This window comes from Homalodisca vitripennis, chromosome 4 (assembly GCF_021130785.1).
Source record: "Homalodisca vitripennis isolate AUS2020 chromosome 4, UT_GWSS_2.1, whole genome shotgun sequence".
In the NCBI taxonomy this organism is placed as follows: Eukaryota; Metazoa; Arthropoda; class Insecta; order Hemiptera; family Cicadellidae; genus Homalodisca; species Homalodisca vitripennis.
In genome coordinates, this window is record NC_060210.1 from 121,051,931 (window position 1) to 121,181,689 (window position 129,759).

General features: G+C 33.8%; 3 protein-coding genes and 1 long non-coding RNA gene across 6 annotated transcripts; all 4 read right to left on the reverse strand.

Moving 5' to 3' along the window:
- Positions 1-1,670: 1,670 nt before the first annotated feature.
- LOC124360060 lies at positions 1,671-24,962 on the reverse strand. 3 transcript variants are annotated; one of them, XM_046813320.1, is made up of 11 exons: positions 24,737-24,962; positions 20,317-20,425; positions 19,794-19,895; positions 18,419-18,535; positions 14,012-14,162; positions 11,646-11,771; positions 7,974-8,069; positions 7,706-7,896; positions 6,749-6,838; positions 3,630-3,858; positions 1,671-2,148 (listed from the first exon to the last, which is right to left on the reverse strand). In XM_046813320.1, exons 2-11 carry the CDS (start codon positions 20,398-20,400, stop codon positions 1,955-1,957), a joined length of 1,380 nt encoding a protein of 459 aa, XP_046669276.1. In that variant the 5' UTR covers positions 20,401-20,425; positions 24,737-24,962; the 3' UTR covers positions 1,671-1,954. The 3 variants fall into 3 exon arrangements, with proteins under 3 accessions (XP_046669276.1, XP_046669277.1, XP_046669278.1); XM_046813321.1 differs by having other exon boundaries at positions 24,841-24,960; XM_046813322.1 differs by having other exon boundaries at positions 7,706-7,884; positions 24,737-24,958.
- A 31-nt stretch (positions 24,963-24,993) lies between these two features.
- On the reverse strand, positions 24,994-55,488 carry LOC124360061. Its single transcript, XR_006922202.1, has 4 exons — positions 55,395-55,488; positions 31,233-31,306; positions 27,100-27,168; positions 24,994-25,281 (listed from the first exon to the last, which is right to left on the reverse strand). It is a non-coding gene; the product is annotated as an uncharacterized LOC124360061 (long non-coding RNA).
- Positions 55,489-66,186: 10,698 nt separating this feature from the next.
- On the reverse strand, positions 66,187-77,231 carry LOC124360063 (lysosomal Pro-X carboxypeptidase-like). The gene is made up of 9 exons (XM_046813325.1): positions 76,754-77,231; positions 76,416-76,559; positions 75,413-75,511; positions 74,378-74,553; positions 71,795-71,952; positions 70,560-70,732; positions 69,153-69,317; positions 67,110-67,297; positions 66,187-66,431 (listed from the first exon to the last, which is right to left on the reverse strand). The coding sequence occupies exons 1-9, from the start codon at positions 76,862-76,864 to the stop codon at positions 66,242-66,244; spliced, it is 1,404 nt and encodes a 467-aa protein (XP_046669281.1). The 5' UTR covers positions 76,865-77,231; the 3' UTR covers positions 66,187-66,241.
- Positions 77,232-104,526: 27,295 nt separating this feature from the next.
- On the reverse strand, positions 104,527-124,845 carry LOC124360062 (lysosomal Pro-X carboxypeptidase-like). Its single transcript, XM_046813324.1, has 9 exons — positions 124,580-124,845; positions 114,939-115,082; positions 113,556-113,654; positions 112,089-112,264; positions 111,039-111,196; positions 109,675-109,847; positions 108,729-108,893; positions 107,597-107,784; positions 104,527-104,765 (listed from the first exon to the last, which is right to left on the reverse strand). The coding sequence occupies exons 1-9, from the start codon at positions 124,688-124,690 to the stop codon at positions 104,576-104,578; spliced, it is 1,404 nt and encodes a 467-aa protein (XP_046669280.1). The 5' UTR covers positions 124,691-124,845; the 3' UTR covers positions 104,527-104,575.
- Positions 124,846-129,759: the final 4,914 nt, after the last annotated feature.

Below are 129,759 nucleotides of genomic sequence, written 5' to 3' on the forward strand. Positions count from 1 at the left end.
AACAGCTGATTAAATTTGAAAAGGCTCTTTCACTTAATAACATATGTTTGTTGCAATGCATTTCTTACGGGTATTTCTGTAACTTTTAGAGACCAGTGGGGCGGAATCCTGAATCGGGAACTGGATAAAAAGTATCCTATGTGTTTCTCCCAGTTCTTAGCTACCTCCCTACCAATTTTCAGCCAAATCGGTTCAGCCGTTCTTGACTTATAAATAGTGTAACTAACACGACTTTCTTTTATATATATAGATAGATACGATAGCTGTTTCTTTCTTTTGCAACTAGATAGTGCACAAACCACGATGTTTCACAGTTTGTATTAAAAATAATAAGTGACTATCACATTGCCAATTTTCCTTTCCCTCTTGTGTAATGTAATAAAATAATTGGTGCAGAATACTTAGAGTTCTATATTTCTCCGAAGGCTAAAAGTAGCGTAGGATTTGTGGTCACTGTCAGCCTTAATAATAATTTCAATCTTATAGCACCAAACATAATTTTATCTTAATCAATATAATATATGAAGAGGGAACAGCCGCATTGGAATCCTAATTTGGCAAACCCAAAAGTTAATAAACAGACTAGCTATAGTATTTCGTCTAAGTCTAGATAAAGCATTCCGAATTCATGCAATCTCGAAACAAAGTGTAAAATGCGTAAAAACTATACGTGGAAAATTGATAATAACAGTATTCGACCTGGTATTTTAGATTAGCAATTCTGATTCCGATTTAAATATTATAAATACGTCTTCAAAAGAATAAAACACTCGTTCACTAAAGTCTCCTAGATGAAGATAATTGATTGGTAATTTAAATATTTTTTATATTTAAATAAGTAACACGTGATAGAAGATATGCCAAATGTAAGGGGTTCTACACTTACGTATGCAGCCTGTAGACACACCTTGCTTCATACAAACTATTAATTTGAGATCAGTTCCGCATCCATTCATTGCCTAGATAGAGTAAAGTCGGTGAGACGAGTTTTAACTAATTGGCAGGATACTCCATGAAAGCGCGAAACAAGACTGTCCAGAATTGTTGAGGCATAAGACTTTTTATAAATTGCTTTAAAGAAGAAAAATAGAGAGAGACCATTGGCATGCAAACATTTAGGGTGGTTTAGAATCACATTTCTTAAGTTACAGAGACCGAAAAACTATCAAGAGAGGAACGGGTTACAACTTAAAAGTTAAAATAAGACCTCCACCTCAGCTGAAAAGAAAGGCTGTGGCTCTCTAACCGAGGATTGTTTCATTCCCAGGGAGGTGAATAAACATTTTCAAAAGGGCGTGGGCAGGCTCTTTCTTAAACATTTAGTAAAACCAATTAAAATACCATCGACGTTGAGAGAACTCACTGAAATAAAGTATGTCACGTTTGAAGAATTATTACCTCACACGACATGACAAAATAAGTGGGTATATGTCCAAGCTCGACACTCGACACTTTCCTTTAAGAGTGGTAAACCCGGAGTGGTCAAAGAATGTACACCTCCTCCTCCCTGTGATACATTACTTACTTAGGTAACTATTCATAGGTAAATGTGCTAAATGTAGTCTATAGTTAAACTATAAGTATCTGGTTAAAACAAAAAATATATGTTCATTACATGCTAAAGAATTTTAAGGAATTGGGAAAGGATATTAAATAATGGACAGACCAGATTAATATTACTCAAATATAAATTTATTGACAGTGTAATAGCCTGTTAAGAAGGGCTGATTTCAAAAACACATTTAAAACGTTTATTATTCTATGAATATTATTTTATCAGTGATTGAACAATGGAATAACAACAAAGTACGGCCGTTGGTTGGATTAGTGCAAGACAACAAGTACTCCAATGCGCCAGTTCCACCAGAAACTATATTATATTGTATGTTTTAGAACTGCGCAACAAACGAGGCACTTGTAAGTCAGTACCGAATCGCTACAACTAACAATGGGTCTACATGAAAAGAGACTCTCGCTGTTTGATACGGATGGAATGGCTGTAATGGTGTTGCAAGTACTGATGGCGATGAGTGACTGGTTGCTTCGTGATGTTCGCCATAGCACATCCCATTGCCAGCTCTACGGCACGACACAGCGTCTGGAAGCAGAACCACGGCCAAGGTTTGATATCGCTCGATACTGCCACACCTGCAATAATAGCACAGACCTTTAAATTGAGTGTATCAAATTAAGTAAATAATCTATTAAGGACTATTGTTATTTGTTGCAGAAGTTCCAACTGTAGACAGAAAAGTCCACGAATTGTCCATGACAATGCGTAGAATTTCTTTCATAACAAAGAATATCTTATTTTTGTCTTCGACTCCTTTATATCGTTTTTATCACTCAGATTATAAACTTACAATCATGCTATCATGTTGCTATCAGTCCTTTATGACTAATCGGTCCATTGTGAGATAATTGTGGATGTAGCACGATCTGGCATTGAAGTCTTGCATAAAAGTCTCTTTCTTGTGTAAGTTTGTCTTTACAATGGTCTCCACAAATAGGCAAACATCTGAACATGCCATTCAAACTCTTCAGAGCATCTCTGCACATTTTCTTGATTTGTTAATGTGGCGTTTGTAAGTGTCTCCTTAGGAGTCTGACCTGTTAAATGATCATTCCATTTCACTTCTTTCTTGTTGTTACTTACTCTCACTGTTGACTAAGATACCTTATGCAATCCTGTCATTACCTATTTAAGGCAGGTAGGATCGTTCACTTTATTCATGCTCGTGATCTCTTTCCTTAACGCTCTTGCACGGTTTGGTTAGGTTCTTATCTCATATTGTGGGTTTCCGTGTTCTATTCTCATTTACATCAAACTTTCTAGTTTTTGTCACTACTTTTCTAGAAACGTTGGATTGTTTTTTGAACTCCTGATTTAGATACAGGGTTTCGATTGGGATGTGTCATTAAATAAATTCCTTTATTCATCGTAAGATCTTATTCTCCGTAGCCTCGCATCATCAGAATCACAATACGCTCTTGCTCACTTAAGCACTCCATTTCAACGTGAAGTATCACAAAACACGTCTTAACTTTGTTAACTCCAACCAGAAATTGAACCTGGACTTCCTATAAACTGATAATAGAAGGGAGGACTGCCCTGCAGCAGGTACTAATTGTAACACAGTTTTGAGTTTGTAAGAAAAGTGGTTGTCTATTGAAGTTATTTACCTTCTGAATATGATTGTTCATGTTTTGCCTCTATTAATTTTTAATTAATTTTATTGAGCTGCCATCTTGTAATAGGTTGAGATAAAAAGCTCTAGTTTCCATTGTCCGTCTTCTTTTATCAGGATCTTTCAAATGAGGTGTCACTTAATGGGTTTTTATATTTAAACATTTTGAGCCCCCAAAATTCCATTTTGGGGAAATGGGCAAAGTTGTAACAGTAACTGAAAAGTTCATTTCCTAGAAAGGTATCCGGAATTCCATCTCTCCATCTTCATCCATACAAAACAGAGTGTATCCATACACTGTATACTCACACTGTATATAACATTCCTAGGGTCTGTCACCTACCGTAAGGACTATTCGGTTGGCAGAGGTGGTCAGGAACAGTGTAAAGCTTAATGTAGTTTTCTGTTATGTTACCACACATAGCATTGCTAGTAACCTACCGTAAGGGCCAAACAGCTGGAAGAGGTTGGCCAGGCACAACGTGAGGCCAAGGATGGCTGTGGCGTAAGTGACTCGCAATACTGTGGTCACCTGCTTCTTGCGTGAGGCCGGGGTCGGATGAGCTGGTGTGGGGGCGAGGCCACTGTCACTGTGAGCCGCCGCTCTGTTCACGTAAGCTATGTGGTTCAATATCGTGTGTAGGGTCAAGTCTGGTACACCACTCTCCACCTGTTGGTATAGGCAACTGTTAGGGTTGTACCAAAACTTAGCGTCATTACTACGGAACCACGATAAAGATCCTAAAGAAGGGAATATTAGAGAGATGGCTTCTAAATTTTCCAGTGATAGAGAATTTAATCCTTGATAATCAAAGCGGGAATCTTCAAATTATGAAAATGCTTGCAGTTACCCTCAAGCTTTATCGACATCAGGGTTTGGAGGAAATTTGTAACCACTTTGAATTTTCAAACCAATCCCAGTTCGTGGAAAAATACCTACATTTATGATACGAAGGTTCTCCAGTCAGCCCCATTGAATACAAATTTACAAGATGTGGCCGTTAAATAATGCTTCATTTTTAAAGGAAAAATGTCAAAATAATATAAAAAGTTAGCAATTTAAAATAGGTTTTGTTTTAAAGAAATACTTCAACTCATCCTGAGATTTTAAGATAATTACCGTAGACAGTTTCAAAAGTGTATTGTATAGTGTAATATAACCTATTTATCATCATAGATCAAAATTGAAAAACTTCCAGTCATAAAAACTGATTCTATCATAACCTTTTCAAAATCTACAGTAAGATTTCAATGTGATGTGTACAAAACGTATTGAAAAGTACACTATACACTGGGATATTCATAGGGGTGACAGTAATGATAAAACTTTTAGAAATCAGATACAGAAATGGATAAATTTTTCTCCGAATTTCAGGCAATTTAGGAAACCCCAGATTCTCTGCTCCATGTACTCTAAACAAAAAATGAAAACCCCAACAATTCAATACATTAGGACCCGAAGAAAATAATCTGCTTAACATTAGATTTTAAATTCAAATCTTAAGGATGATAAAAACGTACAAGGCAATAGTTAAAAAACATTACCTGGAATAACCGTATATTCCCATCGATAGAGTAAAGATTATAAATTCAAATGACACTGAACTCAGCCATTGTTAGATTAGGTTAAACGCACGCCAGTCTTAAGGTCAGAATGGGAGGCTTCGCTTTTGCCGATTAGAAGCTTACCTTGAACTGCCTAATTACATTATAGTACTTTGCACATTCTTGTGAATTTCCTTGTTCAGCTAAATTTATATCTGTAATATTTGTGTTCTCGATATTTGAAGTAACGTACAGTATCTTTTAATCTATAGTTTATTAAAATGTATAAGTTGTAGATTTTATCATTGTTCATAGTGAAGACAAATCTCATTTTGTCGGTCTATCTTTACAATATCTCGAGAACGAACTAAATTACAGACTTGAAATTTTACAAGAAGCCTCATATCTACACAAGCAACATCGTGTTCCATAATGGTCCATTGCACTCCAGGGATTTAGCTGAGCATCAGCGAACATTTTTACATTGGTCTTATACGTAACTACGATGGTAACGAGAAAATCTCAGAATAAATAGATTTGAAATGAACTGATTACAATCGTGTGACATTTTAACATGTGGCAGAGTAACGCATGCAGCCTAATGTAATGAGCTATAAACCTGACATTTAGCATGCAACCTCAGCGAAGGCTGTTACGCGATACGTGGTGAGGCGTATTCCTACTTTGTATTAGACTACACTGCAAATAGGAAAATACGAGTAGCTATCTTAATGTAGGAACAAATTATAAATCAAAGAACGATTTATTGTTTTTAGTACTTCTCATCAAAGTTTATTTGCGATTGTATCCACCCTGCACCATGCCAACCATTCCGTAAGGCAACTACAATTATTTTCACACAGAACACTAAAAGTTGCCAACGACGTTATTTTTCCCCAATTAGATCTTGGATGAAATAAACAATTCTTCAGGGACTTGGCTTCAGTAAACGCCTACATGGAGGCTCCAACGAGTCCCTGAACAAAATGATAGAGTCACGGGTTACTAAAAATATAACTTTTTTGAAATATTAAATTTTTGATTCAGTGTTTTTGAACCGGTAGCCCATTTTAACCAATGAACCATCGAGAGATAACCAGATTTTGGAGCAGTTAACCTATAGATCTGATAACAATTTGGTCACGTTAGCGAAAAGGTAAGATGAGTGTCGGATTGAAAAAATGGAAAGGCCATTATTGAAGACCTGGAAAAGAAGTGCTAGAGCGGTCGAACTAAGGTTAAAGAAGCAATTTGAAAAAGAGGTTGAAGGTCTTTATAACCCAGCATATGCTTCCGTATTTTACTAAACATAAGTGTTAATACAACTATTAGTATTTGTAACTTAAAATAAGCTATCTAAAAAAAATTCAATTTTGATAACAAAGAGACATTTCCCTAGGTATTGTGTTATGTTGAAACATATTAATAAAAATTGTTCCTTTTACAACTACACAACTTGAAATAAATTAAATAAACTGTAATTTCTAGTTTTTATTTAAAAGTTTTATATCTAAAAATGTAAAAGCTAACATTTTAAAAACAGCTATTAATTCATTTGAACATATATTTTATAAATATTAAAATTGTATATTTTTAATAAGAAACAAAATAAAAAGAATTGTGGCTCTATCTGTTATGGTTCCTGAAATAAATGTAGGTACATAAAGGTTACCAAATTGACATGCGCAAGTATTAGCCATCCGTCTCAGAAGATATAAGAAATTCATATCCACAGAAGGACACACAAAAGGTTATAACGTGCATCTGGGTACATTCCTTAATGCTAAAACATAAATAATATGAAAATCACCTTTGGTTTTTATGTAGCTTTAGTAAGAAAAATACATTGTATAAAGCCAGTTTTAATGTCTCATTAAGGTTTTCAAACATATTGTTTTCATTTTAATATTTATTGGCTATGAATTATTTAAATACGGTTTATAATAACATTTCTTCATGCATTGGTGTAAATACTATTACTGTGACTTCTAATACATATTTACAACACGATATACCGGTTCTTGTTGAGGAAGTAGAGTCGTTTCTGCTGTGATCTGGTTTTCGTCTTCTTCCTTTGGCTTTCGTCGTTTAAAACTTATCTTCGTCTGTAAAATAATGTAATATGCAATGAATTCATGAAGTAGTTAATCTGTGATCTTTACATTTGTGGTACATATGCTTTCAGATGTTTGAAAAACAACATTTTAGATCGCAGAGTTTGCAAGATGCATAATAAAAACTACAACAACCCCCAATGTTCATAGAACATAAGGATGAGGAGAAGTAGTATTTGTAATTAGTAACATAGTAAAAACTACAAAAAACTCCAAACTTTGGTAGAAATCAATGGGTATGGGCATAGGGGTGTACCAACTTTACAAACTAATTATTAAATAACATTACATTTGAGGTTTATATATTTGCAAGGTTATAACTGTAGTTACCAAAACTCCAATTAATTGTGGCATAACAGAAATGAAATATAACTAATCTATATGTCGGCATTTCTTGTTGATGCTAATAGAAATAATCACAAACGGATGCCTTAAAATCTATTTCGATAATAGATTATTTAAATGTAAGATGCAATAATTTTATCAATGAAGGAAACAGTTTTTTCCGAACATTTGCCATCTTTCAGTGAAACAAAAATCAGTAACACTACGTTTCGAGATCTGCAATATGATCTCTTCTTCAGGTAAATACTAACCTTTGGCATTATTTTAGTATTTGTTTATTTTAGCCTAGTGTGTAATTATGTGTTAGGTTAGTATTTACCTGAAGAAGAGATCAGATTGCAGATCTCGAAACGTAGTGTTACTTAATTTTTGGTTCACTGAACGATGGCAAATGTCCGGAAAAATCCTGTTTCCTTCACAATCCTTCCATCGTAAAAAAACTTAAAACAAAGAATTTTATCAATAATTGAACAAATATGTTACGTTACTATCTTTCACCCTTTAGGGACTCACTCTGCTGAGGACATCTGCTGCAACTCCCTCTTCTGCACGCCAACTTAGATTCTTCTTGAGTTTGGTGACCTCGGTACCACCTTCGGCTCCTGACTCCGATGACTGACTCTTTGTCATCTTCAAAACACTGTTCTGGCGGCTCGTGGACGGAGCGCTCTCCAACCGGGAGTAGGTTGGCTCTGAAGCAAAAGCTAAGATTACTTTTGAAGTTCACTTACAATTATTACATTAACTACGGCAGATCGACTGTGAGTTGTTAAAATCTTACTGGAAGGATTGGCGGCATCGTCCATGCTCGATGTTGAAGGCTTGGAGAGTGACCGAGGTGAGAGTGGAGGTCTGGCATTTCGAGATGTTGCTTCATCTGGAACATTCATTGCCCAGTCTTATCGTCTAGTTAAGCTTCTACATCACGCCATTTCTCAAGTAAAGTATAAGAAAGGATCTGGTGTCTCTCCCTTCGTCTGATAAAACAAACAACTTAAGTTACTAATTCCTTCTCTTCTGGACACTCGGTAATTTGACCTCCGTTGAACTCTCAAATTAGTGCTCCCCCCTTTGTCCTTCTCCCTTTAATAATATCAGCAATCACATCCTTGAGCAACCCGGGCCTTATATCTTTGACTTACTATTTATACGACTTCCAGATATAGCAGAAAAGTTTTAACTACCTAAGGGACGATAATTTCCTCGTAGTTCTCTACATCCCGTTGAACTATTACTTGTACAATATAAATTTTTAACAATTTCCACCTCTTATTTCTCCTAAATGTATTTAAATCTGCTTTTCCAAGAATTCTCGGTTTCAACAACATTATTGTAGCCTTGGAAATTGGAGGTTTCATCGATAAACCGTTCTCACAAGCACAAAGAACGGCCTAGGGTTACCGTTCTAAACATGAAAAACTCCATGGCAATGATGTGACATCCTCATCAAGGTGATATTAAAATTACAAAAGTTATTTCGGCAACTTTATCTTAGGCACGAACGAATTAGATTTTTAAACCCACAGGTTTTCCCCATATCACACACTAGTTAGATTATAGTAGCTTGGCAGTAAGTTTTGACTACTCTGGCTTAATTTAGAGACTACTTCACCAAGCTTAAGGTAGAACACCGACTTATTACACTTTAATGGTAATCCTATAATGCCAAACACAATGTAGGATTAGGAGTATACCGGATTTGCTCGCAACCATATAAACGCAACATTAATGTAGGATTAGAAGTATACCAGATTTACTAGCAATCCTACCTCATCAACCTCGCGGTGGGGTTAGGGGTACCTCAGTATGGTAACTCCATCTCGCCAGTCTCATTGTAAGATTGGAATACAAATTGTCTAAAATCAGAGCAGAAAAAGTACTCCGTAATGTTAGAATGTACATGTATTATTATTTATTTTCAAACGAACAGAATAACAGAGTGTTAGGAAAGATTGTCAGTCACTTGAGAAAACGAAAATAAAAGTCTGACAATCCTATTTCCATTGATAGGGATATTAATAATGGGTACGGTGGAAGTGTCTTTAGTGTAACCTGCCAAATGGAAACTGTCCAAAACCTAATTGGAGTGTCGCGGTGGCTGGAAAGTAAAATATTTTTCCTTCTCGACGTATCTCAGTCATTAAGCATCTTAAAGCAAATCTGAAAATTCTCTCGAACTTTCAGGCTACATTGCGCTCAACCCCGTACATTTATCGGTATCTCCCTAGGTTTAGAAAAGTAAAAAACAAAATACTACTGACTGCAATAACTACCGTAACATGAAATTAATGCACACGCATGTCCTAGATCATTTCATTAGCCAGTCTCATAAAACACAATTTAAATGTAGAAGCCATTACAATTTAGTGCAAAGATGTTATTTTCACTTATTACATTTAGCAATGAAGACCAAAAATTGCAATTTAAATGCTTGCTATTATATGTAGTCATAACGAATAATTACTAAAGTTGTTGTAAATGACTTAAAAATTCTAAAAACCTTTTTAATTATGATACTACAGTCTGTGGTAGATGTAATAGCAGACATTTTACTGTTTCTTTTCTAAAATTTGTTAATCTAAAAAAGATAACAAATATGCAACAAAAATGTATTTGGAATTGCAGGCAATTACCGAAACCCTTTTCATTTCAGGTCAAGTTGTGCAATAATCGAGATAAAAACTTCCATGCGAGCAGCCGCCGGCGCCGTCTGGAAAACTTTTATTGAGTGAGTCTAATTAACACGCCTAAGGCAAGTACATACATTTTAACCAAGTTAAGTTGGAGTTCGTTACAAATTAAAGTAGTTATAGAGTTCACTCGTGCTAATGCTGTTTTAATGTGTACTTCTTAAAAGTTTGTATCGTCAACATCATTAAATATAACAGAAGTTTTCGTAAATGCGCTGTAAATTATATAATCATTTAAATCTTTAATCTACGATGTTTAATAGCAAAGAAGAAAATATTTTCATCCGAAACTTTCAATGGTCATTAAACATTAAGTTCTGAAATGAAATATACACGAGTGTGAGTTAATAAATAACCTAGATATTTCAATGTGTTTTTACGTTTTAAGAATATCTCAGATAATACCAAGCACAGACAAAAGCCTACCATCTGGAAATTGTTATTATATTAGATTTTGCTAAGAACTTATATTGTGAAGGATGCAGGATTTCCGGACATTTGCCATCGTTCAGTGATACAATACAATTAGTAACACAACGTTTCGAGATCTGCTATCTGATCTCTTCTTCACAGATAAATATGGTTTAAATATGATTATTCGTTATCACCACACATAATAGCAAGCATTTAAATTAAGATGTTTGATCTACATTGCTAAATTTAAATGTGAAAATAACATCTTTGCATTAAATTGTAATGTCTTCCATATTTAAACTTATCTGTTGCAATAGGGAATACATAGGGTTAAACGTAAAGATAAAATAACGCAAAGAAAACGCGATAAAAGGGCTAACAGAAAAGTTTACAATTGCACATCATTGTTGGCCATAAGACTATCGTATGGTTTGGGATGAAACTAACATATTGCATCGTGAACTTAATTTTTTTTTTAAATAAATTAATTGAGGCTGCATACATAATAATAAAAACGGCCCACTCCCGTCCATCCTTTTTTCCGCCATTTTCTCCCGTAACGATCGCCATTTACTATTGGCCTCTGGTCAGTTATATTTATTTTGATGGCCGGTGAGTGCAGACCTACAGTGACCTGTATTCTGTAGTTCAGTTTTAATAATTAGTGTTTAATTTTTATTAAGTGCATGGAATAGACTTACAACATGGCTGTTGCAGTTCCTGACTTATGCGTGTCACAACGCTCTGGTACGTTTTGTTTACTTTAAGCTATGTTGTAGTAATGCATTAGTTTAGTCATTTACCTGAAGAAAAGATCAAATTGCATATTTCGAAACGTTATGTTATTGATTGCTTATGTATTTCCTATTGCAACTACAGTTTATACTGTAAACACAGTTTTATAGTATACCAGTGATCTCTGAGGAAGAGATCGGATTGCAGATCTTGAAACGTTGTATTACTGATTGTATTTTATCACTGAACGATGGTAAATCTCTGGAAACCCATGTTTCCTTCACAATCCTTCCATTGTCAAAAACATATTTCAAATTAAGAACTTATATTAAGTTACTATATACCAAGTGTAAATCCATTCATATACTACTCGATCATTGTCGCTCTCGCGTGCGTTGTGTGTGTGTGTGTGTGTGTGTGTGTGTGTGTGTGTGTGTGTGTGTGTGTGTGTGTGTGTGTCTGTGTTTTTTGAAGGGCTAAATTAGAAAGAAACTTATAAGTATGGCTTTACTATCAAAAAGACTATTGAAGTACGAAGATATCTGCAAATCTACCTTACACAAAAATTGAAAGTATCTGAAAACAGTTTCCAAGATTTAATCATTGATGTTCACCTTGATTCGGCATGTTGCCAGATCTGCTGTGGTGAAGGTTGGGCGCCAACAGAGTCGGTACCAGAGCAGCGGCCACTGATGTTGCTAGATTGTTGTAAGGCGCCAACATCGCCAACTGCATTATTCCTGCGACAATACAATCATGCAGTTTCTGCTAAATTTTCATAATTATTTCCTCCTCTCTTTAGAGCAGTCCTTCAATTCTAATTGATACAAACTTGAATTAATATGATATACTCTAACAATAATAACTTAATCAAGTTTGAAGTTAAAGATTTGTAATATTGTTGCATCATATACTAAATAATTTAACAAATATGTAGTTTAATTTTGATATTATCAGACATTATTAAAAAAAAATATTTTGGAAATAACACGAATTCCCTTTACATTCCACATTATTCCCGAATCAAACGCTGGGGATTTTAATCTGGAAAATACGTTATACTATAAAATTACAAATATAAAACTAGCATAATGATCTAATTTAAACCACGATCCATTCTAATGGCTGTTTCCTCGTAATACTATGTGTTGGCCAATAGAACTCATTCAATATGAACTGACCTATAGACATTAACTAGACAATTCGGTGTGTACACAATACTATAACTGTAGAATATTGCGGTCATTCAGTTCCATGATCTGATGCCAAGACGAACCTTTAATGATCCTATTCCACATGGGGTGAGCTATTCATTGGCACGTTGCCAAACTTTGTAGGATTTCCAGCATGAAAAGGATACAATTTTTATAAATGCCAACTAATTTTCTTCACCAAGAGTACTGAGTAAATTTCTATGAGTTAGGTTTTTTAATTTCAAGGTTTTGGGTCTTAAGCTGTACTGATTTTTAAACTCCTTATTTTATTTTGAGTCCCACAAAAATATGCTTATGAATTGAGTACGTATTTATATTCCTTATTTTGGTGCATTCATGGCCTGCGTGCGACAATTGTTTGTGCCAGAATTCGGATCGTTCCTTTTTATTAGTGGGATTTCTCTGCATCTGTAGAGAAATTATTGTATTGCGTAGGCGATGTGGTATCAAGTGAACCTCTCTCTAAAAAAAAAAAAAAAAAAAAAAAAAAATGGAAATCTGGTTTAGTATTACTGATGAGTAGATTTCGTAGTAACTTGGTTAAGTGTAATTAATGGAAGCAAAATGGGCAATATGAAAACCAGTCTTGTGATTTTGGAGCAGTTGCTCAAACTATAGACTATATATGGCCGAATGTCAAATTCAAGGATAAAATCGAGAAATGTCAAAGCCGAAGCCATTCGGCGATTTATGTAGGTATCAGTCAACATCTTTGGCTTTCTACACCACTCACGAACAATACTACCGCTCGTAATGCTTCTCCGTAAATACGGTACATTCTCCGATGGATTTGTGCTGCTCTATTATCTTCTGCTTCCAGGAAACGAATAAAACTCCTCAATTCACATTTGGCGGGAGAATAAATAGAGACGGGCGTGGTTACGTGACTGCAGCTCAGCGCAAACTAGCTATTTGAACTCTACAGTAGCAAATATTCTAGGGGGAATATGCGCGATCGACTACGCAAAAAAAAAAAAAAAAAAAAAAAAAAAAATGGTCCTTGTACTATTCTTACCTATGATCTTCCGAGTATATGTATTATTACGTATTATTTGATGTTGCTATATGACGTCACGTGCTTTTGAAATGCGAGATGTCCAGTTCTGTTTGCTGTAAGAACGTGATCACGTGACGAGATAAGGTGCAGAAGATTTACACATTTCCTTGGTCCACCAGTTCAAGAATCCCACCTTAATATCACGTATTGTTTGATATTTAAATATTACTTCGTACCTTTGTACTGATGGATACAGTCCGGTTCTCTCTGGAGTAGGCTTCCAGATAAGTTTTGCAGGAGTACCAAGTATCATGAGATTTTCGATGTAAAGGAACGTGAAGTTACCTCTAACCAAAAATAAAGTGACCGATAGTTAATTCCATGTATCATTAAATCCATTGAGATATGAAGTCATACATGTTTACTGCACAGTGCAGTTATATCTGAGATAGGCTTCCAAATACGTTCTGCAGGAGTACCAACCATCATGTGATTTTCGGTCTAAAGGAACGTGAAGTTACCTCTAACCAAAAATAAAGTGACCGATAGTTAATTCCACGTATCATTAAATCCAGTGAGACATGACGTCATACATGTGTACTGCATAGTGCAGTTATATCTGCGATAGGCTTCCAGAAACGTTCTGCAGGAGTACCAACCATCATGTGATTTTCGGTCTAAAGGAACGTGAAGTTACCTCTAACCAAAAATGAAGTGACCAATAATTAATTCCACGGATGATTAAATCCATTGAGATATGACGTCATACCTTTGTACTGCGTGGTGCCCGGGTCTCTCTGCAGCAGGATGCCAGACATGTTCCGCAGGAGTGCCATGACGCGGTAGCCGGCATACAGGAAGGTGCAGCATAGGAACACACCCCACACCAAGAAGGAAGTCTCCAAGATCAATCGTACCAACTGTGCAAAGCAAAACAACAAAAACTTATATGTATATTAAACTGTAAACATACAACATGTTCACCTGTTGATATTTTAGTGAGCTAATTATTTGTTTAATTTGAAGCATTATGCGTTTGTTTTACTGCGATGACTAACCAATAATGCTATAAAACTAAAATAACAGTTTGTTTCTATTCGGATTTGTTTACTTTCGTCACGTTTTCACAAAAAGGTATGTAGAGTAAAAGTAAAAATTTAAGGTTGTATAGTGAATAAATCAAATTCAGAACTCAGTGAAAATATGACTTAATTTCTTTAGTCATAGGAGCACTGCTACCTTTTATTTAATGTTTAGTACCGAGCCTCAATAGTAAATAAGTAAAAAAACAACAATAACAAAAATATTATCGATTTGATGATCAAGATTTATTTTTTAGTTTCTGATAAAAAAAACTATTAAATATGCTTACGCCTTTAGCTAGGAACAACAGTTATTATTAAATGTAACTGGTATTTTGATAAGAATATATGATTATTATATTCTTATCAAAATACCATACGAATGCGACAGGCGGGCCGATACATTGCATATATATATATATATATATATATATATATATATATATATATATATATATATTGCATAGTAGCAAGAATAACCAGATTGTATAAATCTAAACAAATAATAAATAGTTGGTGTTATTGATAGTAAATAATGAATACAATTGTTGGTTTATACCCGTGAGCTTTCCTGTAAGAATGAATTTGCGGAAAGGTTAAAGTCATTAAGTTCTTATGGTTAAGCAGTTTTCCTCATCTGATCTTAATTAATTCGTCGGATTAAGGCTAATTGGTTTGAGGTCTGTTGTGGGCGGGTTTGCGTTTGGATTCGGAGTCTGCGGTTGGAAATTGTGGTTGCGTTTTGATCATGTAGTGACGAGGAAATGTTCGAATGTGGCTGTCAGGTTATTTTGGTTATTACACAGGATTACTCTTCATACCGATGTGTCACGCAAGTACAACAGTGGGGTAAAATAAATATATTTTCTCTATGATCTGAAATTCATTTTATAAGATTTATAGACAAGTTCCACAACGCCCTGCACTTTGGTTTAGTTTAAAACATAGTAATTCCTTTAAATATGTGCGCTTCGTAATGATGTAGCCTATGCTATTTGTTTGTAGCCTATCCAATTCCATCTACATTTTTACTAAGATGTTCCATGTAACCATTTCCTAACTCCTATAATACGACTATCAAGGGAGACTAGGGAGTGTAAACCAGGACTGGGGACTGTTTAGCGTTTTGAAACTTTAATTACATTTTATGTCCCATTTTATAGACAAATGTGAAAAGATAAAATGGGGGATAACTTTAGTTAATAATAGGTGTTGTTGCCAAAGTCAACAATTGTAGCTTTTGGCTCATCGTGAAGTTCCTTGTACATCACACTGGATACGTCAATACATGTGCTCCGTTTTATGGTCGACCTACCGCTTCCATAATAATCAGATATTCTTATAAAAATACCAGGTACATTTAATAATAACTGTTATCCCTAGCTAAAGACATAAGTATATTTAATAGTCTTTTCAATAAACTAAAAAAATAAATCTTGATCATCAAATCGATATTTTTGTTCATGTTGTCGTTTTATTTATTTACGCTTGAGGCCCTGTACTAAACATTTAATAAAAGATAGCAGTGTTCCTATGACTAAAGAAATTAATTAATATTTCAAAGAAATGCTAGTATTTAATAAATTGAAACATTATATTTCAATTTATTAATACAGGCTCAGATCACCAGAATGTAATGCGTACAAACTTTTCAATTTTCAAAATTGTTTGTAAGTATGTTACATTAGTAAAGTAGCGAAATTGCAGTGTTAAACGGTTTATTTCCGAATCTCTAGCCACAGTTCTCGCAAGCAACTATCGGAAATTGGTTTCGAGCCGCTCTCGAGCGTCTGTTTAGGCTTTTTGTGTCGGATATAAAACTTGCGCAATTCCTTGTCAAAGCTTTCAGCTTGAACTTTCCTTTTGAATACTTTCATTATTAATTTCTACCGTTAAAAATAGTAGTTTATTTTTACGTCAATAACCATTCATTTCAATATAAATTTTAAACGAGGGTTCACTTATCATACGGCATGCATCTCATAAAAACAAAGTTAAATTTGAAAATAAATACATTTTTGGATGGAACTAAACACTTTCAATTATTAGTATAAGTACCTATTAGGTCTTATAAAATTGAAAACCCCTCTAAAATAATTTAAAACTTATTTGAGCAGATAGATTTTTATTATGTAGCTTTGATTTAGTGAATATAATTCCAAAAGTTTAATTTGACAGATTGAAATTTAATGGCCGTTATAATTGTATTTATAGCCTGGAGAGTAAAACCATATGGTATATTCGGTGGTTTTGTTCATGTTCACCATCAAAGTCGGTTAGAGCCTAAAACAAACCTTTGGATTCAAATTTGCTAAATTCTGATAGTGAGGGTATAAATAAGTTTTAATAACGCTCGTTATGTATCGTTTCTGTTAGAATGTTAAGGATTTAAAAGTACTTACATAGAAGTTGTGGTAGATCGCGAGGATTATGTCGAAACCAACCACGCATGTAAAGTGTGCCTCGTTCTGTTTATAGACAGAATGATAAATATTCAAAAGTACTCACATAGAAGTTGTGGTAGATCGCGAGGATTATGTCGAAACCAACCACGCATGTAAAGTGTGCCTCGTTCTGTTTATAGACAGAATGATAAATATTCAAAAGTACTCACATAGAAGTTGTGGTAGATCGCGAGGATTATGTCGAAACCAACCACGCATGTAAAGTGTGCCTCGTTCTGTTTATAGACAGAATGATAAATATTCAAAAGTACTTACATAGAAGTTGTGGTAGATCGCGAGGATTATGTCGAAACCAACCACGCATGTAAAGTGTGCCTCGTTCTGTTTATAGACAGAATGATAAATATTCAAAAGTACTTACATAGAAGTTGTGGTAGATCGCGAGGATTATGTCGAAACCAACCACGCATGTAAAGTGTGCCTCGTTCTGTTTATAGACAGAATGATAAATATTCAAAAGTACTCACATAGAAGTTGTGGTAGATCGCGAGGATTATGTCGAAACCAACCACGCATGTAAAGTGTGCCTCGTTCTGTTTATAGACAGAATGATAAATATTCAAAAGTACTCACATAGAAGTTGTGGTAGATCGCGAGGATTATGTCGAAACCAACCACGCATGTAAAGTGTGCCTCGTTCTGTTTATAGACAGAATGATAAATATTCAAAAGTACTCACATAGAAGTTGTGGTAGATCGCGAGGATTATGTCGAAACCAACCACGCATGTAAAGTGTGCCTCGTTCTGTTTATAGACAGAATGATAAATATTCAAAAGTACTCACATAGAAGTTGTGGTAGATCGCGAGGATTATGTCGAAACCAACCACGCATGTAAAGTGTGCCTCGTTCTGTTTATAGACAGAATGATAAATATTCAAAAGTACTCACATAGAAGTTGTGGTAGATCGCGAGGATTATGTCGAAACCAACCACGCATGTAAAGTGTGCCTCGTTCTGTTTATAGACAGAATGATAAATATTCAAAAGTACTCACATAGAAGTTGTGGTAGATCGCGAGGATTATGTCGAAACCAACCACGCATGTAAAGTGTGCCTCGTTCTGTTTATAGACAGAATGATAAATATTCAAAAGTACTCACATAGAAGTTGTGGTAGATCGCGAGGATTATGTCGAAACCAACCACGCATGTAGTGTGCCTCGTTCTGTTTATAGACAGAATGATAAATATTCAAAAGTACTTACATAGAAGTTGTGGTAGATCGCGAGGATTATGTCGAAACCAACCACGCATGTAAAGTGTGCCCCGTTCTGTTTATAGACAGAATGATAAATATTCAAAAGTACTCACATAGAAGTTGTGGTAGATCGCGAGGATTATGTCGAAACCAACCACGCATGTAGTGTGCTTCGTTCTGTTTATAGACAGAATGATAAATATTCAAAAGTACTCACATAGAAGTTGTGGTAGATCACGAGGATTATGTCGAAACCAACCACGCATGTAAAGTATGCCTCGTTCTGTTTATAGACAGAATGATAAATATTCAAAAGTACTCACATAGAAGTTGTGGTAGATCACGAGGATTATGTCGAAACCAACCACGCATGTAAAGTATGCCCCGTTCTGTTTATAGACAGAATGATAAATATTCAAAAGTACTCACATAGAAGTTGTGGTAGATCGCGAGGATTATGTCGAAACCAACCACGCATGTAAAGTGTGCCGTGATTATGAGAGACAGACAGGATTTGTTGCGCATCTTCTCTGGTCCGAGTTTCAACTACAACAGAACAATAAAAAAGAGAGTTTATATTCAAAGTTATTCATTATTTTGTTCAGTTAATATTGCAACTTCATAAGTACAACTGCAAAATCCAATACATATAAATAAATGAATATATTGCCCTATAATATGCCGCAAAAAGATGTTTCATCTTATAAGTTTTGAAATAAAAATAAACGAGTATAAATCCTGTAAAAATGTTTTTAAAGAAAACAAGGAGCTAAAAATAAAGAAGTGCAATTTGTAATCTGAGAAGATAAATTTTTATTCAAATCCAACACCACACATTTATGAAGACAGTGCTATATTTTAACTAGGTTAAAATGTTAATGAATTAAAAACATTGGATACAATTTTAAAGTATGACGCCGTTGTATATTTCAATTGTAAAAGGATGTGAATACTTAGAACTTAAACGATATACTGAATGCTTGAATTATTGAATTGTTTCGTTAGTAACGCAGATTATATAAACTCCTTTACAATACGATTCCTACTATCATCCTTTTTCAGGGGATTTTCAACGCCAACGGCATTTCTATTTGGTTGTTTCGAGGAATTATCCAAAACCCAAGGCATGTTATTATTGACCGCACAGGAATGGGACCCGCGACCAAGATCAGAACGCCACAAGCTCACAATGGAGGTCAACGCTTATTACTTTATACTCACTACTAAGCGGCTAACGTGGCAATAAATGTTTATTATAGCTACAAACAAACATTAAACCATTATTAACCATTATTTAGTGATTGTTTGTTATGTGGTAATATCGTATTCGACTATTCCATTAGCTATTATTGTATTTGTAAAGAACTAAACCACGTGACTGTTTTATTTTGTTGCTTACACAAAATTATACATTACATTTATTTAAAGACATAAATATTTACATTTATATAAGAGAAACATGTCTATATAACTTTTTGATTAAGTTTCTGCTATATGATTCTTTAAAGTTTGCACAGATTTCAAAACTGCATGATATCGGCAATGAAGAACTTTTGTATGCTCAGAATAAAAATATTTTTTTACTTTTAGTTACTTTTTATTTTTGAAAACTATGAGGGTGTAGTGGCTTGGATGTTTTGCTTGGAATAAACGTTCTAGACAAAACATTAGACCATCACATTTTATGAGTTCTAGGCATTACTCGCATAGGTAAACCTTTATTCAGGGTGTAGCCTATGTTTTTCGTTATAGCGGAGGAGTAGGACCCAAATTTATGTATAATCTAGACTACTTGTAAACTAACCTGAGTAAGGTGTAGAAATGCCAACTGCACCAATGAGAAGGCAGATATGATGCTGGGAAACCCAATATCCCACATGACAGAGCCAAAATATGCTGGCATAGTCTGGAAAAGTAAATTGTAATCATTTAAAGAAAGCCAATCTAGTATTTCAACATAGTTCTTATATATGTTAGTATGGCTTCCCGCTGGACAGTGCTACTAACTAATACAGCTCTTGGATATAAATTCTCCAAAAAGACTTGAGGCTTTAGGATCCACAAATGAGAAAAATTTTGTCCACACTAATATTTGGGACTAGTGAAAGACAATTCCACTGTTGTAAGTCACTCTAAGAGTGTACGGAATACCATGGAGTCTACAGTGAAGAGTATGCAAATGATTTTGTATTATATAATACCACATATTATGCACATGAACACAACCACTATTTGATAATAACGTGCTGATAGTTAAAGAAGTACCGTTCTATATTCTTTAGCTTGATTCAAAATTACATTAATGTGCTGAGTACAAATGTACTTGCCTCCTTCAGGTTGTACGGGTCGATGAACAGGGAGCCAGCTCTGGACGCTCCTAGGAGGCAGAGGAACACGTTGATCGTGGACATAAACGGTCTGCTAGTGATGAGTGATCTTGGAAAACAAACAAAGAAGTGGTTATTTGTCAGTGCTCTGTGCATAGACGCTAGGAGTCAATTCCCCACACGTTAAATGACAAAGAAATTCTTCCTGATTGTTTTCCCAAGGAGGTATAAACTTTGTGATATAAACCAAAGCTGCAGGGACTCACAGGATAAGGGATTGAGTCCTTCAATCTCAAGTGGGAATCCTCTTTAATCTTACTTTTAGTGCAGGTGGCTTCTCTGACGAGTTTTTATAATTGGAAAAGTTACGAGAGAGTGAGTTCAGGGAGTTGTTTTATCATTATGGTTATTAGATTGTACTACTAAGTTCTTAATACAATCTGACGTTAGGGGAGTGGAGAGATTGAATTTAGATTTTCTGACAGAGTACAGTCACTAAAACATCTCTTGGGCCTTGTGGTTATAATAAACGTATGCATATAGTAATTTAGTAATATGTAATCTTTATCGAATACTTTCCTTATTTTATGTGTTTTATCTAATTAACCTCACTTCCGACGCAGAGGCAGATTGTGTTACTTGTTAGACGACACAAACTGGCCGTCATTTCATCCATTCATTCAGCTATTCCCGAGCGTTTGTTCGTAAACCAAGAACCGTAAATAATGAACTAAAATTATTAAAAATTACAATTATTATTAATAATTACAAAGTGTTACTAAGTTTGTTCTTGTTGTATCAACTAGTTAAATATGGATATTTGACTAGTCAAGTAATTCTTTTCTGATCAAACAGTTCTTCTTTGATTAAAAAAAAAAAATATGGTTGCCTGTAAAGTCGGTTTTACGGGCGAAGATTTTACGTGACAACGTATTTTTCTTGGTAGAATATTTATTGATATGAATATTATTAAATTGCACAATAGGAACAAGGAATTGAATGAAAATAAGAATTGCACAAATTTTAACTATAGAAATATATTTTGTTTACTAACACATTGTACATAATTTGAAATTAATTAAAATTTGTTATTGTAAATGGTAAAGTTGAATAAAACATTTACTAAAATTGGAATTTGAAATTCTTGCTAAACACAGTTAAATTCTAACTCCGCGCGTGGTGATTGGTCGGTTTAGTTCGTTTGTTTGGTCGCACTGTTATGACAGGTTAGAGGTTATAATTTGTTATTTTAAATGTTTGACTAGCAATACGCGCTGTTTCTTCTCAATCGACTGAATTACGATTGATTGCAGAGTGATTTAAACTAATAATTTACTTAACACTATCAACATTTGTCAATAGTATGACATAACCTATAAACTCAGTTTCTCAACTTTTGTGTCAATCTAACAATTAATCAATCAATCATAGTTTACGATAATGAAATATCAGTGTACAATTATTTACCTTTATTGTTGTAGTTGTTGTAAATGACGAATCTAAGCACTCCACATTTTCACGAATAAACATAGTTATCTGCTTTATCCCGTGCGGCGGACCCACAGTTATCTGCTTTATCCCGTGCGGATCCCGTGCGGCGGACCCACTGGACGGGCATCGTAACGTTACCGGGCGTTACACTTTTTCATGAGTGACTCCGAGCCGCAACCTAATTTAAGACGTTGTCACGTCAAAATGTAAATGTTTAGGTTTGAGTCTAAATTCACGCTAGATGTCACCTGTGTCACTAGTGGCAACGCCTACACGCGCAAGAGCACACTCGTTTCCTTAAAAATAAATATGAATACATATTTGACTAGGTGTACGACCTCCAGTACTAGTAAAGTATTATTGGTACTTCATGCATCAGCAACCAATCTATTGAGGTATTCCCCATGTATTTTGATACTCCGTTATATTTCTATAAGTTCAAGCGTCCAGAAAATTAAAGGAAATTTATTTATTGTTAATTATTAGTATTATCAATTAATATTAAGGAAGTGTTTGAGCGATTATTTATTGTAGCTCTCAAATGGCTTAAATTCATTCAAATATTTGTGAAAGGCTAAAAATAGTTGAAACAAGTAATGCTCAAACAGTAATGTCATGTAGAAACAATGACAAGTGTCTTTTGGGCTGCAGTATAGTAAGCAGCCACCACCACAATAGCCAAATTTGTCAATTAGAAACGCCTAAACTACCGATTGAAACAATATTTTAGCTATAGTATTTTATTGCCAGCTCTTTTTAATGTATTTAATAACAATATTCATATAATTTCAACAAAGTAAAATCATTTGTATGTTATTTGAGCAATGGTCAGAAATACAATGGCGATGAACATGCGTTATTTGTGTCACAAGCTGCCACACGTTTAACCTTCAAAATAGTTAAAATTAATTATACTGCTTTGTTTGTTACATTTAATCAAAACAAAAAGCCCAGATAGTATTCATTCGCCATTAGATTATTACTTATGGATGTAACAAAGCGGATTTTTAATGTAATAACGTAATTCGGTTCGAAATTTTGGTTTAGGTAGTTTAGATAATCATAATCATATCGATGATTCGGTTGTGATGGTGGCTTATTATACTGCAGCCGACTGTTGGATAGAGTGGATGCGGAAAGGTTGGATTAGAAGCACGGGTCAAGGAGCTGAGCTTGCTGCCTGATTTCACACCGGTGATCACAAGAGCAGTACTTCCACGGCAAGGCTGGGTTGCATGGGGGGGGGGAGTTAACCTTGCTACCTTTGCAATTTTATTTCATCTGTATTTTGCTATTACACAATAGTGTATACCACTGTCCATACAAAATCTTAATTTTTATACACGGAGTGGTATTTTGGTACAATATAATCTTTAATTCCATCACCCATAGAGAATCAGTTTGATGTTTGTTTCTATAATCCCAGTAATGTTATGTGATTTATGATAATGAATGTTTTGTTGCGGCTTTTTGGTAAGTGTTTATAATGTGTCTGCGTTTTATTCGAGTCTTTATAAAATTTAGTACACATATTAGAATTGGAATATACAGTGGATAAGAATGTCTTTGGAATAGTCTATTAATTAAAAATTTTAAATCAATGTAATTTCGAATGCTCTAAAATGTTGGATAGAGTTAGCTCTAAAAAATAAAAAATTAATAAAATTATAATTCTTTTCGCCTTGAGGGCTTGTTAGTTCTCCAAATGTATTTTTTATCAATCTAAAGGAAGAAATTTGTTGTGCAGATTTATGACAGTGATAAGTAATTTAGTTACGATTGTAAAACATTAAAAAGAGTAAATAATACTATTTTTAGATGACAAAATAGTAAAGGTACTACCCAAAATAATAATGTATGACGTTTAAGTAACTTGTTCGGAACAAGTTGTAATAATACAGGAAAGATCAATGAATACAATTGTAATTGAATTGAGAAATATTTGAGAATCTACTATAAAATGAGAAATTGTTTGTCAATAGATGGGAATTCAGAGATAATATTGTTTTGAATTGTAAAACTGCAATGTGCAATAATATACTAAGAGTGAAAGTAACACTACTGTAAGGCCACAAAAGATCGCTAATCAACGACTTGTTGCATTCATGCAAAATTAAACATTACGACAAATGCATTATGGAAATATTCTGAAGATAGATTACAAAAGGATATAAATTAAAAGAGACATCTCAGTATTAATCATCAAAGTGTTCAAGAATTTCTTTCTTTCTCGTACTTAAGTAAGTACATGCGATAGAGAAAGGAAGCTGAAAATTACAGGAAAGCCAGTATTCATAAAAAGAATAATATTACAGTCTAAAGTCAATTTAAGAGAACACGAGGGTTAACTGCGGACCGCACATATGAGGCTCTACTTGTAACATGTGGCTAAAGTTTAAAACTGTGTTTTAATTCACAATACAGCTGTGTTTTGAGGTTGGGTTTATACGTTCGTCTCAAAACCTCATTTAAGTTTTACATAAAAACTCTAGTGTTCGAGTATGATTATTTCTTAGTATTAATGATTTACAATTAATATTTGTTATCAATATTAATATAAGAAAATGAATATTAACAAAAAATCTAGTTCATATCTACATTAGCATTATTATAGAGTCTAAAATAAAGTTTCCAATGTAAATAATTTTTGTGTTTAAGACGTTATTTTAAATAAATAGTCAGTGTAACATAACATAAGTAAACCAACATTGAATTTGGATATAAGTAAAATTACAGTATGCAATAGAATTGACAATTACTTTGATTCCTTTTAAAACAAAGGAATTATTAATTTTGGATAAAAATTTTAAAATATGATAATACAGTATATACAAAATTAAATTACAAAATGATGATATAATTGAAATCGATCAATATATTAAACAAATAGAGGTATGTAATTTGTAACATTATTTTTTATTAGACTTACCTAATATTAAGTATTGAGAAAAAGGCATAAAAGGCTAAGATAAAAAATGAGCATGCGAATCCGTATGCATGAAGGAGAAAGAACCATCTGAGGTGGTGACGCACTGTTTCCCAGGAGGGAGTCTCTTGCCCGCGCCAGTGACGATGTGAAGGGAGGTCACACAGCCAGCCGGGCCGTGCCGTCGTCGCGCTCCTCGTCACTGTCAACACACAGATAGGTCATATACTGAGTTATACAAGATAGTAGTGAGAAAGAACCATCTGAGGTGGTGACGCACTGTTTCCCAGGAGGGAGTCTCTTGCCCGCGCCAGTGACGATGTGAAGGGAGGTCACACAGCCAGCCGGGCCGTGCCGTCGTCGCGCTCCTCGTCACTGTCAACACACAGATAGGTCATATACTGAGTTATACAAGATAGTAGTGAGAAAGAACCATCTGAGGTGGTGACGCACTGTTTCCCAGGAGGGAGTCTCTTGCCCGCGCCAGTGACGATGTGAAGGGAGGTCACACAGCCAGCCGGGCCGTGCCGTCGTCGCGCTCCTCGTCACTGTCAACACACAGATAGGTCATATACTGAGTTATACAAGATAGTAGTGAGAAAGAACCATCTGAGGTGGTGACGCACTGTTTCCCAGGAGGGAGTCTCTTGCCCGCGCCAGTGACGATGTGAAGGGAGGTCACACAGCCAGCCGGGCCGTGCCGTCGTCGCTCTCCTCGTCACTGTCATCACAAAAACAAATCATATACTGAGAATATACAACAACGTTGTGAGTAAGAGGGAAGAGAGGCTGTTATAGATTAGGAGAAGCAGAAAAATACAAATTTATAAAATATTAGTAAGAGCACGAATATATCTGAGAAGAGTAAATGGGAAAAGAGTATTGAGAGAGAAGTAAGGAAGGAGTTTAGAGCATAGAATACATAATGGATGAAACGATAAAGTCCTGGTAGAGTTTTTCAGTCTTAAATAAAAAGAAGTCATATGTTAGGGATAGAAATAGCAGAATAATGAGGCTGAAATGGGGGAGAGGGACTGAGAAGGAGGGTGAGGGATGGAGTGGGAGGGAAAGGGGGGGGGGTACAGAATAAGTGGGTGTTTGAGACTGAAACCCTAGTCTCTTATCATTCTTAGCAGAAGTACAAGACATATTCGCCATGCCGTTTTACGGATCATCTTCTCCTTGCTTCTTTCGTAGACTAGACATGACTTATATCTCTCATATTAAATATTTCATCAATACATATCCTTACGCTTACTATTGTTTATTCTAAATTATATACTTTTTAATATTTAAACGATAATGTAAAATAATGATTTTGATTTATGAAAGTAATAAATCTGTTTGAAAAACTATAAAGGGTTTGTGTGCGTTTTGATAATATTTTAAAATTAGGCAAACATTAAGGTAATACGATTATTTGGAGATTTTAATGAAGATGGCTACCAGTACAGATGACGCCTTAATACACCAGAGCGATATTAACTCACATAATACAACAAATTAAGGTAATACGATTATTTGGAGATTTTAATGAAGATGGCTACCAGTACAGATGACGCTTAATACACCAGAGCGATATTAACTCACATAATACAACAAAAATTAAAGTTAAATAAATAATTGGATTGTAAAATCTATTATCTGTATTAATTGTTTGTTATCACTTTAATGCGTCTTAGACAAGAAAAGTTACCTATATAGTTGACATAGATTTAAATAACTTAAGAATAAAATAACGTAGCAGAATCAAATTAATAATAGGCAGGACTGGAGTTGAGAAGTGATCATACATGAAGACGGAAGATGTGGCGTTGCCACTGAGAGATACGTAAATTAAGATGTATCAGTAGCTCAAGAAGGATGTGTTAGCCACCTGAAAAATGTACCCGAGTCCACTGAAACACCACTGATCTTTAACTCTATACACCGAGTGAATGTCCTTACAGGATGACATAATAGACATCCAAGTTCTTGGAATATTTCTTTCAAAGAGCAAACGGTAGTCAGTGGGCAAGAAGAGGAAATCTCATAATAGTTTCATTAATTCACGTCCAGGAGAAAGATATCCATAAAATATTTCTATTTAAGGTATTCTATAAATATTTGTATTGTTTCCGACATAATTTTATACCATAGGATGTGGTAAGACTCTTTCATGTTTTGGGTATAAAATTACAATCCTTAAATCTTTCCATAAGAGACAATTGGAAAAAATACAATTTTATGGTGCCAAGTACATTAAAATTATTTATTACAATTGAGTAATAGTTCTGATATTTTAGTGAACCCAATTGAATAGTCACATAGATTCCATGCCAATTAGACTAATTTACCCATTGTACAAGCCAATGAAAAACACTCACCATTATCGAATTCGGCGCCGCTCCAGTTGGTGTCATTATCCATTACAACATCGTAGCTATGCTCCTCGTCTGTAACATACAGATAGTGTAAGCGTAGCCTCCCTGTCTATTACATACTGTGTCGGCGATGTAGTTGGTGTCAATATCCAACACAACATCGTAGCTATGCTCCTCGTCTGTAACATACAGATAGTGTAAGCGTAGCCTCCCTGTCTATTACATACTGTGTCGGCGATGTAGTTGGTGTCAATATCCAACACAACATCGCAGCTATGCTCCTCGTCTGTAACATACAGATAGTGTAAGCGTTGCCTCCCTGTATATTACATACTATGTCGGCGATGTAGTTGGTGTCAATATCCAACACAACATCGTAGCTATGCTCCTCGTCTGTAACGTACAGATAGTGTAAGCGTAGCCTCCCTGTCTATTACATACTGTGTCGGCGATGTAGTTGGTGTCAATATCCAACACAACATCGTAGCTATGCTCCTCGTCTGTAACATACAGATAGTGTAAGCGTAGCCTCCCTGTCTATTACATACTGTGTCGGCGATGTAGTTGGTGTCAATATCCAACACAACATCGTAGCTATGCTCCTCGTCTGTAACATACAGATAGTGTAAGCGTAGCCTCCCTGTCTATTACATACTGTGTCGGCGATGTCACCAACAGTTGGTGTCAATATCCAACACAACATCGTAGCTATGCTCCTCGTCTGTAACATACAGATAGTGTAAGCGTTAGCCTCCCTGTCTATTACATACTATGTCGGCGATGTGTCGGCGATGTAGTTGGTGTCAATATAACCATTACAACATCGTAGCTATGCTCCTCGTCTGTAACATACAGATAGTGTAAGCGTTGCCTCCCTGTCTATTACATACTATGTCGGCGATGTAGTTGGTGTCAATATCCAACACAACATCGCAGCTATGCTCCTCGTCTGTAACATACAGATAGTGTAAGCGTTGCCTCCCTGTATATTACATACTATGTCGGCGATGTAGTTGGTGTCAATATCCATTAACACAACATCGTAGCTATGCTCCTCGTCTGTAACATACAGATAGTGTAAGCGTAGCCTCCCTGTCTATTACATACTGTGTCGGCGATGTTGGTCACCAACAGTTGGTGTCAATATCCAACACAACATCGTAGCTATGCTCCTCGTCTGTAACATACAGATAGTGTAAGCGTAGCCTCCCTGTCTATTACATACTGTGTCGGCGATGTAGTTGGTGTCAATATCCAACACAACATCGTAGCTATGCTCCTCGTCTGTAACATACAGATAGTGTAAGCGTAGCCTCCCTGTCTATTACATACTGTGTCGGCGATGTAGTTGGTGTCAATATAAACACAACATCGTAGCTATGCTCCTCGTCTGTAACATACAGATAGTGTAAGCGTAGCCTCCCTGTCTATTACATACTGTGTCGGCGATGTAGTTGGTGTCAATATCCAACACAACATCGTAGCTATGCTCCTCGTCTGTAACATACAGATAGTGTAAGCGTTGCCTCCCTGTCTATTACATACTGTGTCGGCGATGTAGTTGGTGTCAATATCCAACACAACATCGTAGCTATGCTCCTCGTCTGTAACATACAGATAGTGTAAGCGTTGCCTCCCTGTCTATTACATACTATGTCGGCGATGTCGGTCATCACTAACAGTTGGTGTCATTAACCATTACAACATCGTAGCTATGCTCCTCGTCTGTAACATACAGATAGTGTAAGCGTTGCCTCCCTGTCTATTACATACTATGTCGGCGATGTCGGTCATCACCAACAGTTGGTGTCATTAACCATTACAACATCGTAGCTATGCTCCTCGTCTGTAACATGCAGATAGTATGTAATAGACAGCGAGCCTACGCATACACTATGTTGGTGATCCAGTTAGTGTCATTGAGTAATTTAGCATCTCTATTATACCTTCCATCTATAACATACAGTTAGTGTGTAGGCAAATAGGTGTGGGGGTCATAGTTGAATCACGTGGCACAACCATGTAGTCACCGTTGAACGTGACTGCGATGTATTAGTGTAAAAATGAGATAAAAATATATTAATTCAAATAGATTTATATTGGAATACATTTAAATTATTAAATCATGACAATTACTAAAGAATTTTATATTTTACAAGGAGATATATTGAGTTTTGAATGTATTGGCGTGAATTCCAGATTAAAAGTAGAAGGTAGTTTCTTCCGTCACTCTCCACTTTTGTGCTCGTTGTTTGGCATCTGGAAGGATAAGACTCCTTTTTGGTGCCCATACAAATCGTTTAATTTCTTTTAATATGCTTTAGTTTTTGTGAACTAAAGTACAAACATTTATACGTTTGGTCTAATATTACATGAGAATTGAATTCACTTTGGAAGATTAGTATTTTATTAAGGGCATTGCTGTTTAATAAGTGAAAATTGAACAATGACGTGTTGACCAAGTTTAATTATACTCATACGTAAGTGAATAGACTAAGATTCTACAATGAAGTTTATATCATGAGGTGAATGTATTAAGTTTAAATAAAAAAAATGTGTCAAATATAATGATGGTTTTAGTGCACCTCAAAATTTAATTATTTCATTCTTTAATCTTAAAGAAGGATGAAATAATTATATAACGCAGAGATCAATTTTCACCAGAGGAACGAAAATTGAAATGGCCTTCACTACTGTCCTTGATTATAGATCCTCAGAAGGATCAAGGTTACTGTCGAGTGAGTAAACCAATATGATAGATTAGACTTTGATTGCAGCAAATTCAAGATAGCGTTTTGAAATATAAGAAAAATATTCACCTAGTGACCTACATACTTAACCTAGTGATTTGTGCTTTGGAATTTAACGAATGCAGTATTATAAATTTACAAGTACATTTTGAGCTGAATGTTTTAATTTACAATTGAACTACACATTTACGAATATAAAATTGAAATTGAAATTGGTTTATATCTAATAAATAAAACAAACATTAACATCTGCTGTTCAACGACATAGGAATTCATAATCCAATATTAATTTTAACTTTGTATGAAAATCAACCTCCTATACACATTCAACGACTTGAAACCATTGTATTTTGTACCACCAACTTGGCCTGGATACTACTTTGAACTTGTTTTATTTTGACACCACCAATGTGGGCAAGGAAATAATTTGGACCACACCAAATTACTCATTTGACGACATTTTGTTCTCATTTTGACGACACCAACGTGGGGCAGAAATTCATTCAAAAATTCAAACCCCTACAAGCTATGGCATCTCTCTAAAATATTCATGTAGTGCAAAGAGAAGCTTACAGAGAGACATTCTTGTTTTAGTTACTCTGAGGCGCCATTGTCAACAGTAATATTCCTGAATCTGTAACATGCTGTTAGCGTAAGAGAGAGAATAGAAAATAAACGCAATCAATATACTTAATGTTGAATTGAATTTTCTTAAATTCATAGTTTGGTTATAAATAATTGTATTCTCTAGAAGTATTAAAAAGACGAAAAGTGTTTAAACAAAGTTAAGTAAGTTATCAATAAGAATAATAATTATAAATAATAAATTATTTATTGCGTAAAACATGAAAACAATGTTATAGTAATCGTCAATTTGTTTAGCTAAATTTCCATTCATTCTAGCACCGAAGTTCCTTTCAAACGTACAACTTCCGCATTCACTCTCTCTCTCTCTCTCTCTCTCTCTCTCTCTCTCTCTCTCTCTCTCTCTCTCTCTCTCTCTCTCTCTTCATTCGAATTTACCCACCACTTCCCCGTTCAGTCAGCCAATTGAGAGGTCTCCCAATTGTGTGCTATAAACTCGTCTATACTGTAGAACGCGTGGCAATTTTATAATTATAAATATTTAATTATAATTAAATAATTATAAAGGGCAATTAAATTCCATAATATTGATGTACGAAAACATAATATATGTAAGTTTCTGTTTTCAGTTCTATTTGCAAAACACAGACATACTATAATTTTGACAACACACACTTTCGCAACAATCTCACACATACACACATGTAAAAAAATGCAGATGTACAAATACAGAGGCCACGTATTATACATATAATTTTACACATCAGTTATGTTCAAGTTGTTTAGTAATCAGCCACTTACAGTTTGTTTATTCCCTCCATTGCTGTGATGCTAGTCATTCTTTGTTAACGATCATCATCTTCCCGAAGAAGTACCTAAGAAAGGAATAATTATTAATTTTGTGCAAATTACTTAATTATCAAAATGTATGTTGTAAATGGTGATAATCCTGCAATAAGCCATTTTAATTCTGAATATTGAGCTCTTAAATATTTGTTTAAGCCAATAACAGAATTAGATACATTATTGACTTGGTACTCAGTATTTTTAGCTAGATATTGCAGCCAATAATTAATTTAAAACTCCTACACAGGAAGAAACTATGATTAGAGACAGTTCATGTTCACAGGATCTCTGTTCTTGTTTTCACTGAGCGATGAATCTTAATAACGCCTCAACAATAACCTCCCATCCCTGGAGGAGATATCCCATGCTGGATAGATCCCTGTCATCCGAGGAGGTTTTGCAATCCATCTTCAGATTACTCATCCTTTACCAAGTATTGTCTACGAGCTTACTCCTTCTCTCTAGATTAATAGGGCTCAGGAATACGCAGTTAGAAATATCTTTAACGTGTTATTTTTGTTGTTTATCACATAACGTTGAACATTTTACTAAATTCTGAAACACTTATACAAAGTTGCCAGCAAAACTGTATTATTATTTTTAGCGGTACATCACAAAAAACATAGATGTCGTAAAAGTCACGAAATTAAATTAAAGTATCGTAAATGGGTTAACATTAACGGGTTAAGAAATAGCTAACCCAGTTCTGTAAAGATTGACTGTATTTGAAAGTTTATACCTGTTTCGTTAAGATGATCAAACTGTAACTCAGGACACCCTTTCACGAAGATAATATTGTACATTGCGATTTGTTTATAATCTAAGAAAATTTGATAACATTTCTTGCTATAGAGTTTCAAAACACCAATGCAGTATCTACAGCAACCAAACAAACTGAGCAGCTCTGTATGTTCCAGACAGTAACATTGAGCAGTGAACCGTCTTACCTCTTCCAAGCTGCCAGTACGCTTCATACTGACTACTAAGGGATCTGAGCGCGCGACCGAGGATGTACTAGCCATCCAAGAAACATTGACTTCAAATACGCGCTGTCATTCTATGATTGATTTAAAAGAACTGAACTACCGGAACACTTTTTATTTGAATATAATCACAATGCAACTGAATAAATCAGTAAATAGTCCAGTCCTCTATAGGTTTACGAAAAATACAAAAGGATGGGGTCTACGAGAAAGCCCAATATTCTTGGAAAATACGCCTCTCTCCCCCACCCGATCACCAGGCGGTCGCCCGTCCGCGCAGATCGCTTAGTCCATCTATGTATATATCTTATATATATAAAAATCTTGAGTCACGATGTATGTTGCCAATAAACTCCAAAACGACTGAACCAATTTCAATCAAATTTCACATGTATCCGTAATTTAGTCTAACTTAGAAGATAGGATAGTTATTATCTGAATTATTCGCTTATGTCGTGAATATAAACGAATAAAATGAAGAAAAGTTTTCAAAGCGCATGCACATTATAACCTGCAATTACGAGATAGATACGTATATTAAACAGTGAAACACTATTTGAAGGCGCTAAGTTATGATGTATAATTGTCTAAACTAAATTTTTGGTTGAACTTAAAGGTTGAGTGGTAGACCACTTTGTAATAAAATACATTATGCATGTACAATACATTTTTGACATATTTTCTTGATCGTGACATCAAGGTAAAATCTACATCGGGGTTGGAAATATAATTTACTTCAACCAGAAATGCTCATACGCGGGCAAAACTTACGAAAAGCGTGCGAAGCCGCGGGAAACAGCTAGTATATACATATATATATATATATATATATATATATATATATATATATATATATATATATATATATATATTATATATGAAGGTATTGCCATTGGTCAAATAAATAAATAAACACGAGCGACTGCTGTTACAGAATGACGCGACAGGATGACATGCTACAAATACTGCGTATAAGGCTGGAGTCAACAAAGAAAGCTTTCTCGTACTTTGTATTTCAGGAACACAATGGCCTTCCACCCACCATTAAGATATTAACTCGTAAGAGATTAAAAACTGTAACTTGTAATGTTTCTTGATTAAAGTAATGTTCGTGTTTTATACGTAATACTTTTAAATTCAGATATAGGTATCTAAATTAATATATAATTATAGTTATTGGTATCAGTTAATTTGTAAAACAACGTTACAAAACTGATATCCACCCACGAACCTGATTTATTTATGAAATGTGTATATATAAACGTAATTGTAACATGATCTTCTAAAGTTTTAAATGTTAAACTGTATTTAGCATTATCACACTTCCTAGCTGGACCAAACCATAAATACTAACCTGTGAATATCTTATCTTATTTAGCATCCTTCCTAGGTAGGCCAGTTAGATTATTATTTTACTCTTATTTTAACAAGTAATCTTACAAATTAAAAATTATTTCGTGCAGACATCGAACGGTATAATTGTAACAAAATACCATGTTTTTATGATCGAGGCACGAAGTGAAAATAAATGTGTTATTAACGTCTTTGATATGCTGCTATGAGAGGGTGTGTACAACCGCCCCTCCGATAGGGGGGGGGGGGTTGTACACACTAACTAATGCAATAATTAGTTTTAAATAATACTTTAAAATATACTATAGGGATAAATGTGCAATTTCGTTGATTTTGTTAAAATATAACAAATGAATTTAAAATACTGTAAAATTATATTTTATTTCATTGAATTTAAATAGACATATGTAGACACCTAAGGATCTAATGTAAAATTGCAATTAAATTTGCATATTACACGTTTTCAAAGGTAATATGGTTATACGAATCCTATAATATAATTAAGTTGGAATATAAAAAATATGTCTACAAGTTTTATTATTCACCTAATTAAATTCAGATAATTAAATTACGAAGAACAGGGGATCAGGAGAATGGTAAATGACTTTGATTGCTTTTATTACATCTTTGCACTCAATATTTAGATTCATCCACCAAAATGTAATAATGAATTAGGTCTAATTAGTGACAAAAGTATATGTTATATGCATGTAGCTGGTTCATGGAATTTACCTTAGAAGCAAGACTGCGGCTATGTTTGTTAGAGGGTACGAGTTCGATTTCCAAAAGGGTCCAACACAAATTTGCAAATTAATTTGGACCGTTTTCCCTAAAGGACATTGGATATTATCAATAAAAAGTTATTTTGCTCAGAGAAAATTATCATAACAATAAAAGACTCGTTAACTTTAAAAAGACGGAAAATGTTCGAGTCATTTTCAAAAATGATAGTCACAGAGTGTAATTAAATTAGTAGCTTAGGATTATTAAATTTGATAAACGACCTGCATGTAGTCAAATGGTAACAGTTTTAACTCTTTTATTAACAAGGATAAAAGGATAAAGTGTGCTGAATTCAGTCTGGAATATTAAATGGCACTTGTGAGTTGGAACCTCGCCTCGCTCCGGCCTAAGTGGTATAAAAGCCCTTACTCAATACTAATTAATCGTTAAGGGTTATTCAGAACTCTTCCACTTAATTTTATTCTGTGAAATTGTATTGTGTAGCAATCATTTTGTACGGATTGTAATCAATGTTGTCTTTATATTCTATGCGTGTATTTATATTGTTTTCTTTTACAATTCATTTAATTTAGCTAACACACTATGTTGTTAGTGGCATATATTTATAAACTACAACAGTTGGTAACCATAGGCTATAATTCAAAATACTAAATTTTTAGGGGTTATCCTATATTTTTCTTTTTTCGTGGAGTTTAAAAAAAGTGACTGACATTTTAGAACTGCAAAAATTCATCATTTAAGCCTTAAGGATCAAAATTTTAAGAAATTTATTTTAAATAACTTATTAGATCCACTATTGGTGTTTGTTATCAACATTAATTATTTAAAGGATTTTCCGGACATTTTCCATCGTTCAGTGATACAAAAAAACCAGTAACACAACGTTTCGAGATCTGAAATATGATCTCTTCTTCAGGTAAATGACTAACCTAACACATAATTACAAACTAGGTTAGTTGTGTTACGTTAATTATTTACCTGCAGAAGAGATCAGATTGCACATCTCGAGACGTAGTGTTACTGATTTTTGTTTCACTGAACGATGGCAAATGTCCGGTAAAATCCTGTTTCCTTTTCAATACTTCCATCGTAAAAAAACTTCAAACAAAGAATTAATTGTGTATCCATATTGTACAAGGACACAAAGAGATAAAAAATCCAATTTACACAAGCTGAAAATGTGTGATCCGGGTTCGACTCCAGGCGGAGCAAGTACTTTTTGCGATTCAATGTTTATTGAAATTATATATATATATATATATATATATATATATATATATATATATATAATATAATATAAAGGGTTCTTAACTATACTATCAAACTTATGATAGTAAAGCTCCTTTCATAATTTTAAAAATCTTCTGTGCGCCAAATGTTTGTCACTGGGAATCGTAAAACCCAGGTATTGGACACCTAAGACAATGAACATTTCCAAAATTACCAAATAGTTATAGAACCTAATTATTTTTTGTTAGAAACAAATGTTAAGTATGTAGCGTTTTTAAAGCTACATTGGTTTATTTTTTTTATTAAAACTTAAATGAAATGAAAATTTTGGGAACGAAATATTGGGATTTAATTTGAGATTAGATTGTGAAAAGTCAGGGTAAAAACGAACATGTAATCCTTTGGCAAGTTAGTACTGGTAGTTTTAAATTGTTAGGAAAGCGGTTGACTGCCTTGAATTGATTAGAACTTGTCTTGTTACGACTATTGTTCACCTTGTTTGATACAGCTGGACCAATGATGGAACACCGCGGATGTCCAGCAGTGTTGACTGGAGGGGAGAGTATATAAACGTCAGCTCATAAATTTTCGCCCTTCTTTTGGTTATTTCCGTGTATTAAGTTGATTACAGTGCACCGTGTTTCTTAAATTTTTTCCGCGAGGGATTTTGAGGAAAAAGTTAAATTCATAGAAACTACAGAGCAATCTGCATAATTAATTCTCGATGAACAATAGAGCATAATAGAATCATTCAAGTTACATTTGGTTCATACTTGCAAGAAAAGCGAATTAAAATTGAACTTTGTTAATAAATTTAATTGAGATTTGGAAAAGTAGTAATTTATTAATATTTAATTGGAACTGTTTTATTGTGAATTTTTAATTGGAAATTAATTGAACATTAGTTTGAGAGAGTTGTATCTGATTTGCAAAGACTTGAAAGTTAAGGTTCAACTCTCAACTAGTGAAAAGAGAAGATTAAATTTTTATTTTGAATTTTGAGTGAACTTAGAAGTGAACATTTTTATTTTAGTTCTTTCCAAGCAGTATTTGATTTTTATTTTAAAATTTTATTATTTTATTTTAGAAGAGAGCTCTGATTTTATTTTGATATATTTGATTAAAATTTTTATTTTTTGCCAAAGGAACTTTTAAATTTACTAAACGGTTTGTCAATTCTTTGTGGAAAATAGAGATGAAAATTCTGAAACGTTAAACTTATTAATTTGCCAGTTTAAAATAAATCCATTGTTTTTATTTTGAACTGTAATTTTTATTTTAGACAAACCAGATAATATTTAATAGTTAACAATTTAGTAATAAATTGTACTGAATATTCACTCGGAGCTCAAAAAATATTTTATATCGTCTTGGATGTCTCATTGATAATTTAAATATTAATATTCTGGAATATTAATATCTACAGTCCAAGTCGTTATAAAGTACTAAACAGAGGTTATACAAAAAAAGGTTTCTCAGAGAAACCACTCGAGGTAGTACAAATCAGAGAAAAACTTGCTTTTGCAAGTTCATTTCCTGAGTTTTACACCTCGTTGAGCTGGAACAATCTGAGGGAATTACGTTACATTATTAACATAATCAATGAAGCTCGTTCTTGGCAATTTACATTAAAATATTGGAACAAACATACTGCTAAAGCTTTCTGATACACATTGTATTCATTATTAGATACTATTTTTCAAAACTAGTTTTAAGTTCCTGATCTCCTTGGAAGATGGTAAGAGTTTATACTGATCTTTAGCGCCTTCACTATTCGCACCACTATTCTCAAGCTGTATTAAAATTGCATATACAGACGTTGAAGGGGCATAAATTCCATTTTTAAGCTCTCCAAACTAAAGTTTAATGTGACAATTTTTATATGCTATAAACATCATGTTTTGTAATACTTTAATACACTATTTCTATACTGTATTTTATTAGGCTATAACGTGCATGTTATATGCAACTTTATTACAATTGTTTTGACAGGTAGTTATTTTAATCACAGTTAAAAAAGAAATAACATAAAGTTGTCTAAAAATTGCTAAATCGCTAGTCCTCTTCCTTTCAGACCGCGATGTGATATAGCCTTCTTCTCCAAAAAAGTAATAATGTACTTTTTCGAAATACTATACAAGTATAATTTTACATCTACCTCTAAGACCATATCGAAATTCAAGCTGGTTACTAAATTCGTAATTATTACTTTATTTGATTTTTAGAACAAAGTTTATTCAATGAGTCAATTAGTAAGTGTCGTTGTGTGTTAAAAAATCACAACTAACTTGAAAGCACACAAATATGAGGTGGGTGGCCTAATGATATGAACTCTACTCCAACTTCAGGTTCATTCGAGTATATTAAAACAAGGTCACTGGCAGTTGAACCAACGTAGTGCCTAACAATACAATGATTAGCATGATGGTATATAAGGAGGGATTTCAGGGGATTCCAACCCCTCCCTCTGGAAATTTGAAATCTAAACATTAAATTTGACCCCAATAGTTGGTTTTAAGATAGAACGCATATAGAGGTCTTAAGAGTCAACAATTTCCTGAGGGAAAATTCCCGAGCCCCTATTTAAAGGATATTTTATACTTCCTAAACCACCCAGTCTGTCACCCCGTCACCCCCCAAAATAATTTTCTATATAGAAGATCATTATAGTTTTAGTGTAATCACTGACGCCCTCGTTTTTCTACTTTACTCTTTCTCACTTTACTCTTTACTCGATAACTTTCTCCAAACTCTAGATTGTACTCTTATAGAATACACATTGGCTCTCCCCTATCGAACTATTATAAGTCACAGGCAGAAATCATCTGGAAACCATTGTTCACTATCAATGGGCGTAATATATTTTTCTTAAGGTCGTCGTTTTTTCAAGGTGGTAAAATGAATAAATGAATAAATGATTTATTTCCTAAAAAACACAAATATAAGTATCAACACAAAATCATATGCGTATTACATATGTATACTAACATATATAAAATTCTATTATGACAAATAAAATATAATTTTATTAGGAAAATAGGGTCCCAAAGGCAAAGCCTGATGAGGGATTCCACCAGATAAGTTTATTTAAATAAAGAGTTCATTTGCGGTTGCAGACACTATAACTATCTATATCTTCTAATCCCATAAATTAATTTATTGTTACAATCTTTATGGCTTAGCAAACAGAATTAACAAAACTCAAACTTACCCTTCGTGAAATTAAAAATAAACAGAATATACTTATTGTAAAGAAAATATATGTTTAAACATCTCCACAAACCGCCAAACCAAAATAACAAATAATAAAGGTTAACATAATAAATTACCTATTGGATAATAGTTAACAGATACTCAACGTTGCTTCTGTCCATACTTAAAAGCCAGGTTTTAACACTTCTAAGGAATTTATTTACTTTTGTAATATTTTTTATATTTTGCGGCAACCTATTGAAAAGTCTTGGTCCTGTATAATTAAATGTTTTTGTATAAAAAGTTACATTAGGTTTAGGAACTCTAAAATTGCTAGCATTTCTAAGACCTTGTCTAAAAAAGTTAACGTTTGATGGTAAATTTCCACTAATTAAATAAAAAGCTTTTAAAACCTTAAATATATAAATACAACGTAACGGCAAAATATTCATACTAACAAAACACGGATGAGATGGTTCTCTTAATCTTCTCTTTAGAATTAATTTAACATACCATTTTTGAATGTTTTCCACAGGTTTTATTGTAGATCTATACGTTCCACCCCAAGAAATTATAGCGTATTCTAATCTACTATTTACTAAGGCAAAATATAAACAACGAAGAGTTTGGATTGGGCATACGTCCCGCAAGTGATAAAAAAGTCTAATTCCTGTTATGAGTTTTGATTTTAGTTTAATTATATGCGTTTTCCAGCTCAATTCGCTATCTAGGATTACACCCAAATATTTTACTTCTCTGGTTGGACTGATTTCTGAACAATTTACACAGGTATTAATCGTATTTAAACAATCTAAACATTTATATATAATTTTATTATTAAATTCAATGAACCCCCTTAAATTAAAATTAATGCAGTTAGTTTTTTTGTGTGTTGAGAACTAATTTATTCCTGTAAAAACCACCATTTTAAAGCTTCCAGGTCGGTTAAAATTTTTCTTTCTAATTCTTCCCACGTCTCACTTAAATAGCAGAGGGCCGTGTCATCCGCGAATGCGGTGATTTGGCCATTTAATGAAGAATTACAAAGATCATTGATATATACAAGGAACAAAGTTGCTCCCAAGACCGATCCCTGGGGGGACTCCGTGCCTGACTACACCCATTTTACTCAAAACACCCTTGATTTTAACACATTGCCTTCTGTTTTGTAAGTAGCTGGAAAAAACCAAGCATGAGCTACCCCACGAAACCCCACAATTATATAATTTCTCTAATAAAATGGCATGGCATGGTTGACTGTATCAAATGCCTTCTGTATATCTAGAAAAAGTCCACTCACACACTTACCACTATTAATACCTTCATTTAATTTGCTAACAAAGTCTAAAAGAGCCCGTTCTGTTATTCATTCCCACTCTAAACCCATACTGATTATTGCTAAAAAAATCTATTCTATTTAAAAAGCTAATAAGTTTTTCTTTCATTACTTTTTCTATTATTTTGGAAAATGTTTGAAATCAATGAGATCGGGGCGGAAATTTGAACAAATGTTGGGCGAATTACCTTTATAAATTGGTATTACAACAGCCCCTTTAAAGACTCTCAGGGAAAATTCCCGTGCTAAAACTTAAATTGATAATAAACGTAAAGACTTCAGCTATCCTTGAGCAGATATGCTTAACTAAAAAAGAGTTCAAACCATCAATCCCAGGCGATTTTCCAGTTTTCAGAGACTTAAAACTATTCTCACAATGTCATCACAACACACACCGGTCCTAACAACATTGATGACCTCTCTTGAACTAGGACAAAATTATTTTTTGTATTGGCAGTTCTCCAAACCATTCGGAATTGAGTTATCCTCTATTATGCGATCCAGCTACCGACAGAAAGAAATCATTAAATTCGTCAGCAACTATTTCTGGGTCTGAAATCATTGTATTATTAATTTTTAAACAAAATATATCATTCTTTATGTTCTGACCAGTCATATTCTTAATGGTATTCCAAGTAGCTTTATGATTACCAATATTGTTCTCCAGTTTATTTCTATAATAGTTTGATTTAGCTAACTCAATTTTTTTGCTTCAAGCTGTTCCTAAAAGAATTATAATATAACCTAAATCTATCATCATTTAACGACCTATGTTTTACTTTTTTATACAACCAATTTCTTTTTCTTATTTGATTACAAATGTAATCATTCATCCAAGCTTTAATTTGCGATTTCTATTATTTAATTTATATACTTCTTTACATTGTTCAATGCAAGATTGTATTTTAATTTCAAATAAATCATACGCCACAGAAGCGTTATTCTGCCTATAGATGTCAGTCCAGTCCATATTAGTCAACATACCGTCCAGCTTATCGTAACTTATAACAGTACAAGTAGCAGCGGCGGGCTCGGCTGCGGGGCGCCCGGCCAAACGTAGCCGCAACGACGTCATGTAGTGGTCGGTCACATCGGCCTCCACCACAGCCGCCTCCACCGCACACGGTCGCTTGTCTCTACATGACATCCTCAAGTAGACATGATCGATAACACGATCGTGTCGTAGCAGTTACTCTTGTCGGTTGAGTTACAAGTGCTTCAAACCCATAACCAGCCATCATTAATTTATAGTTGTCCACATCATTATCATCTGTCTTTAATAAATCAATATTTATATCACCCATCACAATACAGTTTTTTACAGATTTATCGTTTTTGTTTAAACATGTATTAAATTCATTAATAAAGTATTGAATTGTACAACTATGTAAACGATAAACAGTAAATAAAATAAAATCGTGGCCCGAAAAACAAACTTGTAGCATTAAAATATCAGCTGATTTTAATTTTAACTGTTCACTGTATGTAATAATTACAGAATTCTTCTTATAAACCGCTACCCCACCAGAACGATATCTTTCATTTGTACATACAAATCAAGTCATAATTAGGTATCCTATAAAACATGGCTTCATCCTTGCTAATCCAAATTTCACTTAAAAATTATTATTTCTGGATACTCGTCCATTTTAAACTGTTTTTCCAAATTATAATATTTAAGTCTTTGATGTGTTTAAACAGTATTTATTAATTAATAGATTTATTTAAAAAATGATATTCATATATTGTGAGTTTCATCAGTATTGAATGGGCGTATATAAAGGGGGCTCAAAGGGTTCAAGCCTCCCATAAATTTTGAAAGTGAAAAATAAAATTACACCCACTAGTTAGTTTTAAACTAGAACACATTTATGAGGTCCTATAACTCATGAATTTCCTGGGATAAGATCCCGAGACCCAGTTTGTTGGAGGGTATTTTGTACCCCCAAAATTACCCTCGAAATAATTTTCTATATACGGCACTGGTGCCATGCATGATCCATTTATCTCGACACTTCTTCTTCTCTCTTAATGGAATTAAACACATAAATATTATTTGACTCGTACGGTTATCTTATGTTAATGCGTAGAATTACATTTTCAAAATAACCCACTAAATATTACTAATTCATCCTCAGACCCTGTTTTATTCTACTTTAATTGTTAATCTATTGTTTTCACCAATTCACTGAAACAAGAACACAAGTGATATATCTTGTAGTATACTTAATGGCACAGTTCGAACAATGACGCAAAACCAAGCCAACTTTAAATACGATGACATTTTAAAGGCCGAGTTAAATGCAGGCAACAAATTAATTCTTAGACTATAAATAGGTAACGTTTCATGCATACTGCAGAGTTGAAGTTGCCTTGCGTGACGGTGGTGGCTTTATCAGCTCTTTGATTGGTTGAAGGTCAACAAGTCACAGTTTACTCTAACTTGGCATGTCTTTTGAAATAATTTCCATGGTTATTATATAACACGCTGCGCTACGATCATATTACAATATCAAATTTCAATTTCAAGCCACTGAATTGTAAATAAGTTTAAGACACAACTGCGAGGTTAATCACATGATTCGTAATATTGGCCGTAAGATAAGCCAGTGTGCTGGCCGTGATAAATTCACAAATTGAAACGCAATACTCAAGTTCGGGGGGGGGGGGAGTTTGCCAGCACAAAAGCCATGCCGTTAACAGATACATGGACACTCTTACGGTCTCTGGTATGAATATAGGCTTATTCTTACTTCCATAATCCCTCGGGGCTTAGCCCCTCTGGTCTTTAAAGTAAAGAAAAATACCATCTTGGTCTTTAGTTATGAAATATAAATTGAAAGAGTCAGTCAGATGTAATCAATTTTGTTCTGTGTAAAACGTTATTTTATGACACAAAAATCACATGTTTATTCATTTAACCATTATTTTCAATTTGTTTACATTCTTAGTAAGTAAATTCTCTACGGCGTAACCATTAGTTTTACGCCATATTTAGATTTCAGCAATTAGGTAAGTACTGATTACCTTAAAAATATCCTAAGACATAGGAAATTTATTCCGAAGACTCTCGTTGAAGAAGTCGGCTAGAACTAGATGAAAGTTCGCGGGACTGTGGTTTTGTACTAATAAATTTTAGTTCCAGGTCTAAATGTTCTAAAATATTAAAACTATTTTTCAGTTTATAAAGAAACAAACACTTAAATAGTGTCATTATTAATGTACTTTTAACTTACAGTGCATTTTTTAAATCAAATATTAAGTGTTAAAAGACTAAGTTGTTATCTATCTTTAACTATAAATTTGATGACTTTTATAAAACCCATCTCAGTTGTCTTTTGATAGTAATAGAATTCTCTGATGTGTGGTAAATATTTTCATGATCCGGAACAAGTCAAAATCAACTATGGAAGAAAAATACAATACCTCGCAGGCAGATGTCCGTTTCATCAACAGATTGGCCGATTCCATAAAAAATGAACAAACGCCCACGGCGTTAAAGACTCGCCTGAAACGCTTTTTTGCGTTTAAGGCATTTTATAGTGTCGACGAGTTTTTGGATTATAATTGGGAGACCATCAATGTAGAAGACTAACCCTTGACGTTGGACAGAACTGGCGAATGAATGGTAAGCATGATTGGAAACATTGTATATCTGAATGTAGTATTATATAAAAAAATATAAAACGAATAAATTTATCCGATGTTACTTTTGCCATATAATTGATACATTGTCCCATAAAAGTTTTCACTGTGAATTTGCCTAAGTTGTCACTAAGAGATTTCTATATTAAGTATGATTTTTTTAAATATTTGGAAAATTTTAGAACTTTATGTGTTTTATTATTTATAAGTTGTATTTATATTTTTATATTTGACTTGTTGAAACAATTTTTTAAACACATGGTGTTAACTAATTTTATTATGTTTGTTTTATTTTGTGCGCGGTTATGTATGTTATTGTTATTTAGTTATTATGCATATAGCATGATTTTGATGCAAGCTACTCTGGAAAACGGTTATGTACTGAAAAACGCTAAAGAAATAAAGGCATGTTTATTTATTTATTTTAGCGAAGTACGGGAGATTGAAAGCGGAGATGGGGCGAGGAATGCCTACAATTGAGGCTGGGCTGCTGGAACGTGTCTGCTCGTTCTCTACCACCAACTGGAAGCTGCCGCTTCCTCTTATCAGGTACAAATAACATAGCAGCCAGTATAGCCGGCAATCCATTCAGTTTACATCGCCTTCAGCAGTACAGAACACCAACATAGAGGTAGTGGTCACGATTTGCCTGTCTCAATTTTGCCAGTATTCAGCAAAATTTTTGAAAAGCTTTTTGTTATAAGAATGCTTCACTTTTTGGACAAATACAATCAGCTCTCAAATGAACAGTTTGGGTTCAGAAAGGGTAAATCGACAACCGACGCAGTCGTTGGTCTTGTCGATATGATTGTAGAGGGGATTGAATGTCGGAACCACACAATGAGTGTGTTCCTGGATCTGTCCAAAGCATTCGACTGCGTTGACCACAATATACTGCTCGACAAACTTGAGTCCCATGGCATTCGAGGCGTGCCTTTTAAATGGCTTAGCTCATTTCTAAGCCACAGATCCCAAGTTGTCCAGATATCAAATAAATCATCCAAACCAATAGACCTTAGGCCTACATATGGAGTCCCCCAGGGGTCTATCCTCAGTCCTGTGCTTTTCCTGCTTTATGTCAACGACATAGAATCATCGCTTCTGCATGGAAGAACAGTGCAGTTTGCAGATGATACGACTCTTTTTTTAAATGCAAGATCAAGCGAAGTTTTGGAACAACAGGCTTTTGTTGATATCAACAACTGTGTCCAATACTTCAACAGCCTCAACCTCACAATAAACTCTTCAAAAACCAACGTTTTAAATTTTTCTTTGCGCACTGCGGGCAACCAGTGCGGACCTGCCATCTTGATGGCTGACTCCACACTGGACGAAGTCTACTCTTCAAAATTCCTTGGAATGTACCTTGATCGAGGACTGACATGGAATGTGCACATTGATCATGTTTGCGCCAAAATCTGCTCAGGCATCTTTGTTCTGAGGTCTTTAGCAAAATACTGCCCGAGTCAGGTACTGATTACGGCGTATTATGGCTTGATATACCCCCACCTGGCCTATGGAGTGATCCTTTGGGGAACTTGCGCTAACACTCAGTTCCAAAGAGTTTTCAGACTCAAAAAAAGCAATTCGAATCATCGCTAAAATCAAATTCAGAGAGTCGTGCAGGCAAGTTTTCAAGAAATTGCAGCTGTTGACTCTGCCATGTCTCTACATATTGGAAACAACTATGTTTTGTGTGAATAAATGTACCTTAACCAGAGGACAAGACATACACATGTATGAGACTCGTGGCAGAGCAAACTACCGAACTGGTAGACACAGAACGGTGGTTTATGAACTCCTGCCTTCACAAGCGGGTGTTCAATTCCTCAACAGACTGCCCAATCCAATCAAAGATGCTCCAACGCCAAAGGCGTTTAAGACTCGCCTAAAACGCTTCTTGGTGTCTCAAGCGTTTTATAATGCAGGTGAGTTTTTGGCTTTCAACTGGGAGGCCGCCCAATTTGAAGAATGACACCGCTGTTCGAAGTGGGTTGCATTGGCGATGAATGAAAGAGGTGTGATTTTAAACATTGTATGTCTGTATGTGTATTATAGTACGAATGACTGAAATTGTAGGATATTATTATTAATTGACGTTTGCCATACGATGTATTATTGTCTCAGCAATAAAACAGATTTGATTTGATTTGACGATACCCCATGGCTTCACTCTCGTCAACTGCTACTTCGAGGAGTTATGCATTCGACATGCGGAGGCGAAGGATCTGGACTTCAGTGGTATCGAAAGGTGAACTTATCAGTCACGACATACACTTTGGTCTGCGGGGGAACAGATGTGCGAGCGGATGCAACGACTGCTGCAGATTACTAGCCTTATTGATTGCTGAGGTGGCCTATAGCGTCGCTCCTGTTCCTGCCATCGATGTAAATAAATTATCGATGGTTGCCGCTGCCATCTGCGGCTCCGTTCTATTCCCTGCTGGTGACTCCCGCCAATTCCAATATTCAAAAAAAATGTATAAAGAATAACATAATTATCTCGGGTACAAAATTATCGGTTCAAAATTTCTTTAAAAATTAAAACAATTCAAAATATTTCAAACGAGGTTGTTAAAATTATTCTCTTAAACACCAGACAAATTCTTTTTAGAAAGTATTATATTATTTTTTTCAAAACGTCTAAGATAATTATTGCTATTGCGTTAGCATGATTCGTTTTGAAGTGTTTGTATTCTATCAAAAGGTCTCAATTAAAATAATATCGTTCGTTTCTTGACATTTAGAAATATTTTTCGCCTTCGGAAAAATTGTATGTAACGTTTTATGTAAGTTTTTGTGGAACTAAACATTACAGGATTTAACAGGTCTCCATTTTGAATTCTATCGAAAAAAAAACTTTGTATAAGTATCGTATATGTTGAAACTTTAAGTTTAGGGCAAGCGGTTACTTAGGAAAGCACTATGTAAAATCCAAAAATATACAGATATATAAAAAGCGAAGTAACTTAAGGCATTCATTTACGGAAACTTTTTCTTTGTTTAAATGTCTAAAGACCAACATCGTGCTAGTTTTACACATAAATTATTAGATTCTGTCGGATATAATATTTTAAAGAAAAGAATTTCAAACGGATGTTTGATAAAAATATTTTAACCCTAGGTAAGTATTAACACTGAATCACGTTCTTCTTTTAAGATGTAATTCAAGATAGTGAACGGGTATTTTGGATACTTTTTGTGGTATTGAATCACAGTAACCGCCGTATAGGATTCTGTAACCACAGTAACAATCCATCACATTAAAGCAGCAGAGAAACTAAAACCACAGCAAAAGGCTTCTTGAGGGAACCTAGGTGCAAATAGCCTTGAGTTGAGGCAGATAAGAGTGGTCGGTCACGCAACTTGTGCGGCATGCGGCACATTGATTCACGGAGTTACTACCGCGGCGCCGGTATCTCGGGCCATCAACGTGCTTGATCATCTGTGTAGTTAACATGCTAGTGGGAACACATTCTCGGCATGATAACCATTTGGAATTATCCATGGTACATAGGTCACTCTATCCTTATCTAATACTTGTTATTACATGATATAATAAGTAGGTTTAGATTAGGTTATTACTATTGTGTCACTAGCAGTGACAAAGTTAGAGTTAACATTTACGAGCCCTCTCGTGAATTGGGCTTGAAGTTCTGAGTACTATCTCGAGGGATATTTATCTTCTTCCGCCACCGAAGCCCGCACTAATGTCCAGGGGGATTTCCGATCGGTACTTTCCCGACCTCAATCACGTACCAGATCGTCTAACGTGATCTGAGGTCAGAAAAATTGGACAATCTGGGAATTTTGGAAGAAAAAAAAACACCCCTCGATATAGTTCACAAATAGAAGCTCAGCTCACGTAAGCGCTCGTAAAGTTTAAGTTTAACTTTTTATATTTATAATACGTACGCATGTATTTACTTATTTATGTCAGGTAATAACGAGTAATAGCCTCTGTATAATACCATAGTATCCTTTGCATTAACAAGAATGAAGTATAGTATTCATTACTTCTCTATACTGTTCTATTATACTTACTGTTTGAAGGATGTATTATTGATAGCTTACTTCATACTTCGGTAGGAAATTGACCCAACGTTGGGATTTTGCAAGTAAATCTGCTCTTGAAGGTTGTAATGGGTTCCATGTCCTGATAGATAAGACATTATTCCTTACTATAAACCCAATTTTTTATTAAAACAAGTTTTTAGCTCACTCAAATTTCTTGCATAATGTAAGTTGTTAAATTTAAACAGAGTGTTTTCGAAAATATTGAGTCTTTGGTACATGAATATGCGTATGTTACATTTACATATACAAGATTTTGAATTGATCTCTTCATCTGTCAGCCTATCCACACCATATCCCGAGAACGAATTGACATAGATTTAACATTTTGCATTAAGCTTTATTTTGTATGCAGGCAGCGTCGAGTTCTATGATGGTGTATGTCGCTATATGGGATTTGGCTGAGCGTTAACGAACTTTTCACATTTGTTTAATGGCAATCATAATAGTAAAGAGAAAATCTTAGAATAAAAAATGGTGTAAACAAACCTGTTAAAGTCATTTGGCATTTTAATATGTGATAGTAAAATAAGTAGCATAACTAGTGGCGTATACAAAAAATTATTTCGGAGGGAGGTAAAAAAGGGTGGTTTTAGTATGTATAAAATACCTTTCAAAAGCAGGGGCTCGAGAATCTTCCTCTGTAAATTATTGAGCTTTAAGACCTCATAAATATTCTCTAGCTAAAAACACCTACTGTTGCAATTTTGATATTTGTCTTTTAACAACTCGAAGAGGGCGTAGGCCCCCTGAGCCCTTATATAAGTCCATGGGCTTACTATCTGCAAGATTTCTCGAGAAAGATCTTATTTGCAGACTTTAAACTTTGTTTGAAACTTCATCTCTAAAAAAACAACAACGAGTTCGATGACGGTGTATGTCCCTCAATGTGACTTGATTTAGCATCATTGAAGATTGTCACTCAGTAAGCAGGCAATATTCCTATTTTGTTTGTCTTGGTGCAGTAAAAAATATTTTCTGTGCAATTGTCTGTATGTCCGCAGAACACCTTTAAAATTAAATGAGCTAATGATATGAGCCTATCGTGTGTCAAACTAACTAAAAAAATATAATTTGTGGACACAATTAACATTTGATATATTATTAGTATTTCGACACCTTCACATTTCGATCTACATTAAAAAAGCGCGCCTGACGATTGATTTTCTTTGTTAGGAGAAATTTTCTTGGCTCTTAAACTATAAATTCTAGATCTACCTAATTTTAATCTTCACCAATAATTGGCTTTATGGTAACCATAACAGATTATTATAATAGCATGAATATTTCATAAATATAACTTAAATTATAAACCTTTGAACTAAAAAATTTAAAAAACCAAGTAATTAGTAATGAATTTCATCTTTTATTATTGGCAAAAACAATCCATGTGCTTAAAATGTACTTAGTCTGGGTTGTGATTTATTTAAATACATAAGCAAAGAAAGTCCTTACACCCATGTTAATATTTTTCAATGGCTCCCTCTATTCAAATCGCTCAATTTAGCTAGTTGGTGTTCAATATTAATTTAATATAGTTCATCACGGCGGGATTATGACTTTATTTGGGAGGTTGTGGAATTGTAGTGGTATCCACACAAAAAGGATCTCTTTTTAGTTTTTATTATAAAAGTTATATGTCGCTTCCCGCCTTTTGTTGAGAAAAGTGAGGTTAAATTCAATCTTCATCCCAAATTTATTCGATTAGGTTTATGATGGATGAGACAACACAAGAGAAAACAAGCCGTGGCTGGTCATATGGCAGTACTTTTGTTCCCAGGAATTGTAACGTTTTTTACGTAATTCACTTATTTAAGTCCTGTCAGGGGATATGATGTGAGTTCTGTGAGCGTAGTGGTGGGCTGCCTTGGGAATTGGGATATGGCACTTGTGGTATTGGAACGCATATTCAATGAAAGCATATGACACTGGTAATTAGAGTGGAAATGTGTGTGTATATTTGCTCTAACAATGGTGATTTACGTATTTTACAATAAAATTTATTTCATTGGAAATACATTTAGTTATTTAATGTTAATTTGTTTGTTATATATTTAGGTTATGTGGTACTTTATAGTCCTCTACTAGACCTTTCAATAAAGCCTGTTTCATTTCATGTGCTATCTGTATTTCCTGGATAAAACCTTGCGAATACGAAGAATCTTATTTGGTTAGGAATATGTTTTAGAAAGATTGAAGTTTTGGAGATTGTTATGAGATGATTTATCCCATGAAACCATCAGGGCACCTTTCGCCTGAACTAGTTATTTGAGAAATACTAACACCATTGGGCGGAATAGGGATGTAATCCATCCCCAAACATTAAAATTGTAATTTTATGATTAGAACCAAGGAATAAATTGACACTGATTAATGCTAACTGAAACTGAAGGCTAATAATCTAGGTGGATAATGCTTTTAGGGTGATTTATCAGCAAGTTAAAATTGTACTGAAATGCCTTTGTGGCAAGAACCAAGTTCCATAATTATGCATTTATGTGGTTTTAAATGAACCAAATATAAGTTATGCCAGTTATACCAAATGTAGTTCATACATAACTAGAAAATAGGACAGGTTCCAAGATTCTATCAAGGAAAACTAACAAGTTCTGTGATTTTACGGGTTTTTGCCAGATTCCTCGGCCCTTAAACTTTTAGTTTGAGACGCACCTTATTACGTCATCCACATAGGATTATCTTAAGTACTTCAAGAGTGTGTCGAAAGGAATTTGTTTAGCTACCTTCGATATTTCGCATTTAACTCCTATTTAAGGACCTACTAATTGTTCCCAATGTGAGCTGTTTACGACAAAGACTTTCTTTTTTTGTTACACCAGTAATCCAAATCAACAATTCAAACTGCAAAGTTTAGTTTTTATAATTTTTGATTCCCATTGACCAACAGTTTGATTTGGTTGCCTATACTCGGGGTAAGTGTACACTTCGCTCGGTAAAAACCCACAAATGTTGGTTTATAAACGGGGTTTCATCTACGCCAGTGGCAGTTTAATTTGTTATACTAAACGTTTTTAGGAGAAAATGGCCAAATCCATTTGAAAGTTTTTTATGACCTCCCCGAAAATGAACCCGTAACCTCTCGTGTAGACAGCCCCAGCCTTGCCCCTATGCTATAGTGAAGATCATGGTGCTGAATCAGCAATTGCCAAAGAAAGGCCTAAAACACAGCCATGGGCTTCCTGGCAACTAAAATATCAACGTAATACTCTAGTGCGGTGACCACACAAACCATACATCTAACTTGTACTTCAATAATGGTGACTTTGAATTCCTCCCATCTCATAAAATATGTTCAATCCATCTCCAGTTTATGAATATTGAATTAATCAAAGCGTACTACGATATGGAGTGGTGAAAAAACTAACCTGGTATAACTGGTAATGTATGGTATTGCTAGATGTATTGTACTTCTTTTAATAATTTAAACTAACTCTGACACGCTCTTCTTCTCCGCCATTTTTTTGGGTAAACCCGATGTAATATTCGGAATGAAGAGTTGTCCGTTCCTTTTCTTATCTTAATTACATAAATATCAAGATGAACATTTAGATCGGTATAAATAATCTTTAAAATGTCTTATTTAATAACATCTCCTGCAGCTAAAACAATCCGAACTGTCTCATTTCCCAGATTGCTTTCCTTTTCTCTGTTCCAACTCTCATCTACTCAGCGGACGCTTTCAGGCAAACAAAAGATACTTTTCTTTTTAATCTATTGAATGGTTTCATTTTCAAGAAACCTTTCTGTCAGTATCATTATTTACTATACGGGACTGCCATGTCACAACGCAATACTCATATACGAAGAAGTATCAATTTAATATGGATAATATGTAGATATATTACACAGTAAATAAAACATGAATGGTAAACTAAGTTATTACTAACATCGTGTTTATATGTTAAGAATGTATAAAATGTCAATACGTATTAGAATTATAACAGAAATTAACTAGTTCCAACCAAAATGAAAAAAACTAAATTGAAAATGTATTTAATGTACTTAACACAAAATTGTTCAATTAGGCTATTTACGCAACAAGAACTATAGGTAATGTATTGACAAAAAGAATAATAAATCAATATTTTGATATTATAAAATTAACAATTGAAAAATGAATGAAAATTTCTTTATTGTACCAAAGACAACATTTTTCAATTAGCGATGTTAGGAATATTTAGGGAGGCACTTTAATAAGAGGCCTATACTCATTCGATTGTTATTATCGAACGATTCGTTATATTATCCAGCTTTGATATTATATAATGAATGATACACTAAGCTATTACTAACATCGTGTTTATATTTGTGTATGTACGCAACAAGAGTTATACAATATTAACAACGAGAATAATAAATCAATATTTTCAATAATAATAAATAACATTGCTAATAAATAACAAAACAAACTATGGTTTGAGAGCCACATATTAGAAAAGCGTTACAATATTTATAGCTTGCCCGGATAGCAATGAGCAAACGTTTTTGTGAAATGGAAGAAAATCTACGCATGTGTGATCATGAGCCAAACCCACATGTACATCTAGAAGTATCTCACATAACTTCCTCATATTCATCGCCATTTTCAAAATTCTAAAAAAAATTAGTTACTTCTTTCTGTTTATGGTTTACATTAAAAATTACTGTAACTAATACGTAGAAATCATATGTTAAGTTAAATAAATTGTAATATCAAATCATTCATTCGGACAAAAGTAATCAAACCATTCGATAAAAACAACCAAATAACGAGTGTAGGCCTCAAAAGTCTACCCCTACTTAATCCTCTCTTACACCAAACCATAAGAAACTAAAAATGCCTAATAATGCAACATAACTAGAGCGTAGGAAATCTGTGAGGCATTTTTAACCTAAAATTCCATCATATACAAAATTCATCTTGTCACAGCCGCCGATTATTGGGTTTCCGCATTACGGTGGGTTACTAGGTTCATAGTTAGTTATATTGGAAATACCCTAACTAATGGGGTAAGAAGTGCTTCCCTTACTATGAAAAAGTACATGTGTTGTTACAAAAGAATGTACTAAACAGTTTATATAAATATACATCAACAATTATATCTGTGGCTTTATACGACAGCTATTAGTCCGCTGAAGTAATGGACTGTGGTGTGTGCATCATCTGTCATTAAACACTCAAGAACACATTTCACAACTTCTATTCTAAGTGTTTTCTGAGTTCTTTGAAACAAATACGTTATTATGTATAAAGTTACAATGTACAAATATAACGCATAATAAAGCTATATTTATATTTCTACAAATTCCCATTGGACTATTAATGATATCAAAGGATATTCCGGATATTTGTTATCATTCAGTGATTTAAAAAATATCAGTAAGACTACGTTTCGAGATCTGTAATTTGATCTCTTTTTCAGGCGAATATATGAAGGGACCGTTTTAAGGTGGTAAAGTATTCATAATACATTTATAACCGAAGCTGCAATCCTTGTCATGAAAGAATAGATAGTACTTCTACTCTTTTTTACCATAGGTGAAAATGGTTCTCTAATTTAGCTTTAAAAGTAGTAAAGCTCAGACAAAATGTAGTATGTTTTCAGACAAAACGCATTTAATCACAAGGCGTAACAAACATTGTACGAGAGCTAGCATATAGTTTGTTCGTAACTTTTACAGCTTTTCAACTAATAGTGATATTGAAAACTAATACCGTTCAATTTACAGTTCAGGTTTTAATATAAGCGACCTATTAAAAGATTAGTTGGAATCTCAAGTGTTGTCTGTTATTATAATCCATTCAATGGTGTATATAGAAAGTTATTTTGGGGAGTGCTAAGACACTGGGTGGTTTACTAGGTATAAAATACCCTACAAAAACGGGGACTCGGGAATCTTCCCAAATCGTTGATCTTGGAAACCTTATAAAAGTGTTCTGTTGTTTCTACTATTGTTTATGTTACTAAATTTCAGGGGAGAGAGCTTGAGCGCCCTGAGCCCTCCCCTTTTATACGCCCACGGATCCATTAATGCAAACAACTAAACAAGGTGAGGTGTTCAGCAACACCATTGTTACCAACATCACAATTTTGAAATGGGGAAGGAACGCTTTTGTTGCTATCGATGATTTAGGTAAGACACAAAGACAATTTTGGTACACTTACAAAACGTAGCTTTCTACTCGTAAAGTTTCTACCACCCAGAAATTTTCTTGCCCTTTGTGACAATCCATTCAGTAGCGTATACAGAACAATATTTCGGAGACGATTGAGGCACTCTCTTAACTAGGGTGGTTTACTATGTCTAAAATACCCAACAGATAATTGGGGCTCGAGAAATCGTTGATCTTGGAAACCTCATAAATGTGTTCTCTTGTTTCTAATATTGTTTATGATTCTAAATTTCAGGGAGGGGGAGCTTGAGCGCCCTGAGCTCTCCCATTTTATACGCCCCCGGATTCATTAATGTAAACAACTAAACAAGGTGTTCAGCAACACCATTGTTACCAACATCACAATTCTGAAATGGTGAAGGAAACCTTTTGTTGCTATTGATTATTCAGATAAGAATCAAAGGAAATTTTTGTACTCATGCAAAACGTAGTTTTCTACTCGTAAATTCTACAACCGAGTAAATTTTCTTACCCTTTGTGACAATCCATTCAGTAGCGTGTACAGAGAATTATTTCGGAGAGGACTGAGGCACTCTCTAACCTAGGGTGGTATACTAGGTATAAAACACCCTAAAAACAGGGGCTCGAGAATGTTCCCCAAAAAATCGTTGAGCTCTTTTGTAAACGTGGTGTACCATAAAACAAACCAGAGGGTAGACTTTTAATGTTTCTTTTTCAAAATTTTGGGGAGGGGGATTGAGCCCGTATATAAGACACCCATGAATCCTTTAATTAACAACTAAACAAGGTGAGTTGTTCAGCAACACCATTGTTACCAACATCACACTTTTGAAATGGGGAAGGAAAACCCTTGTTACTGTTGATTATTCATATAAGAAAGAAAGAAAATTTTGGTACACATACCAAACGTGGCTTTCTACTCGTAAATGCCACCACCGAGTAAATTTTCCTGACCTTTGTCTGTAGGCCTATTGTACAGCAACATACAACATCTGTCGTTACTAAACAAAGGACCCTACCTCTCGGCTCAATGGCCAATGAATATTACCTGATTGGACTCAAGCAATCAATATGTTATATGTCATTGCGGTTAAGATGTTTAAAACTGTATAATTGATACAGTGTCGTTTTAAGTTTAAAAATAATCATATACCACGATTGGGTAATTTTTAAATGTAATATTTTTATTAGATGATTTAATCTGGAGTTTCGTTTTCATTTCTATTTAAGATGTTTAAAAGTAACTATTTTTATCGTAGAAAAAATTGAAACTAATACTAAAAAAGATTAAGTTAACAACTTTTGAAAAGGTTTATTCGTTAACGACCTCCAATTTAAACATTTAAATTAAAATCCTATGGTATAAGTAATCCTAAGTCTTTTCACAAAAAGTAATTAATAATTTGTAATCACGTATATCCAATTACCTCTATCCCAGACACTGATAGGACGTCGACAGGTAGCAAAGCGGCGTAATGACGAACTCACCTGGCTGCGAGCAGACATGCAACAGGCGACTGATTCCCGGGCTCACTACCCCTCCCCCCACCAACCCAACTAAAGGCTACCATCCCCTTGTATCGATTCCACCCCCTGCCCAACAATCCAATTGCCAGCTAATTCCATATCAATCCCAATGTTGCTTTCACTTAAAACAATTTTTAGTCCCTCTCTCATTTCGTCAACAGTTGGAAAGTGAGCATTGTTGGGTCATTCGATCGTAAGGCATTTCTGAAAGGCTACGGTTTTTATGAACCGGCGATGAATATGACGATGTGATATGGAAAATGAAGGTGACTGAGAGTTTGAATTGTATATACAATGGTCAATTATATGCTTTTTAGGCATGTTGTGTTGTTGCGCTACCATTACATCCATTACATGATCCACAATGCCAGTGTCAATGGCACTCAACTAGAATTTATTTATTTTAAATTTACTTAATTGACAGTTACAAGTATTATCATTAAAAGTACGAATAAAACATATATCCATAAATGTATATAATCCAAAAAATGTATAGCCTATTTATCAAGTAAGGTTCCGCACCTCTTCCAGACGTTTCTTCGTCTGGTTTCGTGGACATTTTTATCATCATTTTATACCAGCAAGAACATAGGATGGCAGCATAAATTGTGTAAAAGTAACTAAGTTTTTAACTATCTGTTTTTGATAAAGGATTTAATACATCAAAATAAGACCTTTTTGCTTTTCGGCTACAAGATCAAGGTGCGTCTCTATCGTAGTTTATAATTCCTGCCGTTTTGCTACTCTCAGGGTCTGAACCACTTTGGCTCCTGTAAGCCTCTTATCTCTGAGTGTACACGCCCTCTGCAATAATCTCTGTGCCGCTACTGCCTATACTACTTACTGGTTATATGGATACTACTTACCTAGAATCTGAAAATCTTCAGCTACTCATCTAGTATCTATAATCCGATAACACAGTCCCTGGAAAAACTGACTAATACTATCTGTACTCATTTGCATCAGACCTCAAATCTCTCATACTCCCAGTATTTTATACCTTCTGGCATACAGGGGTTCCTATTTCTGTGAACTTGCCGCCACGGAGGTTTCCAGTCTTTTAGACCCCATACATCCGGAATTTCGCGTATCCTGGCTAACAATATTTAGAAGTCTTTAGAATTTTAGATCTGAGAATTCAAAGGTTATATGGGAATTCGCAGCATCTTTGGGATGCTAACCGAAATATATTTCTTATGATAAAACTTTTTGAGTTTTACCGTTCTACTATCACTCTAACTTGATAATTATCTCTCATTTAAGACAATAGTACAAATGTCGTGGCTGATATAAAACCATCCTTTATTAGAAGTATTCGTGTGTTTGACATTTGGAAAAAGTTGTTTTTTTCATTTGCCAGACGGGGATTGACTTTCCATTAGAGACAGTATTCTAAGGTTTTCTATAAAGACAACTAGGCCTACGAGGTAAACGCATTGTAAACTATCAAATGCGTTTCCATTAAAATTTGCGATCAAATACAATTTGCTATGGGTAATTTATTTCGGAGAGAAACCGGAAAAATAAGAAATTATTGAAAAAGTTGAAATTGAAGAATGAAGAAAAAACTACAAATCTCCTAAGGCCTAAGGGTAGAGGAAACATTTAGCAACTGTTTCATAAACACAGCATACAATCTTGTTTTTGAAACTCATTTAAAATAATAATAAAAATAAAATCACATTTAGAAAAAAATCAGTTTCTTATGTCGAGCAACATTATTAGATATACCACCACTTAATACAATTATTAATTAACTTGATCAAGTACCTAGTCATTTGAAATTGCAAAATTAAAATGTCCTACCAATTTACCAAGACTAAATATGTGTTGTACCAATACTTGTAAGCATAATGCCAAAGGTTTTTTTTTTTTTTTTTTTTTTAAGCCTTATTCTGTCCGTCCTCATGGGCCACTGGCCTGTGCGAGGATCTTATCAAACAGAATAAGGGGGAGAGTCGATACAGTACAAGGTTGATGGTACTGATAAAAAGTGCAACGGTCACAGACAGGATTTGATCCTGCGCTATCTCTAACTCAGACCCAAAGTCCAACGACTTAGACCGCTCGGCCATCGGCACTCCCATTAGACATTAGGCCATAGGTATTAGGCTTTTTTGGGAGAAAAATTGTAAAGGAGTGGTTAAGTTGTATTAACTTTTTTTATTAGTAAACTTGTCAAATGTGGCACAAAAAGTAGGCCGTATACATGGGATCTAGGTTTGTCTGTTGTAGAGGGCTTGAACAATAATTATTAACCATCTTTGTTTCCTTACTGTTGCTGCTTTCCGGGCGCTCTTTTCCGCCAAGCACTTATTTTCTACACCATCCCTCCCCTGAAACCCTGCAACCCCTTTTCGTAGTCGGATCTCACTAAACTGTAATTGTCAGTCATGCAATGAGCGAGAACCGGTCTTATAATCTACGAAACCCCGTAACTATAAGTCCACATTCTGCTATATGCGTTTATCTTTAGTTTGTAACATGTTATTTTTTTTTAGCATACAAAATTTGAATTTAAATTAAAAAATATTCATTAGTAAAAATTAAAAAAAAAATTAGAAAACAGACAATTTTTTTTTATATTACGAATAACGACTTGAGTTTTATAATTACCATTAAAAAGGAGCGAAATAATTATTTTACTGACGATGAGTCAGACGCTATCTGGCAGGTCCGTGCCCGCACGGATATCGCCGCTTCCCCTCCGATCACGGCGAGAGGAGAAGGCTTCCCCCACCCACGCGATCGCGCGAACCTATATAAATGACGGCCGATTGAAGTTATCAGTGGAGACAGCCAGTGACCGCGACACCGCCGACGACCGCTGCTCACCACTACTTCGACCCCTTCCCCCGACCCCCGCTCGCTGAACGACTACATCGCGACTCGACGCCCGCCGCCGATATCCAGTACCAGGTAAGGAACAACGACCCTGTTCCTTACTAAAGTGTTTATCTCCGCCATCAACAATTCTTCCAAATTTTTATGTGAAACAGAATTTAATATTTTTTGCCATTTTATGAAAATTAATCGATCTGAAATATATTAGTAATGTTTGATGGTTATAGATTTATTTTGATAAGATAATTGTTTGATTTTAATATACTCTTAATAATTTATTTGATAATTTAAGGGTATCATTAAATTTAAATAGAATATATTTGACTTTCTCAATTTACTGAAACTTTAATTACCTTTTCAACTTGAATTACTAAAGTTATTCTTTTCTTCAATTTAACTTATATTTAGAATTTCAATTACTCAGATTATTTTTTTTTGTCATTTCGACTAAATTTTAATTACTGTGTTAAAATTTTCTTTTCTAAATTTTTCAGATCTCGCATTTCTTTTCCTGGCGATCGATCTGACACCTCATCCCGAGTTTCCTTTACGAACTTTCCTACCGATTATCTCCTACCCGGAAAAAAAATTATAACAGTCGGGACTCGCCTTACCACTGCTTTCTTTCCGGCGATTGTACTGGCACCCTATACCCTCGACTTCCTTTTACAAATACTTTCTTCCCACCGACCCCTTCCTTATAAACTAAATCTTATGTCCCAATCGTTGTAAATTTTTTATATTAGGTATAAAGTTTTTTCTCGACCATCATTCTGTTGTCTGATTATTATCACATTTCTTGGCGAATCTCTAACCTACTCGGAAATATTTTTCGTTCTTATTGAAGTTCAATCTAATTTTCATTTTATTAATTATTTATATTTTTGTAAGTGATTATTTTTATTTTTCTCCTTTATCTATTTCGGGACTCGCAACCCTTTCTTTTTATTTTTGCGAACGTCCTGACACCCTCACCCCGATAACCTCCATCAAAATATTTATTTAACGATATTTTAGTTTATTTTTCTGGTGAACTGTGCAGATAGGGTGAGTGTTCAATTTTTTCTTTGATATTCATAGAGCCCTAACATTTATAGCAATTTAGCTTAGTAGCCTTATTGCATGGTGTGTTATAAGTGATTACTCTGTTTTTTTTTTATTTTCCAAATTATATGCCTGAGAAAGTAAACTTGATATTTTATTTTGGAGCTATACACTTGCCTACAGAATAAATACAGCTTAGTATATTTTTATATATAAATTCATCTAGCTTTTGCATCCCGTAGAAATATTTTTGTTAATGGTTAGTGCTTGCTTTATGTATTATAGTAGTTGCACTGTGATATTGGTGCATGGCTAATTTTTAATTTATAAGATTGTATATTTGCTATTGGTGTTATTTGAATATTGTATTTTGTTTGCCATTGCTATTCATATTTTGCTTTGATTTTGTATTTTGCTTCTACTAACCATCATTATTTAACCGATTAATTATTCCAACCCCAGGCTTTTACAATAATTACTGTATATACGACTCCCCGACCAAGTTATCAGTGGAGACTACTCAGCCTTACTTGTAATTCCTCACTGACCGATGTATCAATAAAACTATACAGTTGTTTTCGAAAATCGAACTCGCTTGAACAATAACTTTCCTAGAACAAGAAATTTTTATTTTTCTGAGCAAGATTATTTTTTTATTTTTTACGTCTTCAAAATTTTATTGGAGTTGACGTGATGAAGTAAGCCCAACGTTATTTTGGAAGTATCAATTTCTTCCGCAGGGCCCTCTGATTCGACTCCTAACAATAAATAATAGTTATTTTAAATTCTCGAACCCTGGAAATTTCTAACCCAGCTCGACTGGCTATCTGGCAAGTTGCGAATATTTTCGCTTGCCCCGAAAATAACATCGCAAGTTTGTCACATAAGGTATATAAAGTAACGTTCAATACTACAGATTCTTTGTATATTTTTTTACCTAATTTTGTCTTGTTTTCAAATTCAGAGTTAGATCCATTTAATAAATATTTTCTGGTCTGGGGTTCTTTCAAGGATAATACCATTTTCAATTGAGTACACACAGGTTTTTTGTGAAAACAATTCAAATAATTTACAAATTATATACTTAAAGTTATAAAAATTAAAGAAACACTTTACTAAGTAATTCTAATTGTCAAAATCGAAATTAATAAATATGCTCAGTAATTAAGAAGCATCTGGAGGCAATCGCTAATTTAGACGTATAATCGCTTTCGTTAAAATAATTCGCATCTAATTTTGTATAAAGTTGTAAACAATGAGGTTTTTAATTTCGTGTTTTAATATGAGTAATTTTGAAAAGCCCAATTTGAAGACTCTACCATTTTTATTATTTGCATAAATTATTTTTTTTATAATACAGATTTTTTATAAGTTCAAGAATTTACCTTGTTTAAAGGCTACGAGTATTACGGAAACTTTCAATGGAAAGTTAACGAATTGTGTTATCAATTTTGACTGAAACTTAATTTTATGGTTAGAATATTTTGAGTTAGACAATGGAACATTGGGAGTGTTTTGAACGTTTATGTAGTTTTGAGCAAATAAGGTCATACAAATCTGAAATCCTTGTATATAAGTTTAAAATATCAATAAAGTGAATAAGCTTAAACCACTGTAATAAGTGTTCTTTTCACTGGGTTCTTAATGTTAGAGGTTTTTTATTTTACTATTAAATGTTTGTGTACTAAATAAATAACATCAATACATGTAAAAACCATAAACCTTTTGAGACTATTTTAAAACCAGTATACACTTACAATATTGTGTACACTTTGTATACGCTAGACCAGTAAATTTAAGTAGATATGAATCACAGAAAATTTGTTTGTGGCGCAGGGAAACGCGTGTGTGGATTTTAAATGAAAGTATAATTTACTAAGTAATACAAGCACTTTGCTCGAAGTAAAAATTGTTAAATGTTGTGATTTGATAACATTTGGTTATTGTTTAATTTTAAAACGGAAAGAACGTGAATTTATTGTAATGGAAAACTTATTCTCAAAAGAATAAATTAATATACTTTTTGTCTAAATAGAAACTTAAGAACGTACTATTGATATAAAAATCTAATAATAAACTGTGTTTAACGTATAAAAATTTTGGCATTGTGGAAATCACAAAATTCTAAAAAACCCAAGGCAGACAAAATTCAGGGTTTGAAAAGAATAACAGATTTTATATAACAACTAGCTGTTGCCCGCGGCTTCAAAAGCAATTTTCAAAACCAGTCCTTATGATATTTAGTAAAAGCTCTAATGGTGTAATGTGATGGAATCTTATGACGTTTTTTCAAACGTAAGTAGGTATATATCAGGTACATATTATTTCAGCATTTATACTTAAGAGTATCAGAGTTTAACCTGATTCTTATATAATGTTTTACACATTTAGAGGCATTTCCTGTTTTAATTAATTATATTTCCAACGACGCGGCTGAGCCTTCCTTGTTGCCCTGATCAAAAACACCAGTACATAGGCCTCGGCAACCTATTTCGGTCAAAAAGTGTTTACTTCAATCCTTGAACCATAATAGATTTTACTTTGTTGTCTTGGCGACGAAGAAATGTGTACATACGTAGGTCTAAGAAACCTACTTAGGGAAGTGCCTACTTCCGATCTTACAAAACCCACGCTTAAGTTTGCCTTATTGCCCCGGTCAAAAGACTATATATGTATGTAGCTCTCGAAAATCTAATTCTACTTTCACTAAATTTGTGAAATTGGGTTAAGTTAAGTCGAATTAGCCTAGGGTTAGTTAAGTTATGTAGGGATTAGACACAGGGCCGGCCCAAGACCCATGCGACTGCATGGGTGCCATAAGGGGGGAGGATCACCAACGAAATCGGCGCCACTTCTTTAGCCGGCTCATCAAAGGCTCTTCAAATTATGCCACGTCACCAGTGAACTTTCTGCTACTCTCTTTTGTCTAATAGCTGTTACATATTTCATTATTTAGAGGAAATATATGGAGTATACGAAGCCGTAATTGACCGTAATAGAGTAGATGCTTTTGGAAAGAATATCACTACAGGGTTTGTAAAGAAACTGAAAGATTTCTATTTCCTGTACTGCTCAGTTACATGGTATGACATACTTTTCAAAATAAACTTAGCAAAGAACTTCAGAAGGAACATTTTAACTTACAGTGTGATATGACTTGATTGAAAATGTATTTTTTTTTTTAAATGTTAGATAAAAAAATAGCCTATACAATGTCAATACTGATGCCAACGACGTGACCGAAAATGGGAGATATTTCCAGAGTTCAACTCTAAACCTAAGATCAAATCAAGGAAACTGAAGAAACAGTTTTCTTATTAAGGAGAAGGTGAATCTACTGGCTACTGAACTAGTAAAGAACTCTTTTAGAGTTGACTTTTTTATTTCATGCAGCAATAAACTCATTGACAGAAAGATTTGAACAAATGCAACATTTAAGTTCCTGTACGATGCACCTAGTCTAGAACACATGACAAAAATCAAGGTTTGTTGCAAAAATATGCAATCAGTTCTGACTGACCAGAACGAGTGCGACATGAACAGAAACGAGTTAGTACATGATCTACTTCTATCACCTACACTGTCACACTATCACATAAGAATGCAACTGTGAATTCACACGTTTACACATTTCCCAATACAATTTCAGTTTAAACATTCTCCTTTCTATTCCTCAGTTTAAGTTGAGAATAAAGTTTGGAAAACCCAAGTTATTAAGAACTATTTAAGGTTGACCATCTCACATGAACAACTAAGTGTTTGGGCAACACTCAGAAAAAACGAAACTTTAAATTCTGTGGGCACAAATGATTTTAAATGATTTCGCCAAACAAAAGGCCAGGCAAGATATTTTTTTAATAATAATAATAATTTTGCTATATACATAGTAAGTTTTGAACATATGATTAAAAATACTTAAACATTAGTGAGAAGGTTATTTGTTGACAACCGTAAACCAATTCTATAGCATAAAGTGGTTGTAGAAAGAAACCGAATTTGAATATTGTAATCAATCGACTGAAAACAATCAATACAAAAGATGAGTGACTCTAAGAAAGTAATTCAGAAAAATGCTGATTTGATATTGGATTAGGGGCAGCTAAGGTTAGTTGAAATTAGAGAGGGGCTAAATCAGTACGTACCTGTAACCGCTACTTGTGATAATGTTACTCAGTGGCACTGAGTATAAATACTGGAAGAAACAATGATTTACTGAATACCCCTACTCTGATAATTAGGAGACTTTAAATCATTATTACAGTACTGAAAACGTTTTAAACACTAGGAGACTTTAAACTAGTACTTCAGTACTTGTAACGTTTTAAATACAAGGAGACTTTAAATCAGTATTTCAGTACTGGTAACGATTTAGATACTAGGTGACTTCAAATCAGTATTTCAGTACTGGTAACGTTTTAAATACTAGGAAACTTTGAATAAGTATTTCAGTACTGGTAACGATTTAGATACTAGGTGACTTTAAATCAGTATTTCACTACTTGTAGCATTTTAAATGCTGTTAAAGATAAATATTTATGCTAAATTGTAACACCAACTTGAACTGTTTTTAAAGTTATGAGTTTTTGAGTGAAAAATACAGGTAGACAGTGCAAACAAAAAAACATATATTTGAAGAAAACCTAGTTTGATAATACTCTAAATATTTAATATATAGTACATAAAGTCCTGCACGGGTATAATATTTTCTGAACGATAACAGATAAATAAACAAGATTTGGTACATCAATACTACACCTAAAAATCTACTTTTTGAAGGAACTATCAGTTTTCTGTAATATCATGGGGACGTCCCGCAAGGAGTCAGAAGGAAATCTTAAATAGGAGCATAGGTCAATATGGACATCATTTTAAAGGGCTTATCTAGCAGAGTTTAATGCCGCAAACCGCACTCAAAAAGATTGATCCAGTACAAAATGGCGGCTGTTCAAAGATTTTACTTGGTTACATTTTATTAGTAGCCATAACCCCAGTAAAACAAAACTGCAACCAAACAAATACTGCAGCTAACTACTACATTATGCTTGTCAGTTGTACAGAAGTGAATTATGACATTAGTTATCCTCAAGGGTTACAAATTTGGTCCTAATATATTGATAACGGGGAAAACCTGATAACAGTAACAATTAGAAATCTCTTATCTTTGGGTCGCAGTTAGGACTTTCCTATTAGCCAGTCTATTCATAGTAGGCTATTCTAGTTTTCTTGTTTTAGTGGTGCTGTCCATCCATTTTATCAGTGCGCTCTAGTACAAAAGAGTTTGTCGTATTGCTTGTAGTTCTTCAACTACACTATGTCGCTTGACGAACGTGAACGTATAACATTTCTTAAGATGGTTGGTTGTGGAAATAACAGACGATCACACGAGGAAGCATGCCATTTATTTAATGACTACTTTTACGAGAGGCAGCCAATTTATAGAACAACTGTAGGAAGAACCGTTCAACACTTTATGAAAACAGGAAGTGTTTCCGATCGTCATAGGTCGCTGAGATTTCTAATTGTTACTGTTATCAGGTTTTCCCCGTTATCAATATATTAGGACCAAATTTGTAACCCCTGAGGATACCTAATATCATAATTCACTTCTGTACAATTGACAAGCATAATGTAGTAGTTAGCTGCAGTATTTGTTTGGTTGCAGTTTTGTTTTACTGGGGTTATGGCTACTAATAAAATGTAACCAAGTAAAATCTTTGAACAGCCGCCATTTTGTACTGGATCAATCTTTTTGAGTGCGGTTTGCGGCATTAAACTCTGCTAGATAAGCCCTTTAAAATGATGTCCATATTGACCTATGCTCCTATTTAAGATTTCCTTCTGACTCCTTGCGGGACGTCCCCATGATATTACAGAAAACTGATAGTTCCCTCAAAAAGTAGATTTTTAGGTGTAGTATTGATGTACCAAATCTTGTTTATTTATCTGTTATCGTTCAGAAAATATTATACCAGTGCAGGACTTTATGTACACCCTGTATATATATATATATATATATATATATATATATATATATATATATATATATATATATATATGTGTGTGTCAGATACTGTGAACTCTAATGTTTTTAAACCAAAGGTGTTTTCTAATTATAAAACGTATTGATGACAAAAACTCATGAACATTTCATAGATTTTCTGAACATTAATATGAGTTGCTATAATTAAGCAGCAAGACTGACCTGGGGCTTCTTAAAGATGTGTCATGTGTCATCTATCCGTCTGTGTGATAACTCTTGATAGAAAAGGTCCTAGAGCATAAGTACATAGGTTCCTCTTGGTCCAAGAAAGAACCTTATTGATTTTTTGGTAAAAAATAAAGGGCAGTCCGTATGTCAGTGCAATGACTTTTTTAGCTCTGTTACTTCCTTTGATACTTCAGTTGTATCGGTTTATTTATTCATTACATTGCAAGTTTTGTCTTATACTGATTAATAATTGTATAGCTCTAAGTAGTAACTGCCAGGTTTACAGTTGTTGTTATTTTGGACAAATTGTAGCATAAAATCTCTGTTTTAAAATTTTGTTACAAATGTTAAAGTGTAATTTTTGTAAATACGATTGGTCTGCTTTATTGTTATTATACGAAATGGCATTGGCATTTACAATATATTATGAAATGTACTGGATAATTGAATAAATTCTTGATAAATTCCTTTCAATTTCTAAGATATTTCAGTACCTGCAATCAAATGTTTCTACTGACTCCATGCCAGTATTCCTCACAATTCATTTTGCTCTTGGATTATTAAAACTTTTTGGATAACACAATAAGTAAAACATATTTTAAGTAAAAAATTTATTATTTCTTGATTTTATTTTACAAAATTTGTATTAGTTCACTGAGAAATCCACTGCTGTATGACAGTCCGGTAGTATTTGCGGGCCTCCACAACAGACTCAGGATCGGCCGGGTTGGAAGCTCTCAGGTCCAGGTGGTGAGCAGCGTCAGCTAACACTATAGCTTGGGCAGTGTCTGACACGTTGTGTAGTACCCCGCAACAAGACCATGGGTCTAACTCGCCATTGCTACACAGATTTTCAATATTATTTTACATGTAGTATTATCTGTTCTTCAATCACCAACTATAAATTACATCAACAAAAAAACTATGATTATGTTTATAATTATAACTGTAGGGGTAATAAATTTATTATAACTACAACTATATTACACCAACAGCATTAAATACTTTGTGTGTAGCAATCTTTGACAATTAAAAAATTAAAACATATTCTTGAATATTCTAAGAGGAATTATAGCTTAAATATTTGTCAGTATCTGATAAATGTGTGACAATAACGGGAGTAGTAACCATTACAATGATGTATCTAAATGGATACATACTAAGTAAAGTGTTAACCAGCTATTGCTCTAGCTAGTTTAAAATTAAAGAATTATCAAATGCTATCCATGCTTTGTTGCATTTATTTTCACCACACAGTCTTCATATGGCTGCGAGGCATTCCTCTTCTAAATTCAAAGGTAGTGGTCTGTAATACAAGATTACTTTGCTTCTTTTAAAAACTTATTTCTTATGATAGCTTATAGCAAGTTTCTCTTTTATGTTATGAGGCAGATCACATCAAGAGCAATCTTATCCATTGTAATCAAACGCATACTTGAATATTATAACAATGCTATCAAAAAACTAGTCAAGCTACAATTATTATTTTTGCCTCATAAAAAGTGTTATAATGACGTACCTGAAAATGATGTTGGATGCTGTGCTAATATGTTTACCACCATACAGATTTATAACGTGAAAAGGATCAGGTTTCACTCTGTATGCCTTATAACAGACATCTGCATATTCAGTAAAGTTCCATTTATTAGCTTCATACATGTCATGTTTACCATCTGCACATAATGGCATTACCATTTCTGTACAAGCCTGGAACAGTGGCAAATAAAAACCACTCATTTATTTATATGAAATGCTATCAGCTATAAAGTGATTTTGTGAGGTAAGTTTAAGTAACTGTTACGTATATTTGTTTAAACAATCTATTTTATACAGACACCAAAATAAAGGTTTTCTATCCTAAATTCTCTCTTCCCCTTCCCTGAAGCGATCATTTTTATTCATGGAGTTAAGAAGATTTGATACCTATGTACTTAGCTATGCCTAAATATATACCAGTACTCAAAACTTTACTGTAAATAATACTACAAACGGATATTATGTCATTCACATTTTCATAAATAGTTGTTATTGAAATTCAATAACAATAATTTTGATGTTTAAAATGTCCATGATCATTGAGTTACAATGTTCTTATATGTTGAAGGTGTAATTACTATTACACTGTTTGAGGGAACAATAGACGATTTACTGGAGAAAGGACACTGTTGGCGTAGAAATTACTTCAGTGCAAAAATAGTCAAGTTTTATTACTGACAAGCGATGGGAGAGCTTGAAACAAGAAGGTGATGAACTGTAGTACTGAGGTTGCATGGAGGTTCAACTGTCAGGTTTTTTGTGATTCAAACTTTTTTTGTGGAATCTTATACTGTTCAACACCCAGGAGGGTTCACTTCAGGCTGGTTTACACCTTCCAGTTGAACATACAATGGGTACAGTAAAAACAGATGTGTTACTTTAATCTGGGCAAGCTTATGGATGTCCAGGAGTGGCACATCACTAACTGCAAATGTTGAGATATTGGGGTGCAAGCGTAGATCAGTAGGTCTAGTCTACTGTGGGAGATGACTGTTGGAGCTGGTATGGTTGTCTAAGTGTTAAGTGCTGTTGCTATCCTAGTCATAAGAGTGTGCCACCCACTGCTTGCTTTGACTGGTTCAGAGCTGGCTTCCCCTTTTCCCTAGGAGACATGACAGAGTAATGCCTAAAATCCTTCCTCATGGATCTTAACAAGAGACAGCCATACCCCGAACCTATGTACCGGTAACCAAAAATCTTGTTACTACGGAAGCAGAGCAAAAGTCCTTTTAGGACTAAGTGTAATTTCTCAGCTTCTTGTCCTAAAAGTACAAAACAAATTTGTGGTCGTGTGCTTGCACCAGATAGAAAAAGCAGCTTCCTCAGAATGTCACCACTGTCCTGGAGTGAGAGATGATGCTGACTACACATATTCCGTTATGGTTGGTGGATTCTATTAAAAAATGAAGCCCCCTTGGGGCAGTCTACTGCCATGCACTTAAGCCTCAAGGGCTTTTTCACCATGAGGCCTACAGGTCCTCCTGGGAAAAAAATAAATAAATAAAAAAAGCCAGGGCCCATTGAGCCAGATTAAGGTGGGTTCTAGAATGAAGGATAACTTGACCACTAGAGATAGTAAATAATCAAAGTTAGTTTGGAAATATGTTAAGAACGGTATCAGGATTGTATCCTAAAGCTGAAGGGCTTTGTTTGAGAGGGTAATCTGGCATGTTGGCCACAAAAAACAAATTATTGGGGGATAAACGATATTCAAGGTGTATATGATAGAATCAGGATAGATGAAAAATTAGTTCTTAAAAATTGATATTAACAATAATACTGTCGATTTACAAGCAGCATTAATCAAAAGGAAGGATGTTATTGTTTAATATATTTACTACTAAAATTGAACTATCAAGCAAGAGTTAAATATTGGGAAACAACAAAAAGTTTAACTGTCCAACCAATCATGCACGTAGTGCATATGATTTAAATTTTCCATACAGGGGAAAAACCAAACCTAAAATATATACAAATTTTCTTGCTGTAAATATAAATGTGTATAAAGTATGTAATTAGTATTTACCTGATAAATCCAACCACTTTGACTCAATGTACGTTGAAAAGCACTGGAATAGTCAAGGCAAGTCGCTTTTCCTGTATAATTGAAGTAAACACTAACACCTTGGAACAAGGCAGATAGAAGTTTCTCGCCTTCTAAATCTTTTTTCAGTAAATGTTTACAAACAGCCTGAAAAATATTTTTACAAATCAGAATATTCATACTCATAGAATTTACCACTATTGTATTGGAAAGATGAACTTTATGAATACTTTGAAAATAACAATTAAAATTCATGAAAGATCTAAATATTGGTAAAAAAACTTTGTTTACGATAGTACAATAACATTCAAGGGAACATGTCAATGTCCATAATTTTTGTAAGTGTACGTGTGAAAGATTCATGAAAGATCTAAATATTGTTAAAAAACTTTGTTTATGATAGTGCAGTAACATTCAAGGGAACATGTCAATGTCCATAATTTTTGTACGTGTGATGTTATTGCTGCATTAAAACAATGTATTAATTTAATTAGTTCTTGAGTGATAAATGGTTATTACAAGCAAAATAGTATGGTCACAGATTCATTGGTTCCTGGCTTTTTATATCTATCTAGTTTATCACTTGTTAATCAATTTATATCATAACAAAAATGTAGTATAATAAATTAAGAGTTATTGTTTTATTATATTACACTTGATTTATAATAAGTGGTCAATAACACTAACCCACAGAAAATACGTTAATTATAGCAACTTTAACTTTTTAGAGATAATAAGCCTTATATGGAAGTTTTTCAAACTAGCCTATAACTTATATTCATCAAAATCCCAAATATTTTGTAAATCTGAACATAAATCTCAATTTTGACATTAAAAACATGATGGTTGCTACCAAGTAATTTAATTTGCTTTTTACCTTTATTTACTATTTTTACATGTTAACTGCTGAATTGATTGTTTTTTTTTCTGGACTCAAGAGTTCTCTTGTCTCAAATAATTTTGTATTTGTCATTCTGTGGTACAAGCTTCTAACCTATTTGTGATGCAATTTAACACTTTTTGCTGTTGACTGTGACTTGCATATGTATAAATATGTTAAAACCCCCTTATAATTTAAAGTAAATGTTTAAAGTGTTTTTCTCTGTTTGTTAAAAAAATAAATAAAAAAATCTGTATACATTGACTGTAGGCAACAAATTATAACATTATATCATGAGTTGACTAACTAAACTATTGTTATATTGACACAAATTTGATCAGCAATATAAAATAAATTCAATGTGGCAGGCTACATAAAAAAATTATCTGAAAGACCTTTGTCTTGACTCAATTTAAACTAGTTCAGACTCAATTTAACAGCATACAGGTAGTGTTTGAGGGTATAATTAATGATGGTGTATTAAAATTTTATTTCAGTTCAGACCGTACCCGAACAGGGTGGCCAGGGAGTGGTGCCACAAAGTCAGTAGGGTAAGGGTAGTTACCCATACCCAGGTTGGCGTAAATATAGTTCAAGTAACTCCTTAATGCTGAGATGTTTTTTGAACTTTGTAACGGTTCACATAAATTCCATGTGGAAGACAACCATGATTTGCCTTCATCTGTAATTAAAAAAGAAAATGTTTTATGAAGAAAATTAATGATTGGTACTCTATTGTGTGTTTTAGGTTAGTTTTGCTAACAGTTTTATATATAAACAATTTATTACCTAAGGCATTAAAATAAATCTCAAAATAGTTTCGTACTAAGCACACATACATGATACAAATAAGCTGTTCAACTGCCTTTAATCTACAGTAGTAGTATTTTTTCAGATTTTTAAAATATTGATAAACATTTATTTTTATTATCTTGTGACAATATAAAGTATGGCTTTAGTAGTACTACAAACACTGTGTATTATGAGTTTCTTGACATACGAGTTTCATTCACCACACCACAATAGTAGCATTAATAAAGTTCTTGAAAATATTGATACACTACTCTTTTGTGGTCTTGTAACAGAATCTTAAAGTATGCCATTAGCAGTTAAATGCATTGTGTTTTGTTTTAAAGTCTGTTGCCGAAAAAGTGTTATTTAACACACAGGATAAAACAACTGGTCCATATAAAAAACTGTTTAATTACCTTAAACTGTGGATAAACTACAGTAATAAACCAGAAAATCATGAAACTATTAATTATTAATACAAATATTACTATGCAGATAGATTTGAAAAAATATCTTTATATGTAGTCGTACAGAAAATATTGTATTAAAGCATTACATTGTATACCGAAATGTATTAAGCAAGTACTGTAATTCACTTCAATCTTACTTTTTATAACCATCATAACATGACAGTTTCTTAAAAACAGTAATGGGGTTATCAAATGTTTAATTCTGTGCTTTCAACATATGTCTATATTTGAGAACCTATTCTGAAGAAATGTAATATTTTATGAGTATAGAAAGCTAGGAAGGTCAAATAATGTGGAGTTTTATAGTACATCTCTAGTAGATATTAATATTTCTTCCTTGCAATTCAACAATTGCACCACACTTCTACCCTGAGCAATGACTCTACAGTTTATACAATGCTTTTGTTTGTGATTAAATTTTACATTAATACTACAATAATATTAAATTAATTTCTGACTGTATTGAATACCATGAAACCCACCCGTTTTCGTAATGTCCTCAATGGTTTTCCAAGACTTGCGAATGTTGTCACTGCAATTGTGTGAGACTCGTGAGAAAGCAGAGGTTAAGATACGATAGAAGTTGTTACAATGTGTCATTCCTGGGAACTGCCATATCGGTGCAGACGATGCAATCGCCCTTAAATAAGTAAGAAGAACGTGATGACGGTAATACAGACACAAATCGTAAGCCTCTCATACAATATCCGACTTGATTTGTCATTTCATCCAACTTAGTCAAATAACAGAACAGGTAGGGCTGGGGTTTTATAGTGTGTGGTGACGAGTGAAACGTACCACATCGAGTTAGATGTGACGAACATGTGATTTACCACCTCGGCTACAAAACACATGCAAACCATGTACGTAAGATGCGGTCAACAAGGTTCAATACTGTAAGGGTTTTTGCTATGAAACATTTGTTTATCCCAACTTCCAGCAAGTTCATGTACAGTTTGGTTTATAGACTGAATTGAAGAGCTTTACACAAAGATACATATTAAATACACTTAAATTGACACTCTGAACATGACTTGTTTTAAATTTGACTAATGGCACTTGAGTATTTTGAATATTGAGTTTAGCTCCAGTTAACCTTCCCCTTAGTGGAGCATCTAGAATTTGAACATTGTCACAGACTTGACTTGTAGAATCTGGAGTCATGTTCACCTGAAGAGTATTCAATGGGTTATTCTATCGTAGTGTTCTCAATTGTGCACCTGATGAGACTATGAGAATCCCTATTTACCTAGTTTACTCTATATTTTATTATACCTCTATTATGCCTCTGATGTTGAAACAATGTAAGTAGATCATTTTAAACTTCTTTGACTCCTGATTCCAGGAGTCAAATCTGTGACACCATTCAGATTCCAGTTGCTGTACTAAGAGGAAGGTAAACTGGAGCTAACTCAATATTAAACCAAATAAACCTTTTCCACCATAGCTATATGAAATGTGTACAAAACTTGAGTTTTGTTACTATCGTAATGTAACCATTATGGAAAATAAAAGGGAGGACTTATTGGTGGTGGAAAGGACTGAATAATGTAAAGAATAACCAATAACTGATATGAACCCAACTTCAAATACAGTATTAGCCAAAATAAACAGTACTGAAATGGTAATATTTTATTATGATAAACAGAGTAACATTACATATATATTTTACCAATAAACTCAAGTCAAAGGAAGCAAAATTGGTTAAACTTGGGTATTAACATGTTCAATATGACCCCTGTTCAGTTTGAGGCAACACTCGTACCGTTCTTGTAGATTTTGCATAATTTTTATAAATAGGGGTTGTTCCATTCACCTAATACACATTGTTATTTTTTCTTTGAGTTAAACGATGGTAGATGGTGGGTCCTCGAGGAAAATGTATTCTTTCAACATTCTCCAGACGAAGGTGTCCGGTGTTATAAGATCGGGGGATGGGTAAGGAAAGTTTGTTCTAAGGGAGATAAGACGGTTGTCAAAAGTTTGTTAGAGGAAAGCAATGTTGTTAATGGCAGTGTGACTGGTTGCGCCATCTTGAGGGAACCACTTTAAATTTAACAGCAGGTTTCGTGCACAACAAAATTTCCTGAGGTCTTTCACAAAACGATCAAGAATGGCCCTATATTGATACTGATTTACATTGAGTCTCTCCATTATTGCCTTCAAAAAAGTATGGTCCCACTATACCCCTCCCAGACACAGTGCACCAAATGGTTACACGTTTATTATGCTGTGGCCTCTCTACAACAATGTCAGGACGTTCAAATCCAAGGAAACGCATTGTGTGCTTGTTAATGAAACCATTAAGGTGCACATGACATTCATCTGTAAACCATACACCACTCATAAAATCAGGTTCTTCATATCATATTGCTAACATTGAAACACAGCACTGAACTCAGGCTAGTTTGTGTCTACAGTTCAAAGGTTGTCCAGTTTGTATCCTGGAGGGAAAACCACCAATGTTTTTGAACATTCTTCACATTGACGTATTGCTAATATTCAGTTTAAGAGAAGCTCGAATTATGCTTCTTCTCGGTGACTGTAACTCTTGCTGCAACACTCTTCCATGGTTTTCATTTGTACAGACAGTAGTTGGGCGACTTGAAAAGCCTTTTCGCTGTGTCAAAACACTACCTGTTCTTCGAAATTTTTCAATAACACTATAATTTTTTAATAGTGGTAATTGGCAGACAACCACTATTGTCATATGGAATGGACAGAATTACAGTGTAACAGAATACATCACATTAATAATGTATCTTAAGAATCACAGCATTACTAGGTAAGTTTTTGTAGAAATATGGAAAAAACTTAATGCAGTGTTTGACAAGCTTGGCCCACCCTCACGTCCAATTCCGTATGAGCGAAAATAATGCTCTACGATAAAAACTTTCTCTACCGTTGTTAGCATCATGTTAGCAAAAACTAACATCAAATAAGAAAGAAGTAATGGACACGTAGCCGTGGCAACAATTGACAATTGAATCAGCTGATCGAGAAGGCAACTACAGTACAGCTGATTCAGTTTCAGTACTGTTTATTATGGCTAATATGGTACTTACCCTGTCACACTTGCTGGGTACTTCATGCGCATCCAGGCTGCCAACATGCCACCATACGAGCCCCCGAACAACACCACTGGGAACTGCTTATTGTGGTTATGCCTGAGTTCCGCGATCAGGTCTACATAGTCCATCATAGCTTGGGAGGATGATAAATATCCAACATTCCCTTTATCCTAAAACCAAAACCATAGTAAGTTAGTTATTATAAAAAACACCATTATGATTATTAATTATGAGCAATGTCTTTTTCAAAACCTTCTGACCAAATACAACATGTCCATGAAATTGAGGAAAACGAGGATTGAATATATGTTTAAAGTTTGATGTACTTTTTGTGTCAAGGAATGTCATCTACACATAATGTACATATGATGGGAATAGTTGAATCAATGTGAACGTTTAGTTTAGCTTCAGTTCACCTTCCTCTTAGTACTCCGTCTGAAATCTGATGCTTGAATCTCGAATAATATTCATCTGAAGTGATCCATAAAAGTCAGTGCAAAGAAGCTCAAAACGAACTCTACATCAGAGACAACCATATTAAAAATATAGTGTAAAATAGATGAAGAGGTATTTTCATTGTCTCATCAGGTGCACAATCTGAAGTCTGTGACAGCATCAGATTTCAGACACTGCGTAGAGAGGAAGTTGGACTGAAGTTAAACTCAATATTCATAACTAAATCTTTACCCCCATAGCTACATTATGTGTAGAGAAATTGGTTACTCCACTTTGCTTATAAATTGTGTATAAGACATAATAGTGCACAATTATATAAGACATAATAGTGCACTCAATTGTGCAGTTGATAAGATAATGAAAATACCTCTTCACCAGATTTTGTAGTCTGGATGTCTAGAGGTAAGGCGCAGTCAAGTATATCTACTGTTTTATGATTTTCTTTTATATGACAAACCCTGACATAAGTTGTATTTAAAAGAGCATATTTGCTAAAAACCCACTCTAAAATAAAGACCATCCTTCTTTCGTGTGTTATACATGTATAAGTTTTATAAAATAATGCCAACTTACATATGACTTATTCCCAAATGGCATTGATTCTCCATAGAAGCGATGTTCAGCGAATACAACAAGAGCGTTAAATTCAGGTGCAATCTCCCATATGAAACCCTAGAAAATATATTAAATTATAATAATCTCAATCCAAAGTTTATGCTTCTGAGAAGCACATAAGTATAAATTATAGCCACGGTGTTATAATCATGAAATATACTGTAGTTTTAGCCTAATTTAAGATTGAAGAGTGTACTTTAAAGATTGTTATCCAAACATTTGGATTGGACAGTCATTGAGTACATAAAATCTTTTTGATTTCAACTATGCAAATTTTGAATGAAAAAGATGAGTAATTTATTCTTCAATTACTCAAAAGGGATTTAACAGTATGTGATCAATCATTTTGGCAGAGCAGTTTGGGTAAATATGGAGAGTTTCTTATTTATTGGAAGCCAGTCATTGAAAAATCTAGACAAAATTAAACTGTCACCAAATGAATATTGATAACAATATTCATGCCTATATACAATATTTGTGGCTTGTCACTGTAAATACAACCCAGTAATGTACCTATGGGAGGGGATAAAGGTATGGTGGCCACCTATAAATGGCCTAAAAAAAGTGTATAAAAACTATCAAGCTAGTTTGAAGTACTGCAGTTAGACGTTTACTTTGAATTAGGCTTGTATAATTTATTCAAATTTATATTTATTCAGCTTTATTCCATATGCCCTCTAGGTGTGGTATGCTCTTTAATCAAATTCATCCTCCTATAGCCGTGTCCTAGGTACACAAATACTGGACATATTATCCAACATCAAACATTCCATCCAATATTCTAAAACCAACACCGAGTATTGAATACATCTTTAATTCAGCATGTTTTTTATCAGAGTTTAAAAAATCTATAATCAGACAAAATATTTCACATTACATCGCATTAACAAATTTTCAAAAATAAAATGTCATGTCAAAAAATAACATAAATCAGAGGTGCTAAACAAATTGTTCTACTTACAGTATTCTGTGCAAACAACGTGATGTCACCTTCATTGCCAGTGTAAAAGAATATTGGAGCATTTCTATCAGGAGACCAGTAACTGTCGTTGACAAGGTATCGGAGTTTGAATGTTGCGTTAGTTAGAAAGTTGAAATGATCTAACTGTAATACAGAAATGAGTAGTTAATAAAGGTTATAATAACATAATATAATGGTTTTATATTTTAAAGTTATAAATTGTTCCAAATATCATTGCATTATTTAAAAACCTGGACAATGGAACATAAAATGATCTGAAATTTAACAATTTATTTGTTTTAATTCAATTAATTTATAGAAAATTTACTTAAACTCACCTTTGCCTCAAAATACTGTGTCTTGAACACATACTGTGAATGTATATGTCCTACAGAGAGCAAACACACAATATACATAGAAAAACACTCAAGTGTTGTCTGCTGCATCATAATACCATGGGTAAATGTATTTGTATCAACCGTATAAGTCTTTTATATAAGTTTTTCTTACAAGTAATTAAATAATCTGCTTCAAGGCAAACACTAAATTATATAAGTTAGTATGAAATCAATGCACATCAAAATGTCCAGATAAATTTTACCGCCTTACTCAGATCACAAAGGCACATGTAATCAAGTCCGTGTGTACATGTTAGGTGGACAACCCACTCATAAATCATATATGGTTTACGTCTTCAATAAAATAGACACATCAGTCAGGAATATTAAAGAATTACTTATGTATCTTGTCTTCAAACTGAATGAAGACAAATATTTTAATTTGTATTATTACTACTAGTTACAGTGCTTGTTAAAAATCAGTGACACACGCACACACACACACACACACACACACACACACACACACACACACACACATAGAGGGATAGGCCAACATATTATTAACTAATATTAATATTAACTATATTTTGCATTACGCTTCTTCAGGTCAAAACTAACAACATAACGAAACACATTAAATAATTAAAAACATACATGTAAACAGATAAATAAATTAATAAGCATAATATTCTTGAAATGATAAACATATGTTCAAACTATGGGTGTAAAGATGTGATGAGTGTTCAGATGATTTAAATTTACATGTTTGTCTGTAAAGTAAGAGATTGCATTTGATAAAAAGAATTTAGTGGTTCAATCAGTGCATTTTGTTGTCTTCTTAGTAGTTTCCCTTACCACAAGGACTCCCTGATAATCAACTGTTGGAATCTCTTCTAGACTTGATGAGCCAGTTACTAATGGTGGTGTCTTGTATGAAGTGGTAACTTCTCAGACTTTTCTTGGGCTTTGAGGACTGATTGGCTTTGAGGACAATATCAATGGTGAAGTGGTTTCCAAAGAAGATTTTCCTAGTTATTATGTGTGGAACAAATGATGTGGCACGGAACGAAGCGGAGGTTTTTAATTAACAACATAAACAAATACATTAGAAAGTGTGAAAGAAAAAAAGGTAATTCTCGTTGATCTACCAAATAGGTACGATCTCGCTGAGTGGTCTTGTGTGAATAAGGAAACAAGAAAAACCAATTTAGTGCTAAAAGAACTAAGCAATGGTTTTGGCAATGTGTCTTTCGTGGAAGCAAGTGTTGCTACAAAGGACATGCACAACGAAGCACGGTATGCATTTCAATGCCAAAGGTAAGGACTGGCATGGCTGGTAAAATTGATGAGGCCGTGAAAAGTTACAGTACTCGACCTCCTTCGGCCATGGACTCCGAGCAGCGCAGGAGAACCCAGTACCCCACATGTTACAACCTACTGTCGAAACCTTGACGGGAAATGTGCAGCCTCCTCTTCAACGGTCATCGAATAGAAGAACAAACAGACAGCACTCATCCAAACCCCTAACTCTTTTTCATCTTAACATTCAATGTATAAAAAATAAGGTAGATGTTTTTAGACTTATTTTTAGATAGCTATGACTGTGATATCCTAACTCTTAATGAACACTGGTTATTTTTATGAAGAATCTGATTTATATATACTAAATGGTTATCAATTAGCAAGTATTTACTGTAGAGAGAAACCACTCTGTAGGGGCGGCAGCTCAATCTTTGTAAAGTCGAAAATCCAATATAAAAACTGTAGATATTAGTAATTTTTTGTGTTGTCTTTGTTTTGGAAGCAACAGCTATATATTTAAAGGAGATTGATGTTGTTATAGTTACCATCTACCGTACTCCAAAGAGTAATATTTTTAGTTTCTTTGATTATTTGGAGTCTTTAATGATATATTTAAATAAAAATTTTGCAACTGTGATACTAACAGGTGATTTTAAATGTAGATGTAAGAAAAGATTCTTCTGAAAAAATTTACTTTTTTGAATTTATTAAGATCATTTAATATGTATTGTCATAATTTTGATACAACTAGGAGAAGATGCTTGCCTTGACAATGTTGTTAGTAATTTAAGCAAAAACAAAGTAAAATGTCAAGTTATCGAACCAAATGTATCTGATCATGCTGGTATATACACAGAGTTTTATGAGTTGCATTTTTCAAATAACAGTACCAGACAAAAATATTCTTAAAAGAAAAGTGAGAGATCTGTCTTTTGGTGCCATTGAAGGTTTGAAACATAGACTGAATCAGACTGACTGGTGGCAGCTTACTTTTTTTCAAACTGTTGACGATGCTTTTGATTTTTTTTATACAAATATTAACAAGTTCACTTAAAGAATGCTGTCCTGTTAAAGATGTCAAAATCAAAAGTAGAAAATAGACCAAAGGTTGACTGGTTTACACACTGAACTATATAAACTTAGAAATATAGTAACAGTGTTTTATGATAGATTCAAGATAAGTAAAGGCACAGAAAATGAAGCTGAACACAAAAAAATGTATATAGAAATAAAAAAGATGTATAAAAATAGAATTAAGGAAGAAAAACGATTAGCCACTGACAGATATATTATGAGAGCTCCAAATAAATGTAAAGCTGCTTGGAGTATAATAAAAAAGGAAATTCATTGTAAGAAAGAAAGCGTTTGAAGAATTAATAAAACCTGTTGACTTTAATGATTATTTTATAAATATAGTTAGTACTACACATTTGAAGCAAAATAATTTTGACACTGCTATTGAGCTTTTGAGTAATTATTTATCTAGATTTAATAATGCTAGTAAAACATTCCAATTAAATGTAATAACTGAATTTGAAATTATAAAATATGTATCTAAGTTGAGTGGATCAAAAAGTGAAGATTATTTTGGGTTTTCTAATAAAATCATCAAGGATATTATACCCTACATAGTAAAACCATTGACATTTTCTATTCAACTGGATGTTATCTGAGGGGATTTTTCCTAAAGCACTGAAATGTTCCAAAGTAGTACCAGTATATAAGAAGGGCAGCAAGGCAGATCCTGCTAGTTACCGTCCCATTTCTTTGGTTCCCATACTGAGTAAGATTTTTGAGTGTTGTTTAAAAGACCAATTGTATGATTTCTTTTCTCAAAAACAATTTTGCTCTGTAAAGAACAATATGGATTTATAAAAAAAATCAAATACTGTGAAAGCAATAGGAAAAAATTGTGGAAAACATTTTAAATAATTTTGAGAAAAAGATTATATCATCTGCAAACATTGATAGATTTAAGTAAAAGCGTTTGACTGTATTAATCATGAGTTGTTGTTAAAAAAGTTGTTTAGTTATGGCATAAAACATAAAGCATTACAATTATTGTCATCTTATTTATCTGACAGGAAACAGATGGTTGTCCAGGGGGAGAACAAGTCCAATTTCAGAACAGTGAAATTTGGGAGTTCCGCAAGGCTCTGTTTTGGGACCTTTTCTGTTTATTGTTGCAATCAATGATTTTTCATCTAGCCTACCTTGTAATTCTGTTTTGTACGCGGATGATACTACTCTTTTAAACTGTAATAAAGACTCACAAATCTTAAAATCTGATCAAGAATGTTCATTTAAATTAGCTCTAGAATGGTTTAAAAAGCAAATGGGTTGGCAGTGAATCATAAAATAAAACTGAATATTTAACATTATCTCTACACAATAATACTAAATACAGTAATGATTCTGTTAAGTTATTGGGTGTTATCCTAGATAGTAAATTAAGCTGGCAACATCATGTTAATTATTTAATGTACTAAACTATCTAGAGTTATATACCTATTATGTAAACTAAGGAATACTGTTACTCAGGAGATGTTGATAACTGCTTATTATGCATTTTTTCCACTCACACTTGAGGTATGGTGTGACTCTTTGGGGAAACAGTTCCAGTGCCAAAAAAAATATTTTTATGGCAAAAAAAAGCTATTAGGATTTAAAAAATGTTTCTAAACAAGAATCTTGTTCACCTTTTTTTAAAGAACTTCAAATTAATGACCTTGCCAAGTTTATACATCTACTGCTCATTACTTGATGTAAAAGAAAATTTTGAATAGTTTTCATAAATAGACAAGATGTTCATACACACTGCACAAGAAAAAAGTATTTACTCGATCTACCCCCAGTCAGACTCGAAAAGGACCAAAAACAGCCAGATATTTTTCAGTATAAAATTATTTAATAAATTACCAGAGAAGGCATGGAATGTTACACTTAATAATTTTAAAGTTACCATTGCAAAGTGGCTGAAAAATAAAGCTTTTTACACTGTTGAAGATTTACCTAGCCTGTGATATTAGCTCATTAAGTTTTTAATCCATTGTTAATTTAAGATTAGGATTGTTAGCACATAATGTATAGATTTTTAAAATTATTTAATTGTAATTTTATTGTTTTTATTTACATTTATATTATTGTTATTTAGTTCTAGCTGGCAATACTGTATTTTGTCCTATAACTGTGCCTAGACTAAAGATTAGATTAAAGTAGGCTATATAATATGTTGACTTTGTCTATTGCATAATATGTATTGTGCTTAATGACAATAAAATATCTTGAATCTTGAATCTTGAATCTTGAATCTTGATTAGGGTCTGTTCGGCTCACATAGGAGCTGTATGATAGCTATGATAAGGTTTCAACCCTTGGTCCAGATTGGCAGTCAGGTTGAAGGTGGTGTAGACCGCATTATTGTAGTGAAGGAGCTTTCATCGATCTCGAATTTCAAGTAGTTTTTTTAGAAAGCATGCATGGACTTCTTTGTAGACTTGACGACTTGACTTAGAGGTACAAATTCATTGTGGACAACCCATGCTTATATATAAAGACAATAAAAATTATCTTAGATTATTTCACTTTCATGGAGCATGTACTGTAATTTCGACATATTAACTTTGACCCCTGGCTTTGGGGTCACATTGGAACAGCCATGGTTCATCCATGTTCACTTAACTGCTCGAACATATCATCTAAAGTAAACTCATCATTATTCATTACTCAACACTATTAGCATTAATTTTGCATAAACTTTGTCATGTTCAAATTTTCAGAAATAATTTTGCAAATTATTATTTTGTACATTTTGACATCTTAGTAATTAATCTTATACTCAATCAACATTAGGAGTCTACGGGATTATTTTATCTCAATAAAATTTCCCTGTCTGAACCATTTGTTGAAGGCCATCCATTGCTCTAAGTTTTAAATAGTATCCTGTCCATCATTTCTCCATCATCCATTATTACTAAAACAAACCCATTTTAATCTGATGTGGTCCTTTTAACCTTGTTGCTAACATTCAATTGTAAACTCCTTTTAAATTGATAATCTTTAACGCTTTAACATTTACAAATTAAATTCAAACAATATTTCTCTTTCCATTCAGTCTGTTATTAAATTAGCAATAGGAATTCTAGTCTGCATGCAGACATAGTCCATGGAGGTTCATTCCCCAAGAACCCTCACAGTGCTTGCTATAATTTTAACTTTCAATTAATGTTTTATGAGTTATAGAACTCTATTATATTATCTTTGTTACTAAAATGTTATAAATTTTAGTATTAAAGGAGTTGTTATCTGATTTAGGTACAGGAATATTTGTGCACGTCTCAGCCTTTGTCTATGTAGATTGTTACTAGTGATAGTATTTCCATTTCTCTTATAGAACATTTAAGGACCTTGATAGTATTTTGAAAGTAATGAAAAGTGGATATAATTATTCTCTGTTGTTCATTTGGTATTTTCTTTGTACCTTAAATCCTATTAAAATTTGAGGCAGACCGGTATGATGAGTTACATGATCTTAGTTCTTATAAGCTTATGAGCAGTGCCATAACTAACATTAAAGACTTCTGGTGAAAAAAATTCCATAATTTTTACAGCATTTCTGAAACAAGCAGTATGACTCCTTGGGGGAACTTTCTCTATTTGTCATCAGAAGAAATTATTCCACAAAGCCAAATAAATTTGATTCTGGTTCACACAGTTCTTTTATTTTGGATTATTCCTGATTATAGAGAGGTAAGACATTTGTTATTTAACACAATAAGTGAGACATAGTTGTTACGAAAGACTTTCTAGAAATCCATTGCTGTAGGAGGGTCTGGTAGTATTTACGGGCCTCTACAACAGAGTCCAAGTCCCGGTGGTGTGCACACTTATGCATGAATATAGCTTGAGCAGTAGCTGACACATTGTGTAATACTCCACCACTAGACCATAGGTCCAACTGCCCATTGCTGTATTCATCATAGTTTCATGCATTCTCAATTTGGTATTTCTAGACAATTTTCCAAAAAATTATTTTGCTTTTAGCATTATGTGTGATGTAATTAATGCAATGTTAGATGTAAATTTGTATTTTTTTTACTATTTTACCATTCAATATTTGGGTAAAATACCTCTTCTTATTCCATACATTGCCTCCTGAAAAAGTTATAGACAACTGTTTATGCAAAACTTCTCCAAATAATATTTGTTTTATATCTTTAGAGCATACTTGCCCATTTAACAGTTTTTTTTTAACCTGTTTTCTTGGTGTCAGATCTTCAACTTCAGTTGTATTTTTTCTCTACAATCACTTGTGATACTTATTTGCCTCTTTATGTAATCTATTGCTTTCTTCTTGCGTTTTCACTTTTCTCTTTCTGTTAAATCATATAAAATAGATTTTTCTTTCTTTCCCCATCCGTTTTCTTTTCTTCCTCACACATAATTTAAGCCTTGTTTTAATTTATTCCTTTGAATGCCTCGTACTAAGTTGTTTTGCTTCTTTTCTATCAACAAGTTGCTTTTCTGAGAGCTTTTCTTAACACAAACCATTTTCTCTGACAGAAATCAATTCAACTTCCAAATAGAATGATTATAGAATACCTATTTAAGTTAGCTTAAAAGTGCTTAATATATAAGTAAGCCCCGCTACATCCCAAGATGATTCTAAGGGATACTTTGAAATTAAGTTAGTTAAGTTGAGCAGATAATAAAAACTTCAAATTAAAAATATTATGAAATTTTATTAAGTAATACTAATTACTGTGTATAATATTGTGATAGGCTGTGTTAATTCATGCAAAATAACAATTTAATGCAGTTTTAAAAGCTAGTTAAACTATTACTAGAGCAAAATCTTACTCTTTGTAGCAAGATGCAATAAAACTATGTGAGCAGTTTTAATAGAATAAAAGGTAAAAAGTTTCAGTTCAAATAATTACATGTGTTTTATATAAAAACGCTTTTAAATAATATTCTCCTATCAAGACTGTTAGAAATGCCTAGACTGCTGAAGAATTGTTTGGTTTAAAATCTATCATCATGTCCGTTCCCAACAAATCATGTCTGTGGATAAAGCAAATCCATGGACATCATATCCACAGACATGATGATAATTTGAAACTCCTGTTATTTGGTCAAGTAAATTTTACATGACAACCTTAACATTGCGTCATTTTGTCTTTGTAACATTCCACTTATTTTTATTTAAAGAAATATAAAACTATCTTACCTGTACAAAATGCTGGCCCTACATATGATGACACAATCTTTGCAACTCCTCAACTTCATTTTTAACTTGAAATAACTTTAAAACTCTTCACTAAAAACATCTAAACCTTTCAACATAATACCTACGATAAAATGTTATATATATCTAAGAAGAATACTTCTCTCTACCAGATTTAACTACTACTGCCACTTACTCAGCTTTTTTAGAACTTTTATAATTTTGTCCGTGGACATGATGCTTTCTATGAGACAACGAAAAAAAGTATTATATTGATAAATATTCTAATTTTTACTTCAAGCTTGATAGTGTCTTAAGATAATGTGTTATAGTTTCCAATTAATATAAAAAGTTATACATTTTATATTAAATAAATGATATTTGTCATAAGGACAAGTTATTTGACAGTTTATGAAGAATGACCCTACATCTTCCCTACATTTTGGACGTCGGGATCAGCACCTGTTCTATCTAGTGACCAACGAGAAACTGTGTCAGGAATCTCCTTACCAGGCCTTGTGGAGAAGTCTGGTCAATCTGTGTGCCCACCTGCAGCATTTACATGTGAAGAAGCTCAGTATCTCTAAATTAGGTTGTGGCTACGATGGTCTAGACTGGAACATTGTCAGATCAATGTTGGAGGTCTTCTAAGGCTCAGTAACTGACATGACCGTTTTTTATTTTTTACTCCTTGGAAAATCGTAGAGACAAAGCAGACAGGGTGACATGATCCACTTAAACAGATATCGTTCCGTTCCCTTTAAAACCTGAGGATACTGTTCTGGACCAGAACAGTCTTAAGGAGGGTTTAGCATTTCGAGAAGGTGTGATTCCTTGTATTTTCGACAAATCGATGTTACAGTATTGTATGAAAATCTTAGTTCTCACAGGCTTATGCAACCGATGTCACAATATCTTTTTAATTTTTTTTAGTTCACTTGAGATCTGGGTCAAAACGTCAAATCAGTTAATAACCTTGAGATATATCAGTAACTATGGTGAGCCATCTTCAGTCACAAGGTGTTAAACTGAATGACAAGTGATGCACATCCACTTATAAAGGAGAGTGAAGGAGGTAGAACTGATGACCAACCAATCAGTGATCACCATGGTTCAAAAAACCTTTTGTTCAGAGTATAGATCGTCCTGAACTTATTTATATGTTTTATAATATTGAAAATAGCTCTTTCAAACATGGTAATTATGAAACATAATTATAAATGTAGTAAGACTCAAGCACAATAAATAGGTAATTTATTTGTATTCAGGAATAAAGCTTGTTACAAATCATTTGTCTGTGAGAATTATCTGATCAGATATTAAAGCTATTTATTTTTCTAAACCTTGAAATAAGGATTATACTGACATTAACCCTCTATGTAGAATGTATCCATCTAGACAGAATAGTTCATCATGACTGCGTTTATTTTTAGTTACATAACATTATCACTATATACCACCAAGTAAAGATGAATTGTTATCAATCTTGTCAAAAACTTAGAAACAATTACAGAAAATACGTACAATTTCATAAGGAAACTTGGTTTTCTTGACTGGCCCTAAAAAAGCCCAAAAAATGCTTTATTTTACCTTTGATGTAAAAACTGGAGATCTGAATGGATTATTGTTGTCAGTCTGGTAATATTGGCAATGCAGTTTGAAAATACGATTTTTGCTAAAAATTAAATCACATACAGACACGCTCATGTACATACTCCAAAAGAATAGCCCACATAAAGAATGTGTAAAGCCAATATATATTAAAATTGGGATTTCTGCACTAATGTTATGAATTTCTTGGGAACTACATATCTATCCATGTCCAAGTAAATAACATGGTAAGTTTCTAAGCTTTATCCATTTTTAATATTAGCCTTCCAGGAAAGTGTTTTTAGTTTACAAAAAAAACAAAAAAAAAAAAAAAAAAGAGAGAATAACTTGTTAAGTCATTGTCTAACTGGACCAACTAACGCAGGCCAGTGACTAGCTTGGTTGTTCTGACACTCCCCTAATGGAATCTTGCATTTTATTACAGCTGTTGTTTGTTGTTTTTAATTTGTATAAATTATAACAGCAATTAAAATTTTCATGCAATTTGTTTTCCAATATTATGGCATGTATTGATTGCTTAAAGTCAATTAGGATTTCTTGATAAATTCCCTTTGATTTATAAAATATTTCAGTACCTGCAATCAAATGTTTCTACTGATTCCATGCCAGTGTTCCTGAAAACAATTCATTCAGTTCTTGGATTACAAAGACATCATTTTATATAGCAGAGTAAGTAAAACACAATTTTTAGTAACTAATTTATTATATATTGATTTTATTTGACAGAATTAGTATTAAGTTCACTGAGAAATCCACTGCTGTATGACAGTCCGGTAGTATTTGCGGGCCTCCACAACAGACTCAGGATCGGCCGGGTTGGAAGGTCTCAGGTCCAGGTGGTGAGCAGCGTCAGCTAACACTATAGCTTGGGCACTGCTATAGTTGCCCAAACATGTTGTGTAGTACCCTACAACAAGACCATGGGTCTAACTCACCATTGCTATACAGGTTTTTAATATTATTTTACATGAGGTATTAACTGTTCATTTAAGTTCTTTAATCACATTCATTCAAGTACTATAATTACAGAAGCTGTAATTATAAATTACATCAACAAATGAACTATGATTATGTTTATAATTATTATTAGTAATCAATTCATAACAACAACTGCATTACACCAACAATATTAAATATTTTGTACCTTGTAAACTATAATAACATAAAATTTGCATTATGTGTAAATCAAAATGTTGCCATATATATTTAAAGATTCCAAAATCAATTACAGTTTTACTCTTTTCTTGGCAGTACATAGTGAGGTTGTGACAGTACCAATATTGGTAAACATCACGATGATGTATCTAAATGGATACATACTAAGTAAAGGATTAACCAGCTATTGTACTAGCTAGAAAGCAAAAGATTATCAAATGCTATACATACTCTCTTCTAAATTCAAAGTTAGTATTCTCTAGTATAATAAGGTTATTTAGTTTTCTTTTAAAACTGTTTTCTTATGATAGCTTATGGCAAGTTTCTCTCTTATGTTATGAGACAGATGACATTCAGAGCAATCTTATCCATTGTAAACTCAGGCTTGAATATTGTGACAATGCAATAAAAACTAGTCAATCTACACCATTATTAATTTTGTCTTATAAAAAAGTGTCATATTGACGTACCTGAAAATAATGTTGGATGCTGTGCTAATATGTTTGCCACCATACAGATTTATTATGTGAAAAGGCTGCAGTTCCACTCTGTATGCCTTATAACAGCCATTTGCTAACTTAGTTAAGTTCCATTTATAAGCTTTATACATGTCATGTATCCCATCTGCGCATAATGATGTTACCATTTCTGTACATGCCTACAACAGTGACATAAATAAAAACCATATATGTGTGTGTGTGTGTGTGTGTGTGTGTGTGTAAGAGGTTACAAATGTTAAATATATTTATTACTTTGTGCGAGATGAACTATCAAGCAAGATTTAAAAACTAGTCAACAACAAAATCTTTAATCATAGCAAAATCATGTGTTTCATTTAAGATTTTAGTTATGTTATCTGAACAGGGGAAAACCAAACCTAATGTAATTTTCAAATATATACAGAAAATATATGTTGCTGTAAATATAAATTAATATAAAGTACTTAATTTCAGTAATATTTACCTGATAATTCCATCCATTTTCACCAAAAGAAGGTCAAAAAGCACTGGAATAGTCAAGGCATGTCGCGTTTCCTGTATAATTGAAGTAAACACTAACACCTTGGAACAAGGCAGATAGAAGTTTCTTGCCTTTTAAATCTTTTTCCAGTAAATGTTTACAAACAGCCTGAAAAACAAATTTTTTTACAAATTAGAATATTCATGCTCATAGAATTTACCACTATTTTACTAAAATGATCAATGTTATAAGTACTTTGAAAATAACAATTAAAGCCATGAAATATTTAAAGATAGTTAAAAAAAAGTTAGTTTACGGTAGTGCAGTAACATTTAAGGGAACATGTCAATGTCCATAATTTTCTTATATGTGATGCTATTGCTACATTAAAACAATAAATGTATTTAATTAGTTCTTGAGTATTAAATTTGTATTATAAGCTGAGTAGTGTAGTCACAGACTCATTGGTTCCTGGCTTTTTTATATCTAGCTGGTTTTTCACCTTTTAATCCCCCATTGACTCCCAAAGTGAGCGCCCTAAGGAGCCTCAAAATCTTACTAGAAGCACCACGGTTGAGCTACTGTAATTATAAAAATATCATATGGTGTGAAAAATTTAAAATATATATTTATTATTGGTTTGACGGTAGACTAAATTTATGTCATATCAATAATATACCTACAGCTCCATAAAGTACTTAAAATTACCCTTATATTAAATCAATAAACATAAACAAAAGAGATTGCTACACCATTGTATGAATAGCGTTCTTGTGAGAGACTTGCAGGCGCACTTACCACCATCTCTTGGAACGTGTTGCCTTCATGTTACACATCACTCCACCCAAAAAAAGGGGCTTCAAGCTCTGATTGAAGGAAAGGAGCCATTGTGATTTGGACCCATTGCAAGATCCATAGAGAAGCATTAGCTGCCGAATATCTCATGAAGGAACTGCACGATACAATTATGGGTCCAATCAACTACATTAAGAACACACTTAAAGAGAGATTGTTTTGAACAAATGTACAAGGACATGGGATCTGACCACTTATGTTTTATTCAATAGTAGTTCTTGTTCTTTGTCCCTTGGTAAGTCCCTTCAAGGGTGTTGGAGCTATTAAATATATGCTTACAAGAAGGATAAAAACTATATCGTTGTTGAAACATTATTGATAAGGACTTTCTGCCAAAGATAGCTTTACTTAATGAATTGTTAGAAAAGCTGAACATTCTGGGTAAGTTATTGGAAGAAAAGACAACAAATAGCTGAAAACTTTCAGTGGAAGGTTTTAAAAGAAACTCAATTTTCGGAAAGCTATCATGGCTAAAGGTGAATACAATATATTTCCTGCATTGAAACAGCTTATTGAAGAAAGATATTTCCTTACTGAGTGTATTTTTATGAATATCTCCCTATCAATTATGTCAACTTTATTATGTGGGGTATCAAATCCATTTGACAAAAAATGTATCTAAATGTTGAAAAACACTTCCTTAATCAATTGATCTAATAATAAAAATGTGGTCTAATACATTTATCTAAAATATTAAGTTTTATTTTTATATTACACTTGATTTACTCTCTGAGCGTCCATCATATTTTGTAAAATGCATACCCGTTTTATGAGGTTTTGCAGACTGTCTATGTAAAATTGATATTAAATCGAAATAGTAAACTGAATATAAATATCTTTATTATTACATTATCTTCAAGATAAGTACAGTGTCATAAAGTTTATCTTAAGAGCTAATGCTGTGGTAACATTTTACATTTAGTTACAAATTAGAAGTTCTGTCAAAGAATTCGTTTACAGAATAGAAGGGCCGGTCTTGTAGCCAGATCTTTAGGCGCTGTCCAAAGAGTAGCTTGTCAGTTTTCTTCATTTCTTCTGGCAAGGCGTTCCACATCTTTGCCCCAGAGTAGCTTGTTTTCTTCTCTGTAGAGCTGAGATGGTGTATAGGTAGGCAGTAGTTGTGAGCATGCCTGGTGTTGTGTTGGTGGGTTTGTGATCCATTGCTTGCTAGTTCGGGCATCTTGATGTATACGTGTTTTATTGCCTCTAGGATGTACAAATTGTGTTCTGTGCTTTCTGACTGTGTAACTATGAAGTTAGAAAAAACAACTTCTTAGTTAAGAAATTTAAAAAAAAGTTAAACAAAATTAAAATTAAAACAAAATTTACAACAAAGTATGCACATGTATTTGAAATATTACATATATTCAAAATTCAGGATAGCCAAATTGTAGGAAATTTTGTCCAGAAGACAGAAATGTATAATGTTTATTTATATAATTTTTTTGATATTGTTATGAATATGTGCACATTTGAAATTTGTTCCTAGTCGCCGTATTGATATAACACATTGATATATCAATGTTCTTCCTGTTTATATTATACTAAATATAATAGCAATACAAAATAATTTAGAATAATCTACTCATAGCAAATTTTGTCATGAACATAGAAATGTAAATTGCTGTATTTTTAGTAATTCATAATATTTACTTATACAGAGGAAGCCGAAATATTGATTATCTTTTGTGAAACACATAAACAATATTTACATGCAATAATATAATTTCTAAAAATTAGTAACTACATAAAAATGAACAAACAAACAACAACCAACAATAGATTGTAAACAGCAAAATTCACACTTTTGTATTTAACAACAAACAATGCAAACGCACTTTGCTGGAAACAACAGCTAATGAAAATGATGTAGACTGAAGTTGGTTCAGCGTGTGAGGTATCGAAAGATCACTAAATATAAAGAAAAACTCATTGGCTTTCGAACAGTATAGGTTATAATGCGATTTGATCATTATTAGCATGGGCAAAATGAATTTTAAAACATGAATGTTTTTCATCAAAATTTTTTATACAACCCACAGAAAACATGTTAATTATATTAAAGTGGACATTATCTTAACATCTTAAAGATAGTAAGCTCTATAAAAAATCTCCTTCAAACCACATATTGATCAAAAATAAAAATCTGTAAATCTGAAGATAAATCTTAATTACCAGAATTTTAAATTAAGAAATTAATTCTGCAGACGTGCAGAAAATAATGTATTGAACCGTTATATTGTACACAGATATATGAATTTGGCAAGTGTAGTAATTAACTTCAATTTTACTTCTTATGATCATCATAACATGTCAGTTGTGTAAAAACAATAATAAAGATTTTAATGTTTGGAGGAAGTCTTATAGATTTATTAAACGTTTATTTCTACACTTTCAACATGTGTCAACATTTTACAACCTATTCTGAATAAATCTAATATTTTATGTGCATATAAACCTTGTAAAGGTAATAATATGGACTTTTATAGTAAACTATTTTGGTTAGAGGCTATTAAATATTTCTGCTTTCAAAATTTGCATTTCCTTAGTTTCTACGTAAAAATCACATTTGCACAGACCGAATCTCAATCTAGTGGTGGTGCCATGGCACTGATGACACCTTCGCTGGACACGCCTATGCTTATGATGTAATATGATGGTGCCCTATGATATTTTTCCAAATTAAGTAAGCAAATGTCAGCTTCATATTATTTCAGTGTTCATGATTAATATGATAAAAAGTTAATGTACTGACTCTTAATCAGGTGTTGCGAAAATAGGAGCATTTCTCATTCAAATGACGCCATAACTGAGTGCCTGTTGTCCCGATCAAAATAAAACATACGTATCGTTTATTTCCAGCCCTTTCCACTTCCAGGCAAAAATATATGCATATCGGGGTCTTATAAACCTAATGCTGTCAAAAAGCGTTTACTTCTGGCTCTTGCAATCTTCTTTATTAGATTAGGTCTTATTAGACAGAAGGTCTATGGTATTTTCAGTGCTATAATTGAGTTTACCTTATTGCCCTGATAAAAAAGTTATACATACATACTTAGGACTGAGAAGTCTACTACTGTAAAAAACGTCTACTCTCTCAGTATAAGAGGAAAACCCTTACTAAGTTCATGCAACATTGCAAAATAGACGTTCATAATAGGTTTTACGTTATAGAAGTCATGATGTTTTTTGAACTGTAGACTGGGAAAGAAAGGCTCATCAAGGCATGTTAATGCTCATTCCTCTGTTTTTACTTAAGGCACTGTAAAAAATTACATATCACAATGTCAAAGAAGCCAATCAGTTTTGAGCACCTTATGTGAAATCATTCACAGCTTTGTTCATTAGGGTATTATTATAAAGGTATTTCCAAAACAAAGTCTTTTAAATACATTTGATGTTATTAATTCGTTTCATGTGCATTCTGGATTAAAAGTTATAGGATAATTTTATCTTTGTTACAGTAAAACCCCTCATATCCGGCCTCGGTTTTACCGCACCTCGGTTTATCCGGCCACTTCCCGGAAGCCAATATCGAAATTTATCTCCCACGGCTTACAGACGCGCAGTTACACGCACTAGTCTCCCACGACTCGTGCGTTATCTTGGTGTATCTGTTTGTTTATATTTTCAGTAGCTGTGTTGTCCTCAGTTGAGCTAGTAGGTTTAACCTCTAAACAGTTCGTTGATTATTTCCAGTGCGGTTAGTACAGTACAATTGTTTTGTTTCGTCAAGTGTTGTGTATTGTGTTGCAGTGTCGTTTTTATGTACAGTATTGAAAAAGGAAAAATGAGTGCGTCAAAACGAAAACGTAACGTGGTGACAGTGGAACAAAAACTAAACGCGATCGAACGAATTGATAAAGGCGAATCAGTGGCCAAAATATGTAGTGAACTAAAAGTGGGAAAGAGCACGGTTTATGACTGGTGTCGTAATCGAAAAACTTTGATGGACTATTGTACACAAATAGAGAGTGAAAAGGTTTTATCTGAACGGCGGTATTTGAGAAAACCTTCCAATGAGATGGTTGATGACGCTTTGTGGCTTTGGTTTTTGGAGAAAATGTCAGCAGATGCACCATCGGCGAGTGAATTTGTGGTCAAACTGGCAAAGATGATACAACAAGAGAAGCTTGTCTCAGATCAGGTCTATAACATCGACGAGACCGGGCTGAATTTCAAACGTTTGCCACAAAAGACATTCTATGTAGGGGATTCAAGTTCAGCTTCAGGGTTTAAACTAAACAAAGAGCGTATAACGGTTGCCCTTTGTTCAAATGCATCTGGGGAGCATAAACTCCCACTTTTGGTCATCGGTAAACCCAAGAAACCCAGAGCCTTCAAACACATTAATGTTTCTTCTCTTCCTGTGGTTTATCGTGCCCAGAAGTCAGCGTGGATTGACTCATACATCTTTATTGACTGGTTCGTAAACGAATTCATTCCTAAAGTCAAGAAATTCTTAAAGGAGCATAAGTTGCCAGAAAAAGCTATTTTAGTGCTTGATAACGCTGGAACCCATCCCCATGAACTAGAGTGTGAAGATGCTCCCGGATTAAAATTGTTTTTTTCTACCTGCCAATGTCACAAGTCTTATCCAACCTATGGACCAGGTTGTAATCGAATGTATGAAAAGGCGATATCGGCGCAAACTTCTGTCTGAGATTTTAGGAAAAATGGACACTGACGGTGTGGATCTCGTCTCGGCTCTGAAGCAAATTAACATAAAGGACGTTATCTACATGACTGCTGAATCATATGATGAAATCCCCAGTACAACATTTGTCAAGTCTTGGCGGAAGGCCTGGCCAGATATTGAGAAATTGGTCAATGGCACAGTCAATGAAGATTTGATCCAGGTAGCAGATGAGCAGCAAGAGAATTGTAATGCAGAACTTATAAATGACCTGACGAAGTTATTATTAACTGGCGGTGAAGAAATCCTAAATCAAGATGTTCAGGAATGGGTAACTGGTGATGATGATTTGGAAAACGAATATCTAAGTTATGAACAAATCGTGCAGAGTGTTGTAGAAGAGTATGAAAATGAAGAAGCAGAAAAATCAAATGATGACACTTCGGAAAAAGATAAAATAAGCCATGAGGAGGCGAGAAATGCACTTCAGACATCACTAGCCTACATAGAGCAACAGGGCCACTCAACAGCTGTTGACGTTATGTTATTCAAAAAGTGGAGAGAATATGCCTTCAAAAAAACAATGGACAACAAAGTTCAGCAGAAAATTACGGACTATTATAAGGCCTAATGTAATCTTCAAAGCAAATTTATTGTGAGTAATTTTTATATCTCCATCTTTATTTAACATTAATTTATGTTATCTGAATTCACAAATGTACTGTATTTTTATGTTAATTATTTAACCACTTTTTCTTATACAATACATTTTTTATTCGTTTTACAAGCGTGTGTATTTTTATAAAAAATAATTAAAAAAAGATTTAAACACTACTTTTGACTATATGTATTAATTACATATTATTATTAGGTATAAATTATCGTTTTTATAATAGGTTGGTTTATCCGGCCGAATCGTTATCCGGCCATGGCCTCGGTCCCGTGGAGGCCAGTTATGAGGGGTTCTACTGTATATGCATTACACTACCAATCAAGCACTGTCTTCTTAATATTTGAGTAAACAAATGTTTCAACTTCTTTAATGAACTTTAGCTGAAATATCAAAGAGAGTTTAATGTCTCAACAGCTGTTTAGTGTCAGTTCAAATTATATCATGAAACATAAATATTATCATTATTTTCCAAATTCTAAAATAATCCAGGCAACTTTTCCGATCTTTCTCTTATATACATGTAAATCTTCCTTGGATTTAAAAAAAGAATTAAAAGAAAGGAATTACCCAAATTGGTCCAGCCTTTCTTGAGATTAGCTATTAGCAATACATTTAGTGATTCATTTTTATTTATCAGTTATAATTACTTAAACTGTTTTTATAATAAGTAGTAAATATTAATAGTTCCTCCTTGCAATTCAACAATTGTACAGAAATTCTACTATAAGCAATGGCTCCACTGTTTGTATAATTCTTTTGGTTGTGCTTAAATTGACTATTAATACTATGAGTCTATTACAATTAAAATTTAATTGAGTCTATTAAACTAATTTATGGCTGCATTGAAAAACCATGAAACTTACCAGTTTTCGTGATGTCTTCAATGGTTTTCCAAGACTTGTGAATGTTGTCACTGCAATTGTTTGATTCTAGTGAAAAAGCAGAGGTTAAGATACGAAAGTAGCTGTTACAATGTGTCATTCTTATGAACTGCCATATCGGTGCAGATGATGCTATCGCCCTGAAATAAGAATGCGATTAAGGAAGTACAGACACAAATTGTAAGTCTCTCATGCACTATCCTACTTGGTTTGGCATTTCATCCAACTTAGTCAAATAGCAGAATGAGTGGGGCTGGGGTTTGATAGTGTGTGGTAACAAGCGAAACGTACCACATCGAGTTGGCCGAACATCTTATTTTCTGACTTGGCCAAAAACAAGTGCAAACCATGTATGTACGGTGTGGCCAACCAGGTTCAACAGTGTATGGGTATTTGCTACAAAACATTTGTGCACCCCAACTTCAAGCAAAGTTCATGTACGGTTTGGTTTGTGGACCGAGTTTAACAAGTGTGTGGGAGCTTAAAACAAAGTTGCCTGTTATACACTCTAAAATTAAATTTTTTTAATATTATTTGATTTAAACCTCTCGAGACAAGTCTCTGTAAATATTAAAAATTTCAAAATCCTGCCTATTTACCAACCACAACTTGTAAAATCTATTTTTTTCATTTATCTTTACAATTAACTCAGAACCAACTAACTAATTAACTAACCAATTAACTTTTTATTAGTCTAGTACCATAAAAAGTCAAATTATATCTGGTAACTTATTTTTTTAAAGTTCCTATATATTTGTCTTGTCATCTAATTTTCTTTAATTTGTATTGAGAGAGTTAGTATCTAAAAGATTCAAGAAATTAAGCTCCAATCCTAGACCATAATTTCAAAATAAGTTTTGGCTTTGTTTACAATCTAAGAGTGTATTTTAAACATTTTAATCCAAATATTTGGATTGGACAATTGTACATAAAATCTTTTTGATTTCAACTATGCACATTTTGAATGAAAAAGAGAAATTTCTTCTTCAATTACTCAAAAGCGATTTAACAGTATGTGGTTAACCATTTTGGCTGAGCAGTTTGAGTAGATATGGAAAGTTTCTTATTTATTGGAAGCCAGTCATTGAAAAATCTAAACAAAATGAAATTGTCACCAATTGATTATTGATAACAATATTCATGCCTATATATAATATTTGAGGCTTGTCACTGGAAGACAACTCAGCAACGTACCTATGGGAGGGGATAAGGGTATTGAGGTCCCCTCTAAGTGGCCTAAAAAATGTATAAAAACTATCAAGCTTGTTTGAAGTACGCATTTAAGTATTTACTTTGAATAAGGCTTGTTTAATTTTATTACTCTTCAATAAAATTCATCCCCCCTTAAAGCCATGTCCTAGGTACGCCACTACTGGGCACATTATCCCATTAACCATCATCAAACTTCTATCCTATATTCTAAAACCAACACCGAGCATTGGATATTCATACCTTAACTACATGTGAGCATAAGGTAAGAATAAAAATGCTCACAACCACGACTTATTTTTTTATTGCAACATCAATCACTGTCTGCAATAAAAAAATATAAATGGGCAAAAAGTATCAACATTTTTAATTCAGCATGTTTCTTATCAGAGTTTAAAAAATCTATAACTTAGACAAAAGATTTGCTGCTGTTGTTAACAACCAAATTATGTCACAACATTACATTAAAAAAAAATAAAATTTCATTGTACAAGACTAACAGTAAATAACAAAAATATGAAAAATTTATTTTCATCTGACAAAATTGGCAGTCAACCACTATTGTCATACAATATTGGCATCTTAAGGTTAGATCTTGAAAAAAAATCACAAAAAACAAAGGTCTTATACAGACTTATTTTACTTACAGTATTCTGTGCAAACAAAGTGATATCACCTTCATTGCCAGTGTAAAAGAATATTGGAGCATTTGTATCAGGAGACCAGTAACTGTCGTTGACGAGGTAACGGAGTAGAAATGTTCCGTTAGTTAGAAAGTTGAAATGATCTAACTGAAATACAAAAATGAGTAATTAATAGACTATGCAATGGTGTTAACATCATAGAAGACGAGAGTAGAGTTATACAACATTTTTTAAGAGGGCACATTAGTTAGCTGCCGTTTGCACACTGAGGATCCGCTTTTAACATGGGACTAAAGTTTAAAACTACTTTATATAAAGGAACTTGTCACATATCCATAAGCGTTTCACTTAAAAATTAGATTTTAGTGTCTCAACATTAATACATTGTTAAAATTATGATTATCTGTTAATACAAATAGTTTATAATTTATATTCAATAATACTGAATTTCTTTAAGGAAAATCTGTACTGTATACAAATTATAAAGAATTGGTATTAACAGGTAATTGTATTTTTTAACAATTCATTAGCACTAAAACACTAAAATATAAGTTTCTGACAAGAAACCTTAATGGATTTGAGACGAATTACTATTCATAACGCAATTTTAAACTTTAGTACCATGTTAAAAGAGGAGCTTTAGATGTGCAGCTATCAGCTCACTAGCTGTCCTTGTATGTTTGTAATTTTAAATTACTTTTTCAATAAAACAACTGTTTCGTCAGTTTTCGTCATAGAAGCATATCTGAAGTATTTATGTAATAACTTTACTAAATCTAACAGGAGTATTACCTAAAACTTTTTACGATTTCACTTGTAAGAAAATTAAAAAAACTTCATGTTCTTGGAATTCTTTTCTACAATTACATAAGTTAATAAATATTACATTTTCAATTTTTACTAAGTTGATAAAGTTTTATTTTTTTATTTTTCATAAAAAAGAAATGTTTCTTTTACTATGTTAATGTTTATTTATATTCATTTTCAAGCAATTAATCACTCTGTAAACATTCAATATTATGGTTAATAACATAATATAATGGTTTTATTTTTTTTAAATAAAACTGAGGATATTATTCATGAATTAACTGAGAAAAAATCATAATCTGCAACAAGACATAATTTATTTAAAACAAAAAACTTGACAAAGAACTCTCTATCAATCAGGACTTGCTAGAACAAGCTGAAAGTGAAAAGAAATCATTACTCCATTACTATTACTGACTTAAATTCCAAAAAGTCCGAACTTGAAGACAAAATTAAGCGGTTAACCACAAAATTAAAAAAATGATTGGCTTGATGAAGACTGAATCTGAAGAACTTGTAATGAAGATCTCTGATCTGGAAGGTGCAGCAAGGGCTTACCTAAGATCTTTTCTTGGTAACATAAAGTCAAAAATTAAACTAAACATTTGTCAAAACATCGAACAAGACATGCCACAGGAGCAGTACAGTCCAAAAACATTTGTAACACCTTCAATTCTTTGTCCCCCTTCAAATAACCTGCTTTCATCTCCAATTTCTTCTACCTTCGAGACACTGGACTGTACCTGGATTAGACAGTCAAAACCTCATCAAAGAAACTGACCCAAGCTGAAACAGGAGGAGACAGACAAACCTCACCTAAAAAAAACTTATTCAATCCATAACAGTAGGAGACAGACAAACCTCACCGAAAAAACTGATTCAATCCATAACAGAAGAAGACAGACCAACATCGTCAACAAGACTGACCCAGGTCGAAACAGGAGGAGACAGACAAACCTCGCCTAAAAAACTGAACTGGGACAAAAACTCTTCACAAGAACAAGGGACCAATCTTGGACAAAAGATGCCTTTACCTCCTTACACCAGCAAAGAAGTTTAGCATATGGGGAGACATTAGAGGAGTTCTTTCTGAAGAAATATTGAGGATGCTTTATCGTTCAGAAATGATTCCTCTCTTATACCTACGAAGAGATTTTCCTGGGCTATCAATTCAAACATGGAAAATGTGTCAACTACAAGAAATCCCAGCCTCAAGGATCAAGAAAAACAAAATCTCTGTTTGCCAACGGTCCAATGACTCTGAACTCAGGCAAGATATTCCACGATCTGAAGAAAACTTTCACACCAAACCCTAGTCACATCACCCCTTATAAAAAACCAATCGAGTCCCACAAACATTCAGCATTTTTTTAGACCCCATTCAGAGAAAAAAAACTCGAGACAAAACGTTTGTAAACTCAACTTGGGCCACAACAGTCTTTCATCACGGCAGAATACAGTAGTCTTTCATCAAAATGTTGACAGACTTGGTAATAAAATTGACAGATTGAACCATCTCTTAGACTTGGATAAACCTGACTTTGTTGTACTCACAGAACATGGACTGAATCTGACTACTCTGGAAAACGTTGCGTGTGCCTGCTAAATTACATTTTGGTTGCTGCATACTGCAGAGAAAATCACCTGAAAAGGGGGTGTGGCCATATACAAAAGCAAAAATATGGCTAATGAGACAGAATGTTTCGACTTAAGCAGCCATTGTGAAGAGCTCCATTGCGAAATGTGTGCGGTAAAAGGTAACTTTGGATAGAAGACATCTTTACATACTTGGAATTTACCGTCCCCAGAATACTTCTCTTGACATCTCATTGTTGCACTTAGCTGATGCACTAGAGAAAATACCACAAACAACAGTAGGATCTGCATTTTCGGAAACTTCAACATCAACAACTTAACAACTTCAAGAGAGAATACGGCTCTATGTGAAATGCTTGCATCTCTGAATATCTCAAGATTACCACTACCACCTACCAGAATAACTAGTACCTCTGCCACCTCCATCGATCTTGTATGCACCAACCTAAAGCCTCATGAAGTAAGAGTTCAAGTAACAATACAGGCATTTCTGATCATACTGGACAGCTGTTGTTTCTTGGAAGTTCCATCTCGCCTTAAAAAGTCTTCAACCTCAATTAGAAGGCACTTAAATGAAGACAATCTTTCACATCTGAAAAGCCTGCTTGCACTGCAATCATGGGAAAGAGTCTACCAAGAAAAACAGTGCAGAACGTGCCTACTCTAACTTTATAGCCACATTTTCAGGTGCTCTGGACATTGCCTGTCCTCTTAAGACGTCTCGAAGAAAACCAACCGAACCAAGTCTCAAGTAACCTACCAACCAGATGCTATAGAGCTCAGGAAAAGCTTCATTGAGGCTCAAGAAAGCTTTATGTCAAGCGGAAGAGAAGAGAAGAGGATAAAGTAATTGCCTTTCAAAGGAAGAAGGATTACGACCTGAAACTGAGGACTTTTAAGACAAGAGGCAAATGAGACCTTCATCACTAGATCCGACAACAAATCAAAAGCCATCTGGAGCATCATCAATCACGAGAGATCATCCTCTACAGAAACTCCAGTGACCACTTGGTGGCTGGAAATTTCAGGAGAGGTAGACAGTGATCTTGAACAAAGTAACTGAACACTTCAATACATTTTTTGCCACTGCAGCTGAGAATTTGTTACACAATTACTAACACTCGAAGATCACATGTTGCCTCAGTTGAATAACTCTTTTCAAGGAGAAACACTTGCCAACTGGCCACTTGCGTCACATGAGGAGGTCTTAAATATTGTTTATCGCTGAAATCAACATCGTCTGCGGGGGTTGGTAGTATTAACTCTAAGATGATAAAGTTTTGTATTAATGAGATTAGCAAGCCTCTTACCAACATCATTAATAAGTCTCTGTCTCAGGGTGAATTTCCTACAAAATTAAAAACATCTAAAGTGTATCCTCTCCACAAAAATGGAAGCAAACAGGAGGTTCAAAATTACAGACCCATATCTCTTGTTCCAACTATTTTCTAAAATTATTGAAAAAATAGTATTGGTAAGGCTCTTGGATCACTTAAATATCAACAACCTTCTACCTGAAAGACAACACGGATTTCATATCCGGAAAATCAACCACAAGTGCACTAATTGACCTAGTAGAACAAATTTATAGACAACCTTGAGAAAGGAATCACTGTTACAAGTGTTTTTCTTGACCTCAGCAAAGCGTTTGACTCCCTAGACCACAGATTAATAATTCAAAAGATCGAATCTCTGGGCTTTGAGGGAAGCACACTGAGGTGGTTTCAAAGTTATCTCAGCGAGAGATGCCAGATAGTCGAGATAAAACAAGTGCAGTGTGGATTTGAGAGAACTGTAAGGTCCAAACCACAAATGGTCAAACGAGGTGTCCCTCAAGGTTCGGTTTTGGGCCCGGTCTTGTTTGTACTTTTCACTTCAGATTTGCCAAAAATACCTCGAAAATCAATGTTATCCAATCATGTTTGCTGACGACACTGTCCTGTTGACTGGCAGTAACTCTTCTGAGCTCTTAGATATTAACACCTATATTTCAGTGAGCATGGCACAACAGTATTGTGTGATAGCAATGATCTTGTTTTTAACTCCTCTAAGACAAAACTCCTAGCACTGGGAAGGCTGAAAGATGAGTTGACTGAGCCTCCAGACTTACAAAGGGTTGGGACAAACCAAAACATTTGGGTGTTTATACTGGACGAATGTCTTTACTGGAAAGATCATGTAGATCAGTTTATGCTCTAGACTCAATTCTGCAGTTTTTGCATTGAAGAGAATCAAGGCAGTAGCCACATCAACTGCAACAAAAACTGCATATCATGCCATCTTTGAATCCCACCTTCGTTATGGGATAATCCTCTGGGGAGGCTACACAATGGACAACCTTGAACGAGTCCTTATTGCACAGAAGCGTGCTGTTTGGGTCATGGCTGGTCTTCAACCTCGGGATAGCTGTAGAGAAGCCTTCAAGTCTCTTGGAATTCTCACAGTGGTGTCCATCTACATCATCGAGGTCATCAATCACGCAGCCTCACATGGGAAACTTGCCCAGAATGAGTGGCTGTCCATGATCATCACACGCGACATGGTAATGACTTCTCCCTACCGATACACAGGACAGCACTTTTCTCCAAGAAACCTTGCTACGCTGGGGCAAAGCTGTTCAACTTACTTCCTCAAGACTTCAAAAATTGTGACTCCAAAATCTTAAAAAGAAGACTGCTAAATTGGCTCAAAGACAGATCCATCTACACCCTTGACGAGTTCAAGACTTCAATAAACAATTTTTCATTAAAACATGACATGTAATGTAAATTATTATTTCATATTGTAATACTTTGACACCTATTCTTTTCTTGATGAAATTGAATAAAGTTTTTCTGATTTCTGATTTCTGATAAAGATACAAATTGTTCCAAATATTAATGCATAATTTTAACACTTATTCAATAAAACATAAAATGTTCTAAAATTTAACTATTTCTTTATTGTAATTCAATTAATTTAAAGAAAATTTACTTAGACTTACCTTTGCCTCGAAATACTCTGTCTTGAACACATACTGAGAATGCATATGTCCTACAGAGAGCAAAAACACAATATATATAGAAAAACACTCAAGTGTAGTCTGCTGCATCATAATACCATGGGTAAATGTATTTATATCAACAATATAAGTGTTCTTTCTTGCAAGTAATCAAAATAATCTGTTCCAAGGCAAATACTAAATTATGTAAGTTTGTGTGAAATCAAAGCACATCAAACTGTCCAGATAAATTTTACCACCTTACTCAGATCACAAAGGCACATGTAATCCAGTCAGTGTGTACATGTTAGGTGGACATCCCACTCATAAATATATTAACTCATAAATCATATATGGTTTACATCTTCAATAGAATAGACAAAGCAAATTCAGGAATATTAAAGAATTACTTATGTATCTTATCTTTAAAAAGAATGAAGACAAATACACTAATCTTATTTTATAAGTCTATTTATTATTACTACTAGGTACAATGCTTGTTAAAAATCAGTGCCGTACAGTATGAAAAAAAATTAATTAATTAAATACATTGTGTACCAATATACTCATATACAGGTTTGACTGTAAAATAAGAGATTTAATTTAATAAAACGAATTTAGTGGTTCGATCAGAGCATTTTGTTGTCTTTTTAGTAGTTTCCCTTACCACAAGGGCTCCCTGATATTCAGCTATTGGAACCTCTTCTAGTCTTGATGAGCCAGTTACTACTGATGGTGTCTTGTATGAAATGGTAACTTCTAAGACTTCTCTTGAGCTTTGGGGACAGTTTAGGGTCTTTTCGACTCACATAGGGGCTGTATGATAGCTATGACAATGTTCCAACCCTTGGGCGAGATAGGCTGTCACATAGAAGGCGGTGCAGACTGCAATAATGATGTGGTGGAACTTACTGTACAGCTATCAGCAATCTCAAGTAGTTTCTGTTAGGAACTCTGTGCAGACGTACACTGCTTTGTAGAAGGCCTCGACTTTTACGAATTCATTGTGGACAACCCATGCTTATAAATAAAGACAATAAACATTATATTAACCTTAAACTTAACCTAAAAATATTTCACCTCATGAACTTTGACCCGTGACTTCGAGGTCATGGTTCACCCATGTTCCCTTAACTGCTCCAACATATCATCTAAAGTAAACTCATCATTGTTCATTACTTAAAACTATGATCACTTATTATGCATAAACTTTCTCATGCTCAAATTTTCAGATATAGTTTTGTTAATTGTTAATTTGTAAATGTTATGTCTTATCAATTAACGTTATACTCAAACAACATTAGGAGTCAAGGAGATTGTTTTACCTTGATAACATTTTTGTCCAAACCACTTGTTGGTGGGCATCCATTGCTCTCTGTTTTCAGTGGTGTCCTGTCCATCATCTCTCCATCATCCATTATCAATACAACAGGCCCAAATCAGCCTTTATTTATATAGAGAGAAGGTCAGACACCACCCTGGAGGAAAGCGACTATAGTACCATTCTGCTCTGGTCATTCTCATACCCGGATGCAAACTCCACCTTCTCTCATGTTCAGCACAAACTTATTTTGAGACAGTCCCAAAGGATTCACACCTTGGAATACCACAGAATGGTTGAGGACCTGTCACAATTGACGCTGACCCCGATTGGCCAGGGCATCAGTTTTTTCATTCCAATGGATCCCCTCATGACCAAGAACCCAACAAACAGTCACATTGTTGATTCTGGCAAAGGAAGAAACGACTTGATAGCAATCCCTGACAAGTTTGGATTTGAACACACAAGAGTCCAGTGCCATCAGTGCTGCCTGACTATCTGTGAAAATATTGATCGTCTTACTCCTATATCACAGACGAATATTCTCACAAGCACATTCCATAACACAATTCCAGCACCTGTGCCGTTTTTTGTTTTAGAGCCGTCTGTAAACCGTTCAAGCTCCGCTGGTGGAAAGGCCTAAATTTGTTACAAATGTTAAAAGTGTAATTTTTGTAAATATGAGTAGGTCTGTTTTATTATCATTTATAAAAATGGCATTGGCATTTACAATATATTATGGCATATATTGATTGCTTAAAGTCAATTAAGATTTCTTGATAAATTCCCTTAAATTTCTAAATTATTTCAGTACCTGCAATCCTCTGTTTCTACTGATTCATGCCAGTGCTCCCCACATTTCATTCTGCTCTTGGATTATTAAGACTTTTTTAGATAACACAATAAGTCAAATATGGTCTTTAGTAAAGAATTTTACTGCACACAATTAGTATTACAACTAGTTTACTGAGAAATCCACTGCTGTATGACAGTCCGGTAGTATTTGCGGGCCTCCACAACAGACTCAGGATCGGCTGGGTTGGAAGCTCTCAGGTCCAGGTGGTGAGCAGCGTCAGCTAACACTATAGCTTGGGCAGTGTCTGACACGTTGTGGAGTACCCCGCAACAAGACCATGGGTCTAACTCGCCATTGCTACACAGATTTTTAATATTATTTTACATGTAGTATTATCCGTTCTTAAATCACTAATTATAAATTACATCAACAAATAAACTATGATTATGTTACTAATTATTAATTATAATAAATTAATCATAATTGGAACTATATCATACCAAAACTATTAACCCTTAGCACTCAGGTGGCCACGCTCAGGGCCCGGTCTTGACTTTTAGTGCACTCAGATATTTAATGTGTTGCACTGTCCGCCCCTTCCTAATGTTCTCGGAATTAGGAGGAATCAGCGGAGTATATTCAGTTAAATTGTCCTGCCATATAAAAAATTCAGAACAGATTCCTGGGAACATATCTCCTCAGCCCCAAGTGCATCAGAGAAAAGGAGCCCTCAAATTCGATCAGCTTCTGTAAAAGTCTCAGATTCTGAGGACACAAATATAAGTAAGAGAGGCGCAAAGGTCCTTTTTAGGACTAAACACGGGGATAAACCGTCTTTTTCCTTTAGTATTAAAAAAAAATGGCGTAACATGTAAATACTTATGCTGATGTAAACAACCAATTATAATGTTAACCACTGTTTTTAGTTCTGTAAAAACTATTTTTACTATAGAATTATATTGTTTTTATTCGGGAATTGTGAGCATGATTATGGACAATAAATTAGTAGTAAATTCGTTGTTTCTTAATGAAAATTAATTGTATTTACTAATTATAATTACAATATAACATAATACAAAATATAAATGTCAAAAATTGCCAAGTTTGTTTTAATTATAATTATAATACTAATATTATCGATAACAAGTAAAAACTACATTCTGTAGCTTACAGTCAAAAAAGTGTTTATAATAAAGTATAAAAAAACAAGTATAGCATAAAATCTGGAAATTTAATCTACTAATTCAGTTAATAAAGTTGAAAATTTTATCTACAAAGAGTTTCATTATGAAAAATAAATAAAATAGGGACACATAAATGTACCTTTTGACCCATATAAAAGGCACATTACGATACAAGCTGAAAAAATACGTAAACCAATATTGAATATTTCCTATTGTGCAGTTTTATTCTAGCTTCTTTGAACGTTTTCATGGTGTGGTATTTCAGGAAACATTGACCCAAGTGTAGTGCTGGATCTTTGCTGCATGTCTTGCAGTAAAATCTTGTCCGTTTCATCCCACCTGGTACTGATCGATTGCTACACATGGCACAGTCTTTCTTCTGTTCCCTTTCATAAGGAATGTGATGTTTCCCTTTAAGCCTTTCATCTTCAAAACTGGCATGTCTCCTTCTTTTTCTTGGATTTCTTGTTCCTCTTTTGAGTTTTTTTATCAAACTTTTTCTGAACTGAAGCTGGCAAATTGCTCTCATCCCAAGGGGCTGTTGTATAGTATAAAAGCATTCACAACACTTACTTCCAACAACCAAATGACAATTTTGTGCCACCACTTAAATGTTTTCCTTGTAAACGAATATGAAGCAATAAAATGATCTACAAGGTCAACACCTACCATCGATACATTGTACCTGCAGACAACAGCAGGATTCTGAACTATCTCTTCTACTCCGTTTTCAACTCTTTGTCTCACTTCTTCCATAAATGAATCATAGAAACTTATTATAAGAACTTCTTTTTTCTCTTTCCACTGTAAAATACTAAACCTATCATCTTTTCTGTAAGCAGCGATAGCCTCTTTTACAATCTTTTTCTTCTTCTTTACTTCTACTAGTAAACCCTTCCTGTCCCTAACAATGGTTCCTGTTAGGTGCAACTTTTTTTTCATTAGCTCTCTGGCAAGTTCAACACTAGAATAATACCTGTCACAAAACACATGAAATCCTTCTAAGCTTCCATATGTGTTTTTGAGGATCTCTAACAATGTTAGCATGACTTGTGTTGTCATCAGCAATTCAGGCTTATTAACTTGACAAGAAAGTTAGTTATAGCAGCCCCCCAATAAGGATGAAGAGAACAAACGTAACCATTTACGTAATCAGTGAGGATGAACACTTTATTTTCCCACTTTTAGGGCTTGTCCTTGTTGTATACTTAAAATAATTATCCTTCCTTTGAAACATACTGTGTTTTCATCAATACTAATATTATTTCCAGGATAGTAATACTCTCTAAACTTATTTCCAAAATATAAAACCACATTTTTTACAACGAGTCTCACATAAGTGCAATGACAACATTCACAAGTCTTGGAAATCTATTGATGACATCACGAAAACTGGTGAATTTTTTGTTCTCTTAGAACAAAAAGCTTACAAAATTGCACTTAGTCCTATAAGGACCTTTGCGCTGCTTCCGGAGTGACAGGATATTTTGGATGGATAAGGTTGGGAGTAGGGGCCACCTCCTGTTGAGATTCACGAGGAAAAGTTTAGGGCCTAATCTCAAGTCATGTCCCCTAGGAAGATGGAGAAGCCAGCTCTGGACCAGCCTCTCTAGTCAAAGCAGGCAGGGGGTGGAACACACTTATGTCTAGGCTGGCAAGAACTTTTGACTCTTAGGGAACAAACCCTACCAACTCCAACAGTCATCTCCCGCAGTAGATACATTGGTTTTTGCTGTGCCCACTGTGGGTTCAGCTGGAAGCTATAAATCAGTCAAAAATGAAACCTCCTGGAGAATACAATGATATTTTTTAGATTCTTTCAAAACTTATATCTTATGACGCACACAGTAAGTTGTTCTCTTATGTTACAAGACAGATGACATCCAGAGCAATCTTATCCATCATAATCCAACTCAGGCTAGGATATTATGGCAATAACATAAAAAACTAGTTAATCTAAACCATTATTAGTTTTACCTCATAAAAAGTGTCATAATGGCGTACCTGAAAATAATATTGGATGCTGTGCTAATATGTTTGCCACCATACAGATTTCTAACGTGAAAAGGATCAGGTTTCACTCCGTATTCTTCATAACAGTCATCTGCATATTCAGTAAAGTTCCATTTAATAGCTTCATACATGTCATGTTTCCCATCTGTACAGATTGGCATTACCATTTCTGTACAAGCCTGCAAAAATGAAATAAATGTAAACCATACACATCTATATGAAAGACAATCAGCTATAAAGTGATTTTATAAGGTAATTTTTAAGTAACTGTTACAAATATTTGTTTAAAGAAACTATTTTATATACGTATCAAAATACAACTGTTCTGTCCTAAATTCTCACTTCCTCTTCCATGAAGTGTTCTTGTTCGTTCATGGGGCCCCCCTCCAGTGGTGAGGAATGGGGCAAGCATCTCCTCGTTCTGTTTCATCAGCTGTGTGGGTTGTGTCTCATTTGCGCTATTTTATTTAAACTGTAGCTACTTACCTATTCTATTAGTATATAGTATTTTTGTAAGTAGTATAGACCTCTATACAAACATAAAATATTAATTGAACATTTTTGGTATGAGGTTAGTCGCTAATGGGTAGTGACCAGATCCCCTCATTCCCTGGTCATATAGAGTAAGCGGGCGAGTGCCAAGCAATGGTGGGGATACTGGGAGAGGGTGTCATCACAGCAGCGGAGGAGTATTTACTACAATCACCCAGAATCTTTTTTTAAGCGGTTTACTTGTATGCAACATAAAGTTATGCTCAAATTCATAAATAATTGTCATTCAGTTTCAACAACAATCAGTTGGAAGCAAAAACAACAGACAACAAATTAATTAATTTGATGTTTAATATGTTCATGATAATTGAATTACAACAATGCTTCTTATACGTAGCAGGTGTAATTCCTACCACACTGTTTGTGAGGGAACAACAGACGATTTAGCGGAGAAAGGACTTATTCGGCGTAGAAAATACTTCAGTAGAAGAATTGAGTCACAGTGGCAAGCAATATAGGAGCTTGAAACAAGATGGCGATGAACTGAATTTAAGAATTTAATGAGATTCTCTGAGCAAGAGAAAAACTAAACATAAATTTATATAAAGTATGTAATTCAAGTAATACTTACCTGATAATTCCATCCATTGTCACCCAAAGAAGGTTGATAAGCACTGGCATAGTCAAGACATGTCGCGTTTCCTGTATAATTGAAGTAAACACTAACACCTTGAAACAAAGCAGATAGAAGTTTCTTGCCTTTTAAATCTTTTTCCAGTAAATGTTTACAAACAGCCTGAAAAATATTTTTACAAATTAGAACATTCATAATTATAGAATTTACCACTATTGTATTGGAAAGAGATACTTTATGCACACTTTGAAAACAACAATTAAAATTCATGAAAGATTTAAATATTGTTAAAAGAAACTTAGTTTACGGTATTGCAGTAACATTCCAGGCAGCATGTCAATGTCCATAATTTTCATGTGTGATGCTATTGCTACATTAAAATAATGGACCTATTTAATTAGTTCTTGTGTATTATTAAATGGTTATTACCAAGCAGAGAATTTTAGTCACAGATTGATTGGTTCGTAGCTTGTTTATATCTACCTAATTTATTAATCACTGAATCGATTTATCTAATAACAAAAATGTGATCTAATAAATTAAGTATTATATTTAATAATATAATACTTGATTTTTAATAAGTGATCAATACCAACAACTCACAGAAAAAATGTGGTCTAATTAATATATCAATTAAGACAACAAGTAAAAACCAAGTTTTTTTTCAATGTGTGTAAAAAATAAAATAATAATAAATAATAAACATAGATTATAGCCAACGAATTATAAAATTATACTATGTGTTGGTTTAAAAAATAAAATTGCTACAAATTTGTTCAGAAATATATACACAATACAATAAGCACATTCAAAAGGAATCTGAAAGGTCTCTGTTTGTTTTTCCAACTACACTTTTAAAATAATATTTAATTATTAGCATAGTGTTTGAGGCTATAATAATTAATGATGGTGTATTAATATTTTATTTCAGTTCACAACATACCCTAACAGGGTGGCCAGGGAGTGGTGCCAAGAAGTCAGTAGGGTAAGGGTAGTTAACCATGCCCAGGTTAGCGTACACACTGTCTAAGTAATTCCTCAATGCTGTGACATTTTCTGAACTCTGTAATGGTTCACATAGATTCCATGTGGAAGACAACCATGACTTGCCTTCATCTGTAATTAAAAAAGAAAATGTTTTATGAAGAAAAATGAATGACTGGTACTCTGTTGTGTGTTTTAGTTTAACTTTGTAAATAGTTTCATATATAAATGGTTTATTACCTAAGGCCGTACGAGAAATCTCAAAACAGTGTTGTATTAAGCACACAGACATGCTAAAAATCAGCTGTTCAACTGCCTTTAACCTACAATAGTGGCATTTTAAAAGATTTTTTAAATATCGACAAACAATTATTTGTTTTATCTTGTGACAATATAAAGTATGGCTTTAGTAGTAATACACACACTGTGTGTTATGAGTTTCATGACATACGAGTTTCTATTTACCACACCACAATAGTGGCATTAATAATGTTCTTGAAAATATTGATTTATTTCTCTTTTGTGGTCTTGTAACAGAATCTTAAAGTATGTCATTAGTAGTTAAATAAATTGCATTTTACAGAGTAGGTTGACAAAAAAAGTAATTTAATACAAAGGATATAAACAGCTTATGTATGAGTATAAAAAGCTTTTCCATTACCTGAAAATGTGGATAAACTATAAAAAGTATTGAACAAGTACAAAAAAGTAAAGTATTTCTTTATTAATCCAAGTGTTATTATGCAGATAATTTTGATACAGTACATATGCAGTTGTACAAAAATATAAAGCATTACATTGTACACCATGTAACTCACCAGTTTTCCCCCAGAAAGCTTCACTTCTGGCTGGTCTATACCTTCCAGTTGAACCTACCACTGGGCAGATCAAAAAACCGATGTGTCACTTAAATCTGGGCAACCTTACGGATGTTCAGGAGTGGCACTAACTAAACAAAAATTTTGAAATTCTGGGGTGCAAAGGTAATTCGATAGTTCTAGTCTACTACAAGAGATGACTGTTCAAATTAGTGCGATTCGTTCCATAAGAGTCAAAGGTTCTTGCTAATCTAGACATAAGGGTATGCCAACCTCGACCTGCTGTGACTGGAGAGGTTGTTTCAGAGCTGGCTTCCCCTTCTTCCAAGGAGACATGACTTGAGATTAGTGGCCTGAATTCTTCCATGGATCTCAACAGGAGAAGGCCCATACCCCCAAACTTACCCATCCAAAATATCCTGTCACTTCGGAAGAAGCGCAAAGGTCCTTATAGGACTAGGTGCAATTTTCTAAGCTTTTTGTCCTAAGAGAACAAAAAACTCACCAGTTTTTGTGATGTCATCAATGGTTTTCCAAGACTTGCGAATGTTGTCACTGCACTTATGTGAGACTCGTGAGAAAGCAGAAGTCAAGACACGATAGAAACTGTTACAACGTGTCATTCCTGGGAACTGCCATATCGGTGCAGATGACGCTATCGCCCTGAAATAAGAAAGAAGAACGTGAATAAGGAAATACATACATATATATATATATATATATATATATATATATATATATATATATATATATATATATATATATATATCATAAGCCTCCCATACACTATCCAACTTGGTTTGTCATTTCATCCACCTTAGTCAAATAGCAGAACGAGTAGGGCTCGGATTCAAGTGTGTGGTGACGGGCAAACCGTATTGCATTAAGTTGGCCAAACATCTGATTTACCGACTTGCCCACAAACACGTGCAAATCATGTGTGTATGATGTTGCCAATATGGTTATTTGTACATCGTAACTTAAAGCAAGTCTGGTACGGTTTGGTTTATGGACCGAGTTGAAAAAGTATAGGAGCTTTACACAAAGTTACCTATTAAAAACACATAAAATTACAATTAAATTAACATTTTTAACAATATTTGTCTTAAATTTGTGACCAACAGCACTTGAGTATTTTGAATATTGAGTTTAGCTCCAGTTCACCTTCCTTTTAGTTCCTGGAATTTAAACACTGTCACAGACTTGACTAGTAGAATATGGAGTCATGTTCATCTGAAGATCACTTTGAGCTCCTTCAACACCAACTTTTTGGGTTCTCTTCAGACTCCACTACAGATTCCAGGAGTGAAGTCTGTGACACCTTTCAGATTCCAGATGCTGCACTAAGAAGAAGGTGAACTAGCAAGTTATCAGTATTGAGCTAAGCTCAATACTGAAACTAAATCAAACCTTCCCACCACAGCTATGTTATGTGTAGAAAACTTAAGTATTGTTACTATCATAATACAACCATTATGGAAACAAAAAGGGAGAACTTGGTGGTGTAAAGGAAATAATAGTCAACCTACCAACATAACCAACTTGAAGTACATACCCCGCCACACTTGCTGGGTACGTCATGCGCATCCAGGCTGCCAACATGCCACCATATGAGCCCCCGAACAACACCACCGGGAACTGCTTATTGTGGTTTTGCTTGAGTTCTGCGATTAGGTCTACATAGTCCATTAGAGCTTGGGAGGATGATAAATATCCGATATTCCCTTCATCCTAAGTTGATATTGAATATTGAACAAAACATTATCATAATTTATTAGTAACGTGCAATGTCTTAGTATTAAATAAAATTATAGAGCATTTTTATTAATATAATCAAATAGTAGGTAGCATTTTAGTGAACATTACATTCACTACAAAAATATTCCCTTTGCGAGTGAAACAGCCTTTATATACTTCTTCATACTGGTTATTTTTATATTTTGTTACTGGGCAGCTCTTATCCCTAGTGACTGTGTTTATCTCACTCTGCTTATAGAATTTTATGTATGATCTTTCCTTATGCACTTAGAAAGTGCTGTGCTTGGTAATATTTTAACTAACTCAATTATTATATTAAGTACTTGTTTGTGGAGTAGCATTTATTCATTTTTTGCAGCTATAAAAGTAGTCAACAGTGTGCACCCATGTAAAAAATGACAAATTAGTTTTAAATTGTAGTTTTTCTTTACAAATTATACATTTTCAAGAACTTCTGAGCAAACAAGACGTCTTGGAAATTGAGGAAAACGATGGTAAAATATTTGTTTTAAGTATGATGTACGTAGTTATCATGTCAAGGTATGTAATCTATACATAAAGTAGCTATGGTTGGAAGGGTTGAATCAATGTGAATGTTAAGTTTAGCTCCAGTTCACCTTTCTCTTAGTGCAATATCTGAAATCTGAAGCTGTCACATACTTCACTCCTCGAATCTGGAATCATGTTCGTCTGAAGAGGTCAAAGAAATTTGGTGCAAATAAGCTCAAAATGAGCTTCTTACATTATTTCAACATCAGAGACACCCAGTCTACAAAATATAATTTAATCAAGGTTAAGAGGTATTTCCATTGTCTCATCAAGTGCACAATCTGAAGTCTGTGACAGCATCATATTTCAGGCTTTGCATAAAGGGGAAGGTGAATTGTAGATAAACTGAACATTGACATTCATTCAACCCTTTCCAACCATAGCTACATTATGTGTAGACAACTCGGTTTCTCCACCGGGCTCATATATTGTGTCTGAAACAGTGTAGTACACTCATTGTGCAGTTGATAAGTCAATGAAAATACCTCTTGACCTAGTTTACACTAGATTTTATACTAAGGGAGTCTAGAGTTTCAAATGTAGCCTATTGATTATTAACCTACTTGTTTATAATTTTGTTTTATATGACAAATCCTGACACGAGTTATTTTGTAAAAGAGCACACTTGCTAAAACACACACTAAAATAAAGACCATGCTTATTTATACTTACAATACCGTACTTGTATAAGTTTGATAAAATAATGCCAACTTACATATGACTTATTCCCAAATGGCATTGATTCTCCATAGAAGCGATGTTCAGCGAATACAACAAGAGCATTAAACTCAGGTGCTATCTCCCACATAAAACCCTATAAAATAAATTATAATGAGCTCAATCAGAAGGCTATACTTCTAAGAAGCACATAAATATAAATTATAGCCACAGTATCTATCACAATGAAATATACTGTAGTTATTATAGTAGCATAAACAGTGAAACTACGTATTATCAGATAATTAATAAAAAATTGTATACACTTGGCATGTCATCTAAGTTTCTTTAATTTTTACTAAGAGAGCCAGCATCTAGCAGATCCAAGAATTAAGCTCCAATCCTATACCACAATAACTTAATAGAATTGAGCTTTATTTAAGAATTAAGAGTGTATTTTAAACTTTTTAATCCAAACATTTGGATTACACAATCATGGAATGCATCAAAAACTTTTGACTTCAACTACATTAATTTTAAATGAAAAGAGACTTATTTCTTCTTCAATTACTCAAAAGTAATTTAACAGTATGTGATTAACCATTTTGGCAGAGCATTTTGGGTAGATATGGAGTAGCTTATTTACTAGCAGCTAGTCTTTGAACAATCTAGACAAAATGAAACTGTATTGATAACAATAGTTATGCCTATATACAGTATTTGTGGCTTGTCACCACAAGGCAACCCAGTACTGTACCTATGTATGGAGGGGATGAGGGTATTGAGACCCCCTTTAAGTGGTTAAAAGAAGAGTATAAAAACTGTGATGCTTGTTTTAAATAAAGCAGTTAAATGTTTACTTTGAATTAGGCTTGTCTAATGTATTCAAATTTATATTTATTCAGATTTATTCCAAAACTCCCCTCCCGGTGTGGTGTGACCTTCAATGAGTTTCATTCCCTTCCCCTAAAGCCAAGTCATAGTTTCGCCATTACTGGACACACTATCCAGCATTAACCGACAGAGAACACTATTTATAGTATCCAACATTCCCAAATCAAAACTGAGCATTGAATATTCCTTCCACTAATGCTTCACATTGAACTATCTATCACTCTCTATATAAAAAAAATATATTGACAAAAAACATGAACAATTTAATTTAGCATGTTTCTTATCAGTTTTTTAATCTACACATAGACAAAAAAAAACTCCAGCTATTGTTGACAAACAAATTATGTTATAATATGTTTAATATAAAATTTTGTTATAATAGGAGATTACACTAAATAACATAATTATAAACAACCAATTTTAATCTAATGAAAATAGAAGTCAACCACAATGGTCATAAAAAATGGACAGAATTACAGTGTGTCACATTAATGGTTAGTTTTTCAAAAAAATAAATCAGAAATGCTAGACAAATTGTTCTACTTACAGTATTTTGTGCAAACAATGTGATGTCACCTTCATTGCCAGTGTAAAAGAATATTGGAGCATTTGTGTCGGGAGACCAGTAACTGTCGTTGACAAGGTAGCGGAGTTTGAATGTTGCATTGGACAGAAATGTGAAATGATCTAACTGAAATACACAAATCAGTAATTAATAAACTATGTAATAGTGTTAACATCACAAAAAATGAGAGTTAACTTATGCAATTTTTTTAAGAGGGCACGCTAGTTAACTGCCACCACACACTGAGACTTGGCTTTTAACATTGTGCTAATGTTTTAAACTGTGTTATCTATAGGAACCCGTCTCAAGTCCATACATTTTTCACTTAGAAAATTAGATTTCTGTCTATCAACATTAATATATTGTTAAAAATATGATTATCTGTTAATACTAATAGTTTATAATTTATATTCAATGTTAGGTTTAATGTTGGTAAAATCTGTAATCCATATAAATTATAAACAATTAATATTAACAGATAATAATTGTGTTTTTAACACTTCATTAGCATCGAGACACTAAAATCTAAGTTTCCTTAATGGATTTTATATGAGTTTCCATTCATATAAAATTTTACTTGCTTCTTACTTACTTACTCGCCTCCTCATTCCATTTTTTGGCTTCCTGTAGCAGAAAATGAATTAGTAAAATTGATAAACTCGATATCTGGAAATAAGGCACCTGGTGCTGATTCTATCTCTAGTTTCATAGTAAAAAATATCTCATCACATATAGTTCCAGTTCTAACACATATTTTAGATAAGAGTTTGAGTGAGGGGGTGTTTCCTGAAAAACTAAAAATTGCCAAAATTGTGCCTGTGTTTAAGAAAGGACAAAGTACGTCCGTCGAAAACTATAGGCCAATATCATTACTTTCAGTTTTCTCAAAATTATTAGAAAAAATCGTTAAATCATGACTTACGCCATTTTTAGACCATTATAACTTTATAGCTTCAACACAATTTGGTTTTAGAGAGGGAATGAACACGGAAATGGCTCTACAATACTTTATATCGCAAATTCAATTAAATTTGAATAATCCAAAAAGTTCCAAAGCATCAGGTTTGTTTTTGGATATTAGCAAGGCCTTTGACACAGTCAACCATAAGCTGTTACTAAAAAAGCTGGATAGGGCAGGAGTGCGTGGTGTAGCTCATGATTGGTTCAGATCATACCTCCGTGAGCAGAAACAGTTTGTTTGTATTGGTGGCTATGAAAGCTCGACTAGCACAATTATGTGCGGTGTGCCACAAGGATCTGTTATAGGTCCCATATTATTTTTTTAATTTTTATTAATGATCTATATAGAGCCCCCTTTAATGGTAAACTAACTGGGTTCGCTGATGATACAGCTTGATGATACAGCAAACTCCAAATCTTAATGGGAGATGTCAATATAGACAGATTAACCGTAAATACAGGACAAACACTTTCTTTTGAGGATGAACTATCAATTTTTGGTATCAAGCGGCTATCTCTCCCAGAGACAAGGACTACTTATCACTCCAGAACATCTATGGATTGTATTTGCACAAACATATCAGAAGATATGGTGAACTTTACAGTAGTACAGACTGGGATATCAGATCACACTGGCCAGATTTGCACCGTCAACATGCAAACAAATTTGTCCTCTAAGAAAGAAGCTACTGTGAGGAGAATATTTTCAAGGAAAAATCTTGATATACTTAAAGACGAATTCTTTCTAGAAAATTGGGAGAGCGTGCATGCTGCACCAGATGTTGAAGAGAGCTATAACTTGTTTTTAACACAGTAAGACAAACACTAGACCATGTATGTCCTAAGAAGAAAGTACAAGCAAAACCAAGTAGGAAGCTTAATGTACAATACGATGAAGAAGTAAAAATTCTAAAAGAAGACTTTCTAACTGCCTTACACAGATATGAAACTAACTGGAAATAATGATGACAAAATAGCAATGACAGAAAAAAAGAAAACCTACGACCTTAAACTCCGAAATCTCAAACGAAGCATAACAGCAGAATATATTAATCAGGCTGACAACAAGAGTAAAAGCCATCTGGGACACAATCAACTCGGAGAAACAAAATAAACAAAAAGGTGAAGCAAATATGCAGTTGGAGATGGATGGCAAAATAGAGGATAACCCTGTACTTTGGGCTGAACACTTTAATAAATATTTTTCAAAAATAGCAGCTTCCACATTGGAAAACAATCGCGAACAATTTAAAAACACAATAATAACTCACCAAATACCCTCCCACAAAGTGATACCCGATTACTATTTTTTAAAACCTACTAACACAAAGGAAGTCATTGCAACAATATCCTCATTAAAAATCTAAGTTATCTTGTGGAGTAGATGAGGTTCCATCAAAGGTCGTAAAACACTGTGCCAAACAACTAGCACCTCCATTAGTCAGCATAATAAACAAATCATTTAGTTCAGGACAATTCCCCCCTGCTTTAAAAACTGCTAAAATATATCCAAAACACAAGAAAGGATCCCTCATCAAACTAGAGAATTACCGCCCTATCTCGCTAATATCAACACTCTCAAAAATAATAGAAAAAGATAGCTCTGTCAAGAATGCTAGACTACATGGAAAGAAATGAACTTATTACAAAAAATCAACATGGATTTCTCAAAGGTAGATCCACCACCACAGCTGTTACCAATTTACTTGAAAAAATCACAGACAACCTGGAAGATGGCAAACATGTCTCAACTATTCTACTTGACTACAGCAAAGCCTTCGATTGCTTGGGTCATGACCTCATCCTGAGAAAACTCTTGGCTTTAGGTATTGACGGCCTAGCAAAAGATTGGGTGGCTAGCTACCTGAAAGATCGCACACAAATTACTGAAATTCAACAAAATCTGAATGGAAAAAAGATGTGTATACAGATCAAAGCCACTGCCAGTGAGAAGAGGAGTGCCTCAAGGCTCAGTACTGGGCCCCCTTTTTATTTATTCTTTTCACCCAACGACTTTTCTGTTTTTTATCAATGATGACAATGTAGAGACTATAATGTACGCAGACGATACAACTCTTCTATTTGCAAATGACACATCACATGAATTAGTAACTAGCATTTTATCATCTACACACAAAGCACTCCAATACTGTCTTCAAAACGACTTAGCTATCAATCCATCCAAAAACCACACATATCAATTTTAGCAGAAGACATGAACAAATACCAGATATTCCCAATATTTCAACAGAACAAAAGACAAAAACTACTGGGCTCACAATTGATGCTGACCTTTCCTGGGGAGATCATATTAATGCACTGACCAAGAAAACTCTCATCTGGGATATTTGTAGTCAAAAGAATGATGTGGATGGGAGGCCCGGAATTAGCCAAAACAGCCTACTACGCGATGGTGGAATCTCACATTAGATATGGATTAATTTCTTGGGGCTCAACATCCGAGGCCAACCTTAACAAAATCCTGATCCTCCAAAAAAAAGCTATTAGAACACTTGCAGGCCTAGGCCCTACAGATAGCTGCAGAGAAGCGTTTAAGTCACTTAAGATCTTAACCGTCACATCACTCTACATACTTGCAGTTGTATTCTACACCAATCAGCTGGACCTTCCAAGAAATGAAAGACATACATTCATACAACACTAGGAGAGCAGCCGAAACTACAGTCTTCCTATTCCACCACACAACATTTAGCAAAAAACCTTCATACATGGCCGCAAAATCATCAACTCATTGCCACAAAACCTTAAGGACAAGAGAGGAAACCAGTTAAAAAAATGACCTTCAGAACTGGCTAGTGGAGCGACCCTTATACTCGACCAAGGAGTTTTTTTGACCTTTTAATAAGAATGACAAAACATTACACAAAATTAATAAACAAATAGATACATAAAATTGTAAAGCAAGATTATCACATGTTGACGCCATTGTATTTCTTAAAGAAATTTGCAAATAAAGAATATTGTCTATTGTCTATTGTCTATTGTCTATAGCTTTATCTTATAGTGCCCTAACTGAACGACTTCTGTAGAATTATACACAACAAGATCTATACTATCTTCAATTATGGTTTAATAACAATGCACTTGCATTAAATGCTCAGAAATCACTATATATAAATTTTTCAGTAACTCAAACTTTCAATTATGATGAACCTTTGAAGTACCATAATTTGAGTTGTCAACAGAATCAATGTGATTGTGTCACCCTCACTCAGGGCAACACTGTGAAGTACTTAGGACTCCACATTGATGAAAACCTTCTTTGGAAAGTACATATAAAAACAATTAGAACATATTTACTTGTATTTCTTAGAAAATTTTGTTTTATTAGACAACTTTGTCATGACGATGTATTAATAAGAATAAGAATTTTATTCTGCCAGAAAAAATTCCACACAAATACATTGGCATGTCAATACAATGTTACAACTTTTGTAATACAATGAACATTCTAAAAGTCTTGTTTCGTACACACTGTTGAGATGTACTCTTCCACTGAATAGAATGATCTTCTACATAAAAAATAATTTAGTTTATCTTTAAATTCCATATCACTTAGCATCCTTATATCTAATGGTAACTTATTGTATGGTCGAATAGCCATCATCATTGGGCCTTTCTCGGCTTTAGCTAGTCTAGTTTGAGGTAAGTTGATATTGTTACGACTTCTTGTTTCATAATTGTGAACATTTTTCCTTAGGTTTACTTTATCTAAATTAGCTCGGAGGTAAAATAGGCATTGTTGTATATATAAAGAAAATAATGTCAAAATTTTAAAACGTTTAAAAAGTTCTCTGCAACTATGATATTTATTGACTCCTGCCAATATTCTGACAACTTTTTTTGGATGATGAATACTTCATTTGCGTAAGGAGAAGAGCCCCAAACAATTAAACCATAATTTAAGTGACAGTGAAAAAGTCTGAAATAAGATTGTATAAGAGCTTTCTCCTCAAGTTCACCACATAAACGTTTAATTGCAAACACGCTTTTATTTAGTTTACTTTTAACCCCTACAATTTGCTGATACCAATTTCAATTAGGATCAAAATTCAAACCTAAAAATTTTGGAAATATATCTTCTTGTGTCCCATTAGGATCTTCTCTGATGCTAAATATTACAGTAGTTGTCTTATCACTATTTAAAATCAAGTTGTTGGCAGTGAGCCAGTTCTCTACAAGATTAATATTCAATTTGTAGTCTTCTAAGAGTTTGTTATAATCTTTATTTGTAGTTACTATAGTGGTATCATCAGCATATAAAACAATATTCGCAGGTACATTTACACTCAAATCATTCACTGCAATTAAAAACAGTAAAGGCCCCAGTACAGAGCCCTGTGGGACTCCACAGGTTATTGGTTTACACAGAGATATATCTTTTTCTACTACTACATATTGAGATCTATTTTTTAAGTAAAAGCTAAGTACATCTAAAGCTATCCCCTTAATATTATAATGTTCTAATTTTTTAATCAAAATGTTATGAGACACTCGATCAAAAGCTTTGCTAAGGTCACAGAAAGTTATAGCAGCAAAGTCTTTCTTTTCATAACAGTCTAGAACCATATCAACTAAAGAAATAACAGCTTGAGCTGTTGATAACCCTTTTCGGAATCCAAATTGTTCTCTACAAAGCAGATGTTCCATTTCCAAAAATTGTAATAACTGTTTACATATGACTACTTCCATGACCTTAGACAAAACCGGCACAATAGCAACGGGCCTTTAATTTCCTATTTCATTCCTTTTACCTTTTTTAAAAATAGGATGAACTTTGTTGATTTTTAAAACATCAGGAAATATTCCTAAATTTAAACAATAATTATTAGTTAACTTAAAACAGTCAATGGTGTTACAAAATAAGTTATTGTTTGTTTAACTAAACAATTCGTCAAACCAAAATGATCCATGCTATTTTTAGGAGCTAATTGTTTTATTATATCTAAAATATCACTCTCTGTTATACGTCTAAAAACAAAACAGCTTGTATCATGAGGCACAATTTTCTGACTTAAATAATACTTAAAACTAAATTATTATGGTTCACATTTACACCTTTTTTGGCGACATTTATAAAAAATTCATTAAAATCATCAGGCTTAAAATAATTATTTACACTTTCCTTTGTAGTACACTTTTTATTTCTATTTACAATACTCCACAAAGCCCTTGTTTTATTTTTGGCATTATTTATTAAACTAGTATTTGCATGCTTTTTTGCCTCTTTAATTTTACTCCTGTACGTGTTTTTCAAGTTATTATATTCATTTGTGTACCATGCAATATTCGTTTCTTTTGAAAAATGGTAGAGAATAAATCTATCTTTGATTCTTTGAAGCTCAGAATTGTACCAATGACACTTCCTATGCATTTTTTTTTTTATTTTTTGATGTTTTATTTTTCACAATACTTACAAAGTATATATCAAAGTAATATTTTAGAATATGTACAAATGTAGCCTACTAAAGCCAACATTAACATTGTCTGTCATAAACATTTTCTTTCAATAAATAATATTTAAATTCTCTAATGCCTGCTTCAGTTATTTTAGTTACGGTATAGTTTTAAAACTCTTATTACAAAAATTACTTTCAAGATCAACCTCAAAAGAATATGTAAAAACTTGTGCAAGGTGATCACTGACATGCTTATTAACTACAATCGTTGTATAATTATTATCAAGAGAAGTAAAAATATTATCCAGGCATCTGAGACCTCTAGTAGGCTCAAAAACTGTTCCTTTTATTCCATACATACAACAGAGATTTACAAAGTTTACTGCATTTTTATCATTCATGCCCAGAAAGTTCATGTTAAAATCACCACATATAACACATTGCTTATTTAAACGATTTATGTAACTTAATACTTTCTCCATGATGTCAAAGAAAATTTTAATATTACCATTACAACTACGATATACAGTTACTAATACAAGCTCAACTTCCAAAATTTCAACACATACAATTTCACAATCTAGCTCCATAGAGAGCCCATTGATGTCATCCATTATTTTAAGATGTGTTGGATCATACCTAGAAAAAATGACTGTACCTCCGTGGATCTTAGAAGTTTGACAATAACTGTTAACATGTTTTAAGTCATTGATTGAGTATGTACATATCTCATTATATTCCATCCAGTGTTCAGTAAGACATAAAAAATCTAAATTTAATTCAATTGAAATATTTTCCAAAATACTTATTTTATTAGAGAGGCATTGGTAATTTTGATGGTAAATTGTGAAATTTGACTTTTCAGAACCATTTTTCAACTTTACATAATCTTTCTTGTTCTTAATATAATTAGTTTGACCATTGATCTTATTTACATTTCCTGACAAGATACTAAAACTATCATTACTTAAAGTAGGTGTACTAGTGCTCATGAAATCAGTTTATGTTATATATTGACAGTTGTTTCCAGAAGGCTGTAGTTTTCCAACAAAGATTTGGTTCCTGGAGCAGGCAGGTGGTCTTCCTTCGGTCCCTGAGAGCGTTTTATACCCATCTGTGAAGATGCTACTGTCTCAGCTATCATATTAGATAACCATCTCTTACCTTTGTGGTTAAGGTGTTGTCCGTGTCGTGTATGTAACTGTCTCACTGCATCACTTGCCCTAAGCAACGAACAATACATTACATAGCATATACATTGCTGAACTGTTCACTTAGTTCCTTAAGACGCTTATTGGTTTTTACCACTTCCTTGTTGACGCAGGACCAATTTGCCAAGTCGTATCTAATAGGTAGGTCTACTAAAACCACATTATTGTCCTTTGTTTCATTAAGAGTTTTATGTAAAATCTCAAGAAAGTTGTCCGCTTCATTTTTTGCCACATCATTACTTCCGCAAACCACAACTAACTAAAGTGTCACTTTTACTAAGGTTATCTTCTTTTACATTTATTACTTTAAGTATATCTTCAGTAAGTCCACCAGATCTTACAAAACCTACTGCATCATGTGTTCCCTGCACTGCATTCAGATAAATACAATAAAAATGTATTATGCATTTGTTCATTCTAAATTAAACTATGGACTGTCATGCTGGGGCAGTACATTTAAATCACATTTAAAGAAAATTACAAGTATTCAAAAATCATTCATTAGAATTATTTTTCAGAAAAATAGTCGTGAACATGCCTTTTTATTGTTTTTTAGGCTAAAAATATGTTTTTAGCCACTGTGGCATCTATATGTTTTTAAAGTGAGCTATGGTTATTTTTCCAAATTAGTGGTAATCCAGGAGTCACTGTTGATCTGCAAACAACTCATGGAGGATATATTACCAGGCAGATCTGCATGATCAGGCCACTGAGAGTTAATAGCTCTTTGCTACAGAAGTCTTTTATATACCTCGGACTCAAGTTTTACAATAGTTTACCACTGTTTACATTAAAAATTCACCCACAATGAAAACCTTAAAAATCTGTGTCAAGGATTGGCTCTTGAATCATGATACTAATCAATTGGAACAATTGTTTGCTGTATTAAACTAGTTAATAACTAAATTCTTCTTAAACAATAATATAATAACCAAACAGGTGAGATAATATGTCCCTCTAAAGAATAAGTAAAAAATCTATTAAAAAAAATAAAGTTATAAACAAATTTACTTTTGCGTAAATTATTTTTGCCTCAAATGTAGTTGCCTCAAGAGAGATAATAGATACAGTAATGATATTACATGTATCTAACATATGTGATAGCATATGTTTTCATATTGGATATGTGTGTGTGTGTGTGTGTGTGTGTGTGTGTGTTAACAGGAGACAACAGTAAAATTCCAAATTGAAAATATAAAATACTGGTGACTCCCACGCTAAATCAGAAGAATTTATCTTTTCTTGCGTGTGTAGGCCTATTTATTCTCTCAGCAGTTCTGCATCAGCTTATATTTCTGTTTTGTTTAATAATTTCTATTATAACATTTGTTTTCAATAATAGAAAATCACATCCTAATTAGTTAACACGTTATTTGATCAAACACTAGGTATAGAAGTATAATATTGTTGTTGTTTTGTTACAATGAATTGATTGTGAAGAGAGAATAAACGTTTCGTTTCATTTCATTTCATTTCATAAACGTTTCATTTCATTTCATAACTTATAGTAACTTTAGCCCCATGTTAAAAGCAGAGCTTATATGCGTAACTGGCAGCTAATTAGCGTGCTGTCCTTGTATGTTTGTCATTCCAAACTACTTTTTCAACTTACAATAAAACAACTGTTTTGTTAGTTTTAGTGATTATAAGAGTCTATATGTAATAACTGTACTAAATCTAATCTAATGTAATAACTGTACTAAAAGAGTATTACTTAAAATTTTGTACTATTTCACTTGTGAGGAAACGTAAAAAAAATGTTTTACTCTTAGAATTCTTTCCTACAATCAAGTAACTAACATTTAATTTTACCAAGCTGTCATTAAGTTTGATTTTTGATAAAAAATAAAAATTCCTCCACTTACATTGTTTCATTATATTAATTTTTGAACATTTTATCATTCTGTAAACATTTGATATTTTAGTTAACATAATATAATGGAATTTTAAAATTTAATCAGTAAAAAAAATATAAAGCAACCATTGCTTTGCTGTAATTTAATTAATTTAAATAACATTTACTTAAACTCACCTTTGCATCAAAATACTCTGTTTTGAACACATACTGTGAATGTGTATGTCCTACAGAGAGCAAAAACAAAACACATACAGAAAAACACAAAAGTGGTGTCTGCTGCATCATAAATCACACTAAACCATGGGTAAAATGTATTTGTATCAACCGTATAGGTCTTTATTATACCAGTTTTACCTGCAAGTAATTAAAATTATCTGTTTCAAGGCAAACACTAAATTATATAAGTTAGTGTCAAATCAAAGCACTTCAAACTGTCCAGATAAATTTTAACACCTTACTCAGATAACAAAGGCACATGTAATCCAGTCATTGTGTACATGTTAGGTGTTTAGGTGAACATTCCGCTCATAAATCATATATGGTTTATGTCTTCAATAAAATAATCAAAGTCAATTCAGGGATGTTAAAGAATTACTTATGAATCTTATCTTTTTATTTGTTTATTTATTTGATGGAAAACCCTTTTTACAAACATGATAGATAAGAGTATTATAATTGGCAACAAACTCCACTTGCTGTAATAAGAAGATATTTAGAGTCAAATATCACAACATATATAACAATTCAAACATATGGCACCAAACCAACAAAGTAAAACGAAACAATACATGCACATAATATAAATATGAGATCAAAAATAATATATAAAAAAATGAGAATGTGAAATAGATTATAAAATAACAAGAAAAATTATGTGCAAGAATAACAACTAAGATAAACAAATCACAAGGATATAACTACTAACTATATGATGGAAATACTTATAAAAATATTAATTTGATAACATATATTAGAATATATAATCAAAAGATAACAATAATAAAAAGATACTTAACCAGTAGTAATAAATAGATACAACAAGAACCAAAGAAAAACAAAGAAAAAAGAAACCTCAACAACTAACATAAATCATGACATTGGCAAGTATCAGGGCACATTCCTCATGACAGCCAACAGACTCTTCCTTATAGTTGAAACAGCAGTGTAGAAGAAGTCTATAGAAGGTGGAAGCAAGTTGGCCTTGTACTGTATGCGAATCACTGGACTGTTCAACTCGTAAGCTGTTTCGTGGTGTTGCCTGGCAAAGAGTTCAGTACTCCTAGTTTCGATGGCCTTACGGAGGTCAACCATTTCAAGAAGCTCAGGAAAGTCAATAATTCCATTAACAATCTTGTACAAAAAGATAATGTTTTGGATGTCCCTTCGTACTTTAATGGTTGGAAGGTTGAGCTGCAGAGCAATATCATGAACCGGCACATCTAAAAGGGGTAATGGAAACGCAGGCCCACCATTCGAAGGAATCTTGTCTAGATTCTCTCAATAAGCTCAGTGAGGTAACTTTGATGGGGAGACAAAACCAAGAAGGAAAATTCCAAAAGAGGTCGGACATACTGTGTACAGAGCTCTCAAAGCAGCAGGCTGCCGAAGAAGATATGATGCCCGGAAAATGACACCCAGATGCCTGTTTGACAGCTCTGGCATATGTAATATGAGGCTCCCAGCTGAGATTCAAAGTTATTATAACACCCAGGTCCTTGACTTCATCAACTATCCTGAGGACCAACTCATAAAGCTGGTACGGAACACCAGGGACAACTTCATTTTGTGAAAAGTGATACATACACATTTCTCCAAGTTCAGCTTCATACCACTTGCCATGCACCACTCCTCTACCATCTTCAAATTGTTCTGGAGAGATACACAATCCTCCAAAGAGGACACTGAGGAATACAATTTACAGCAAAGGAATCTGCAAAGAGCAGGTGCTGAGAATAAGAATCTGAAAGAGGTCGTTTACAAAGACACTAAATAGACAATAGACAATAGACAAATTTCTTTATTACGTGTTCATTAAGAACAGAAATAGGGTCATGAAATACAAGTACAACAAATATTATGTTGTCAGTGTCAATGAACATGGCTGCGCCTCAGGTCATCTTCTCTTGCAGTTATAAATTCTTCCAGCGTGTAGGTTGGCCTGCTCACAAGGAAGTCATGGAGTCGCTTCTTGAGAGATGCTCCTTTGAGTTGCTTTATTGGTGTTGGAAGAATGTTCCACAGGTTTACGGCCATTGTAGCTTGGACTTTTTCCATACAGGGTTGTGCGATGTATTGGCAGGACATAGTTTTTGGAGTTTCTTGTGTTATATTTGTGGTAGTCTTCATTGGTCTGTAGATTTAGCTTGTCAACGTATAAGATAATGTGTAAAATGTATAATGATGTGACTGTTAAGATTCCTAGAGTTTTAAAAGCTTGTCTGCAGCTTTCTTGAGGTCCGAGCTCAGCAAGAAATTCGTATAGCTTTTTTCTGTAGAAGAAGAAGTCTGTTATTGTTATTGGCTGAGGATCCACCCCACACAGCAATTTCCATACCTTAAATGCGATTCTACAAGAGCGTGGTACGTCTGTTTTGGCAGCTTCCAGATCACTAACCCATTTGATTTCGCCTTAAGGCATAGATTCCAGTACTGATTCTCTTGCATAGATTATCCACATGTTCTGTCCACGTAAGTTTGTTATCCAGAACAACTCCCAAAAATGTAACAGAATTTTTTGTTGATATATCAAGTATGTTAGGGATAGGGTCTTTTTTCTGCTGAAATTTACTTGAATTGTTTTGGAGGGGTTTATTGCTAGGTCGTTACTGTTACAATAATTGAGTGCTTTATTAAGTGCGTTTTGTAGCTGTTTGCGTGGATTCCCCTGGCGGTGTCATTTTTGACCAGGAGTGTTGTGTTCATCTGCATACATAACACAGGTGGTGTGTTGGTCTTGAACATGTTCGGGGGAAATCGTTAACAAAGAGCACAAAGAGGACGGGGGCAAGGACCGATCCCTGAGGTACACCACGGTTGACAGGCAGTGGGTTGGACTTGACTGTGGTTTTTACACCGCAGCTTGTGGTTTGCACCTCGACAATCTGAGAGCGGCCTGTTAAATAGTTCATGAACCAGTTTTTTGCTCCTCCTACTATACCCAAAGATGTTAGCTTTCTTGCAATTATGTCATGTCCTAAGCAATCGAATGCCTTGCTGTAGTCAAGTAGCAGGGCAGTAACATATTGTTCTTTGTCAATTTGAGTAGTAATAAATTCAACAAGGCTGATTATAGCAGACGAAGTTGACCTTTCTTTTAGAAACCCGTGTTGGCTGTTATTTATGAGCTTTTGGTGGTTTAGATGTGCCATGAGTCTATTTAGGACTACTTTTTTCTATAATTTTTGAGAATGTCGAGATCAAAGAAATGGGGCGGTAGTTTTTCACATCTGTAGTTTGTCCTTTTTTATGTTTAGGGTATACTTTTGATAGTTTTAGTGCTGACGGGAATTCACCAAGGGTGAAAGATTTATTAATTATACTGACTAGTGGTGGTGTGTGAGTTCATTTACACAGTGCTTCACTATTTTTGAAGAGTACTCGTCTACTCCACTGGAGGACTTTACCTTAAGGGAATTTATAATGGATGTTACCTCTTTGTTATTAGTCAGTTGTAGAATTAGTGGGTTGTTTATGTTTTTTCTTGAAGTGTGGTCTGCTTGGTTATTGTCGTCGGTTGGTTGGCGGGTTGTTTGTTTTGTTTTAGTGTCAACTCAGCTATTTCAGTGAAAAATTTATTAAGTGTCCTGCAACTATAGAGGGGTTGTTTGTATTCTCTTCATTTATTGATATGCAGAGAGTTCATCTCTGGGTGATCCTTTTTAATTTTCCTCTCTTTGTTTATAATGTGCCATAGGGCTTTACTTTTGTTACTAGCTGAGTCAATTAGTTTTGAATTCGCTTGTTTTTTTTTAGATCTCGAAGTTTGATATCGTAGTTCTTTTTCTTTCTTGCCATGTCTTCTTTGTCTAAGTTATTCCCTGTCATTATAAATTTACTCAAGGCTCTGAGAAAAATGTTCTTTAGCTCTTTAGCCTCGGAGTCATAGTGTGATTTTACCTGTTTCTTTCTCTGCTCTATTTTTTTCTTGGGACAGGCAATGTCAAGAGCTATTTGAAGGGTATTGGTAAAAATGTTGTAGGCTACGTCTGTATTAGGGGCATAGTGGATGTTGTCCCAGTTTTTGTTTGACAAGAGGGATTTCAGATTGTTTAGGTTGGCTTGGCTAAAAACTCTTCTAAACGTGGTCTGTGAACTGTTGTTAATTTTTGCAAATGTTTATTTTAAGTACTTGTGCCGTGTGATCTGATAGACCTGTCATAATAATGTTTGTGTCATTGCCGTCAGGTAGATTAGTTACATATGAAGTCAATGGAAGTGGCTGTTTCATGCGTAATGCGTGTTGCAGGTAGGAGAAGCCTTCGGATGTTGTGTGTAATTAGTTCATCCTTAAGTAGGGTGTTTTCTGTGGTGTCTTTCATGTCGTCTATATTTATATCTCCCATGATCACTACAGGTTTGTTATGGGCTTCTATGTGGTCAAGGATATTTGATAGGCTGTTTATACAGGATTTGGCACTCTCTTTTGGGGAACGATAGATTCCAAGAAAGTAAATGGTTTGCCGCTTCACAACAGAGCTCCTGACATAAGTGGGAGACATCAATGGCTAGGGCACTTTGTACCAGGGGCTGTTTGACATAGATAGCGACCCCACCTAGTTTGTGGTTTTGCCGACTGAATTCCGCTATTAATGAGTAGTTTTCAATTTGGGTGCTCCTCAGATGCTCCTTTTTTAGTCCGTGCTCCGTTAATATGACTAAGTTTGGTTGTGTTTCATTAAGGATATGGTTTAGGCGGTCTACCTTTTTTTCCTAAACCACAGATGTTTTGATGTAGAACTGTTTAGCTGAGTATTTGTGATTTTTTTAAAGTCGAGTTTATGAATATTCTGGTTTTGAACTTGCTTATTTTTTTGGTTTGACCTGGCCTAAAAAAAGTTCTCTAGTCTTGGTTGCCTGTGAGTTTGGTTTTTGTGTGTCATTGTAGATCTTGTTTCGCCTGTAACTTTGCTGTAAGGCTTTGGTATCTGTCGCCGTGAAAGATTATAGGGCCAAGATGAGAACCCTGGGGAACACTAGATGTAGCAGTAAAAATCCTTGACGTTTCTGTGCCAAAATTGACAACTACCTGATGATCTTGAAGATATCTTTCAAACCAAAGCAGCAACTGACCATGAATGCCATAATACTCTAGCTTTCTAATCAACAAAGAGTGACAGACACGGTCAAACGCCTTT

Excerpts from the sequence above, each read along its gene's own strand:
- LOC124360062 (XM_046813324.1), bottom strand. The coding sequence starts at position 124,690 with ATGATGCAGCAGACACCACTTTTGTGTTTTTCTGTATGTGTTTTGTTT. Across the intron at positions 111,197-112,088 it reads TACCCAGCAAGTGTGGCGGG|GGCGATAGCGTCATCTGCAC; the intron begins GTATGTACTTCA and ends TTCTTATTTCAG. Across the intron at positions 104,766-107,596 it reads GCATCCAATATTATTTTCAG|CAATGGCGAGTTAGACCCAT; the intron begins GTACGCCATTAT and ends AAATCTGTGTAG.
- LOC124360063 (XM_046813325.1), bottom strand. The coding sequence starts at position 76,864 with ATGATGCAGCAGACAACACTTGAGTGTTTTTCTATGTATATTGTGTGT. Across the intron at positions 75,512-76,415 it reads CGTTGTTTGCACAGAATACT|GGTTTCATATGGGAGATTGC; the intron begins GTAAGTAGAACA and ends TATATTTTCTAG. Across the intron at positions 66,432-67,109 it reads GCATCCAACATCATTTTCAG|CAATGGCGAGTTAGACCCAT; the intron begins GTACGTCATTAT and ends AAATCTGTGTAG.
- LOC124360060 (XM_046813320.1), bottom strand. The coding sequence starts at position 20,400 with ATGTCCACGATCAACGTGTTCCTCTGCCTCCTAGGAGCGTCCAGAGCT. Across the intron at positions 11,772-14,011 it reads GGGCACCACGCAGTACAAAG|GAATAATGCAGTTGGCGATG; the intron begins GTATGACGTCAT and ends GTATTGTCGCAG. Across the intron at positions 6,839-7,705 it reads CAGCAGATGTCCTCAGCAGA|ACGAAGATAAGTTTTAAACG; the intron begins GTGAGTCCCTAA and ends ATTATTTTACAG.